Source organism: Puntigrus tetrazona, chromosome 22 (genome assembly GCF_018831695.1).
Source record: "Puntigrus tetrazona isolate hp1 chromosome 22, ASM1883169v1, whole genome shotgun sequence".
NCBI classification, from domain to species: domain Eukaryota; kingdom Metazoa; phylum Chordata; class Actinopteri; order Cypriniformes; family Cyprinidae; genus Puntigrus; species Puntigrus tetrazona.
Genome location: NC_056720.1, coordinates 4,682,402 through 4,787,033, shown reverse-complemented (window position 1 = coordinate 4,787,033; position 104,632 = coordinate 4,682,402). Strand labels below are relative to the sequence as shown.

The following is a 104,632-nucleotide window of genomic DNA, read 5'->3' as shown; positions in this document are numbered from 1 at the left end:
AATATAGGCCTACAGACAATTATAACCTGCTGGAATCTCATGTTTTGTGGGGCGATATTTCCAAAAGATGCATACATCGAAATGTCTGATTTGAACTTAATTCACTTCAGCTCTTTTTTTAATCAGTAACAACTTAGTACAGTATTATCTGTGAGATATTTATTCATTTTTGGATTGGCTTCGACCCGGTTGTCTTCTAAAACAGAGACCTTTATCGGGAAATCTTGATCTTAGTGAGTCTTAACAAGAAAAAGGAGTATTAAATGGCCGTATATGAAGTACTTTGATGCTCTTATTTGTGTTTATCGATCAGAAGTGCGTGTGGAAAGCAGGCCATCTGTTAAATCCAACAGAGCCTGCTTTTTTATAATGTCTCGTTCCTTCATATCTTTTTTTTTCCTCAATAACAAAGCTTCTTTCTATCAAAATAAGTGACGGGAGAATAAATTCCTTGCGCAGCATAAACCGAGGAGGCTGAAAAGAAAAGCAGCTCTTTATTTTCTAATGAGAAGAAGCAGGCAGGAGGTCTGATCATCTCGTTCCTGTTTCATATTGCACATGTGCTGCGACTAATTGCTTGAAATTAGCACGAGTTCATTCCTGACAGCACAGCGCGGTTAAGAAAACTCTCCGAACCGCTGTAAAAGGATACGCTCGCAGCGTAATGACAAACGTATACGTTATTGGTGTCTGAGGGTTGTCCTTTTAGCGCGGCGTGACGCTTCAGCCCATCCGAAGATGGCCAGAAACTGGAAATATTAGAGGTGAAATAAATATATTAAGGCCTGGAGGGTAATTATTTCTCTGCGGTCTCCATGGAAACGTTTTTTTACCAGAAATGCATCGCACCTCGTACACATATATTTGCGCAGCAAATTAAGGGATTGATTTTAGAGTGCGCTAATGGGAAAGAGTTTAATGATATCATCAGAGCGTTTGTGACCGCTGAAGTGTGACTTATGGACGCTGGCGCAGTCGGCGGGAAGCCGATCAGCCCTTTTAATCAACCACAGTGAGTGCTTATTCGAACCACTTTGTGTGTGTATAAATCTACGCATTAGGATGCACGCCCAAATGTCAAAATGAAGGACGTTGAGAGGGACGTTTGGCTTCTAATTGATCTGATGTGATTCTAATGTCCACTGCGGTGAACAGAGTCGGTATAATCATCCAGAGAGTCATGTTTTATTCATGCAACCCGTTGGATGACCTTTGACCTTTTCTTATTGTTCTCTTCTCTGCTGTTGTGTTTTTATTTACAAAAAAAAAATCTCAATTCAGATGGCTAAGAAGAGTGATGAGGCACACGTTTAAAAGAAAAATGTTTCGTGTTAGTGATGTTAATACTTTGTTTTATGTCAGAACATCTGAAATGCAAGCCTGATAACTGTTTATGGGTGTTTGTCTCCCTCTTTTGGATATAATGTGCATTGATTTACATCCATTTGGGATACTAAACTATTTGTAATATTTACTCTCTCTCTTTATATATATATATATATATATATATATATATGTGTGTGTGTGTGTGTGTGTGTGTGTATGTATATATATATATATATATATATATATATATATATATATATATATATATATATATATATATATATATATATATATATATAAAGGATTAGGGGTATATTTAAATATATTTGAAATTAATACAAAAATATTTTTTTCCAAATAAAGGTCGTTTCAAAAATTTAAATATATCCCGAATAAATATTCTTCAGATGTAGTCAGTGCGCAAGCGGGAGTTCTCTTCACGTCTCGCGAGACTCCGTCACGGCTCGCCGTTGGTGCTTTTCAGCTCTCGCGATACTGGTTCGCGTCTCACCGGTGGAGCTTCGTCTGTTTGCGGCTCGCGGAGAAGATGGCGGCGCGTAGTGGTTTTCAGCCTGCGACACCCGGAGGCGGCGGAGCTCCGATGGGACCCGGACCGCCGGTAGCCGGTGCGGGGCCCGGAATGGGTCCCGGTACGCCCTCGGGACGGATGGGGCCCGGCGGCCCGCAGAACCATATGTATCGATCACCGATGCCCGGATACCCGGTAAGGCGCGAGGAGAACAAAGAAGCGGTCGATTCTACCCCGAGTGGACTGGTTTTAATGTTTGCACGCTTGATCCGTAGGTTTATTTAATGCATAAAATAATGAGACGTTTTTGACCTAAATCAAAAGGTTTTAAAATGATAATATCTGGCATAATTATGCGCGTGTGTAACGTTAGGTCACTGCAAAGGATTAAACTCCACATGATGCCCAATGGTAAACTACAACAGATGATTTCTGTGAATTCTATTTCTAGTTTGCACGAAGAAATAAATAATCACCCGCTAATTTGTGATGATATTGCAAACGTAGATTAGTATGCCAGTGGGGCCTACGAGAGCATCATCCTGATCGGTTTGGTCGCATTGATGGTCAGTGTGTTTGTATGAACATTAGAAATCATATATTATGCATGCAGCGTGCTTCAGACCACCAGTGGAGATACTTGGGTTTAACATTTTTCCGTTTCAACACGAAATAATTCAGTATGCTTAAAGCAACAGTTAAAGCTAGAAGTTGAATCAGTAAGTTATGTTCTTGGCCACTGAAAGGCTATTGTGTTGATAGTACACCATATCACAAGTTTTACATTTAGGGGAGAAAAATTGAGAATTCTTTGAGTCTCTGTATGTATTTCAAATATGTTATTTGAGCTCGTGTGTGAACTACAGTGAAATCTTGAGTGGAACTTTTTTTTTTGTTGATGAGAAAAGCAATTTTTCTTGCTTTTTGTCCAGCATTGCATTGGCTTTCTTGGATTTCTTCGGTTGTTGAGATTCGAGGTTATTTATCATTCACATAGACCAATTAAGACGTTGCATTTTCTTTTTGGGACTTGATAAATTAACTCGACAGCTTGTGCACTTTTAAGTGCCCTTTTCAAGCATGAATAGACTCTTGACATTTACAGTGGGAGGGGAACCGTCAGCCAGAGAAATTGTGCTGTTTAACAGAATCTAATCACTGAAAACAAACCACTAAATGCTTTGGTATTTATAGTGGTTGCATTTTTTGAACGCAGTGTTTAATTTCACTTGTATCTTGTTTTCATATGTCTATTATTTGGTCAAATAGTGATTTGGATTGTTACTACTTTTGTCCGATTTTATAATTGTCCTTCTTTGCTGCCTTTTCAGAGACCAGGAATGCCTCCAGCCAGTCGCATGACCCCTCAGGGACCCTCTATGGGACCCCCAGGTTACGGGGCCAGTCCAGTGTCCCGTCCCGGTATGCCAGTCATGGACCCGTCTCGCAAACGACCACCGCCAAATCAGATTCAACAGGTCCAGCAACAGAATCGCAACCAACAGTAAGCCCAGTTAATGCTTCATTTGATTAGCGAGTAACAGAATTTATTTGAATTGCTTAATTTGAACCAGCTCTTTCTCACACAATGCTCTTTTTCATTTCAGTGCCAAGAAGAAGAAAATGGCAGATAAAATTCTACCTCAGAGAGTAAGTGGCCTTGAAATTTGTTAGTTGTGACTCAGCAAATGAGTCTTTAATTGATCAAGATGTGTAATTAATGGGGAAATGTGTATATATCCTTGATTTATTTATTTATTTAATTTATAACTGTTAATGTAATTTGCTTTTTGCCTGTACACTTTTCAATTCGTGAAAGAAAGACCTGGAAAGATAATATTAGCTCAATGCATTATTCAGAAATAAATGAAGCTCAAATAGACAAAAAATGTTGTGGTGGATTGAAAACCGCTCCACAGATATCGTTGAAAAATCTGTAGATGATCTTGATTTTCTCTGTGGTTTTATTTTAGATCAGAGAGCTTGTTCCAGAGTCTCAGGCGTACATGGACCTGCTGGCGTTTGAGAGGAAGCTCGACCAGACCATCATGCGCAAAAGGCTCGATATTCAGGAAGCTCTCAAAAGACCCATCAAGGTAAATAAAGGTTCTTCACCAACATTGTCCTGACTTCTTTTAGAAGAAAAACCGTTGCTAAGCTTTCATTTTGAACTTCGGTTGTTTGAAAGGTGTCACTGTTTGTTCTTTGCAGCAAAAAAGAAAACTACGCATATTTATCTCCAACACCTTCAATCCTGCCAAACCAGATGCAGAGGATGGCGAAGGAACTGTTGCATCTTGGGAACTGCGTGTGGAAGGACGACTCCTTGAAGACGTAAGTGAGATTCTGTCATCTCACAGGCTTTCAAGTCAAACTTTTCAAAACATTTTTCTAAAACAATTTCTGAAAATTGTGTCTTAGACTGCTGTGTCCAAGTATGAAGCCACCAAGCAAAAGAGGAAGTTTTCCTCTTTTTTCAAGTCTTTAGTGATCGAGTTGGACAAAGACTTATATGGACCTGACAATCATTTGGTGGAGGTGAGATGCAAAAAAAGTGCATTACTCTGTTGTAGTGCTTTAAACTAAGAATATTTATTTACTGTCCAAATGATTTCTTTTAATGCTACTCTTGTGCCATTTGTCAGTTATTAAAGTCTTTGTCTTTTCCCAGTGGCACCGAACAGCCACGACTCAGGAGACCGATGGATTTCAGGTGAAGAGGCCTGGAGATGTTGGCGTCCGTTGTACTGTACTGCTCATGCTGGACTACCAGGTGAACAAACACTTATTGAATACATAATGCTTATACTATTACAAACTTAGCCCTTGTTCTTCAGACTCAACCAGCAGGTGGCACCATTCCACATTATTAGTAAATTTGAGTAACCAACTAATGGGACAAACTTTTCTTTTTAGCCTCCTCAGTTTAAATTGGACCCCAGACTGGCCCGGTTGCTGGGGATCCACACTCAAACGCGGCCTGTGATCATTCAGGCTTTGTGGCAATATGTGAAGACCCACAAACTCCAGGACCCTCATGAACGAGAGTTCATTAACTGTGATAAATACCTCCAGCAGGTAATAGCAGGTGTCTTAGACTGGAAATGCCTTTTTTATGTGATTGCAGGATGTAGCATATAAGTTAGTAGTTCCCAATATTATATTTTTGATTTTCTTGCCTTTTTTGTGTAAGTCATGTGGATTTGGCAAAGTCCATATGTGCTGTCAGATGCTTGAAAATTGGTTTAAAACATTTTTAACAAGACATAATCTGTAATGCTAATGGCTTCAAGATCGGTTTAGGAAATTTGTTTGTTTTTTGTTATTGATTTCTGAAACCCCAATAATTTTTGATGGTTCTTGTTCTAAAGTTTGATATACAATAATTATTCTCCTTGTTTAAGAGCTTTTGAACCCCAAAAGTTGCTATTTCTCCTCGTTTAAGACTTTGGAAGCCAGATAGTTGGTAATTCTCCTTGTTTTAGATCTTTGAACTCTGATAATTGTAAATTCTCCTCATTTGAAAAAATTATTTAACAAAAATGTTTTTTTTAAGGTGAGAAGATTACCCAATTACCCACATATTCTTTTTTTCAAATGCAAGTTATTATTGGTTCTGATTGAAGATCTTTAAATCCCAGTAAAAGTTCTCCTCATTCAAGATCTTAAAACCTGATCATTATAGCTTTGCCTTCTTTGAGATATTTAAAAGCCAAAATTCTCAGTTCTCCTTGTTAAAGTATCTAATCTCACTTTAAATCTTTGAAACTTAAAATTGTCTGTTCTCAATCAAGATCTTTGTGAAAAAATAACTGTTGGTTCTGCTCATAAGTCTTTGAAACCCAATAATTTGTGATTCTCACTGTTTTAGATCTTGAAACCTAATAATGGTCTGTTTAGACTGAAGGTTTTTTTTAAACTGATACTTTTTGGTTTTCCTTATTCAAGATATTTAAAACTCAGTAACTGCATTCTCCTTGTTTTTAGATCTTTGAAACCCAGAGGATGAAGTTTTCTGAGATTCCTCAACGTCTGCATGCACTACTGATGCCCCCCGAGCCGATCATCATCAACCATGTCATAAGGTAACCATCACCTACATGATGTCGCTGAGGATTTGTGTTTCTGCCTCATTTGTTACCTAAACATCCTTTTTGTATCACAGCGTGGATCCCAATGACCAGAAAAAGACTGCGTGCTACGATATAGACGTGGAGGTGGATGACACCCTGAAGACCCAGATGAACTCTTTTCTGCTGTCCACGGCCAGTCAGCAAGAGATTGCAGGCCTTGACAACAAGGTATGAAAGTTTTGCATATGGCAGATATCCTCCAAAGTAGCGTCTTTGTTCTGGATGGACAAACAGTCTTCAAAGTGCTCGGCACATCACTGCAGGGAAGAGCTCTGCAGTTGCCTTTGCACTGATGTTTAGCTGCATATCCTGTGCTTGTCTGCTGCATTTCAAAGTGGCTCTTGGCAACACAGTGGTCTGAATGTTTTCAAACGGTTTTGTTGCAGGGAGTGGTCCAGGAAAAAGCATCCTGCTTTCTATCTTTCTATCAGCTCTGGACATGTTTAATTTCATTGTTCTATGTATGCTAAGAATCTTTAGTTGTCTAGTAACCACTTCAGGGATGGCAACCAGACTTACTTGTGAATACGTTGTTGCCACAGTTACTCCATGCTTGATGTAATCATGGTTTTCAGCTCCAGTGATCATGAATTGGTTGAATACTAAGATAAATCAGCTGTAGGTGAAAGTTCAGTTCCTTCAGGTTCCTCTATAAAAGTTTATATGGCATCGCATTCAATCAGATGTGGAATTGTGATTCATTGGGTGATAATAATATTATCTGCATATTGACTTCTAAACTTTTCACCTTTCACACACATAATTAAAAAAAAATTTCTGCTCCCCTTTGACCCAGTTAAATCACTAGTCAGTTTGCACCAGTCATAATGCAGTGTCCGTCATAGCCATTGGTTGACCTTTGTATTTATTGCCAGTTTATGAAATATCAGACTACAGTAAAACCTGTATGATGTTGAGCAAGATTGAGTGTGATTGCTCTTACAGCAGTTCAATAAAGAAATTTATATTGCGTACAAATTGAAATAAATTAACTAGAACTAACTGTTGTATAATTAAAATACGGTAATACATGTATCCCTCATGTATGTTCACAGATCCATGAGACCATTGAAACCATTAACCAGCTGAAGACTCAAAGGGAGTTTATGTTGAGCTTTGCACGTGACCCGCAGGGCTTCATCAATGACTGGCTCCAGTCGCAGTGCCGAGACTTGAAGGTGAGTCCAAAATTTGATAATGCAGTGTTTTATGGATGCATGAATTGAGAAGTTCTTAGTTTGCTTGTTGGAAGAGGTGGTTTAACCTTCGCCCAGAGCTGTTGTCTTTCTCCATCTGTCTGTTTGCTCAGCTGAGTGTTACTTAGTGGACTGACTGGACTTGTAATGACTTTGGGGGTTGGGAGGGTGTTTCACAGGCATTTGTATGGGATGCTGAATTTCCAAACAGCTAGGGAAAAGACAGCTTGCAACCATCATAATTTATCAGTTTAAAATCGCATCTGTTGCGAAGCAGTTGTATGTAGTTCCTTGGGATTGAATGTTGCAGAAAGTATGTTGCTCCAGACAAAAGGCATTAATCAGTAACCGGTGCATCTTGTTCTGCTGACGGCTGATTTTGGTGTCCTTGCAGACTATGACTGATGTGGTTGGAAACCCAGAGGAAGAGAGGAGAGCCGAGTTCTACTACCAACCCTGGGCTCAGGAAGCTGTGTGCCGATATTTCTATTCAAAGGTAGTTCTTGACACTTATTTAGCCACTGTGAAATATTTGAAATCTCAAAGTTGCATGGAAAATCATTCATCTTTTTACTGACATTTCTCTCAATCTCGTTCTCTCAGGTTCAGCAAAGGAGACAGGAGCTGGAACAGGCTCTTGGCATTCGAAACACATAAGCAAGCTCGCGACTGTTACGACACAGGACCAGAGGGGGTTCTGGGTAGCAAATGTCTTGCAGCTCTGTGCTGGAGACGCTGATCACTACAGTTATATTACAGTTTATCTTGTGCTGTCCTGCTGTAGCTGCCCTGGAATGACCCTTATACAGAAACAAACATATTTTTGTTGTGACTCCGCCAACTAACGGCCCATTGTCTGCTGTCATCCTTTTTTTTTTTTTTTTTTTTTTTTACATATTTCACGGTTCCCCGAGCATTTGTCAAGGTGATTTTGCAATGCTGTCACTTTGGGAAATGTACTTTTCTGACCAAACTGACAGGCTTCGTTAGACAGTTAAATTCCAAATCACAAGAATGCTCTTGGATGTGCTAATGTTTGAGCCCATCCGCTGCTTTCCATATTAATCAATCAGTTGGAGGGGTCATTGTTTATTTTTGAAGTTATTGATATTGTCTTTGATATTTTAATGTTCTCATTATATGAACTTTATGAAGATCTAGTCTAGTTAAGCATAGATGGCGGATAATGACGTAGTTTAGTACCTCAGCTCTGTGAAGATGAATTATTCGGAGGAAGTTCCTCAAACAAGTCTGTTGGCGTTAAAGGCAAGCTTTCTGCAACACTCGATGAATACGGAGACTTCTTCAGAACTCCTCTGTTCAATAGTCGTTTTAGATTCACAAGATTAGATGTACTGCTGATCGACCTGTTTGATTTATAGATCTTTTGGTCACAAGCTTCGTCCTGGACTGTAAAGTAATTCCAATCTAACCTCGCTGTGATATGTATTAAGACATTTAGAGAATTGCCTTTATAGTTTTTGGTTTATTTGATTAATTATTATTATTAAAGTGAACTCTGAAAGGACAAAGTGTAACAACCCTGTCAAGGCAAGTATCATCCAGCCATGGCCACCCACAAAATGTCTGGGAAAACTGTCAAGTGTTTTAATATTTTATAGATGCGCTGCAGAGAGGCCATGGGTTCTTCCACTCAAGTAATTCAAAGCGTTTAGAAGTCAAGTGCTAAAGACTTTAACATTCTTGGTAGTTTGAGTTTGAACTGCATTTTGCTTTCTTAAAGTCATGCATTTGTTTTGATTTTTATATCTTACAATCTTGTTTTTCCGTTTTCCTTAATGGACCAAATGTTGTATTTCTGTTAGCCCTTGTGTTATAATAAAGATTATCTTGTATCAATGCTGAATCCCGCGTAAAGTGTAATATAAAAGACTAAATCGTTTTTCTACAGGGCTCAATAGAACTGCAAGTGACAGATGGCTATACGCTAATATCAAAGGGCCATGTTCTGGCACCACACATCCACGTTCAGTTGTGTTTCTGTGATTGAACCAAATGTTCTCAGTATTACATTTTAAAACAATGTGGACTGAAAATGAGTAGGCATCTGTGGAAGCATAATATCTGGTCTACTGAAATTGTGCGCCAATAGTCCTATTGTAATAAACTCCAACTTGAATTTAAAAGTTGGCTGTACCTAACTAAATATAAATGTAATAAATCAAAAATAGATTTGCTATCAAGCTTAAGTACACACCAGTTAATTAAATTTCATCTGTGAAGAGCTAAAGACTGTTTGGCGCTTAAATGACAACTGGGATAAAAACATTTTAGCATGTTTTGGTTCTTTTTAAACGAAGCACTCGTTTCCTTTAAATAAAACCAAATATAACTATCCTACTTGCATTTCTTTGTCTAATATTGTTTCCCGCCGGAGCGTCGTGTGAAACGCGCGGGTCGAGTATTTAACCGTACTTTTGAGGTAATTATCTTAAAACGCTACAGAAACGGCACCATCGTGTTTTCGAGTCTTAAATTACTTAAATCCCACATAATTCGCAACCTAAATACAGTACGAATCATGATCGTTCCTAACAATAATAAATTACCGTCAGTACTGTCTTGAGTTGCGCGCGTGTATGAGAAGAAATCAGCCAATGCGCGTCAAGGGGAGTGAGGCGCGTTCACGGTCTATTTAAAAGCACGCCCACAGGATTGTCTCCGGTCCGTCAGCGGCTCTCAAACACACCGAGGTCCTACAGCCGGTCCAGCCGGGACAGACGCGCAGTATGGCGGCCAAGAAAGTCTGCATTATCGGCTCTGGCAACTGGTGCGTGACATTTACATTGCGTGATTGTTTTATGCTGTTTGGGCTGTTGTATGCTTATTTATTGCAAAGCTACTGGCTTAAGTGTATTTGGAGACAGACTCTTTTGAAGCACAAACGGAATTTAATTCTATTTTAGGAAGTTGATATCCCTCTGCGGATATCAAATGTAAACCAGGAATACATCACCTCTATAATACTATTCTTGGAATATTATCTGTAACGCTGTATTTTACATTTAGTCAGTTATTTTAACGTTTTAAGATGATTTTGTTATTTGTGTTTATAATTTATTACGTTTATGTATTGCATTTCATGCCCAAATGTGCATTGTTTGGCTTGCTGGAGTTGCTGAGGTAATATTTGCTGAGTAATGATTGACCCAGGTGTCCACTGGTCCTCATTAAACCAAAAGAATAGGCTGCAGTCTTTTCTTTCTGACCCACAAACTTCATGCTGTTTTATGGCATTGCAGATACTGAAGCTGTAATAGCATATGAACTGTATTATTATTATCGTCCATAATTAGTGTCTTAATTGCATGCTTCATGCTTCCAGTGTAAAGAGGATTATTAAGTTTATATTTAGAATGATTTATGTTGGCAGGTGCAGTTTAAAATGTTATAATGTTTGAATATAGCTGAAGAATCTAATTGTATTCAATAGAATAGCAGATGCAAAAACCTGTTTCCGGTTTTGAGAAAGTCAGGACTCAATCTGTAATTTAGTGAATGTGTGTCACAGTAATGAATCTGGCTCTTTTGTTAATTAAGCTCTCCTTGTGTGCCCCTGCCATTACAGCAGCAGTACTGGCTGTTGTCTATCCATTACAATTCTATCCATTCATTTCCTCAGGGGTTCTGCCATTGCCAAGATAGTGGGCGCCAATGCAGCAAAATACAGCACGTTTGATAACACAGTGAACATGTGGGTGTTTGAGGAGATGGTCAATGGACGCAAACTCACTGAAATCATCAACAACGAACACGAGAATATAAAATACTTGCCCGGACACAAGCTACCGCCCAACGTGGTGAGAACAAAAATCCTTGAGCTCTGTAACCATTACGAGCTTGTCTAAACAGCTCTTTAGCTGGTTCAAGCTAGTCCTTGACCGGTCATGTGCTGTCAGACCAGCTAAGGACCAGTTTAAACCAGCTCAAACTAGTATCCTAGCTGTAATGTAAATGCTGTTTTTCTTTAATCAACAGGTTTGTTAATAATGATAAATGTAGCACCTCAATGGAAATTTGGAAATTGTATAGTGAAGTTATGTAAGGAAGCCATCTTGAAACTCATAAAAGGAGCATCGAAGTGATGTCTGATATAATAATATAAATAAACAGAGATATTTTTTTATCCCAGTTAGCGGTACCGGATCTGTTAGAAGCAGTGAAGGGTGCAGATATTCTCATTTTCGTCATCCCTCACCAGTTTGTGTCCCGAGTCTGTGACACCATTAAGGGTCACATCAAAACGGACGCTGTGGGGATGTCCCTCATTAAGGTGAGTGTCTTACTTGATGTAGTTACATTTGAGTCTGTATGTGGCCGTGCAGCACTGTTATACCGCTGTGTGTGTGTTTCATAAGGGTGTGGATGAGGGTCCTGACGGACTGAAACTGATCTCTGATGTCATTAGGGAAAAACTCGGCATCACCATGACCGTGCTGATGGGAGCCAATCTGGCCAATGAGGTCGCGGACGAGAAATTCTGTGAAACTACCATTGGTAAGTACCCAAAAATGGAAATATTATGTTTTGGTAATGACATAGAAGAACCTTTCAGTCTCTTTCTTTTCTTTTTATAATCAGAATTCTTCAGATGTTGAAGGTTATTCATGCAACCGTTTAGACAAAAAGGGTTTTCTATAGCATCGTGAAGCTCATTTATTTTTAAGTATATTTCTATATTTCTTCAAGTGATCAATAATAATGTGTTCAGGGTGTAAAAGCAAAGCTCACGGGCCCCTGCTGAAGGAACTGATGCAAACTCAAAACTTCCGTGTGACGGTGGTGGAAGAGGCTGATGTTGTTGAGATCTGTGGGGCGTTAAAGGTAAACATCCATCATTTTCTGAAGCATTTAGTTACGTGAAAATCAAGAACTGATTTCTTTTTATTATTATAGAATATTGTGGCAGTGGGCGCCGGTTTCTGCGACGGTCTGGACTTCGGTGACAACACCAAGGCCGCCGTGATCCGTCTGGGTCTGATGGAGATGATCGCTTTCGCTCGGTTATTCTGCACGGCCAGTCCGGTTTCTCCCGCCACGTTCCTGGAGAGCTGCGGCGTCGCCGATCTCATCACCACCTGCTACGGAGGACGCAACCGCAAAATCGGAGAAGCGTTCGCTAGAACGGGGAAAGTATGTTTGGCCCTCATTTTTTAAAGATACCTTCTTTTCTCTGTGTTCTTGTGAAGTGTTAAATATTTTGGTTTGTTGTCAGACTATCGAGGAGCTTGAGAAGGAACTGCTGAACGGCCAGAAACTTCAAGGTCCGGCAACCGCAGCAGAAGTTCATCAGATCCTCAAACACAAAAACCTGGTGGAAAAGTAACTATCTTTCCATTCTTTAAAGTCAGTGCTGGGTATTATCCCAGATTACTTGTAATCTAGATCAAACTCCAAAAAAGATGGAATTCTTCTAATTAGATTATATTACATTTTAAAATATTGTAACCAGACTGCAGTTACTTTGTTACATGACTATTATTCAGACAACTCTTCAGTTTAATTTTTTTAATTTTCCTTCCTGAGGAAAGCCTGCCACGTCTATGCAGTTTCAGGCAGTATTATTGGTTATATTACCAAAAATGTGCAATGTAATCTACCCAGCACTGTTTAAACATATTTTATTGTCCCTTTTCATGTAAAACCTTCTACGTTTCTCTATAGGTTCCCCCTGTTTAATGCCGTTTATCAGATCTGTTTCCACGGTCACCCGGTCAAAGAGTTCATCACCTGCCTACAGAACCATCCAGAACACATGTGAACGTCATTATGGCTGTTTTAGTTGTTTGTTTTTTGTTCATTAACACGGTCTAAACGTTGTAAGAAAATGCTAAAGATTTTATTTTGCATTAAATGCATTATAAAGTCTTGTTTTAAAGTCCTACACTCTCACAAAGTGTTTTTAACATGTCCTGTTCTGTGACTCTCAGCCAACGATGCCTTAAAGTGCCTTGAGCCCCCCCAAAAGCATCGATTTTATGGAAAACTAAGTTTTATATGCCATAAAAACAGTTTTTGTTGACTCTCTGGGTCTGCAAGTTTATTTGTAAAATCCTTAGTGATTGTAGACGTGACTTAAAACAAGGTTAACATCGGTGTCTCTCTGCACATTGATATTTCTCTCTAACACATCAGATGGAATGTGACCTTTACTTTCCAAAACTCTCTGACGCATGTTCACCTTTAACATTTTAGGGGGTTCAACCTTTGACCTTTTCTTAAGAGCAAGCAGCTCCTTACGTAACACAAAATGAAGTATTTACATTGCTAACGTTTGCCTTCTGGACTCATCTAGATTGCACTGCAGAGCAGATCTTACATTTAAACCAGATATTAAAGGAAATTGTCCATTGCGTGATTGTACTGTTTTGATTTGATGATAGAATCGTGTCAGGTACATTTCGTAATTTTCCACTTTTTTTTCATAATTCAGGTAAGTCGTGTGTTTTACTTTGTAGCCTTATTCCGCCTTATTAGCTTTTCCTCTGTGAGAAATACAGTATCTATTTATAGCGCTCTCTGTCGGGTAAAAGTAGCGCTATTATTAGATCCGGGTTATTTTCCGCTTTGGACGCTAGAGAGCGAAACATACCGCATTGTAGCTTAACACAACAATCTCGAATTTCAGTAAAAAAACAAACAAAAAAAAAAAAACCGAGTATTAAAACAAGTCAAAAGATTTTTTAAATATTTAATAATGTTAACTAAATTTGCAAAATTGCAAAAAAAAAAAAAACAAACAAACAAAAAGGTTGAGTTTGTTTATGATGTTTCTGAATTACTGGAAATACAATATAATAATAAAATTTTATATATACATACATGTGTGTATATATATATATATATATATATATATATATATATATATATATATATATATATATATATATGTGTGTGTGTGTGTATGTGTATATATATATATATATGTGTATATGTATATATGTATATGGATGCAACGTTTTCAATTATCATCACTCTTCAAAATCGTTAAAAGAATGACGTTCTCACTGTGAGTTACGAATAAAAATATGTTTTATGCAGATTAAATAGCGGACGAAAACGTGATTACGTCATCGCGCGTTCCAGTACGCGTGGAGCCTCCCACTTTCACTTTTACTTTATCTAGTAAACAAGGAAACAAGGGTGCCTTTATTTGGCTTAATCTGCCTTTATGTTCAGGCAAAAACTGTGAAAATGAAGATTGTCTCAAAACCGCTCTCGGTGCTCGTGTTTTTACTCGTGTATGGTAAGTTACAGTGATTCCAGTTTCTTTGGTTGTGTAATCAAGTTGTATTGTGACTCGTGTCTCATGATCTGACACACTCAGACCAGGGCAGGACTGCAAGTGTGGGTATTTAGAAAGGGCGTTGGGCAAATATTATGGGTAACATTAATGTTCATGTGTTGTATGATGTTCATTAAGATGTTCGAGATCAAATGTGAAACTGATGAGTGAATGTGAGAATCACCCACAATATTTTTTACAACATTTTCCTATTATATAATACTGTCTGACTTGCAAACAACTGTTCATTTCTTTTCAAGGTGTTGATTCAGCGAGGGTGTCAGTGATGGAGGGAGATTCACTCACTCTACACACTGGTGCTCAAAGGAAACAAAAAAGACACATGAGATGGTGTTTGAGTAACAATTCAATCTTAAATCGCAATGAGATGTGTTTAGTTGGTCAGGGTAGTCATTTTGTTAATGAACGATTCAGAGACAGACTGAAGCTGGATCATCAGACTGGATCTTTGACCATCACGAATATCACAACTCGGCACACTGGACTCTATAAACTATTCTATAAACACATAAGCTTCTCGTCATCTGCTTTAAATAGTTTGATCCGTCCCTGTTGGCATTTAGTTCTTTAACCAAAGGCAAAGAGAATTGGGGTTAATCGAATGTTAAATGTGTTCATAATGTGAACTAACATATTTTTTCACCGTCACCAGTTATTTCATGTAGTGTAACTTATCTTTTTTTTCCCTTTGCAGTAAAAGTCAAGTTACCTTTATTTATACAGTGCTTTATACAATGTTGTGTCAAAGCAGCTTTACAGTAGCTGTTTGTGTTTCAGGTGTTTCTGCTGCTGAACAAGATGAAATTAAGAAAAAGTCAGTTATGGAGAGAGAATCTGTCACTTTATACAGTCGTTTAACAAACAACCCAAATACTTTGATAACATGGTATTTTAATGACACTCCCATTGCTGGAATCCCTGGAGATCAAAGTAAAATCTGTACGGATGTTCATTGTGATGCTGATGAGAGATTCAAAGACAGACTGGAGCTCGATCGGACAGGATCTCTGACCATCACGAACATTGGAACAGAAGACTCTGGAGAATATAAACTACAGATCAGCAACAGCAGGTTCAGCATCATTAGGAGCTTCAGTGTTTCTGCTGGTGAGTAAAATTAATTTATGATGCTAATTATCTCCATCTTTGATGTAGTACAGTGAATAGAAAAAGTATACATGCCCTACTAAAACAGTAGTTAAAAAAAGTCAGATCTTTTACCACCTTTATTGTGATCAGTATTTTAACAAGCCTGTCTACTACGCCATCAAAGCTAATGGTAGTCCAGTGATTTCTTTTTTGTTTTTTGGACAGGCGGTGCACAGAAGAAAAAAAAAACTTCCTCAAAAATTAAAACTTAGTTTTGTTTCAAAGTTATATCTCGAGTTCTACATTTGTTTCCACAACACTTTCCTGATCGTTTGCCTTATAATTAACTGTTTACTTCTTGAATAGTGTCTGGTGCAGGTGGTGTTCCAGTGTCAGTGAAGAATGGAGATTCAGTCACACTACTAACTGGTGTTAAAACAGAACAACAGGAAAGTATTATGTGGTATTTTAATGACAAAACAATTGTTGAAATCACTGGATATGTCAGTAAGATCTGTACCAATTACTGGTGTAAATTGAGATTCAGAGACAGACTGAAGGTCGATGAGTTTGGATCTCTGACCATCATGAGCATCAGAGCTGAAGATAGAGATGGATTTTATAAACAAATCATCGGTGGCCGCTTCGTATTTAGCTTCAGTTTTTAATTTGTCATATTTTATCATAATTTCATGATGATACTCAAGAATATCTCATATTTTATCTCATGTGTGTCCAGGTCCATCTGCCACTATTTACTTTTATCTACCTTTAAGTCAAGGTATTTGCATAAACTGATTAGTGTATTGTGGATATAAGTTTCTGTCCAATTAATAAAATTCTAAATGAAAACACACTGCTAATGTGGCAGATTTAATCAGAAGGGATTACACACACACACACACACATATTTTGGAGGAAAACGTGGCATTGTATCCTAAAGTGGTGGAAAATAGAACAATTACCTGAAGTGTAATATGTGTAATATTCATCTATTTCAGATTCATGGATTGCATGATGATCAGTGGGCCTTTTTACATCTGGTCACTTCACGCATTTTCTCTGATAAGATGGTTATGTTACTGTGAAAAGACCTGGTGTAAATGCCTTCCAATCATTCCAACCTCTTCAGAGGGTGGTTGCCAGTCTTCTTTTTGTTTGACTTGCCTGTGTTCTTCAGGTTGTTCTGTTGGTTCAACCGAGGTGTCAGTGATGGAGAGAGATTCTGCCACTTTACACCCGATGTTGAAACAGACCAACAAGAAGAGATTAGATGGCATTTTAATTGCTAAAATCCGCACAGGTGACAGTTATATCTGTACAGATCTCTGGATCTCTGACCATCAGAGACGTCAACATCACAGACTCTGGACTTTTTGTATTACAGAAAAACAGCAGCAGCATCCGAAGGAATGTCTGTGTTACTGTCATGGGTAAATGATTATCTTTTAAGCATACACACACACAGACAAATGGTGAGAAAATAAGTATTGAACACATCTATCAGTAATTATATTTTTCTCAATACATGGACTCCGGAAACCGTGATGAAATGTTTCTTGTGTGTCACATTAGTAATGATATACCTTTATATAAGCCATCAGTTGGGACTCCACTAATAAGATGCAGGATTATTATTTATTTATTGGCGTCTTGGCTTTCCGTGCCTTTTTGCACCTCCCTTTCTTCATGCGTTGAATATTTGTTCCCTGTGTCACTTCAATGTAGTGTAAATACACTATTGAGAGTCAGTCAAACACAAAGCTACTGAACTGAGTCTGTACTACCGTTACTTGTGACGTTAGTCTTTAATATTTTAGTATTAGCTACTACTGTCAACATAAAGTGAACATCCCTTTATCTTGTTGTAAATAACTAAATGCAACTGGAAATATAGCTGTGTTCAGATTTAAGCAATCACGTTTCAACTCATGTTAAATAGATGTCAGTATAGACCTAGCATCGTTTAAAGTGGAACCCAAATAAAGTAGTTCTGGGATATGGTTTATTTTGGATTACTCCATGCATAAGAAAGTTCCCTATATGATTATACAGCCATTATATGACTGATAGACTACTACGGTTTGACTTAAAAATCTCAAAATTGGATATAGCACCTATACCTTAGATGCCCTTAGAGTAAGCTGACAAACCTCAAATTTTACTTTCAAAGTGAACTTTTACTTTAACTCGGGCTTGAACAGCAGTATCTATTCATGGCGCTCTCTATCGGTAAAAGTAATAGAGATGTATTTTCTGTTTTGGACACTAGAGAGAGATGAAGCACTTCTGTTATCTCCGATTCAGTTAAAAGGAGCAGTAGCTTAAATAACAGACAAAGAAGCAGGTAGACTTTTTACTTGTACTTTTTACTGCACTACCTTTAATAAAAACATATTTTTAACCTTAAGAACATTAAGATGTAGTACTTTATAATCAAGTAAAAGTATGAATTACTTGAAAGAAAAGTACTAGATTTCTAATGTAGGTCTAATTAAGTGTTATAATTCATATTTATGAATTGTATCGCAGTAAAAAAGTATTGTAACGGGGCAGACGAGGTGAGAGACGTGCGGATCCGAGAGCAAAGCTTTATTCGAGAACGTGGTCTAAACAGGCAGGGTCTAAAACTATGGCAAACAGGTACGTAGAGGGGAAACGGCGAGGGTCAGAAGATCAAAACACCGGAAGAGCAGCCGAGGCAAGACTCAATGAACAATGTAGAATTTATGTAGAATGTTTTTGACTGGATGCAGCTGTGTAATCTGGTGAGTGTGTAAATAAATGCAGGCAGGGCTGGACTGGGGTTAAAATTCAGACCCACAAGTTTCTTATGAACGTTTTGCTAGGTTATAGGGCCTTAAACTGGAGTAAATAAATAAAACAGGACAGAAACAAATAATGATAGCTATCACTGAGTTCTTAATAATGAACTCAATCGTGCGTTTTTGTCACACGGAAAGGAACTTAAGAGTAAAGTTATGATTTTTTTGCTTTTCTGTCATTTCCTTACTCTTGTGAGGAACTTCTGTGGAACCCACAAGAAGATCATTTGTAGAATGTTATGAAACGTTGGTTACCCTTGATTTTTACTGTTTGTATATTGTACAGACATTTTTTGAAACTTGGAACGACGTGATGGTGAGCAAATGATGGCCGTTTTAATTTTTGGGTGAACTATATATATGTATATATATTAGTAGTGAGCATGTTTTACCCTCTGTGTAATTTAATTAAATTTATCTACGTTATCATACAGAAAGCTGTGCCGTTGTTGATGCGTGCACTTAATTTCACGTCTTCTGAACTATTGAACTATCTGCAGACTGAAATGGCAAAAATGGCACCCGAACCAATTATGAAATCAGCTTTCTCTCTCCCTCCAAAAACAAGCAATATTTAACATTTAAAAAAAGGTGAATAAATTCTAAATGCTGAGCCTATAGGTAAAAAGTAAACATTTGAACTATATCGTGATAATGTTGATAACTGTGTTTAGGGTCTCTATAATCATCTTTAATTTATAAATGTATTTTCTTGCAGAATAGTACTGTTAGTACTAGCACTATTCTGTACTGTTTATAATTTGATCCTATATTACTGTTTACTTGCGTAACGTGACATTATGTATTAAAATGTAAGAGTGCATGTGCAAAAACAATGAAAGCAATAGCTTTTTGTGTTTTTCATCAAATTACGTTAATAGTCGCAAATAAGGAGTATAGCAACATAAAATAGGTTTATGCAGTATTCCAGTAAACCCTGGACCACAAAACCAATCTTAAGTAGCAAAGGCTTATTTGTAGAAATAGCCAAAAATACATTGTATTTGTCAAAATGATGTCAGAAATCATTAGGATATTAAATTAAAAATCATGTTTCAAGAAGATATTTTGTCAATTCCCAACCGTAACTTTATTAAATCTTAATTTTGATTAGTAATATGCGTCGGGACTTCTGTCGGACAACTTTAAAGGCAGTTTTCTCAGTTTTAAGATGTTTTAGACCATCTAGATTTATCTCCCACACCATATCAACGCAAGGCTTCTTCGTTCAGCTTTCAGATAATGCATAGATCTCTCTGACCCTTGGGTTCAGGGGTTCAGGGCTCAGGTCCAGGTTCGTATATAATCATTTGCAGAATAAAGACCCCGCCCTGCTGCTCTGAGCCGCTGAGATGATTACTTTCACTTGCTGGAGAAACTGAGGGAAAGCGCGTCTTGACTTCACTGAACCTGCATCACGTTCTTGCAACCAAAAAAAATGAAGCATGTCCTTTTTTCTCTGTTTTTGTTGTGTGTTCGTGGGCATGGTAAGACATATCACGTACTCTATATATACTGCCTCTTTTCCGGTCAACGTATTTAATTGTAAATTCATTCATTATTTTGCGCGACCATTGATGTTCTTCTTGCTATTTCTCTACTGGTCAACGATAAAAACCCACTTAACAGGTTGAATCGCAATATTTCACAGCGGTTGCTATATTGTAGGACAGAGAGGGGCATAATCTAAAAGCGGACGCGCGCCGCACGAGAAGCCATACCCACCGCGCGCCAGACGCGTCGCGTGCACTTCAAGACTATAGTCAGTTTATCGCTGACTGAAAGTTATGGCTCTCTATATTAAGCATAGAAAGTATGCTACAGAGAGACGTTCTGTTGGTAAACGCACAATAAAACTTCCAGCCTAGCATGATATAAGCAATTTTAAAAACGGTTTGTGATGAATACAATCACATTTAATGGAAAACTATGCGGCGCGGCATGATTTGAGTTGCATGAACTTGATTTGACATAAAATGCGTGCCTTCTGTATCTTTTTCTTCACTGAGAGTGTAGAGTGATGCCATAGCCACACTGTACAGAGAACAAATGTGCCAAAATTAACATTTTTTTGGAAGATATCGCCTAACATTTAACCATGTCAAAAGTAAATTCTTCATTTTCTAAGGTGAAACAAAGCAGATGTTAATCTGCAATTTGTTATTTAGCAGATTATCCAGTGTAGTGTTTGATGAACTAAAACCACGTATTTGTACTATACATGTTTGAAATCAATGAGGGAAAATAAAAAAATCAATACTCTGAACCCCAATTGGATTTACACAAGCTGAGAAAGCCAAAAAGTGTTGAATTCCCATATGTATGTGATTGCTTGTAATTAACTGTTTATATCTTTTCTTTTTGTTGATACAGATATAGTGCCAGTGACTGTAACAGAGGGAGATTCAGTCACTTTGTCAATAATGGATATTGAAACAATTCAACAGGAAGAAATTAGATGGTATTTTAATAGCTTTTGCTTTGCTGACACCACTGGAGATCAGAACAGTACAGATGTTCAGTGTGTTAATGATACAGAGATATTCAGAAACAGACTTAAGGTGAATAATATGACTGGAACTCTGACCATCACAGACACCAGAACCACAGACTCTGGACTTTATAAACTACAGATCAGCAACAGCAGCAGCAGTCATCTTCAGGTCTTCAGAGTTTCTGTCTATAGTGAGTCATTACGTTCCTCATCTGATCCACAGTTCTCTCATGTTGTGTAGTTTGTTTGTTGTTATCAGCAAAAGATCCTCCAGCAGAAGTTGATTTGTGTTTCAGATGCTTCTCAACAAGACAAAACGAAGTCAGTGAAGGAGGGAGACTCTTTTATTTTAGATCCTGGTGTAGTGAATGCCACAAATTATTTGATGAAATGGATTTTTGACGGCATTCCTATTGCCGAAATCAGTGGAGATCTTAGTTTTAACTGTACAGATGTTCAGAGGAAGAATGGCACTGAGAGATTCAGAAACAGGCTGAAACTCGATCAGACTCTATCTCTGACCATCATGAACACCAGAACCACAGACTCTGGAGATTATAAACTACAGATCATCAGCAAAAGATTCAGCATCATGAAGAGCTTCATTGTTAATGTCACTGGTGAGTATCATATAGTGATAAAACTCACAAGTGTCAGATGCACTGTGCAAAGTGAAACCTGCTGTATTTGTATTGCATCTACGCAAGTAACATATTGATTCATTAAATAATTATGTACATATATTTATTTAATTTCCCTTTGTAAATAAACCTCACCTCTGTCTCAGACCACGACATCTTAATCCTGTATCGGCCACCGTAGCTTCTCATTAACATCTCTACTCACAATCTTTATGAAAAGTTCACTTTACTTTTCTGTTGTGCAGTTTTATTTGGCTTATTATGTTTGTTTCTTCAGGTTATGCTGAAGCAGAGAGAGTGTCAGTCGTGGAGGGAGATTCAGTCACTCTATACTCTGATGTGGAAACAATCCAACAAGAAAAGCTTAAATGGTATTTTAATGAGATTCAAATCACTGGAATCACTAGAGACTCCAATGAAACTTGTACAAGTGTTCAGTGTAAAGAGAGACTAAAAGTGAATCATCAGACTGGATCTCTGACCATCACAAACATCAGCACCACAGACTCTGGACTTTATAAACTACAGATCAGCAGTGACAGTCTTCAACTCTTCAGTGTTTCTGTCTTTTGTGAGTCATGTGTTTCTTATCTGATCTGTGAAAGCAATCACTGTCATATCCATAGATTTCTCATGGTTTGTTGTTTTCTAAAGCAGCTGTTGATTTCTGTTACAGATGCTCCTGAACAAGATAAACTGAAGACAAAGTCAGTGAAGGAGGGAGAATCTGTCATTTTATATCCTGGTGTAGTGAACACAACAAATTATTCGATGAAATGGATTTTTAATGACGTTCGCATCGCTGAAATCAATGGAGATCTTGGTTTTAACTGTACAGATGTTCAGTGTAATAATGGTACTGAGAGATACAGAAACAGGCTGAAACTGGATCATCAGACTGGATCTCTGACCATCATGAACACCACAACCACAGACTCTGGAGTTTATCAACTACAGATCAACAATAAAAGACTTAGCATCATAAGGAGCTTCATTATTAAAATCACTGGTGAGTATCATTTAGTGATTCAAACTCCAAAAAATATTTTCATATTTTCTCTGGTAGGTGTCTGATTCAGTATGCAAATTAAAAAAAAACACTTTTTGGTTATTTTGTTTAGCTTATAGTTATATTAATTTCTTGAGGTTTTGCTAATTTAGAGAACGAGTCAGTGATGGATTCAGTCACTCTATATACTGATGGGAAAACAATCCAACAAGAAGAGATTAGATGGTACACATCACTGAAATTGCTGGAGATTCAGTAAAAATTCCCCTCTGTAGAAATTACACCCTTACTGTGCCCCTTTATCGTAATCAAGTCATCAGCGGCAGCAGCATCAGACAGAAAATTATGAGCCATTATGCTTACTAAAAAGTACATTATGCTTAGTCTTAAAAGTAAAAAAACAAACAAAAACTTTTTTCATTGGAGTATATTTTCTATTGATTTTTGTTCGTTTGTGTCTCAGGTGTTTCTGCTGAACGAGATGAAATGAAAAAATGTCAGTGAAGGAGGGAGAATCTGTCACTTTAGACAATGTAGAAATAAAAAAAACCAAAAATATGATGAAATGGTATTTTAAAGACACTCTCATCGCTGAAATCACTGGAGATCAGAGTCAGATCTGTACAGATGATGAGTGTAAAAAGAGATTCAGAGACAGACTGAAGCTGGATCATCAGACTGGATCTCTGACCATCATGAACATCAAGACTACAGACTCTGGAGAATATAAACTACACATCAGCGACAGCAGCAGAATTAACATCATAAAGAGCTTCACCATCACTGTACATAGTGAGTGTCATTTAGCTATCCGTTTGTTTTCTCCTTGAGCAGCTTTACAAAACGGAAATGGATAAAATGTAAACAAATGCTTTCAAATCTCAAAAATGCTCAAACCAAGAAGTTTGGACCCTTTTTTTTAAAAAAATTGAAATGGTCTCTTCTTTACTCTTCTAGACTCAGTAATTGTCACCCTAGTGATGGCCCTGGTCAAGACAAACGTCCTGTTAACAATACCAATGTTAAGAATACTGGAATATAATTTACTTTAATTCGTTTCATATTACCCTTTCTGATGATCAGTCCGCCATCAAAATGATTTTTTAACATTGAATTATTCCAGCTGCTAAGAGAATAGGCTATGATTAAATGATGTATCTCCTGCAAGTTCCTCAGGTGAAAAAGGCGAGCAGGAAGTCAATCTTTAAATTTTTCCAGGGCTTGTGGGGAGGAAGGTGGTTTCATTTCTAGGGGCCCACGGCTTTCGGGGCCCCCGATACCTGCCCAGGGTCAGCAAGAAAGACTCGGGACAGTTGATAGACTGTCTGATCGTGTCACTGCTGCGTCTTATCATTTTTTAAAGCATTAATAAGACACAACATGAATTTGACAATTTAGTATTCACTCGCTGCGACTTTGGTAACTTTTTGACGCCACAGACTTTTCATTTGCACAGTGAAGACAAACTTGAAAAAAATGTTAAAGCATTGTTTAATTTGTGTCTTTGCTCCATTTATTTGTGTTAGAAATAGAGCACATACCTGATGTCCCAGCTAAGGAACTGGCTGTTTCAGAATCGGTTCTGCCTCCAGCCGCTGTAGCAGGAATATGTGTTGGTGTAGCTGTTCTGCTGCTCGTTGTTGCTGGGGTGATGTACTATCGCAAACATCAAGCAGAACAAAGTAGTGAGTATTATGTACAAATTGTTTTATTTTGTATTTTTATTATATATTTTATTTAATTAATATTTGGTATTGTTTAAACAGGCCTTACGCTGCACTTCAATAATCAGGTAAGATACTAACTGAACAATCGTTTTTGTGTGAATTGATTCAGTATATATTGCATAGAGACATTAGTATTAAGCGACTCTACAAGTACTACTCTATTATTTTATAATTAAGAACAGCGTTAATTTTTTTCTAATTAATTATAGTATTTTTACTTATAGTAACCTACACTATATTGCCAAAAGCATTTCGTTCACCCATCCAAATAATCAGAATCAGGTGTTTCAATCACTTCCGTGGCCACAGGTGTAGGAAATTAAGCACCTAGGCATCCAGACTGTTTTTACAAACATTTGTAAAAGAATGGGTCGCTATCAGGAGCTCAGTGAATTCCAGCGTGGAACTGTGGTAGGATGCCACCTGTGCAACAAATCTAGTCGTGCAATTCCCTAAATATTTCACAGTCAACTGTCAGCTGTTTTATAAGAATGTGGAAGCGTTTGGGAAGGACAGCAACTCAGCCACAAAGTCATAGGTCATGTAAACTGATGTAGAGGGGTCAGAAGACGCTGAGGTGAATAGTGTGAAGAGATCGCCAACTTTCAGCAGAGTTAATCGCTACAGATCTACAGACTTCATGTGTCCTTCAGATTAGCTCAAGAACAGTGCGCAGACCGCTTCATGGAATGGGTTTCCATGGCCGAGCAGCTGCATCCAAGCCATACATCAACAAGAGCAACGCAAAGTGTTGGATGCAGTGGTGTAAAGCACGCCGCCACTGGACTCTAGAGCACTGGAGACTCTTCTCTGGAGTGACGAATTCTCCATCTTGCAATCTGATGGATGAGTCTGGGTTTGGCGGTTGCCAGGAGAACGCTACTTGTTTGACTGCATTGTGCCAAGTGGAGGGAGGATTATGGTGTGGGGTTGTTTTTCAGGAGTTGGACTTGGCCCCTCAGTTCCGGTGAAAGGAACTCTGTATGCTTCAGCATACAAGACATTTTGGACAATTCAATGCTCCCAACTTTGTGGGAACAGTTTGGAGCTGGCTCCCTTCTCTTCCAACATGCACCAGCGCACAAAGCAAGGTCCATAAAGACATAGATAACAGAGTCTGGTGTGGATGAACTTGACTGGCCTGCACATCAACCCAATGGAAAAACTTTGGGATGAATTAGAGCATAGACTGAGAACCAGGTCTTCTCGTCCATAAACACTTCTAAACCTTGTGGGCAACCTTCCCAGAAGAGATGAAGCTGTTTTAGCTGCAAAGGGTGCACCAACGTCATATTGAACCCTATGGATTAGGAACGGGATGCCACTTAAGTTCATATGCGAGTCAAGGCAGGTGAGCGAATACTTTTGGCAATATAGTTTTGGATCATGGTTTAACATAAATACGGATTTTAAAGTGTAGGATTACGCACAATAAGTCACTTTTTTGTCAGACATTTTACATGAATATCCAAATTCTTCCCGTGTACATTATTCTAATCAATGTGAAGAGAAACATTCAACAGCAATCGTTATTTCTGGGAATCTGTTTTCTTAAAGATGAATGGCACTGAAGACCCTGTTGATGACTCCTGCCAATGAATCATCTTCTTAATCCCACTGAAACCAAGGATGCTAATAAGACATCATGGTAGCATTATTTTTAAACGCTTTTACTGAAAGAAAAAGCGATGAAAAGCTGTAAAACAGCTAGATTTCAATATTCAGCACCAACACCAGTGTAAATTAATGCAATACCAATTTCATTACTTATCCTAAATAATAAATAAAAAGTAGGCTACATGTATTTTTTTAATGATGTAACATAGCTTCAGAAAAGCGAATTAGTAACTAAATAAGCAAACAGAGAAAGCCTGACCAGAAAGTTTCAAGTAGAAGATGAACAGTTAAAGTGGTTATGACATGCTATTTTAAAGGTCAATATTTGGTGTAACAAACATGCTTTATTGTTCAAAAAACACATTATTATATACTGGATTACACTTTTAAATGTATGTATTGATGAGTATTAATTGCTTACTAAAATATTTAATTATGCAAATGTACAACAACTGTTTCACAAGCTTAGGTGCGCTTATTAAGCAAGGTGTAGGGTCTAGGAAGGGTGTTTTAATCACATTTAAATTAGCTGTTCACATGCAAGAAAGCAAAAAAACACATCCATCCAAGTTTGCTTCTTCATCAGAACAGATTTGGAGAGGTTTAGAACTAGATCACTTGTTCACCAATGGATCCTCTGCAGTCAACTGAAACAAAACCGAACTGCATGCAGCAGCCTGGACATGAGCAGAAAACAAATACAGGAAACTCTTGATTATACTACTTAACCAAACAAGAACAACCACAAAGGACCACAAACACTGCACAGGAAACAGGAAGAGAACTGGGAAAATGTAATATGACCTGATGAAGAAACAAACTCGTCGACGTCTTGGATGGCTTGAGGGTGACTACATTTCCAGCACATTTGAATTTTTTTATTTCACCGTCTTTTTACTGGTGACAACAATACGCATTTAATATTGTAACGCGCGCATACGTATTGGTATCTTTAGATATATTCACAAGACAATTGTGCATCATGCTTATTTTTGTAAATGTTTTCAGAAAAGTCACTGCACTGTCGGAGCCGATGCGCTGTAATATGCCTCCTCACAAAAATAAAATAATAATCAGCGTCATTTCTTCAATTGAGTTGTCTGATGTTTCCTATATGCAAACGCTTTACGGGAAACATTTCATTAAGGGCAGTTAGTGAACACTAAAGTGAACTAAAAATGACTAATAAACCAAAATTCGGATGAGAATCTGTGTGAAAGCTCTAAACCCAATCAGCACAACATCTGTTTGCTGTGACCATACCATTACCACAATTTGGGTTGTTTTCACACAATATGCAGTCAATTACCATGTTTCTAAAATGCCTACATTTTCTTTTCATGCAAGTTTACCCGAAACCATAGATCTTTTCAGTCGTATTTACAAATGCTTAAACGCAGCATGTCAGAAATGAAGACCCAACCTAGACTATAGTATAAAGCGTCTAGTCCTGCAGCAACAGCAGCTCAAAAGCTTTGAGAAATATGCAGAAAGTAATGACTCATTCAGTTTGAGATACTGTAGACTGAAGCTGGATCATCTGACTGGATCTCTGACCATCATGAACATCAGAACCACAGACTCTGGACCTTATAAACTACAGATCTTCAGCAGAATCAGGATCATAAAGAGCTTCATTGTTAACCTAACAGGTGAGTAAAATCTCATAACGTAATACCTTTTCTCTTCAATTACGATATTAGTATATGTTTTCTGTATAGACTTGTTGTATAAGTTGTTATGATATGATATGATAAGTTGTATCGTCATGATGCCATATTTTTTGATATTGAAGATATAAAGAAGCAAATTACGGGATTACTACAATAGAACAAATATACAAACGTAATAAACTTTAAATTGCTGCGTTTATTCAATGTATTAAGCAATGTTACGAAAATCAAGCATATAACTAAAACGCTGAATAGTCTGTTGAATAATTTTTTTATTGATTCAAGAGCAGTGAAAGGTTTTCTCTTTGTCATTTGTTGTTGTTTTTTTTCCCTACATATGTGATGATCATCACTCAGTTCGTTGTTAAAGATATGTTGTGATTAATCGCATCAATCGTACGGTTTTCCTGCAATCGATAGCAATTAATTGCATTATTATGCCCACAAGTCAATAGTAAACTAAAAAGTGGTTGCACACGTTTATTTTAAAACTGCTATATGAACAAAAGTACAATAAGTTTTGTTTGCAAATAAACACAGTAAGCACGGACTGCATTGAGTTCCTTTTCGCAACTTGCATTTACCGTCAAACACGTTATGCAAAATAACCGGTCTCTAACAGAGACGCTTTATACCATCATCATGAAATAGAATTCTTTGAAAACGTGCTATAAATGGTCAGATTAGCAACTTCATGTAAAAGAGTTCATACTGTTCATCAAAACCAGCATTTCTAGGAGCTTCAGTGTTACTTGTATCGTATCCAGTCATTCTCCACCGAGCACTTTGATTCAAAAATGAAAACTCTGTCATTTAATACTCGTCCTCATGTCGTTTTAAAACATGCAATGCCTTCGTTCGCCTTCGGAACAAAATTTAAGATATTTTTGATGAGCTCTCTGATCCTCTGCCCTCCAGATACTGTCCAAAATTGCGCCAAGGTGAACCATTGATCCTTATTTTGGTAGGATGTTAAAGTTAAAGTCTCACCGTTGTATCAGTGATTGAGACTGTAATAATAGCACTGAAAAAACACTAAAGCTGACACATAAGCGTTTTTGTAATATATTTTTATGTATTATGTATAAATGTTCCCGCTGCGTGAGCTTGTATCAGTCTGAATCTTACTGATGCACATTTCTTCAAAGAATGATTTACTTGCATATATGTCAAACGATTAATCTCATTCAAATTTAATATATATGCTTAAAAAAATGTTACGTTTATGTATTAAATATATTTATATGTGATCGAGTTCATGTGACTATAAATATATACACGTAAATAACATTATAAAAATACATGAGGCAATAAAAAAAATTAAAAAATGCAATTTCCTCTGTTAACTCAGGCTTGAACGGCAGTATCTATTTATAGCGCTCTCTATCGGGTAAAAGGGCGCTTTAAATAATGGAGATGTATTTTCTGTTTTGGACACTAGAGAGAGATGAAACACTTCTGTTAACTCTCCGATTCAGTTAAATAAAAGGAGCAGTAGCCTAAATAACAGACAACAGACTGTTTAAAGCACAGGACTTTTAAGGCAGAAAAAAACAACACTTTACTAAATGTCTTGTAAGTTATGCCGTCAAACTAAACGTATGAAGCAAATAAGAGTGTGTGTGGAAAAGTTTGTATTGTGTCCTCATCTTTTCTCATGTTATGTCACCAGTCTTCTAAAAAAAAAAACAAGTTCCGGTTCAGCAGAAAACCGAGTAACGTTTGCATAATGTTTTTTTTTCGTCCTTAAAACTGTTCCGACATTAAGCTATAAACTTGGCATTTTCAATTCAATATTGTGTGATTATTCATTTTATGGAAATCCTCCGTGGACAGGCTAAATGGCGATTAGTGCATTATTTACTTTTTACTCTCGTGTTATTTTTACGTAGAGCTGCCCGGAGCTGCCTGTTTCTTAGCTCTGAATTTATTTAGCCTGCGATAAATAACCTTCATACAAAATACCGTTTACATAAGAGGAGTGTTTTACAAAGAGAAGCGTTTGCATCTCGTGTCTCACGTGACCACGCTTCACTACATCAGTCTCCCGGTTTACTTTCACTTACTGCGTTACAGCAACAGACCTTTACTTCACAGAACGAGCATCGCCTGAAAATGAAGCGCGTTTTTATTCTTCTCCTTTCGCTTTTGCGTGTCTGTGGCCTGGGTAAGACATTTATGCTGCTCTTTTCCATTTACGCTATCTCTTTTTTTCCTGCGATAAAAGCGAACGGGGTAAGTTTTGGTGTAATATCAGTTTTATGCACGACATTTTACTACAGTTTCTCTTTAAAGGTAAAAACGGACGTGAAAGGGTAAACGGCAACGTTTGACGGCGTTTTGCTAAATTGTAGATGGAGAGATTAATTGATATACTGTAGTTTCGATTTTGACCTCCAACAATTGTAAAAACACAATCAATGAAGGGGAAAAATTATTGCGCAACATTCCGCCCCCTTTCCAGTGGTGAGCTTTCAAAAGCCTCATTTTACGTGCAAATAATAAGCTATTAATGATTATTAGCATCATATAATGGGAATTATTAACTGCATCACCAGCAGTTATTCGGTCAAATACAAACATGCGAGTCGAACCGGATCCGTACGCCTCTTAAAATTAAATCATTAGGTATTTAAAACAAATAAAAGACTAGCTCTACGTCCCAGTGTTCATATATATCATACTATCTGTTCTATTTAAAACAGAGTTTAGGGTGGATAGTACTCGCAACGAAAGACAGAATCACAAAATTGCCGGGTTTTGATGAATTGAAATTGCTTTCCAGTCAATTTACAACATGGCCTTTGGTTACAATGCAAGCCTGTTTCCATCACATAAAAAGTAAAAACAGTAACTGTGACCGTTTACAATTCAGACGTCTGTTATTGGAATTGCAGGATTGCTTCTTGCAGTTCAGAACGATAAAATACTGTAAATTCACAATTGCTGGAAAAACAGAATTCTAAGATGAAGTCACAATCAGCTTTTGCCCTTTATATTCCATGGCAGAAATATACTTTCACAGGTTTCACTTGTGTATAAACGAACATAAAACGCTGCAAAGTACAATATACATTCTCACTTCTCTACCCTAGCTCTTCTTCTCACTTTTTAATCCAACTATCCTCTCCCTCCTCCACATGTCTACTCCTTCCAACCAACTACTACTACCTCTTCTTGCCATTATTTTCAAATAACTTCATAGTTCAGGATATAATACCGCAACCTATTTCTTGAACTATGTTCCTGTGTGGTGCGACGGAGCCTTTACGTCATTGGCATTTCCTGAAGGGTTGAAAGTAGATTGTATTAGCTCTAGACTAGCACCATACAGTGCTTTTTCATGTTTGCTCTGCAGTGTAATGTTAGCAGACTAATCCGAATGACTGCAATCAGAAAAACTCCTCGGACTGTGCACCATATTATACAAACTGTTAACATTACTGTATCATTTCAATAATATAGTTCAGTTCAGTAGTAGAAGAAGTTCAAAAAAAGTATATATTTGTGCTAAATGTATGAAATGAATGTAGGCGACATGAAATACTCTGAAATGCAAGTGTGTTTAGACAAACTGACAAAGCCAAAAAAAGTTCTTTCAAATGTAATTAACTGTTTATTTGTTCTTCATTTTTCTTCGGTGTTGATACAGATATAGCACTAGTGTCAGTCATGGAGGGAGATTCAGTCACTCTATACACTGATGTGGAAACCATCCAACAAGAAGAGATTAGATGGTATTTTAATGCTATTCCAGTTGCTGACATCGCTGGAGATCAGAGTAAGAACTGTACAGATGTTCAGTGTAGTGCAGAGACATCCAACAGAATGAAGATAAATCATCAGACTGGATCTCTGACCATCACAAACATCAGAACCTCAGACTCTGGACTCTACAAACTACAGATCAGCAGTGACAGTCTTCAACTCTTCAGTGTTTCTGTCAATTGTAAGTCATTACATTTCTTACCTGATCCACAGTTCTCTCATACTGTGTATGCAGCTGTTGATTTCTGTTACAGATGCTCCTGAACAAGATAAACTGAAGACAAAGTCAGTGAAGGCGGGAGAATCTGTCATTTTAGATTCTGGTGTAGTGAAAACAACCAATTATCTGATGAAATGGATTTTTAATGACGTTCGCATCGCTGAAATGAATGGAGATCTTAGTTTCATTTGTACAGATGTTCAGTGTTTATATGCTGATGAGAGATTCAGAAACAGACTGAAGTTGAATCATAGGACTGGATCTCTGACCATCTTGAACACCAGAAACACAGACTCTGGACTCTATTATCTACTCATAACCACCATCAGATACACCGTCTTAAAGAGCTTTTGGGTTAATGTTACTGGTGAGTTGTCGATGAAACTCGTTGGTGTCTGATCAAGTATGTGAAATGTCTTGCACATATTGTCTTGCACTACTCTCAATCTTTATGATTTGTAGAAAATGAAGTTTTTGCAGTGTTTTACAAATTTTTGGGATATTCTCATAATGTTTATTTCTTCAGGTAATGTTGAGAGCATTGCAGAGAGCTTGTCAGTAATGGAGGGAGATTCAGTCACTCTACACACTGGTGTTGAAACAAACCAACAAGACGAGATTAGATGGTATTTTGATGACATTCGCATCGCACAAACCACTGGAGATCTCGGTTTTATGTGTACAGATGTTCAGTGTAAATATAGTGATGAGCGATTTAGAGACAGACTGAAGCTGGATCATAAGACTGGATCTCTGATCATCATGAACACCAGAACCACAGACTCTGGACTTTATCATAATCAAGTCATCTACGGCAGCAGCATCAGTCACGAGATGTTCAGTGTTACTGTCTTTGGTGAGCAATTATGTTTATTTTACCAAGTTTTGTGCATTTAAGTCAAGTAAAACCAGAAAATCACTTTCATATCCACAGGTCTTTCATTCTGTGGGATTTGTTTGCAATTGATTTGATTTGTTGGTTTTAACTGATTTTGGTTTGTGTCTCAGGCGTTTCTGCTGCTGAACGAGATGAAATGAAGATAAAGTCAGTGAAGGAGGGAGAATCTGTCACTTTAGACACCGGAATGATACAAAACCCAAATGATTTATTGACATGGTATTTTAATGATACTCAAATCACTGGAGATCAGAGTCAGATCTGTACAGATGATGAGTGTAAAGAGAGATTCAGAGACAGACTGGAGCTGGATCATCAGACTGGATCTCTGACCATCATGAACATCAAGACTACAGACTCTGGATTCTATAAACTACAGATCAGCAACAGCAGAACTAGCATCAAAAAGATCTTCACCATCACTGTCCCAAGTGAGTATTATTTAGATCAGGGGTGCTCAGCCCTGTTTGTGGAGTTCAGTTACAACCCTGATCATTTGTAATTATCAAGTGCGCCCTTAGATCCTAATTACTGTATTTGATGAGGGCTGCATTCCAATCAGTTTTTTATGCCCTTCACTTGCAAACCTCCCTCCGCCTTGTTCACTCAGATGTATGCCATCGATTATGTTGCATGATTGCCCACTTCTTGGCAGTACCCTTGCAATGCGCTAAGCTGGAACGACCTAAGCCCTTGAACAATTGAAATCTGCTATACAGTTGGTTTATTTTCCTGTTGCGAATTTGTTTGGGGCAGCATTCTATTCGTATATCGGTATGCATGAGCTGTTTAATAATAAATTAAATAAAACGCAATCTGCGACAATGTCATAACGGTGTTGCACAGTGGACTTTGGAGCAGGCTGAAATGTGCACATGAAACAGACTAGCTGCCTCTGGGAAAAAGACAGGGATCAAGGGTCTGAACGTATAAACTTCCCACGTCCACTTGACAAAGTGAAGAATGGCAGTAGGGATCCCTCGAGTGATAGTGGTTAGGGAAGTTCGGGAGTACGTGTCTACCAGAGTGGAAGGCAGCCAGAGTCTGGAGCTAATATCTGCAGGAAGATAGATCTCCAGGAACTGGGTTGGGCAGCCCCGATTTAGACATTTATTTCCTTTTCCCTTAACTTTTTCTCAGCCAATGATGAGAGATGCACGTGTGTTTTTGTGTGTGTGTGTGTGTGTGTGTGTGTGTGTTTGTCCAAAAAGTAGTATTTTTGATTAAACCATCCTGGATTCAAGTGATGATAAAACATGAACACATGAACATAAAAGAAAGAAGCTCTTTTTTTTTTTGATTATATGATATGTTCATGTATGCACAGCCGAAAATAATCTGAAGGCTGTCAAATTTACGCAAAAATCGTCAAAAAACTAATAATTAAAATGATGATAACTGTCTGTCTTTAGTGGTTTCAGGTTCTGGTCTGTCTTCCGCCGCTGTAGCAGGAATAATATGTTTAGTTGTCGTTCTGCTGCTCGTTGTTGCTGGAGTGATGTACTATCGCAAGCGTCAAGCGGGACGAAATGGTGAGTGTTACATACAGGCCATATACAATTTTTAAAATTAATCTTTAAGTTTTGTATTAGTATTCTAATTAACCAAAGTAATGTGTGTTTAATTTTGTGTGTGTTTGTTATCATTTATAGATTACGTTACGGACATGGTGATACAGTTCGGTAGACAGGTAAGAAACTACAATTAATCTGCCTGTCTGCAAAATCATTTTGTATTATCTAATAGCAACAGTGGTATGAATACATTTTAGAATGAATAATAATATTATATGTATTATTATCATATTTACTGTGCTGTCAAATAATTTATGGCGATTAATCACATCAAAATGCGTGTACAAACTCACATGCATGTATATAGTTAAAGAAATGTTTTGTATATTAAATATATTTATATGAATATAAATACACATAAACACATATTTAAATAAATATTTTCAAATGCTGTACATGGTGTCTTATATATATATATATATATATATATATATATATATACACATATATATACATGATAAATTAACATCAATACACATTTATTATGTAAACAAAAACTTTTATTTTGTATATGATTACTCGAAATTATTATCTATATATATAAATATATATAAATTATTTTCTAATATTATAAAATTATTAGACAGCACTAATATTTACCGTATGAAGTTAAAACCCACATTACAACTCACTTCTAGAACTTTAACAGTTTTTCTTACTAAAGAAGCAGAACTTGGAAAAAAAAGGAAGTGACCCCACAAAAAAAATCTAAATACTGCTTTATTAGTAGAGCAAGAAAGAGTACTCTGTTAATGGGCTATTTAGTGCTTTTAAGACTTTTAGATGTGCAGGCCGTTTAGGAAATAATATAATGATAATACATATGTTTAAAAATTTCTTCCTCTGAGAATCTGTTTTCTTAAAGATGGATAAAGACAACGTCTGTGACTACTGCCAATGAATCCAACTGAAACCGAGGCTGCGGACGAGACGTCACAGTAACTTCGTGTTTTATGGTGATTCTTTCATTGAAAGGGAACATAAAGAAAATCTGGGAAATTAAAAGTGTCAAGATACCAAGATTTCAGTATTTGGTACTAGTAAAACTTAGTCCCAATTTCAACTAATTTAAATTAAAAATTAAATAAAATAAAATTTGAACATAAGAACTTAAGTCATTTAAATAATAAAGAGTTCAGAATCAAACATTTTTCTTTAAAATGAGCATTTCTTTCTTTCTGGCTACTTAGGTTTCTATGTAAGTGATGTTTCTTCTCAGTGGCTTGAGGCTGGCGTTTAGCGCATTTGAAGTTCTCGATAAACATATACTGTGTGTGGAGTCTCGTTTTTGACCAAAATGGCTTTTAGAGGCTTTTGCATCTGAACTCTTCAAATACAATTATTTATTAAATTTTTTTTTTAAGTCATGTAGCTTAGCTTCAGATGAGACAAACAGTAAACTGGCAGCTACTGTAAATGAGTTTGACAAAGCGTGACCAGAAAGATTAGTAGTAGTAGTTTTAAGAAGAGTTAGAATGTTTTTAAAATGCTTTCTTGAGCCAACAAAATAAAGTAAAAAACAGAAAAAAAAAACATATCCAATAGAACAAAAAGAGCTTGAGGTTTTTAAAGATGCTAATGTTTACAGTAATTTACAGTTTTTTTGTATTAGGAGCTTTACAGAGTGTACAGGTGTTTTAAACGGGAATCGAGTTAGGTTTTACAATTTTTTTATGGTGTTGTAAATTTGCCGTTAAAGCTTCAAATCCAGCAAATGTTGACTCATGAAAAATCAACATTCAGAATCAGAGATTCAGATTAACCTCTGAATCTCAGGAACCTGTAATAACTGCACTGAAAGACACTGTGAAGAGAAGCAGCAACACAATTCTGAATGTGTTTTATATGTATTTTATATGTTACTGAATGCTGTTTACTGGATGCTTTCCATACTGTTATTAAGCAGGCGGGTGTTTAAATGAAACACGTTTAAATGAATAATTCACATGAAAATGGGAAACAAAATGTTATGACTCTGAGATTGTTTCTTGGTCAGAACAAATGATCCCCGATGAATTGAAACAAAAAAACTGCATGCGGCAGCCATAGAAAGACATGACAATAAACTCAGGAAAGCTTTGTACACAATGCACAATGGACTAGCGGTGATTCTGGGGAAATCACTGAGATAGCTTCGAGCCAAACTCCATATTCCATAATAACGCATAATAACCTCCAGTGTAATGTGATCTGACGAAGAAGCAATCTCATCTAGATCTAGCATTTTCAGCAAACTTTTATTTTTGGGTGAACCTTTCCTTTTACATGTTTAATGGTGAAACAACAAATGCAATGAGTTTGCTTCCATCTTTGAAAAGGTCAGTAATGTCAGAAAGGCGATTGAGAAACGATCTAGTGCAGAATTCACACAGAATCGACTGAAATCTCTGTTTAGAAGCAGATCTCCTGGAAGTGGTGAACGCCTCACTTCTTTCTGGGACTTTTCCAAACTTCCTGAAAACTACAGTTGTCTTGATAACACCACAATGAGCAACTATAGACCAATATCAAATCCTTTCTTTCATAGGTAAGCTCGTTGGAAAGATAGTTTAAAATCAGTTGAATATAGATTTTTATTTAATTGTATTCTTTTTGTTTCTTGTTTGTGATGATTGTTTTGTTAAGCTCTTTGAATTACCAGTGGATATGAAATGTACCATAAGTAAACTTGCATGAAAAGACCACCCTTGTTTAAAAGCTTTTATTAAGAATGCATTTTATTCATTAAAGAATTTAAAGAAAAATCACTTTCTCAGATCTGTTCTTGACTGAATAACTTCTTCACCTTTATAGGGATTAATCTACAGATATGTGGGAAAAGCGGTGTACCGTGGGGTCTTCAATTTAATAGACTGTTTAGAATCCAGCAATCCAATAAACAACAGTCCAATTTACTCTGTGAATTCCACATATGTTACTAATTCGTGCAAATATGTTTTCAATATAAGGCCATATGAAGCTTTCAAGGTTTTCTGCATGGTGTGCTAAGCTGTACGTGTGTTTGATTTGCAACATGTGGCCCTTTTTATATATATGTACATTCAGATAATACTTGAGGCATATGATCGTGTTTTTAAAATCGGACCATACGTCAGAACAGTGTTATAAACCTGCCTCCCAGAATATCTTTGATGTCCCAATAATTAAAATACCTGACTTAATCTCATGATCTTGCCATATAGTATTAGATAGGGAGACATCAAAATAATTAATCCTAAATTGTTGAAAAATTAATATATACAAGCTTTTCTTTTTCGGGAGAGAGTAAATGTGCTCTGCGTGTGAGCTTGGCTGATGTCCAAGTCAGATGCAGCCCCATACATATCTCTGTAGAGTTTAGAGGGGAAATGGACTGAGCTAGGGTTGTTTACAAAACAGTGTGTCGAGGGAAAGGGCTTGGGAGCAGGCCACAGAACAGAGTGTAATGTTTAGCAGTGCTGCAAATGCTTTCAAACAGGTATTTCCATGCATGTGCTCGTGCATAGAATTATGGTGCTAATATTTAATAGGCAAATGGATGGTTGTTTTGCTTGACACAAAAAACTGAGTTGGTGACCCCTTTTAGATGAGGTTCCAAAATGGTTATGGGAAGAACATAAATTATGATGATGTCTTCTTCTTCCGCTTATCCAGGGCAGGGTCGTGGGGGCAACAGTCTAAGCAGAGACGCCCAGACTTCCCTTTCCCCAGACACTTCCTCCAGCTCTTCTGAGGGAACACTGAGGAGCTCCCAGGCCAGCCGAGAGACATAGTCCCTCCAGCGTGTCCTAGGTCTTCCCTGGGGACTCCTCCTAGTGGGACATGCCCGGAACCCTTCCACTGGTAGGCGTCTGGGACGCATCCGGAACAGATGCCTGAGCCACCTGCCTGGCCTCTCTCGATGTGGAGGAGCAGCGGGTCTACTGCGAGCTCTTCCCGAGTGACTGAACACCTCACCTTATCTCTAAGGGTACTCTACGGAAGAAACTCATTTTGGCCGCTTGTAGCAGAGACGCTATCCTGTTGTCACCAAACCAGACCCCCTCTGCCTCCCGGCTGCGCCTAGAAATCCTGTCCATAAAAATAATGAACAGGACCGGTGACAAAGGGCAGCCCTGTCGCAGTCCAACATACACTGGGAACAAGTCTGACTTAATGCGACAATGCAAACCAAGCTCCTGCTCTGATCATACAGGGACAGGACAGCCCTTAACAATGGGCCCCTTACACCGTATTCCCAGAGCACCCCCCACAGGACACCGCAAGGAACCCGGTCGAATCCCTTCTCCAAATCCAAAAAAACACATGTGGACTGGTTGGGCAAACTCCCAGGAACCCTCCAGTGTCCTGAAGAGGGTCCAGTGTTCAACGTCCAGGACAAAACCCGCATTGTTCCTCTTGTAGCTGAGGTTCGACTATCGGACGGATTCTCTTCTCCAGTACCCAGTACCCTGGCATAAACTTTCCCAGGGAGGCTGAGGAGTGTGATTCCCATATAGTTGGTGCACACCTTCCGGTCCCCCTTCTTAAAAAGAGGAACCACCACCCGACCTGCCAGTTCAGAGGCTCTGTCCCCCTTGTCCATGCAATGCTGCAGAGGCGTGTCAGCCAAGACAGCCCCCCAACAACATCCAGAGATCTGAGGTTCTCCAGGTGGATCTTGTCCACCCCTGGTGCCTTGCCACCGAGGAGCTTCTCAACAACCTCAGTGATCTCAGCCAGGGTGATGGTCGAGTCCCCCCTGGGTCCTCGGCCTTTGCTCCCTCAATGTAAGACGTGTTGGCAGGATTGAGAAGATACTCAAAGTATTCCTTCCACCGCCCGACAATATCCCAGGTCAAGGTTAGCAGGTTCCCACCAGCACTGTATATGGTGTTGCTAGGGCACTGCTTCCCTTTTCTGAGGCGTCAAATGGTTTGCCAAAACCTCTTTGAGGTCGTCCGATAGTCCTTTTTCATGGCCTCCCCAAACTCCTCCCAGACCCGAGTTTTTGCCTGCACAACCACCTGGGCAGCAGTCTGCTTGGCCCACCAATACCTGTCAGCTGCCTCACGAGTCCCACAAGCCAACCAGGCCCAATAGGACTCCTTCTTCAGCTTGACGGCATCCCTTACTTCCGGTGTGTACACCACTGGGTTCTGGGGTTGCCGCCATGACATGCACCGGAGACTTTACGGCCACAGCTCCGGATGGCTGCTTCCCACGGAGGTTGACATGATAAATTTGGTCAGCCCTCCAGCGTCTGGGCTGACTCAACAATAAGTGACTCATCCAACTCTCTCCAAGATGGTAAATGGGCTCTGCCAGATGGCCAGGAACTTACAGGCAGTGTCTGGTGGCAGGTCAGGCAGAAATTTGGTGGCTTGGACACGGGGATCAGGCAGCGGAGCATGTTTAGCTGCGACTGTCTGGAGGGCAGCAGACTCCTGCTCCATCTCGCCCTGTTGAGTGGCCAGGTGTTTCACAATTTGCTTCTGGCGGATGTTGACCTCTGTAAACTGCTGTAACACTTCTTCCATTTCTGTTGGGGCAGGATCACGTTGCCCAAACCGTCGGGTCTGTGGTGACTTCTTTCAAAGATAAAAAAATAAATGAATAAAAGACCCTCAACAGTTGTCTTAAATACTGATGAAATACTGAAATATGATGTTCCTCCCACTTCAGTGTGATATATATATAGACTGTATCTGTTCAATTAATACTGAGGACATATTGTATGCTTACTAATGGATATGGAATAAAATCAGATTGAGATTTAACCAAATTATAGCAAAGTAAGCTAAATAATGTAAAAAAAAATCTGCTCTTTTAATGTACAGCTGGAGAATATCCAAAGTGAAACAAACACAAATCAGTCCAGTGGTGTGACATAGAATCTTTGTTTAAATCTAGATTAAAAATAAATCTTTTTAGTGGTGTATTCACAGAACACATCTCTTAGCCTTGTGTTAATAAATGCATATGAACATCTTTAGGGTGAAATAATATCTATATGCTAAACCTTCTCCTTTGGCTCTCAGGTTACTCATGCTAGTGTTACTACAGCTTGGATCCTCACCTGTGGTCATCTAAATGAGACCAACACTAATGAAGACTCCAGATCATGGCAACTATATATAAACATACCAACCTTTCAAATATGATTTATTGTTATCATTGCCTTAAAGTATTTTGAGTGATTTTTGAGTGAACTTTGTATTGACTAACAATGTTTAATTTTTCTCTAAGCTCCATGAAATATTCTGATTTATTTGTCTGAAATATGATGAGCAAAACGCCAGTGAACGTCCACCAGTGGGCCGTCGACTATGCCGCCAGTGGGCCACCAGTGATGTTATATTAGCTGGGAATCGGATATAGATTAACAAATATCACAACTAATCCCCCTCAGAGTTAGAACAGTTACGGTACAGTCCAATATCCCCAAGGGTTCCCAAACCTTGCCATTCCACGACCCACCTAGAAAAGTATAATCTTTTTCGATTTACCAAAATATTTGAGATTAAAAACTAAATCTAACCTTTTTTTTGATAGTAGAGCTGTACAACTGTCTGTCTGTCTGTCTAACTACCTATCTATCTATCTATTTATCTATCTATATGTATAGTGTGTGCCTTGTGAAAGTATACTTAATATAGCAACATAACATAATGTTTACACAGTATTTTATGAATATGTGACGCTGGAGCACAAAACCAGTAGCAAGGGATTATTTGTAGCAACAGCCAAAAATGCATTGGGTCAAAATGGTATTAAAACTCCTACAACATCAAGATATTTAGTAAATTTCCTCCCGAAAAAAAACTAATTTTTGCTTAGTAACATGCATTGCTAAGGACTTCATTTAGACGGCGATTTTCTCAATATTTAGGAGTTTTTGGACCTTCAAATTCCAGATTTTCAAATAGTTGTATCTCGGCCAAATATTGTCCCATTTTAACAAACCACGCATCAACGGGAAGCGTATTTATTTAGCTTTCGGATAATGTACAATCATTAGCAGAAGAAAGCCCTTGCTGTACTCCTCTACGTCATCGCTCCGAGCCTCTCTGATTATTACTTTCACTCAAAGCGAAAATAGAGGGACGGGGCGTCTTTTCTTCACCGAATCTGCATCAACCTTTTTACAATTAACAAAAAAAAAAACCTGGAAAAATGAAGCATGTCCTTATTTCTCTCTTTTTGCTGTGCGTCCGTGGACATGGTAAGATATTTTTTTTACGCATTACTGTCTCTTTTTCGGTCATAGATAAATAAAAGCCAGCGAGTTTTTGCATATCAGATTTCTTAACTGCGTATTCTGATGAAGTTCATTTGTTGTTTTGCAAGACCATTGATGTTCATAATGCTGTTTCTCGTTCGGACAACGAAAACGAACGTAGCAGGTTGAGTCGCAACATTTCAAGACAATCTAAAAGCGGAAGCGCGGCGCCAGACGCGTCGCGTTCAGTTCAAGACGGTAGAGTCAAGAACAGTTAATCAATGAATTAAAGTTATGAAGTAGTTTTCTATTAAGCACATACGGACTTGATGCTAGAGAGAGGCGTTCTGTTGGACAATGCACATTAGTCTTCCAGTCTAGCATTTGATTTTATGCAGGTTAAAATATTATTTGTGACAAATATATTGTAAGTTAAATGAACAACTACGTGAGTCGAGTATATACACCCTGTATAAAAAGTATAATACTCTGCGGAACCCCAAGCTTGGAGGAAAAAAATACATAAAAATAGTTAATCCTGTTCTGTTGGGTAAATAGCATCTTTAAATGATCTTTTTGACTTATTGATTAACATAATCAATGTCCCTCTTCTAAAGGAAATCTGGATTGTATTTTTTTATTACAGGTGGCAAACCATGCAGGACTCATTTGCCTCCACTCTGTTATGCTCCAATCCACCCTGTTTTTATCTCCCTATAACAGGGTGGAATACATTCACAGCAAGTGTCTGAACAATCTACCAATATATTTATTCTGTTGTGGTCAATAAATAGCAGAAAAAGTCACTTTTTTAAGAGTGTTATGACGAAACATTGTTTATTATCTAAATGCCATATCCACACTGTATAGACAAAAATTTGCCAAAATTTGAAGATCTTTGGAAGAAATATGAAATATGTTTTTTATGAACAAATCTGATACATTTAATCTGTAATAGCAGTTTATACAATGTTTTTATGGGAAAAAAAACCTCATGTTTGACATGTTTGAAACTAAATATAGGGGGAAAAAAGAAATACTCTTAACCCCAACTGAGAAAGCCAAAACATGTTAGGTTGTTCCCCATCTCTCCCTCTATGTATTTGACAGCTTATAATTAACAGGTTTCGTTTTTTTTTCTTAGGTGTTGATACAGATACAATGCCAGTGTTAGTGATGGAGGGAGATTCGATCACTCTGTACACGGATATTGAAACAATTCAACAGGAAGAAATTATATGGTATTTTAATGACTGTTGCCTTGCTGACACCACTGGAGATCAGAACAGTACAGATGTTCAGTGTGTTAATGATACAGAGATATTCAGAAACAGACTTAAGGTGAATAATATGACTGGATCTCTGACCATCACAGACACCAGAACCACAGACTCTGGACTTTATAAACTACAGATCGGCAACAGCAGCAGCAGTCGTCTTCAGGTCTTCAGAGTTTATATCTATAGTGAGTCATTATGTTCCTCATCTGATCCACAGTTCTCTCATGTTGTGTAGTTTGTTTGTTGTTATCAGCAAAAGATCCTCCAGCAGAAGTTGATTTGTGTTTCAGATGCTCGTGAAGAAGATAAAATGAAGACAAAGTCAGTGAAGGAGGGACACTCGTTTATTTTATATCCTGGTGTAGTGAAAGCCACAAGTTATTTGGTGAAATGGATTTTTGATGGCATTCCTATTGCTGAAATCAGTGGAGATCTTAGTTTTAACTGTACAGATGTTCAGTGTAATAATGGCACTGAGAGATTCAGAAACAGGCTGAAACTCGATCAGACTCTATCTCTGACCATCATGAACACCAGAACCACAGACTCTGGAGATTATAAACTACAGATCATCAGCAAAAGATTCAGCATCATGAAGAGCTTCATTGTTAATGTCACTGGTGAGTATCATATAGTGATAAAACTCACAAAATATATTCATATCTGCTCATATAGGGGTCTGATGCACTATGCACCAGTGAAAACTACTGTATCTGTGTTGCATTTAATTCTCTACTCTCTCTATTTTTACAAAACTATGATAAGTGCATTTTCACAGCATTTTTCTGTTGTGCAGTTTTGTTTGGCTTATTTTGTTCAATTCTTCAGGTTATGCTGAAGCAGAGAGAGTGTCAGTCGTGGAGGGAGATTCAGTCACTCTATACTCTGATGTGGAAACAATCCAACAAGAAAAGCTTAAATGGTATTTTAATGAGATTCAAATCACTGGAATCACTAGAGACTCCAATGAAACTTGTACAAGTGTTCAGTGTAAAGAGAGACTAAAAGTGAATCATCAGACTGGATCTCTGACCATCACAAACATCAGCACCACAGACTCTGGACTTTATAAACTACAGATCAGCAGTGACAGTCTTCAACTCTTCAGTGTTTCTGTCTTTTGTGAGTCATGTGTTTCTTATCTGATCTGTGAAAGCAATCACTGTCATATCCATAGATTTCTCATGGTTTGTTGTTTTCTAAAGCAGCTGTTGATTTCTGTTACAGATGCTCCTGAACAAGATAAACTGAAGACAAAGTCAGTGAAGGAGGGAGAATCTGTCATTTTAGATCCTGGTGTAGTGAAAACAACAAATTATTTGATGAAATGGATTTTTAATGACGTTCGCATCGCTGAAATCAATGGAGATCTTAGTTTCATTTGTACAGATGTTCAGTGTTTATATGCTGATGAGAGATTCAGAAACAGACTGAAGTTGAATCATAGGACTGGATCTCTGACCATCTTGAACGCCAGAAACACAGACTCTGGACTCTATTATCTACTCATAACCACCATCAGATACACCGTCTTAAAGAACTTTTGGGTTAATGTTACTGGTGAATATAATCTTTGATCTCATAGTTTTTAGATCCACTATGCAATGTCAGAACTTGCACTTATTTCACTACTTTTAATCTTTATGATCTAAAAGACATTTTAACAGAATTTTACAATTTTAGAATTTTCTTTTGTTTATAACTATGGATATTTCTTCAGGTAATGTTGAAACAGAGAGCTTGTCAGTAATGGAGGGAGATTCAGTCACTCTACACACTGGTGTTGAAACAAACCAACAAGACGAGATTAGATGGTATTTTGATGACATCCGCGTCGCTCAGACCACTGGAGATCTCGGTTTTATGTGTACAGATGTTCAGTGTAAATATAGTGATGAGCGATTTAGAGACAGACTGAAGCTGGATCATAAGACTGGATCTCTGACCATCATGAACACCAGAACCACAGACTCTGGACTTTATCATAATCAAGTCATCTACGGCAGCAGCATCAGTCACGAGATGTTCAGTGTTACTGTCTTTGGTGAGCAATTATGTTTATTATAGCAAGTATAGCAAGCATTTAAGTCAAGCAAGACCAGAAAATCACTTTCATATCCACAGGTCTTTCATTCTGTGGGATTTATTTGCAATTGATTGATTTGTTGGTTTTAACTGATTTTGGTTTGTGTCTCAGGCGTTTCTGCTGCTGAACGAGATGAAATGAAGATAAAGTCAGTGAAGGAGGGAGAATCTGTCACTTTAGACACCCGCATGATACAAAACCCAAATGATTTATTGACATGGTATTTTAATGATACTCAAATCACTGGAGATCAGAGTCAGATCTGTACAGATGATGAGTGTAAAGAGAGATTCAGAGACAGACTGGAGCTGGATCATCAGACTGGATCTCTGACCATCATGAACACCAGAACCACAGACTCTGGACTCTATAAATTACAGATCAGCAACAGCAGAACTAGCGTCATACAGAGCTTCAGTGTCACTGTATCTAGTGAGTATCATTCAACTGTTTATTTCCTTTTCCCTTGAGCATTTTTAGAAATATTATTTTTAATCAAGCTGTAATCAGAATCCCGGAAATGTTGGGAAGTTTTTTTTAATTATTTGAATAAAAAGAAAACTAAAAAACTATCAAATCACATTAGCCAATAGGTTATTCACAATATAACATAGAGAACAAAACAAAATATTTAAACTGAGAAATGTGTACACTTTTTCCACTATTATAAATGAGCTCATTTCAAATTTGATGCCTGCTACAGGTCTCAAAAAAAGTTGGCATGGAGGCAACAAAAGCATGAGCTGAATAGCTGAATATTTTGAAAAGATTTAGCTGGGAGTAAATCTAGCAACTAATTAAGTTAACTGACATCTAGGCTGTAACATGATTAGCTATAAAAGGCATGTGTTAGAGTCTCTCAGAAGTAAAGATGGGCAGATGTTCTCCGATCTGCGAAAGAGTGTGTAAAAAGATTGTGGAGTACTTTAAAAAACAACCTTCAGAAATCACTGTCAACAAACTGCGATAAAGTGTGTAAAAAATGTGCCCAGGAATACAATGAAACACAATCACGTGCCATACGCAAATGCCAACTGAAGCTCTATAATATAATAAGAAAGCCACATGTTAACATGATCCAGAAGCACTATTGTGTCTTGTGGTCCAAGGCTCGTTTAAAATTATTGTGTCAAAGCGGAAAAGGGTTCTATGGTCAGACGAGTCCAAATCTGACATTCTTGTTGGAAATCATGGATGGCTTGTCTTGCGTAATTCAGCAAGACAATGCAAAAACCACATACTGCAGTTGTAGAAGAGTCTGGTGAACGGACCTGCTGCAGTGCAGATCTTTTACCTAAAGGGAACCTTTGGCTCATCATTAAACGGAAAAATACGTCAAAGATTACCTCAAACTCTTCAGCAGCTGAAACATATATCAGGCAAGAATGGTGACCAAACTCCAACACAGAAACTCATAACCTCGATGACCAGACAACATTCCAACAATTCCAGAATTTGGGTTGTAATCGTCACTACTGTTTTTCCCCTTAGCGACGGCCCCTGTTGCAACAAACATCCTGTTAACAATACCCGGGAGCGCCGCCACAGTTTCCAGGCCGCCCTTGCGATCTCAGTCCCTAGGCTCTGCAAATTGCGTTCTGGTAGAAACTAGTTTCCCCATTCGGGGCGCCCCTTAGAATTGTCCTAACTCCGCCCACAAAACTTGCCACTTTAAACACTGAAGCAGTTTTGAAGCATTAAAAAGGTGCAAAGCATTTTAATTGGTTAATTTAATTGGTTAATTGATGTATCGTTTGTATTTTACACAGTGAAATGTTAAAGCATTGTTTAATTTGTATCTTTGTTCTGTTTATGTGTTTTTGTCATTTACGCAATTTCAAATATGGCCCACACCCCGTTCCCCAGCTAAGGAACTGGCTGTTTCAAAATCGGTTCTGCCTCCAGCCGCTGTAGCAGGAATATGTGTTGCTGTAGCTGTTGTTCTGCTGCTCGTTGTTGCTGGGGTGATGTACTATCGCAAACATCAAGAGGGAGAAAGTGGTGAGTGTAACATACAAAAAATATGAGATTTATTTTGTTAAAATCTTTTTTTGTATTATATTTATTATAATTGACCTAATAATGTTTGGTATTGTTTAAACAGACATCATGCTGCACTTCACTAATCAGGTAAGATACTAAGTGAACTGAATCGTTTTCGCATGGATTGTTTCAGAATTTAATCAAGACCAATGGTTTGAAAATGTTTTGTAATTAACGTTTTCTTTTATAAGCTGTTAAAACCTATGTTTAAGATAACTGTCTAACGTGCATGAATCCAATTTTTTTATGAGAAAATATTAACATGAGACACGATAGGTCAGCCATTTTACATGAATATCCAAATTCTTCTAATTAATGAGAAGAGAAACATTCAAAAGCAATCGTTCATTTAATCGTCAATAATTTCTTTTGCCTTCTGTGAATCTGTTTTCTTAAAGATGAACGGCACTGACAACCCTATTGATGATTGCGACCAATGAATCTTCTTTTTAATCCGACCGAAACTAAGGATGCTAACGACACATCACAGTAACGTTATTTTTTAAATATACTTTCATTGAAAGAAAATGTGAAGAAAAGGCACCAAAACCGGCACCAAAACCAGCGGGATTTCCAACAGTACCATTTTCGGCTAATTCGATTTAAACTCATTTGCTGATTAGGTAGCATAGCTTCAGAAAAGACAAACCATAAATGATCAACCAACTGAGTAAAAAGACAAAGCCTGACCAGAAATGTTCGAGTAAAAGCTAAACATCATGAGTTTTGAAGACCAGGCAGAATGAACTTCACGTCTGTTTCCCGAAAATCATTGCATGCCAACGACGGCAATGGTTTTTAAGAGAATATGCTGAATTACACTTTTAAATATAAGTATTGGGTTTAAGGTTACTCAATTATTGAATTGTACAAATGTGAAAAAAGGTTAAATGTCATATCCTACTGAGATGCAATTTTGTAGATGGTTTATTCTTGTTATAATATACTTAAGTGGACCGAGCAGAACATCAAACAGGCCTGTGATCCCAGTTTAGTGTTTAATATCGCTTCAAACCCCCCAACAAAAAAAAAAAAAAGTGCAAATGGAATGAAATCTGAAATTAATCTAAGGGTTTAAATAGTCTTGGCTCGTTTGAACATTCATGAGTCTAAGTCTAAGTTTTATATTTTAGGAATCATAAAGTGTTAAAAGATATATCACACAGGTCCGAAAGTTTAAAGGTAACCTAAAAATGTCAAGTTTTTAATTACTCACCCTAATGTCGTTTATTGACTTATTGACTTATTGACTTATTATTTTAGCTTTTTTTTTATGCGCAAGAAGCATTGCCACAAGTATCGGTCCATAGAGTGTCTCCATTGTGTCCTGAATCTAAAATCTGAATCTCAGGAACTGAACCTGCTTGCTGGTATTGAGCATAGGAAGAGGTGTTTCAAGACTATTTAAAGGAATAGTTCTCATGCCAAAAAAAATAGACAAAAACGCGTTCATTCGATCAGCAATCCAAGACGTAGATGAGCTTGCTTCTTTATCTGAACGGATAGATACTCTGCAGGTAACTGAACTGCATGCAGCGGCCTGGACATGAGCAGGCAACAAATACAGGAGACTATTGTACAATATATAATCAAGATAAACTAAAAACGATCACAGACACTGCGCAGGAACACCAACGTCCGGCGACAGAACTGATTACATGATAAAGAAACAGGCTCATCTACATCTAGGATGGCTTGCGGGTGAATACGTTTTCAGCACGTTCGAATTTTTGGGTGAACTTTTTCTTTTAACGTGTTAAAGTAGCGATATGCATTTATTAATGTAATGTGAGTGCATGTATAATCTTGAGATATATTTTATTGTGTAGCATTTTTGTAAATGTTCTTAGAAAAGTCATTACGCTGTCAGAGATGATGCGCTCTCATATACGCAGCAAAATCCCCGGTGTTAAATTAACGCTGTTGGGTGTCTATATGTGTTAAACGTGACACTAATGATACATCTCCATTGTTGAAGACGCTGGTGTTAACGAGCAGAATCACCAAAGAAGAAAATCGCCATTACGGTGATCAGTGTTTACTTTAGTTGAGCCCTTGACCCTTGACCTCTTGATATTTTGTAGTCATCATGTGGAGATGATTATGTTTCGATACGATCATTATGTAGTGACCTGAATAAATCAGAACGGCATGTAAGAAACCCTAGGATTTATAAATAAAATAAATGAATAAAATAAAAATATTTCACTGTGGAATGAAAAGGTTGTGGAAGGAAATTTTACTTGTAGATTAGACTTTGACCTGAAACTCTGAATTCATTTAATTAATGCTTATGTTATAAGGCTATAAAAGGCAAATGTAACTATACAGAGTGTATTTCCTTAACCCATGAGTAAAAATAAAAATGTTTTTGACAAATTTTTACTGTGTGATCAAATTTGCATGCCCTCATTGGTGTGACGTCATGTAGGTGGGTGGGGCAAACGGGAAAAACAGGAAGTTGGTCCGTTAATGCATAAGGTGAGGAAAACGACATTAGCTTCAGCTGATTTTCAAAATAAGGTCATAAAATGATTATAACCAAGACATAGCATGAATACATAGTGTTATTATCCAATGGTTTTATTGTGTTTGGGTGGATGGGACAGTATGATTTTGGATTATTGGGACAGGCAAATTAATAAATAAATAGTTTTTAATTAAGCTCGGACCTGAATGTTTTTTGTTCTCACTTCAGTGCGATTTTGCAATGGCTTTTAGAATTCAAGGGGGGACAGACTTTGTGATGGCGGACGGGGTTAAACATTTCAGTGAAATTTAGGGGGGAGACTTGAATGTGCACAATGAAGTTTGAGGGTGAGAATGAAATGTTCAATGAAATTTAATGAAGATAAATTCATTTTTTCGCCGAAGTTTGAGAGTGAGAATCAAATGTTCAATAGAATTTGGGGGAAGGAATAAAATGTTTCAATGAAATTTGAGGGTGATAATGAGTTAACATACTTAACATCTTCGATATTTCATAAATATGTAATGTGTTGGGGTGATTGTTTCAATTTATGCACGCCGTGGAATTTCAAAAACTGTCTCAATCACTCTTAAATCACCTAAATTAAAATTCTTCTTTAATTTACTCAACCTCAAGTTATTCAGAATCTGAAATCTCTTTGAACACGAAGAGGATATTTTGATTGGGCACCAATGACTTCCAAAATTGGATAAAATAAAAATTAATAGCACAGCAGTCAATGGGTCCCCATAACTGTTTTGTTTCCATAGTCTTCAAAATGTCGTACTTCGTGATCAGCTGGAGAAAGAAATACTGGAGCGAGTAAATAAAAAATATTTTCAGTCGTTCCACAATTCCTCCCTTTAAAGTGCACCTTTTGTTTTATCAGTATTGCATCAGAAACAATTACTTTCCCCGTTTTATTCTTCCCTGTTTTGTTCCTTTCCCTTATAATCATAAACCGTAAATATCGTTGAGCGTTAAACTAAACTTTGCGCGCTTCGCCCTCCAGACCAATAGGTGGCGGTAAAGGCCTTTTGCATTTTTCTCCCACAAAACTGTCAAAAACGGGCAGCAGCAGAAGAATAAAGTAAAGCTTTAAACCGTTTATTTATTTCTTTATTAGACGTGCATTAGGACCAACGGGATTAACAGAAACCCTAGAAGATGAGTGATGCAGGACACTTCACAGTAAAGCAAGAAGATGCTGAAGAACAAAGAGGTTGGTGTTTATTTCAGAATTTTTCATTGACACGTGACGGTGGTGATGAGAAGTTTGTGGTCGTTTTAAAGGTCAAATACGTTGAACGAATAACGAACGCGACAAGCAGTGCGTATGCCGTCGTTTGTTGAGCTTTCAGATATTTTGATGTAATTTTGAGGTTTTTCTGTCGATGATAGATGCTAATGCATTGCGTCAGGGGAATAAAACGTTTTAAATAGTTCAAATAATTTACTCAGGATTTGTAAGGTGATGTTGAAATGGTTGTGGCACAGAAAATACAAAAAAATTAGGATTTAAAATGAATACACTTTATCAAGGGTCTATATTATGGTTGACACCTATATGAACAGTTTAGTTTTTAGACAGCAGGTTATTCTCCTCAAATGCTGTTTAAGCCATATCCCCATATATACCCGTTGCAAATATTGAATGTACAATATCAAGCAAACTTTATTCCAGTCAGATGATTGGATCTGAGTGGAGAGTTGTTGGAGTCTTTGATATACTAGTTACAAAGCTAGTAACTTATCAAGTCATAAGTGTGAGTAAATTTATTCCATAAATGTAAATTAATTTAATTTTAAAAGATTAAATGCATATGTAGACAGAGCCAGTGTGTTAATGTAGATGTATTTTGGGCTGTGTCCACTTGGAGGCAGTATGTGTGTTCATGACTATCACATGATAATCCACACAGGAAAGAAGCCATTTACCTACGATCAATGTCAAAAAGGCTTCATGCTAAAATAAAACCTTAATGAATGCGTGAAAATCCACACCGGAGAAAAGCAGCACACGTGCGGTCAGTGCGGGAAGAGTTTCACACACAAAGGAGCTCTTAAGAAACCCATAAAAATCCACACTTGAGAGAAGCCACGCGTGTTCTTCATATGGAGTATGTTTTATGTTGTTGCACGCTTTAAAAGTACACCAGAAGACACGTGCCAGTGCTGTAACGGTCAAATTAAAATGTTTTTAGAGAATTCATACTGGAGAATAGCCTTATCATTGCTGACGCAAAGTGTCAGGTCTCATGAAACCACATTAGATGATCCACATTGGAGATCAGTCATATCTGTAGGTCTCACCAAGTGGTCTCATTAGGTCTACCCGATCACGTGAACGTGCGTAATAATAGTACAAGTGTTGCAAGCGGGAGTTCTGTTTCAACTCAGAGAATGTCTTTAGTGATGGATGCAGTTCTTCCATTGTTGCTGGATTTCAAGAGGCCAGGGTTAGTTTTCTTGAGTTGGACTCGCCACCAAATATGATTCGCAGAACAGCTGGAGCCGCCATTACAGCGGCATTACATCTAAAGCAGAAAAAAAACAACACATTAGCATTATTTGTAAATGCATGCAAATTGCACCCTGCCCTGACAAGCTGAAATGCATAAAACCAAGAATATTTTTTTATCGACGTAATACAATATCATATTAGAACTAGCTGATTAAAAGAAGAAAAAAAATCTAGTATGGTTTTTGCCATTTCAAAGTCTTTGAATGAATGTTGGTTGGGTTTTCTGTTTCTTTGGGTGCTGTAAATGTTAGTTTTAAATGTGCATCCTAGAAACGTACACAGAACAGTTTCGTAATGCCTGAGATGTCCATTTATTTGTTGGAAAAAGTCTCTTTCTGTTGCTAACACTCTGCATGAGCACACGTGACATTGGAATGTAGATAATTCTACTGTTTTTGGAGTTTGATGTTGATAATGAGTTTTGTATGAGTGATTTAGTGGCTTACTCCATGTATTAAATGTACACGGGCAATCTGTGAATAGACATGGATAGAGATAACTGCCCCTAAATTGCCCACGAGTCTGCCTAAAATGTTGCAACGGCTTGTTCCAAACTGGATTGCCAGTTTGCACTGCCACATACACTGACCTGGAAAGTACAAGACAATTGCCATATATTCCATTAAACAAACGATAACCATACAGAACAGCTTGTGCCAAGACAGAATAAGTAGCCTATCCTTACTATCACTAGGAGGTTGCCAACTTGGGAAACTTGGGAAAATAGCTGATCAAACTTCGGCCCTCCAGGAATTGAGTTTCTGTTAATCTGGTTTAAATGGCCATTTTAGAAGTTGTTGCGAATGTTGTTTGTGACAGCAGTCAAACTTTTGCTATATATGAGATAAGAGGAAATCGTTAAGAACCTTCACCAATTTCATTATTGTCACGATCCCAAGATGGACTAGGGGTGTATGGGTCGCACACTTAAATTTAAGAGACATTGGTAGGCTGAATATCCAACACTGGTTACAACCAAAGCGATGACACGAGACAAACGAGATGCTGAACGAGGTGATTTATTTACAATGAATATGAAAGTGCAAAAGAAATAATACTAATTAAAGAAAAACATTTACATAAAGGAAACATTTCAAGTGTAAAGCAGAACAGATAGAAAGACTGGCTATTGGTGCGGCTGAAAATAAACCAAAAAGCCAATCTAACTACAAACAAGTTCCCCTTTAAAACTGACCTAAGAAAAACAAAAGAAAAGGAAAAAGAAAATCTTCAACGTCCAGGACGTCCTAAACTGCTCTTCTTAAGAAGTACATAGGTTGGCACGCACCACCTTACCTAGTGTATCTCTAGACAAAGAATCGCCTAACTGTTGGGATGTAAACCACGTGGCTTGCTTTCCTTAGCCAGTCTTTCTGCCACCAACAATGTCAACCATTTACAAAATGAGTCTCAAACAAACAAAAAAAACCCCATCAGTCTCTAAACTAGGCTTTTAAAACCCAGTTGAGAATGGCGATTGGTTGAAGCCTGAGCAATGGACCACTATCTGCACAAATCAGGAGAGCAGACTGACAGGATTGGTTGAAATGTTGGCATTTTACATTTACATTTACATTTAGTCATTTAGCAGACGCCTTTATCCAAAGCGACGTACAAATGAGGTAGGCATATAGAATTTCTGCTTTTTGCTGATGATGTTGTTCTGTTGGCTGCATCTGGCCAAGACCTACAGTGTGCACTTGGGCTGTTTGCAGCTGAGTGTGAAGCGGCTGGGATGAGAATCAGCACCTCTAAGTCTGAGGCCATGGTTCTCAGTCGGACAAGGGTGTCTTGCCCCCTTCAGGTTGGTGGGGAGCTCCTGCCTCAGGTGGAGGAGTTTAAGTATCTTGGGGTCTTGTTCACTAGTGAGGGAAGGATGGAGCGAGAGATCGACAGACGGATCTGTGTTTTTTTAAAATGAAAGCTTTCGCCATGGCTGTCCCAGTCCTCGGAGCTATATAAAAGCTATATAGAAAATGTGTGAGGTGAACTAAAGAGGAGAAGTACCGACACGTAGCTGGTATTCTGAAGGCTCTGAAGAGATTCAAGATGAAGGATCTCTTATCAGGTGTCCTTCAAACTCTTTAGGCATTACAGGTGAAAACTCTGCTTGGGAAAAGGATATTGCAATAATTGCAGAGATGTAAAATGACTTAGGGGAAATTTAACTTTGTTAAAGCACAATCTAAACCGACTACTTTGACTTGATCACATTTGTGAAGAAAAAAACAATTACAATTTTTTCAACTTAAAAAGTACATTACATTTTTATTTTTTTAACTTATGCAAATGTGCGTGCTTGACGTGAGCACTAAACACACACGCACACATTACTACTTCAGTTATGACTTTCATCAGATTTAGATCTTTTGTGTTCATCTGATAAATGAAAGTCATTTAATTCTTATTGCTGCGCTAGAGAAGTGTTTGACCTGTGTCATTGCATTTTGTTTTGTTTTCTCCCTTTAACCAAACTTCTGTGTGTTGTACTTTTTTACTTGTACTTTTAATTGAGCAAAGTCTCTTTACTTTCACAAAAATTGGAGTACTTTTTACACCTCTGAATAATTGTGGCCGATATGAACTGGAGAAAGCATTTATTTGACAATGACGGAGTATGGGAGGGAAATATCCGTTTGTATTATTTCCATAAGTTTTGTAAACGTATTTAATAGTGTTTTATGAAGGATAAGGGTTTATTAAGAAATACAGCATGCATGTAATGAGGACGCTGGTGACGGCTGCGTATCCATGTGCGGAAGTTTATTGGGACAATCCAAAAGCCAAAAAACCAAAATGTGTTTCCAAGTTAAATTATGTCAGATTGAGGCTCTGGCTAGTTTACAATTTTTTTTTAAATAACAAAAATGGACGTTACACTTGCCTGAATCCAAAGTAGAATCAAACAAGCAGATCAAAATGTGTGAAACATTTTCTTCCACCGATCTGTGGTCTGCTGAGGAATTTCCCCTAAAAGAGTTTGACCCACGTTGTTCCCTCTCTGTCCCCCTCTCCTAAAAAGGTGAAATTGGTGAAGTGGTTATTGTGGTTTTTCTTAAGAAACATTGTTTGATCTGTTGGGTGGAAATGCTTTTGCAGAATATATTTGTGTGTGTGGGTGTTTTTAGTTATTAGTTTGTAGGAGAAGGGCTTCTTCTTCTGGTTCTAATATTGACAGAACCTCACAGCGTGACTTGTATCGGACTTTTTTGGACATTCTTTCTCTCATATGTGAAATTTGTGAAATTTTGACATTGACTAAGAGCGGACTTGGTTGTGTCGGCGTCTTTGGTTGTTCGTCAGTTTCGACCCTGCATCTGCAGGAAATACAGAAAAAGGCGAGCAAGCAATTCATTCTAAATAAATAAATACATAAATAATGCCTTTCACAGTTGGAAGCCAGCAGATGATCGAAATTATGAGATTAAAAGGTTAAAGTGATGAGTAAACGTATAATAATGAAGGAAATTTGTCAGTGTTATGACACGCTTAATATGACGGAAAAATACATTAGGGTCAAAATTATTTCAGTTTAAAAACTTACACCACATTTGTTTCATAATCCTGTCTGTCAAAATCTCAGATTGTATCACAATTATGCTTTTCATCCTAATTATGACATTATTTTCAATTTTTTTAACCTAATATGATTTTTGATATGTGTCGACTTGCATAAAACGTCTGAGAATGCGGCAGTATTAAATAATGACTATATCAATGGAGTTTTCAGGTAATCTGTTAAATTAGCTAGCTGTTTTCATTGTTGATATTTTATTTTTTATATAACAATACGGCAGTAAGACCTGGTTAGCAGAATATAGAAGTCTATTATGCATACTTTATTTTATTATATATATTTTATATATATTTTATATATATATGTATATATATATATATATATATATATATATATATATATATATATATATATATATATATATATATATATATATATATATATATATATATATATATATTTATTTATTTTTTATTTTTTTTTTTCTATTCTGACGTTGGATGGTCGTAAAAAACATTTCACTGCATGTCGTACCATGTATGTATGTGACAAAATTTGAATTTGAACCCCTAAATCTAGTATTTAGAGTCTACGCGGAACTATTCTAGTCACCTTTTTCTTCAACACCAAAGTAAGCCTGGGTAAGATTTCCAGTTCAATAGCAACTATAGGTAAATAACGAGGAGAATACGTGCAGGTAAAACTGCTTCATAATTGCATTATAATAACATCGTAAGGACAATTCAATATGTATTCAATATAACAAACTGTTTTGCACAGCTAGAAATAACTGAACGCAGATAAGACCGGAAGCCAGACCCGTAGAATTTAGAAATGACGGCACCCATTTTTACATCAAGAAAAAGGGGGATAGCTTTTGATGGGTTGCGTTTGATGTTGCACCCATAAACTACTAAACTTTTTTTTTTTTTTATTGAACTGACAACTACATTCACACACATGCAACTCACACACACTTTATGTGGTCTCTACTTTGTTTTACGTACACCCTTTACTTTATTCCTTTACTTAGATTAGATTCTTAGATTATACAAGATAATTTAATTTTGCATAGTCTTCCGTAAAAGTACAGTAAGTACAGTGTAGGTTTAGCCATGGTTCATAAATGAACCATTATAAAGGTTTAAAATAAGTTGTTGCTTTGAAGATTTCATTAAAATATTGTGCGGCAGTACAAAGATAACAAGCAAGTGACACAAAACTAGAATAGACGGTGAACATTAAGGTCCAGGCTGAGAATGCTTACGAGCAAAAGCAGGTGAGTCATGGTCCTGTATGACTGTACATTACCCTAAACATAGTTTTCCAACAATTTTCAAAGTTCAAACCTGTCCAGTTATATAGTTTGTATTCACAGTCTGCTGACCTGTTTTTCTCCATTTCTTACACATGCAGCACATCACGACCGAAGCTACAATCAAAAAGGATCCAGAAGCAGTAATCAGCCCTTTAGGAAATAAAGGTATGCCATGACCTGTAATGGACAAAATGAGCCATTATTGGGATTGAATTGGTCTGTTCGATCTACACGAAACACTGGCTGCGTAAATATCTACACCAACATACCTGAACACGTGTGACAGAGCTGACTGATGTCCAGATGTGTGGTCTGGTTTCTGATGGGGTTGTTGATCACACAGCTGTAGGTGTTTTTCTCCTGATGTTCCACCTCCAGAGGTAGAGAGAGACTGATGCTGAGATCAGACACACTGATGCTGGACAATAAACTGTTTCCTTTGTACCAGGAGAGAGTCACATGACTCACGTTCTCCGCCGAACACAACAACGAACAATTTGATGAAGATGAAGAACAGTTTCTGGTAATGTTAGGAACCGGCAGATGAGCTGAAAAATGTGAGACAATAAACAAAAATATGGGTAAATCTAAATAAATCTTATGTTCTTTTGTAGTGTGTTAACGGTCAGTGAATGTTTCCGTCGTCGCAAAATATAAAATGTGCTCATTTATGTGTACGTTAATCAACATGTGCCACACATGCTGTACACTGAGCTTATTAAATTTATTCTTTTAATAAATCAAGACTATATTAATGACATGACAAATGCAACTCACCATAGACAGAAACCCAGAATCTTTTTAATGACCATTTTTTCCCTATAATCTCTAGTTTATAGAGTCCAGCATGTTCAGATGTAATGTTCGTGATGGTCAGAGATCCGGTCTGTCTGTCCAGCTTCAGTCTGTCTCTGAATCTCTCATCAGGGACATCAAATGTGGAGAAGATTCCATTAGCGAGATCGATTTCAGCGATGATGGATGCTTTAGCTCCATATTTCCACAGCATGTCATCATCTTTATGTATTTCAGTAACATGAGAGTATAAAGTGACAGGTTCTCCTTCACTCAATGACACTGACTCACCAAACACACCTGATGAACAGAAAATAAGATGAATTAAGGCTATTGCTATTATCAGGTTGACTTTTAAATAAATATGATTTGAAATGTATTTGAACAACAAAAAAGAGAAGTCCTGGACATTACACCATAGGCTAAGTCAAACATTTAAATCCAAATCCAAAATAGATCTCAGAATAATTTAAGCCTTGAATAATAGTTTATCCCTTACGCTGTGTTGAAAATCTTTAATCTGATGTGGTGATCCAATTTAAGTCCAATACAATAACACAGCATTTTAAGTTGTTGTTTTTTTTAATTTATAATTTAAAAAAAAAAAAAAAAAAAGGGATCATTTATTTGAGAATTTGCCAATATGATACTCTATTTTAAACATAAGCAGCAACTTTAAGATTCTAACAACAGAAGAAATAACAGACTTACCGTTCAGATACCACCAACATGGACATATCAAAAGACACATGTGCAACATTTTCTTTGACTAAAATCTCATAGTGCTGTCTGTTGGAGGTAAATTTCCGTGTGTTTGTGTTGTGGGCAGTTGAAGTTTGACTGCCTCATGCACACAGCCATGCACACATGTTGTGTTTCCACACACACACACACACACACACACACACACACACTCACTTACTTACTTACTTACTTACTGTGTGTTGTATCATTACATACGTATGCATGTTCTTTATTAAATGTAAAAAATAATTAATTTTCAGTTGTTCTGAGAAAACATGAGTCATGATGAAGTCATAAATCAAACTGAAAGTGGTGGGACTAAAACACACATCCTGTATGACATCCTGTTAGGGTTTTTCTCTGTTTCTGGCTATATAGTGGGCAAACAGAGGGAGACTTACGGGAACTAGCAGAAAGCTCTAATTTGTAAGTGACCATTAATTCTCTTCAGAATTTTGAAAGGACCAACATACCTTGGACTGAGCTTCCTGCTGGACAGCCGCAACTTGATCCCTCTTGTTGAGAGCCAGAACCACTGTCCTGGTTGGTAGGAGTCGTCTATTGGCCTGGAACTCCTGTGTTCTCATGGCCCGCTGGACACGAAAATGAGCACAGTCCCACACTCACTTTGTCGAATCCAGCCGTCCACCACAGGAACTGAAGAAGGTTCCACGGACCACAGAAACATGGGGGACTGGAACCCCAGAACGTACTGGAAGGAGGCAGGCCTGTGGAAGTGTGAATGAGAGAGCTCTGGGCAAACCATCTGTGTTGGTAGGTTCTGACATTTTTACTTGCCCGTTGGCTTGGGGATGATATCCTGACGTGAGACTAACGTTTATGACCAACTGTTTGCAGAAGGTGCTCCAGGGCGACAGGCTTTAGAAAGAGGTCGGTTATGATTGGAATGGTGGTGTAGTTGTTAGATGGGGGTAGATTGGTGACAAAGTGAACGGATAGGTGAGAACATGGTTATTGTGGAATAGCTTAAGGAGGGGATTGGGCACAGACAGAGCAGGATTTCACATAGGTAGTAATATCCTTGGTCATGGTGGACCACCAAAATAAGTCTGCAGCAGATAGAGCAGTGATCCCCAAATCTAGACCTTGAGAGTTTAGCTTTAAACCTAATTTAACACTGTTGTGTATCTGTGACTTTAATATGATTGAGCCCATAGTTGGTGTTGGGGGAATTCCGTTCTATGAGTGGTGACATCATTGAGGATTCTGGATATAAAGGCCTTCAGGCGAAAATGGCGGTCTCTCTCTCTCTTAGTTCTCCGTTTCCCACGGTTCTGGTGGCATCTCCCTTATTGCCTCTTTTGAGGCTGGTTTTTTTTTGTTTAACGAATTTCGTTTTTATGTGGTTTCTTTTTGATTATCTTATCAGTAGCGGGTAGCTTATCTTATTAGTTCACATTTTGTTGAGTTAGTAAGAGCTGAGGGAGGGAAGTAGTTGTCCGGAAGACTCACCCGTTCTGGTTTTGTTTGTCGGCAGACAGGTAAGAGCTGCAATCCGAGAACAGGGGTAGTCAGGGGCTTGCTTCCTTAGTTTTCCTACCCGCGATTTGTTATTATTCATGTTTCGTTTATAAGTCACGCGAATTGTTTATTATTTTGAGAATTGTCTAATAAAAGGAGGTGTCTTAAATTCATATCAGGTGTTGTGACTCTTTTATATGTTCGGCCTGTATACTTTTCGTTTATTTTTATTAAGCGAGCCACAAATCAGTTATGGGCCGTAACAAACACAAATGAGCATGCTAATCAGCGTCTTCAGGACCATTAGAAAATCACAGGTAGGTGAGTTTTATTAGGGTTGGTGCTAAACTCTGCAGTGCATTGGACGCCCAGGGTAAGATTTGAGGAACCCTGAGATAGTGTGCAAGAGTTACCTGGAAAGGGAATCTGCTTTACAGTTCTTACTGCCAGGTCGATAGGTTACTGCAAACTAAAAGGGAGAAAAAAAGACAGCCCACCGATCTTGGTTGTGGTTGGGGAGCTTTGCACTCTTAATATATTCAAGATTTCTGTGGTCTGTGATGACTTAAAATGGTTGAAGAGACCCCTCTAACCAGTTTCATGCATGTCCACCAAGGTCCTTGCCATGTCACACTCTGCTGTATCTCTGGATTGCTGTGGTCAAATGTCATCCACTTCACTACTATTCGCCATTCCTCCATGGCCTCCTTCATAGAGGTGCTGGCCATTTCGTAATTGCTTGAACCTTCGATTTGTCCATCTTTACTCTGTGATAACTGATGTGGTAGCCTAAGAATGAGGCCTGGTCAACATAGAAACTCTCATTTTTGAGCTTTGACATATAGTTGGTTCTCCAGTGGTCTGGAGAGGATGGTTCTTACATGGTTGAAATTGTCTGCTTCAGTCTTGAAGTAAATGAGGATGTCATCAATGTAAGCTACCATATACTTGTTAAGAAAGTCATTCTCATAGTGCCCTCTGGTGGTGAGAAAAGCGTTTCCTATTTGTCACCCTCCTTAATCCTACTCAGGTTTTAGGCACTACTTAAATCCAGTTTTGTGTAGATTTTTGTGTGGCTTCTCGTAGTTGTTCTAGTGCGGCCCATACGCTAAAAAAAAAAAAAAAAAATAATGTGACAAAAATATATTTTATGTTGTATCTGTGTTGCTCTATAAAATATATTTTTGAAATCGAAAATATATTGAATTTCAACTAAAATACATTTTCACCTTACATTAGAATATGTATGGTGATCAAAGTATCCATTATTTAAAATGTATTTAACAATTATTATATATTAAACTTAAAAATAAGATTTTTAACTAATTAATAATTAAATATTTTTTACTCATTTTAAAAATAATTTTCAAACTTAAAATCAGCAGGTTTTTATTATTATAATAATTATTATTGTTATGTATTTTTACATTATTTTACAATATTTCTTACAATGTACACTGTAAAAAGTGATACCATATTTACTCAATCAAATTGTCAACTAATTACAAGATAAATTTAACACAGATATTTATTATACTTAATCAACTGAGATGTACATAAGTGAAATGTATGTATTGAAGTATTTTACATAATACCAGTGATACAACATTCTGACTTAATTACATTAATAATTTCATAAGAAATCTAGCCTTATAGTGCATATCAGTGTTATATTACATTAGTGAACAAACTCCTTCAGCGTTTTACTTTAAATATCACACATTGCTCAGGAATTGCATTTAAACATGCAGAAATAAGTTATATTACATTGGAGGCTGTAAAAATATTAAAACTACTGATTCAAGATTTATTTGAGTATTCCTGCTGTATCTTCATCTCTGTGGATTGTCAAAACTATAGGTTTTGGGCCTCGTGCCTTCACTCTGCACTGCAACCGTGACCTGTTTAAATGATAACAGTGGGCATCGTAACGCCTGGAGAGAGCATCCGCTTTACCGTTATTACCGCCGGGACGGTACGTAAAAGGTGAAACTAAAACGCGTGAAAAAGAGGGACCACCATCACGTTCGCCTTACACGCGAAAGGTCTCCAGTTCGAAACTGGGCGGAAACGCTTGATATACTTGAACTCTCACTTGAGTTTTTCGGTTTACCTTTTAATAATGATGTTAGTGGTGACGCGACGGTACTATAGTTGCGGATGAAGCAACGGTAGATATCGGCAAACCCTAAGAACCGCTGTAGAAACGCTCTGCTGGCGTGGTGTTACACCCTCCTAGATCCTAGTTTTGCCTTTGAGATAAGTGTTATAGCTCATCTGGCCCTATAAAACATTAATTGTGCTTAATGTGTTAAAATAGTCTTTAATTACATCAATCTATTTTAGTATTTCTTTAAAAACCTGTATGTGTTTACCGACGTCAAACTGAAACCTAGACTTCTTTAGAAATGAGTTTTTTGGTTCAATCTACAGAAGCAAAACAAATAATTAGATCATTGAGACTCATGTAGGTTTGTCTGATGAGTGACTATTGAATATTCTGCTGTTTGTTTTTATTATCTTGTGTATGTCCTGATGAACAAACACTAAAAAGAATTGTATCGACCAAAATGTTTGCCGTTCCTAAAATAAAGCTGTATTTCTTTTTTTTTTTAATCTTCTGGTTGTCTCTTTTCACTTTTATGGTGAAAGGGCTTACATGTGTTCCTGTAGTGTATATTTTTGTTGTATAATACCGTACGTGATTTATAAAGGTCTTTTCCTGTGGGTGTTTCTTGTCGCATAGTGCTGTGATGCTATTATACAAAAAATGGCGTCGCTCAAAATCACGAGAGTGATGACCGAAGTAGAAATGCCTAAATATTAGCCAAAGATATCGGTAAAACCTAGAGAGCGATGGTGTGCTTGTGCTGAATTTGATGTCCGACAGAGAACATTGTGTGTGATTTTTTTGCAGTCAATATTCAGTTTTATTTCCTACAAAAAAAAGACAGAGACAAAGGGCAGATTTAACAAGTGATGTTGACAGTTTTGTACATAGTTTGTGTGTATGTGATACAAATTTTAAATAATACTAATGCATAATAAAAAAAGGGGAATAAAACCGAAAGATGTGTGTGAGGTATTTTCCAGTGAACTCTAATATCAGTTCCAGTAGATATGGTGGGCTAATTGATCATCGTCTTTTGGGGACATTTTCATACACCGTATCCGTCTTTGATTTCTGCAAAGAAACAGAGACACAATCAAGAAACAATGTGACAGGAAATTACTTGAAATACAGACATCTAAACGTGCTAGACTGTGTCCAGACTGCTCCTGCAGAGTTGAGCTCCCACCAGCCTCAACACGCTAGAAGTGTCTAGTGAGATCTTTCTGGTTCAAGTGCATTTAGTTAGGACTGGAGCTAAACTCCACCAGGACCTGCTACCACAGAACAGATTAGCTCATATCACAGTTAATTCGTTTCATATAATCCATCCAAAAAAACAGCTTTACGTCTTTAACCCTTTAAAAGTCCTTGACAGTGGACTAGGATGGACTTGAATGCTGGACTCAGCTCTGGAATAAAGACAGAAGAGCTGGACGGGTTTAGGGTTTAATTAGGTCTCATTAATAGGATACCATTTCTAGACTGATAGTTCGTCCTAGCCAATAAATCTGTGTGGCGTCAGTACTTTGTAAAGTCTGCTCATCACTTGAATGGATGAATTTGGACAGATTCGGTGTTCACTGACCATCTCATGCTGCAAACTTCAATCACAGTAACTGCAATACAGCCGGTAATGATCTTACCGTTTTTCTTGTTGGTTTACACAATGCTGCATCCATTCTGCCTTCCTCCTGGGTGTCAACTGTATTAACAATAATACGCAGAAATGTTAAAACAACGATACTTGGTAGACCTACTAAATCATTTCAATAATCGAATCTCTGACTCGTTTTTCCGCATGTCTTGCAGAAGCAGCACGTCACAACTGTAGCCGCAATCAACAGAGATCCAGCAGCAGCGGAATCAGCAGAACGTAAAACAAGGGTAGGCTCCGATCTGTAACAGATAAAATGAGTCCGTTTAACTGACCTCCACGAGTTTACGCTGAACCCACATCCTACTGTATCATCCACTTGAATCTTGAAGTTTCAAATACGGGTGATTTTCTTACACAAACACATTGATTTGATTCTGACCTTTTTTTAAACCCCACTGAGCCATTTTTATGATAGATGCATGCACTTTATTTTGCTTCATATTTTATGTCAAAAGCAGAGATTAGTTTAATAAATGATACTATAATGGTACTATACACCAGTATCGTACCTGAGTGAATTTGACAGATCTGAGTGACATTGAGGTGTCTGGTCTGGTTTCTGATGGGGTTGTTGATCACACAGCTGTAGGTGTTTTTATCCTGATATTCCACCTCCAGAGGTAGAGAGAGACTGATGCTGAGATCAGACACACTGATGCTGGACAATAAACTGTTTCCTTTGTACCAGGAGAGAGTCACATGACCCACGTTCACCGCCAAACACAACAACGAACAAGATGACGATGGTGATGACGATAAACTATTCGGTGAAGAATCTCTGGTAATGTTGGGAGTGGGCAGACGAGCTGGAAAACATGAAAATAAACCACAAATATGGGTAAATCTAGTCACCAGTTTTATTTTCTCTCTTTTATGTTCTGACAGTACCGACTGTCAGTGTTTCCATCATTTGCAAGCTACAAAATTATTAAACATTTTAATATGTTAATGACTAAAGGACACCTATTACGCCAAACCCACTTTTACATAACTTCTTCATCACCCCAGACTTGTAGTGCTTGGCGTTTTAACCATATTTGTATGCATATGTTATTGGGTATTTTGGCCTAAAACGTCACAGACATTCTGGGAAACCCCTAGACCAATACTACATCTGGTAAGAAAAAAAAAAAGGGGCATATTAGGTGCTATTTTTAAAGACATTTTAGAGCTTCGGGACAAGTTATGCTCAGGTTAGCATAAGTATCTTTTACATTATAATGATTACCAGAGGAAAAAAATACTCCATTTGTAAAAATGTGACTGTTGTCATTAAATGACGTTATATAGGTAGGTTTATAATGTGTGAAGGACACTTAGCAATTAGATGCCAAAAAGTGAAAATATCGTTTGTTTTTAGCAATACATACTATTTACTCTAAGTGCAAATAGCTACAGATTGGATTTGGATGTTTTGCTTTTTATGCTACTTATTGTAACTAGTGGCGGTTATCTGGACCTCAGTACTTTAATAGATTTTAAAACGAAATTGAAATTATTGAAACGGTTGTCACCATATAGAGACAATGAAGCCCTCCATACACCGAATCTCACTCAATAATTTATTTGCAACCTTTTTAACATTTCCTTCATTTTTCATGAAAATAAATGCCTTTCTGATATCATGAGATTTTATATAAATGGAAAAAGTTTGACAAAAGGGTTGATCGCATTAAAAAAGACTAAAAGACATGTGTTTTATCACCTACACCACTGAGCCGGATATTTGATAACTGTGATCATTATCCAATCACTCGTTGTTAGGGAGAGTTAGACACACCACAATTGTTTTTTAAATCCAATCTAAGTCATATTTAATCTTTTAAATGGCCAGATATTAACATGTAAGTTTCTTAATGTATTGCGTTAATGAAACAAGAATTAGCTTTTGACTCACCATAGACAGAAACGCTGAATACTTTTGTTGAGCGTTTTTCTCCACTAATCTTTACTTCGTAGGGTCCAGTGTGTTTAGTTGAGACGCTCGTGATGGTCAGAGATCCGGTCTGATGATCCAGCTTCACTCCTTCTCTGAATCTCACATCGGGGAAGATTTCTTCCTCTCTCTTGATCTGAGCTATGACTGACTTTTGAGCTCCAAATTTCCACAGTATGTCTTCATCTTGATGTATCTGAGAAGCGTCGGTGTGTAAAGTGACGGAATCTCCCTCGGTCACCGACAGCGACTCACCGAACACACCTGAGGAACACGCAGAAACAAATGAAGACTTTTTTTAGTTTACAGAGCCAGAAATCAGATCTAGCTTGTGATTGTAATGATTTGATTTATCCGAGAAGATAAATATTCTAATTTAAACAATAGCAACAGCTTTATTTCTCCGAAACGATAAACATGGTTTTATAACTTACCAGTTAAACACCGCCAGCACAAACAGAACAAAACATAAGCGCGAACCATTTCCTTCGGTTGTTTGGTGAAGACTCTCCGTCTCTTCTTGTGGTGTGAATCCTCCCACAATAGAGCCCCTTGTGCGTCACGCACTCTTTGTTCACGGTTTATAGTTCTAAATGATCTTCTGGAATGCACTTATTCACATTTTAATTGGTTTTAAAAGCGGAAAAAAGTATCAAATGCACAATTTAAGTGACGTTTACTGACAATTAAAAGTGCTGTGAATAGGAAAAGGAAATTAGCCAATGTCAAATTTTTTACTTTTTTTGTTCGTTTGGTTTTGTCTTGTTTCGTGTTACGACTTAATTGCTGCATATGGTTAAAAAAAAAGAGTCCTCTCTCATTGTCTGTTGTAATGAGGTGTGACAAACAGCTCCACAGAGGCAAGCAAAAACCAGCTGTGGTCTGAAGTGTGACTTGATCTGTGGACAAACATCTCGCATACGTTTTTGCAGGCGAAGAGCTTCCTGTTCTGCAACCATATGACCCTCGCGGTCGATTCCCTCACAGAACAATACGTTTGTTTCCATCACGAATGATCAGTAACCTGGCTTTGAACGTCGGCTGTCTTTTTTTCACTTTGTCAAACGCTCCTCTAAAAATGCGTCGGCACCATTTAAGGCATGACTCATCTGTTTTTTTTGGGTTTTTTTATAAAGTTATGTCAGTATTTCAAGGAGACGAGCATAAGGAGGAATTCAGTTATTTTCAAATCATTGATAATAAAATGATGATCTAATGTTTATGATACGAACTCTATCCAAATACACACCTTATTTTTTTATTTTAATTTTTTCCCACATTCACTTTCCTCGCTCCATTCGTACTCCTTTAGGCTATGGTTTGCCCATAACACTGATTTTGACATCTTTGTGGTATATTGGTGCTTTATTTTGTGTTGAAAGTCCTTAAGACACCTTGGCACTTGCATATTGAATTTTGGTAGGCTCTGGCTGGTGAAACAGCGCCACCTGCTTTCAGCATCAGCAATCAACAACACAACAAACGGATAAGAGCGTTTTTGTAGACAGTAGCTCTGCGTCCTAATATTGACACTATTCACCTTATCTGCCCTAAATAGTTAAATAAATGCCAATATCAAATATAATTCACTATATAAATTCTAAATTCCCTGTTTATCTATATATTCGCGGTTGAAGTACTTTATGACATTAGTTTGAGCTATATAAAAAAAAACAAATCTGTACTAGACCATCTTGTAGGGACTAGTTAAACTGTATATGAATACATAAACATGAATATGGAAATAGAATGTAGGAAGTGTTATGAAGAATGAAAATGTATCACCTTTTTAATAAATTGTTAGAAGTTGAAGTTGACGTGTTTTCTGATACTTCTTTGTTTGGACACAGTGATAAGCTTGAGATCTATGAAACAATCAGTTCCTGCATAATACAGCACCGCACACAGTCTAAGGATTTAGTTCAAATGTTCTCCTGTAGAAGGCAGTACGCGTCTACATCCGCCGGAAAAAGATGAAGAAGAAAGTCTTCTAGCCATTTACTTTCACTTTGAGTAATCCCTTGCTCAGCCATTTCTTTATATGTGCGTAAATCAATGTAAGTTTATTAAATTATTCTTTACTATAAATCGCCGATTTTCGAATCGCTGTCGCGCGCTTGACGTCATACGCGGAAGCGCGGCACTCTTTGACTTGCTTTTGCTTTCGTTTAATTCATTGACCTTTTTCCCCCCAGACGCGGTTTGAGGAAAATGAATGTTTTGTGGAATTTCTCTGTTTTCGTCGTGCTTGTTGGTAAGACATGTTTTTTTGTTGTTGTCATTTTAGGCTCAGCGGGCATCAGTTTGCTTCCTCTTAAACTGATGCTGCATGTTACGTAGTTTTAAAGTGGATACATTTTTAAGCAATATTGGGTATATTTGTTACCCATTCTCAATTAAAATGTGCCCAGTGTATCATCAGCCTTAAATGTGCAAATCACAGATTTGCTCACACTTTTGCTACAATAAACCTGTGTAATGTGTATATAATGTGCAGATGTTAACTTCTTACATATGTGCATCAGTCATTCCTGACAAAACATAAAGGCTAATTTCCACGCAAAGTGCTTTTAACAGAGATTTTAACATCCTTATGTTATTTTTGGACATTATTGTCACATAAACCAGGGCCCTACACACCCTAGTGGCCCCCGAGGTCCTTGTTTTTCAGTAAAAGAAGCTGTAAAATAATTACCTTATTAATTCTGCTTTGGTGACAGAAGATAACAGATCTTCTCATCTCCGGTTCGTAGCGTGGATCATTCATTGCAGCATTTAATCTGATTCTCATGTTTAAGAATCTGTTATACTGAAAAAACATCTATGCTACTTCTGCCCACTGACTTGTTTTTAAACCTATATTATTAATCTATTTATGGGCCTTAAAACATCTTAAAATGAGCCTGGGTTAAAAATGTCATTCATTTTGAAGGGCGTAATTGTGTTAAATACATTCTATTATTGATCCTTCATAACATTTAACATTGAAAATATTTGTATTTTTGGTGGACCTGTTTTCTCCCATGTCTCATCTAATTGCCAATTATGGAATTTTACCATAGTTTTATTAATGGAAAATTTTTACATTTTATGATTTGATGGCAATAGTAAATTTGTGGCTTTGGCATCTCTAAAGCAAACACAAGCACGGCTCTTCTTGGCCCACTATCACAATCTGAATTATAATTCACTCTTCATTTCTTCTTCAGGTTTTTATGTTGTCGGTGTAGATGAAGTGTCGGTGAAGGAGGGAGATTCAGTCACACTACCCACTGATGTTACAGCAGACCAGCATGAAACCATTAAATGGTTTGTTAATGACACTAGAATCGCTGAAATCAGTACAGATGTGAGATGTACAGATGTTCAGTGTAATAAAGGCACCGAGAGATTCAGAGACAGACTGGAGCTGGATCCTCAGACTGGATCTCTGACCATCACGAACACCAGAACCACAGACTCTGGACTTTATCTTCTAGAGTTCATCAGCGTTGGCAGACACCGTGAAAAGACCTTCAACGTTACAGTTCAGGGTGAGTCACTTAATGAATGTTTAAAGCCAGGTTATATCTGTTAAATCACATCATTTTGTTTATTATTGCGTTGACATTTTTCTCTTGACCTGCATCATTGAACAGAACAGAATCATTTAAAATATTTTTTGTTGTTTATCATATGACAGTTTCTTATCATTTAATACCTCATCTTTTTTCTTATGTTCAAATGCATCTATACTTAATAATCTATACTTTATCTATACCATCTATACTTTCCAGAAAGACTTTTCAGGAGCTGTTGATTTGTGTTTCAGGTGTTCCTGCCTCCGAACGAGATGAAATTAAGGGAACATCAGTGAAGAAGGAACAATCTGGTATAGTGAATATAGTACATACTGGTATAGTGATAGCATGGCATTTTAATAGGTCTCTCTGATCTTAACATGCAGGTCAGAGTCACAGATCTTATACTGTATGTCAGTCGCATGCTGTTCCCATGTCTAATCTACATAAAAAAATGCATAACATTTGACATTTTCTTTCTCAGCTCAGTGCTGTTTTAACCTAATAAAACAGTCCTTACCAGGTGCCACCATTAAGTTAAATCGGTATCATACAACTGATGACCAAAGTAGACGGATATTGTTGAGTACTGATTGGATTATAAGATTCAGATGTTTTTCAGGTCTGTCTTCAGCTGAAGTAGGAGGAATTGTTGCTGGTGTCCTGTTATTTGCCGCCGCCGTTTTTGGTGTTGTTTATTATCACAAGTGTCATCAAAGAGGGCAATATAGTGAGTATTAAATACGTGATTCTTTGTGTAAAAATAATCTTAAAAGATGCGAAACTTTGTGTTTTTATTGTAGTTAACTAAAGTAATGTGTGTTTAATTTGTTTACAGGATCAGGAATCAAGACGTGATCAGGTGAGATACTCTGAATTTACAACAGATTCTCGGTGCTCTGCTACTTTTTCAGTGTAACATCAGGAGCAGATCTTCATATTAGTGACAAGAAAAATTTCCTCGGCAACTAACTAAAATTAAAGTTTTTTTTAATACATTTTTTTAAAGGAAAACACCATCGTTTTTCCATATTTCACTATGTTCTTCCCTCACCACAAGTTGATACATGCCTGTCCCGTCTCAGTGCATGCACTTAATCAGCCTAACTTAGCTCCGTTGATTCCTTTGGTTCCAATCAGGCATGAATGTAGAAGCAACCAAACACTTCCATGTTTTCCCTATTTAAAGACCGCTACAGGTGACACAAAAATAAAACGTGGCCATTTTCGATGCAGATAAAAGATAATACCTGTAACGTATGGCGGAAGAGCACTTCTGAGTGTAGTCAGAGGATTGTTAGTTCATAAAAATCATTTGCACAATTTTCTTCTGTTGCACTCGGTATGTTTGTCACTCGTTTTGTGTGAAGTTTGCGAATCATTTGCACTGTTTGTATTTTTGTTGAAGGCATCACTTCATTGACCCGCTGAGCTTTTTATCTGGACACTGGTCTCTCATCAGCCTCTCATCTTCCGCTTCCAGTGGGCCTCAGCGCTGCGAAAGTCTGTATTTCTTTGAGACACTGAGAAGATGAGGTAGTGACTTTCCATTCAACCAAAGATCCTGAGATCTCAGCAGATCCCTCAGCTCTTTTCACTTTCTGTGTGCGAAGAAACTACCAATCATCAAAGTCAGGACATCTTTCATCATCACTCTTCAAACTGAGAAGAATGTTATCGCAAGTCTTAAAACATTGTCTAAAAGTCTAAAACCATCAAGACTTTCATCTGGGACTGTCTCTCTCTGTAACACAACATGTGCTGTTAAGTAGAGAGATAGTGAAGTCCTTGTTATTTACATTGTTAAAGTGTTACATTTCCATGCTGTGCATGGGCAAAGTTCCAAAAAACTATTTGGACACGAGTATTTATGTGCCAAAAGTCTTACTTCCGGGTTTGTACAATTTTCAGAGATTTTTTTTTTTCAATCGTTGGTCTTCATGACGTAGTCTCGGATGGAACTCCTTGTCCATGCTTCATTCGGGCTGCACTGCATGGGACCCAAATTAAGCAAATACTGACGATTGTATGATAATATACAAATTGTATATATGAGTCAAATATATTGGTAAAAGTATAGAGCTATTTTAAGAATTTTGAGAATGTGTTATTTTTGTAACCTCTGTGCGACTCGATATTCTGGTAAATTTCCTACAAAGAATAAAACAAAAGTAGTAAATCGCGAACAAATAGCGACAAAGTGTGTGGTCAACATTTAATATAGACAGTTATGCACATTTCAATATGAAAAACAAATATAACACATTTTTGTGATACAAATGGTCACCTGGGAGGGAATAAATGTGAACAAAACTAAAATGCGCGTGAGGGATCCAGTTTAAGTTCCAGTAGTTTCATCTGGAACTCGTGTTTTGGGGGTAATTTTGATGGACAATATCCATCTTTGAGTTCTGCAAGGAAGAACAAACACATTAAAGAACCTGCTGAACATGACTGCAAAATTAATTTGAGGTTTCTAAGGTTTCTAAATGTCTATGTCTTCACATTTGCAGCAAAAATGTATGCATGTATCTATCTTTTTGTCTTTCAAAGGTGAATCTATCGTTTTCTTCTTCTTTAACTGCACTTCATGGGTCTGATCCTGTTCGTGAAGTGCCAGTATCTTGGAGAGTTTAACTCCTACCAGCCTCAACAAATTTTACCAGAGGTTTCTGTGTCTGAAGATCTTGGTTGAAGTACATTTCATTTGGCTTGGAGCTAAACGTCAAACAGATTATTTTAGTCTGAGGTTTTTCTTTGATGCCAATAAATCAGTGTTACTGTAGGTGTAGCATCACTAATACACAACGTTGGCTTCCTGCTCAGTGATCACTTGAACGGGTGAATGTGCATCTTTTGGTCTGCTCCCCACAGGTCACCCACATCTGTTCACTAACCATCTGAAGCTGCTAAGTTCATTCACAGTAACTGCAAAACGGTCAGTAATGATCTTACCGTTTTTCTTGTTGGTTTACACAATGCCATTCTGTTTTCTTCCTGGGTGTCAACTGTGTTAACAATAATACACAGAAATGTTAAAACAATGATGTTATTGTTTGTATTTAGTAATTGTAATAATTAAACCTCTGACCGTTTTTTTTATTTCCTGCAGCACATCGCAACTGTAGCCATAATCAACAGAGACCCAGCAGCAGCGGAAATCAGCAGAACGTAAAACAAGAGCTGGCTCTGATCTGTAACCGACAAAATGAGTCTGACCTCAATACTAAGATCTTACCGGGAAAGGGAACTAACTTTGACTGAAATTACCCAATAATTTACACTCCAAAAACTGACTGGAAACAAGATAAAAAAAAAAAAAAATTCCGGGCTAGTAATGCAGAACTCAACCTCAAGCCATTTATCTTCCAAACAAATACACACATTTACAAGAAAATGGTGTTTCAGTGGAAGGCGCAGGATGTAGGCGTAGGGTGTAGGCGTTGGGATGATAAGAAATGACAAGCGTAGACGTGACGTGGGAAAAACCAGAGCAAAACACCGGTCACGAATTAGAAGTACAAAAGAAGGATTTGTAAATAAAAATGTTGGATGATTTTTAATACAAGCCGAGTGGAGACAAAATTGGTTCTCACCAGACTAGCGTGAGTTTACGCTAAACCCACATCCTACTTTATCATCCACTTTTTTTTAATAAAGTTTCAAATATGGGTGATTTTCTTGCGTAAACGCATTGATTTGATTCTGACCTTTTTTAACCCAACTTTTATGATAGAGGCATGCACTTTATTTTGCTTCAAATTTTAGCGATTAGCAGCGATTAGCTTAATAAATGATAAGTGCTATCACTTTTATCGTACCTGAGTGAATTTGACAGATCTGAGTGACATTGAGGTGTGTGGTCTGCTTTCTGATGGGGTTGTTGATCACACAGCTGTAGGTGTTTTTATCCTGATGTTCCACCTCCAGAGGTAGAGAGAGACTGATGCTGAGATCAGACACACTGATGCTGGACAATAAACTGTTTCCTTTGTACCAGGAGAGAGTCACGTGGCCCACGTTCTCCGCCGAACACAACAACGAACAATTCGATGATGGTGATGATGATAAACTATTCAGTGAAGAATCTCTGGTAATGTTGGGAGTGGGCAGACGAGCTGGAAAACATGAAAATAAACCAAAAATATGGTTAATTCTAGTCACCATTTTTTGTTCTCGTTGTGTTTTGACTGTCAGTGCATCCATCATTGCAAACTATAAAATTATTAAATATTTTTACATGGTGTTTGGACATGAATGTATATTGGCAGTGTGGGAAAATAATAATAATAATAATAAAAACAGTCCCATTTAATGTTTTGATGTACACTTTAAGTGCCACAAACTCAACTTTTTTTATTTAAACGATTCACTATGTCTATGTTCAAAATGATTGGTCGCGCTTGAGGCACTAGCAGAAACCATGGGACAGAAAAAGGCAAGTTAAATGAGTAATTAGTAGAGATTTAAACGTGTATATACATTTTTCTAATGTTATTTTTAAATTTCGCTCCAGTAGCAGCACAAGTACACTGGCGGTAAAGCAGGCGGTAAGAGAGTCGTCAAGAAACATGACGTCACGCAGGTAGGCTTAGAATGTGTAAATAGCATTAAGAAATGACATGCCATATACAGTAAGTGAAAATATCAAGTGCAAATAAATACAGATTTTCTGCTATTTAAACTACAAAAGGGTTGATCGCATTAAAAAAGACTAAAAGACATGTGTTTTATCACCTACAACACTGAGCCGGATATTTGATAACTGTGATCATTATCCAATCACTCGTTGGTGGGGAGAGTTAGACACACCACAGTTGTTTTTTAAATCAAATCCAAGTCATATTTAATCTTTTAAATGGCCAGATATTGGCATGTAGATTTCTTAATGTATTGCGTCAATGAAACAAGAACGAATTAGCTTTTGACTCACCATAGACAGAAACTCTGAATTTCTTTATTGAGCGTTTTTCTCCACTAATCTTTACTTCGTAGGGTCCAGTGTGTTTAGTTGAGACGCTCGTGATGGTCAGAGATCCGGTCTGATGATCCAGCTTCACTCCTTCTCTGAATCTAACATCGGGGAAGATTTGTTTTTCTCTCTTGATTTGAGCTATAAGAGACTTTTGAGCTCCAAATTTCCACAGTATGTCTTCATCTTGATGTATCTGAGAAGCGTCGGTGTGTAAAGTGACGGAATCTCCCTCGGTCACCGACAGCGACTCACCGAACACACCTGAGGAACACGCAGAAACAAATGAAGACTTTTTTTAGATTTGATGTAACCCAGAAGTATTCAGCAACAGCTTTATTTCTCCAAAATGATAAAGAGGATTTTATTCCTTACCAGTTAAACACCGCCAGCACAAACAGAACAAAACATAAGCGTGAACCATTTCCTTCGGTTGTTTAGTGGTATCTAAAGACTCTCGGTCTGTTCTTGTGATATGTATCCTCCTACTGTAGAGCTTGATGTTCCTATTTGTCAGAAGCATGCACTCTTTCTGCATGGTATGTAAATTATAGTTTATCTTCTGGCACTTATTGAGGCTTTAACTAGTTTTAATAGTGGACAACATTCTTCAGTTTTAACATTCAATATACATAATATATTGAAAAATTTAATTACACAATGTCAAATTCTAAATAAATCGTGTGTGTGTGTGTTTGTAACTGCTCTCTTTGTCTGTTGTACTAAAGTTTTACAAAATGTTAAACAGAAATCTACTTTGGTCTTAAAGTGTGATTCGATCTATTGCCAAACATCTTTTGTTTTTAGTTTGCAGATGCTTCTTCCTGTTCCGAACCTCAGATCCTCTCAAAAAAAACAATGCACTTGTACCCATTGTTAACAATTATTAAACTTTATTAATAAATAATAGAGATCGACAGCTGAACACCTCTTAACGATAAACGTATAACACACCAATGAACAGTGCAAAATGCTGATACTGTAACAAAATGTCAGCGTATTTGAGAATGCTCCTCTAAAAATGCATTCGTTTATAGCGTAAGTGTGCTGTGTATAGACTATAATTTAAGACTCAGCTCAGCTGGGGTTATGCTGGAATGTTATGTACACGTTTCTAATTCAGTTGTTTTCTTGTTTGTAAAGCAGTGCCACCTGCTGACCCTCTGTCGTCAACACGGTACACGCGCTACAAGAAATCGCCTTTACTTTCGGTTTGATTGGATTTGTTTGTTCGCTTGATTAATTTCCATTTTCCTCTGACTAGAAGAGTTGAACATGAAGTCTGTCGTTTTGTGGAAGTTTTGGTCTGTTTTGGTCGCGCTTATTGGTAAGACATGTTTTGGAAGTCACTATTACACAAATATTTAAAGTTTCGACTTTTCCGGATCAGTGTCTCGCGATCGCGACGTGATTTTGTTTATCATGATAAATAGTTAATAGCTTCACTGTAACAGACTGTTGTGTCACCACATTCAGTTCACACGTCACTGATTTTGGATTTGATTTCTTATCTGAGTGTAGTAGTGAAAGAAATGTAAAGTTCAGATCACAAAGACAGATCTGGTGCAGACTAACACCTGCATCTCTAAAGCAAACATTTGTGCTTCTTGGCCCACTATCACAATCTGAATTATAATTCACTCTTCATTTCTTCTTCAGATGTTTATGTTGTCGGTGTAGATGAAGTGTCGGTGAAGGAGGGGGATTCAGTCACACTACCCACTGATGTTACAGCAGACCAGCATGAAACCATTAAATGGTTTGTTAATGACACTAGAATCGCTGAAATCAGTACAGATGTGAGATGTACAGATGTTCAGTGTAATAAAGGCACCGAGAGATTCAGAGACAGACTGGAGCTGGATCCTCAGACTGGATCTCTGACCATCACGAACACCAGAACCACAGACTCTGGACTTTATTTTCTAGAGTTCATCAGCGTTGGTAGACACCGTGAAAAGACCTTCAACGTTACAGTTCAGGGTGAGTCACTTAATGAATGTTTAAAGCCAGGTTATATCTGTTAAATCACATCATTTTGTTTATTATAGCAGTAACATTTTTTTAATCTTATGTTTAAATGCATTCTTTAATAATTATTAGTTCTACTAAATTTGTGTTTTGCAAGTATAATATATATATATATATATATATATATATATATATATATATATATATAATTTTTTAGACAAAGTCAAGAAAGAAAGACAGTGTAAAGTTATTTTTCACTTGTATTTCTTGTATCATCGTCAGCAGATCTGTTAATGTTGATGTAGAGTCTCACCAGAAAGATGTTTCAGCAGGTGCTGGTTTGTATTTCAGGTGCTCCTGCTGCAGAACGAGGTGAAATTAAGGGAACATCAGTGAAGGACGTAGAATCTGGTATATTGTACATTCTGGAAAAGTCATAATGTGGTATTTTAACAGCAGTGTCATTGCTGAAATCCCTGGTATGTCTGTACAGATGAACAATGACAGACAATGTTGAGATTCAGACAGACCTCTTACCATTACAAAATTTTGTTGATAGTATTGTTTTCATTGTGGCCTGTTTGAAAGTTTTAATGTTAAAATAATTTAGGTCTCTCTGATCTTAGCATGCAGGTCAGAGTCTGTCTGTCACTAGGAGTTATGTTGTGATGACAGACCGGGGTATTGCTTGGAGCCCTGATTAGCTCTGATAAAGAGAAACACCAGTGATATTTTCCTCTCAAACGGGTATAAAGGTGACAGGTATAACCACTCATCAGATTTTGCTTCGGAGCCAAGCTTTGAAGTGCTACTACAAAGAAGAGAAGCTGAAACAGAAGCTGTTCTGGATGGCGTTGAAGACACGATCAGTGGCATCCCTGCGTTCCAACGATTCCCCTGGGTGTCTCACCTAAAAGAGCAATTTCTGTACAATGCCGTTTTGGCTATGCCCTCTTGGGTGGCAACACAACCCATGCCCCTGACAGTGCTGCAATCCCCCTTTCTATCCTTCGGGATGGACCGGCATCTTCTGTTGTCACCCAACTTGGTTTTTCATTTTCATTTTTCAGGATCATTGGCTGACACATTGGGGGATCTGAGGGTACGCTCCTCCCGCCGCCCCTGTCTCATCCGGTTGCCAAGTGATTCAGGAGGGCCATCTCAAAGACCTCTCTTTTCATTTGGTGCATCGGATCAGATGTCCACTGCTGCATGGTGGGATGGGCTATCGTCAGCCGAGGAGGAGTACTGCGGCTTCTGAAGTCAAATTCAGAGCTTCTAGCCATGCTTGGAGTAGTGCTCTCCTTCCTGCAAGAAAGGTTTGAGCTTAGGTTTTCACCCTCCACCTTGAAAGTATGCAGTAGGTGGCCGGTCTTCAATCAGGTGTAGAACCTGCAGGCAGCAAAGTCAGCGAATTGCTCTGGGGCGATGTTAGTGTTATGACCTTTGGAGATGTTATATCCCCTTGCCACAACCTTGAACCATCGCTGAGAGCTGGGACTCGGATTTCAGCTCCTCACCAAATCTGATACATCTGTCGCCTATTTATACCCGAGTGGAGAGGTGGAGCTCAGGATTAGTTAACCACCTGCCAAATTTCATTGGCGTTTTCTCTTAGAGATAATCAGGGCTCTAAGCAAGACCCCAGTCTGTCATCCCGACATGACGTCTCCATTCCCTCCATCAGAAAAATGAGAGTTACCTATGTAAAGGAGACGTTGTTACACTGTATGTCAGTTGCATGCTGTTCCCATGTCTAATGTCATCTACGTAAAAAATGCATAACATTTGATATTTTTTTTCTCAGCTCAGTGCTGTTTTAACCTTTCTAAAAACTTTCCTTACCAGGTGCCACCATTAAGTTAAATCAGTATCATACAACTGATGACCAAAGTAGACGGATATTGTTGAGTACTGATTGGATTATAAGATTCAGATGTTTTTCAGGTCTCTCTTCAGCTGAAGTAGGAGGAATTGTTGCTGGTGTCCTGTTGTTTGCCGCCGCCGTTTTTGGTGCTGTTTATTATCACAAGTGTCATCAAAGAGGGCAATATAGTGAGTATTATATGCAGATAATTTAACAAGATAGAAATATGCGATTTTCTTGTGTAAAAATAATCTTAAAAGATGTGAAACGTTGTGTTTTTATTGTAGTTAACTAAAGTAATGTGTGTTTAATTTGATCAGGAATCAGGACACGGCGTGATCAGGTGAGATACTCTGAATTTACAACAGATTCTCGGTGCTCTGCTACTTCTTCAGTGTAACATCAGGAGCAGATCTTCATATTAGTGACAAGAAAAATCTCCTCGGCAACTAACTAAAGTTACATTTTTTTTGTAAAAAATATTTTTTTATTTTTTTCCATTTCCATTGATTGTAACTTATTTTTAGGTTACAAATGTTACTTTTTTTTTAAGGTTTTAGCTTAGTTAGCTGCCATTACACCGGTCAGGTTTACGTGTCACCACTGAAGCATATCTTCACAGATGAGACGATTTCTGAATTTTTACTAATCCAGGTCTCCTGTACTTTTTGTATTGTGTAACCGAAACTTCAATCTCGTTAATATCTTTTAAACAGGTGACTTGTGTAACGTTCACCATAAATGACAGCCAATAACAGTCTGCTAAGGAGCTGTCCCATATCGAAAATCAAATGTGAATGGCAGGTCGACCCCAGGGAGTGAAAGGCACTGGATACCGTATTTTTGCGGTTACTGTAAAAGACAGTTACATATGTTTCAAATGTGTATGACTTTTTAAATATTTCATCAAGAAAGCATGTAATTAAATATGAGAGGCATAGCTTTTTATTTGCCCACCAGCTACTAAAGTATCAAACTAGTTAACAAGCATTAACCGTTTCAAATTAACTGATTCGTTTTAAACTTTTTTTTTTCAGTATTTTTCAATTTTTTCTTTTATTTGTAAATGGACAGTGTTGAATGTAGTTACACTGGTGTTAAGCTTTAAAAAAAAGTATACATTTTTAAAGGTTATTTTTATGGCTTTTTTATTTTATGTTGGTCAAAATGTTGTCATCTTCATAGAGTTAGTAACTATAGTATTAATTAATATTTAAACTAATATTTAAATTTAAACTATTAATATTTAAACTTGAATTGTTGATGAAATGTGATAAATTATGACCTGCAATTTAGTTATTATAGTTATTATTTCAGTTTAGTTATAATTTTTTTATATTTAATTTTTGCACAGAATTCTGAGAAGGGAGGTCTACTTGGTTTTGGAAGATAAGTATAAACAGTAAAGATTTATTGAATACGTATTTAATCATTAATAAATATTGAATAACATTAATTTTAAATTATAAATGCACACACCATATTGCCTCAAGTATCTTTTATAGCTTGGACTTTTCTGTTTTAATTATTATATTTTTTATATTGTAAGCTTTCAATTTGTATTTTTAATGAAAATAAACAAAAAAAAATATTGTAATGAAAAAACCTTATCAAATAAAAACATACAAATGTGTGTATATGTATGTATGTATGTATGTTTGTTTATATATATATATATATATATATATATATATATATATATATATCTGATAAAGTCGCTGTGTCTGTGTGTGTATATATATGGGTGTGTGTGTGCATGCCTTTTTAAAGAAATGACTTTAAGAACAAATGACTGAAAGAACTTTGCTTCATTAAAGGTACCTGTGGGCGGTCTAGGTCAGTGTTTTTTAAACGTATGCTGTGTTCAGGGCAACCCGTATTTTTCCAACCTTCTACCCGTGAAAGTGCACTGAAACGACAGTCAAACCTGTAACTTTCACCTTTAAATAAGAAAGGAAAGAACCTTTGGTGATAGAAATGACTAAATGAGCACAAGCCCCATCCTGTCCAACACACTGGTTTGTTTACATCTATCGAGCACAATTCCTTGTGCTCGGCCAGTTTGGCATGACTAATCTGTAACACCACGAAGTTGTGAGTCGTGTTTTAAAGTCGTGACCTGCCCGAACGCAGCGTTATTCCTGGGGACCCAAAGCTCTGTACGTCAAAATGTTCTTATGATAAAACATGTTCTCTACTCACCATAGACAAAAACACTGAAGGTTTTTGACACTTATATATATAGTTGATAAAGTCCAGCGTGTTGAGTTTTGTTGTTGGTGATGGTCAGATTGTCCAGCTTCAGTCTGTCTCTGAATCTCCCATCAGGCCTCTTCATAGCCTGTTTATAGCCTCTTCATTGCTTTCAACTATGAGGATGTTTTCAGCTCCAAAATGCCATAGTATATCTTCATCTTCATGTATTTCAGTAACACCAGTGTGTAGAGTAACAGAATCGCCCTCTGTTACCGACACGGACTCACCGGCTGATAAACGGAAAAGAGTTTCAAATCAAGACTCTTGTTGGTTTACAAAACATGAAATCATATTGTAATGATTTTCCATTTTAAATTTCCATGACTTTTATAGTTCTTCATGCAGACATATTAAAAGAAAAAAAAATGCCTTTGTTATCTGTGAAATCAAGATTTAAAACAGATAAATGCCATAAAACCATAAAAATGCTTACGACTTACCGATCAGACGCCACCAGCACAAACAGAACAAAACAAACATCTGTGCAGTTGTTCAGCGAAAAGTCAGATTCGTTAAAAAGACTTCTGGTCTGATGAGAAAACTTTCCTCTGTTGAGTTTGAAGACCCTCCTAGTTCACACACACACACACACACACACACACACACACACACACTGAATGCCTTATTATATGTAGTTGTATCTAAATGTTGTTACTAACTCTATTTCATATACATATATTATTTAATACTGATAATTTGATTTAAGATGAATAGCTGAATTTACAGCGATATTGTGTGAATATGGATGGACTATGTTTCATGGTGAAATAGAGACCAAACCTAAACATGTACTGAAATCTATACACTGACAGCAGTCTGTGGTTGGGTTTCTTTTGAACTTTCTGGGCACCAAAAAACTAGTAGGTCACAATGGGCATTTTAGAGCCTGTGTGTTTAGATAGTAGATGAGGTGCTTCTTCCTGTTCTGGTAATACAAACAGCTTTTATGACTCTTTAATGGAAACTATTACTGTAAGACATTGTCTAAAATGTTTATTTTTTTTTTATTGTAATTTTTATTAACGGTGGCAAACTATTGACACGATCAGACCTGATGAACATAAACCATGACACTGATATATTTCACATTATTATGGTAAGATTAAACATGAAATGGCATAATGCATGAATGCTTAAGGAGGGGGTGTGAAGGATGTGGGTTGCGGTGTTCATAAAGTTGCACGGTACATGGGTCACGCTTGTTTGTCTGATGAGTGATAATGCACAGGTATAGCCTTTTAGTTGTGCTCTTTTATAGTCTAATCATGTTTTTTTATATCAAGCTCTTAACCTTCAGCGAAAGAAGTGAATCACACACAGAGGAAGTGAACACAGATCATCTGGAGGTAAGGGCTCCCTCTGCTGGCTTGGTGACACTTATACATGTGCAGTGACACACTTAGAGGTCCATGTATCTTTTAATATAAACTGAGAGATATCCAGAACACCAGCAGAAGCATATTAATGTTTAAATATATGAACAGACAGAAATGAATGAACCAAAAATGTAATCTTTCACTTGTTTAAAGGTTATTTAGTCAAAGTATTTGTATTTGTCAAAGTATTTGTGTAAAATATGTTTTTTAAATGCACAATTATAATTATTAGATAAACCACGTGTACTGCATTTCAATCTTTGCATCTACTCATTTTGGTCATTGTTAAGATTTACTGATTGATTCAATAAGTGATGGATTTGTTTCAAAATTGACAAAAGATAACTGAGATTTGAAAGCAGCTACTGAGATAGAGGACAAATTTATTATAGCAGTTTCCATTATTTTCCGGGACCTTTCCAGATTTAAATTTCCTGAATCAATCACATCACGTGAAGATGCATATTAGATGCAAGCCTCAGTGCGAGCTCCGTCTGGTAGTACATTGCATTCTCGATACAAGCTACAAAGCCTTGATATCAAACATAACGAGGCTTTTAGTCGACATTGGGACAAAAAATGCTTTTGTTTCCACTGAATCTGCATTCGTTTGTCAGAGTAAATATGGCGAACCCCTTCATTTTCAACTGGGTCTGGCTTTTACAGCTCGGTAAGGCATTTTTTTATTATACTTGGGCGGTGCAGGTAAGCGGATTTTAGTTTCAGTTTCGATATTAATCAATAATTGAAAGACACAAAAATTATAATGCCGGGCTTGATAACCAAGTAGTCGCAACCTAAACAGTGACAGCGGTCTATTATACTTCCTTTATACTTCCTGTTAAATGATTAACATTGTTTAAGGTCCCGCTGTTCTCGTAGAATACCTCTAGAGTCTAGATCTCGATCTCAAAGGGTGTAACGGCCGGGGAGCAAGAAAACACACAGAAACACACCTCTAGCCAATGAAAAAAAAGATGACGTATGTTGTATCCATGCAAAAAAGATATGTACTTACATAAGATAAAGGATATTATGAACATATAAGGAATACTTTTGGACACAGAAAAACACTTCTTCTCGACAAGTATCAAAAGTGTAGAACAAACTCTTTCACCCACGACTCGGAGCGGCGCACACACCAATGACCGACTGAACCCTTCTAACATGTAGAAGGATGGAGAGATCATACATACTACAGAACACTAGGGGGAGATAAAAAGAAAATCACGTGTAAGATTTAAGGGTCTAGGGGGGAGAGTGTGTTCAAATCTAACACTTCTTATAGTATATTTCCTGTGTACTTCCTGTCTGCCCAGCGTGAACAGCATAGACAGACCAACAGTACGTGTGGCAGTAAGTATTGCCACAACGTAAAATTAATAGAGATATTTTGGTTTCTTGGACAAATGTAGAGCCCTCTGGAGATGCAGTTTCTCATAATTTAGCAAAAGCTGATTACCAAGAAAATATTTAGATATTTGCAGAAAAACAAAATGTACTGTTTTTTGTATATATTCTATATTCTGCAAATTATTATCTGTTCTTTGCTTCTTCAGGTGTATGTGGTGTTGATACAGATAGAGAGACAGTGTCTGTGGTGGAGGGAAACACAGTCACTCTTCACACGGGCGTTAAAACAAACCAGCAAGAAAAGATTAAATGGTTTTTTAATGACATTCGCATTGCCCAAATTAGTGATTATCTCAGTAAGACCTGTACAGATGTTCAGTGTAATGAAGGTACTGAGAGATTCAGAGACAGACTGAAGCTGGATCCTCAGACTGGATCTCTGACCATCACGAACACCACAACCACAGACTCTGGACTTTATCGACTGCAAATGATCAGCAGCAGAAACATCAGTGAAATTATATTTAGCATCACTTTCCACGGTGAGTCATAAATGTTTGAAGACATATTTACTGGGTAATTTTCAAAGCTGTCTATTCTCTTGACCTGTACAGTGGTGATCCAGATGTTTGTGGACCCATTCTGTATGTTTAATTGGTTTTAATTATAAACAAGATTATGCAAATTATGACAATCATAAGCGGATGTCAGAGAGGTTATGGGTTTCTGAATGTCCTCCAGCATCTGTTGGTTTGTGTTTTAGATGTTCCTGCTGCAGAGACAAATAAAACACGGATCAAGACAGTGAAGGAGGGAGAATCTGTTACTCTAGATCCTAGTGTAATGAAAAACCCCAAAGATTTGATGATATGGTACTTCAATGACACTTTCATAGCAAAAATCAATGGTGATCCCAGTAGGATCTGTACAGATGGTCAGTGTGAAGATGCTGGTGAGAGATTCAGAAACCGACTGAAGCTGGATCATCAGAATGGATCTCTGACCATCACTAACACCAGAAACACAGACTCTGGACTTTATCATCTAGAGATCATCACCAACAGCAGCAGCATCCGTCAGAACTACATTATCAGCATCTTGAGTCAAAAGAGCTTCAGTGTTCCCTTCCATAGTGAGTATAATTCAGTCCATAAATTCTTTTCCCCTTGAGCTGTTTTTATGTTTTTATTGTCAAAGATCTCAGTAAAGCCAATAATCATCAGTCCCTAGTAATAATGTCTTTTCCATTACAGATTATCTTATGTATTTCTTTGCTGGAGGGGTATGTGTTGGTGTTCTGCTGTTCTTTGCAGGTGAAAATTTGTGGTTGTTTGTTTTCTGTATTCGCGGTGTGATTTTATTTAGTAATGACAAAATCCCATGTATAAGTGAATTTAATATAGTAATTCTATTTTAGTTAGACATTTTGTTTCAGATCGCATGCAGGAAGTCACAATGCGGTTTTATTATTTAATAGAAACAACCACATTTTCCCTGATAAGTTTGATCCTAAAGCATCAGATGCTGCATTACTGTAGTTTATCTAGTTCAGGATTTGTTAAACCAAAGAATATTCTGTGACATAAACATCAATCATCATTTCTGTTCAATCTGTTTTTTTTTTTTTTTTTTTACAGGGAAACAGTACCTAGAAGGATTCATTAAATGATCTGGTGTATTCCCCTTTCACAGAGGAAGAGATTTATTTACAGTATGTCTAATTCTATCAATTATGTAGCTTTCAAACATTGTCATAAAGTGCTAACGATATGCTTATATCACACTGAGGACTTGCAATATGTTCTTAGCCCCTGGTTGTTTGGCTAACTCTAAGTGAAGCTGACATTTTCCTGTATTCAACTAACACTGAGATATTATAGCCCTGTTACACATGGTGGTCTCTACAATGGACAGCTATTCAATAATCAGTTTATTTTGCATGCATGGGATCTAATGGTATAATTGCATATGCATCACTGCAGAAACTATCGCATCACTGCAGGCCGAAACCCAAAATATTAAACCAAAAATATTCCTTTTCAATTATGGATGAAGGATGAATATCTTCCCAAAATAGGACGACCTAAACTAATATATATGCCTATGTTTGTTCATATGATGTGTACATGTTTAGCACCGTGGTCGCATGAGCCTTATGGCAGAATGGACTTAACTTGACACTCTTCACTATAATTTATTTTGTAGATTTGAAATGCACGAAAACACAGTGATAAAAAATAGTGCAAATAGCTAATGATGGGCCCTCAAAAACACTGCTTCATGATGTCTCAAGTGGACTCCTTTTGGTTGTTGTTTTTGTCTTGTGCCCTGTGTGACCTACTTTTAGTTGTCTTATCGTGTTCAGCTGTGTCTCGTTTAAGTATTTACATTGTGTATTTAAGTCCTGTTGTTTCAGTTCTGTTTGTCCGATCTCGTTGATGTATTAATGTGGTTTAGTTTATCTGCCTGTCTGCCCGAGGTATTTCTGTATATGTGCATAATTAAAATAGTTAACCTTATATTCTCGTTGAGTGCTCCTTTTCTCTAAACCACACCGTGACAGAAGATCGGACCGTACAATAGTATTAGCAGCGCGTTTTCCCTTTTTGTGTTTTATCCAAAATGTTTACCACTTCATTGACCCGACTGTCCTCATCCTCCTGCTGGAGCAGGGGGATTGCTCTCTCGAGGACTATACAGAGACCTTCTTCCTCCTCTCTAACGACTCCCGTTACCCAGACAGCTTTCTTTGCGGGACTTACTTCCGTGCACTAAACACCTCCATTCAAGCGAAGCTGTCCGGGGACGGTCCTCGAGAGAGCCCGCCAGTTACATCGAGTGGATGCTGGTGTCGTTTAACTCCCCAATGACTGTTCAGCCCTTTGGACACTGACACCAGCCTCACTCACGATCCAGAGCTCAGCCCATCATTTCACCGCATCGCAGAGCCCCAGCCTGAGCCCACAGGATGACGCAGTTGCGGAATCTGGCACGACCACGGAGCCATCGCTGGAGAGAGCGACAAAGCCGTGGAGCGCCCCCGGACCCGAGCTGACTGAATGCCCGCTGGTGCCATCCAGCCGTCCTGAGTCCCTGTCCCAAGGGCGCCCCCTAGAGACTGTTCCCCAAGAGCTCCCTCCAGTGCCGTCGCCAGTGTCTAAGGTGCAAGTTTTCCAAACCTCACACCCTTACCATCCGCTGTCGATGTTTCCCAGCAGCCCCTGCGCTCATCCTCAGCTCACTATCTGGTGCTCGCCACGGGTCAATCAATGAAAATTGATTGTTTTCTATTGTCCTCTTGTCATGGGCGTCACTAGTGGGGAAAAGACAGAGTGCATAGAGTCCAGAGGTCTGGGTTGATCGCCTACTGGCTATCGGGAGCACCGGGACACTGCATTCAAATAGTGGGACAATTTCCGAAACAATATTAAAGCAGAGTGGAATCTCCCACACACCCCTACGAATGCACAACACGCTTCTGCCACGATTTATGACACATAATGATATGAGAACATCAAAGCTTCTGTAGTGATGCTGGCTGAAAAGAGCCATAACAATGAAAACAACAATAGGCTTCTCAATTCGGCAAGTTATTAAAACTGTATAAATAGCCTATTTGTTGGCAAAAAAGTATTTATTTAATATGTCATTATTACATTTTCATTTATTTATTTTATAAGGCCAAATGTTAATCGCCATTTCTGTAAATGTGCCACTGTTTACCCAATCATCTAATTTTCAGCTGCAGTCCTTTGGAGGAATTAAAAAAATATCAGAAAGGCTAAACAAAAAACGCTAACAATATGACAACAATCAGTGTTTCTTAGTTCAATTTTCTATTGTGTATTCCACAACTGAGAAGCTCTTACAGAAAAGCATGATTGGTTAAATGAATTTGGAAGATGAGGGTGAGGAAATTATAACTTTCCAGCACAAAATCAATGCTTTTCTGTTTAATGCTTTTTCTGTGACACTACTAAAATTTTCATGTGTAATACTCTAAAGCTTCCTTGCCACAATCTAAATTGTATAAGGCACTGATAATTACAAAGTTTTGTGTTTAATATTCTACCTTTGCATAAAAAAATAATTCATTATCATTTTAATTGTAAATAGATTTTGGCTGTGCTGTTTAAGTTCTTGTATTGTTGTTGGGTTTTGTTGCATGGTAGTAAGCAAACTATGAATTTCATCTTTTCACCTCCTTGAGGTCCACTTTCCAGCAAAGTTTAGCTCCAACTCCAAATCAAACAAGCTCCAGGATTGCAAGAAATTTACAGAAAAGTGAGTTTGTTCAAGGTTTGAGCAAAAGTGGACCTCGAGGGACAGACTTTAGAACTTGCCAAAGCAGATTTACTTTGATTCCCAAACTGGCGCTTCCAGTGTGTGTGTAAACTTTATACCAATATCATGTATTTAAATGTGTGTACTTCTGAAGAATTGACAGCTAAGTTTAGAGGCATGACTGTGTGGCTTCTCAGCAATCCCAAAAACTGTCCACGACTTGTAAACATAAGTGATCACAAACTGAAACCAGAAATACTCAAAGACGCTCATCAGTGAAGAGACTGAACACACCGAAGCTTCATCTCATACAGGCTAGCGCATACTCCACGTTAGTGTTCTCTGTGGTTGTCTGTAAAATATAAAACAGTTGAGAACTGCTGATCTCAGATCACTATAGAATTACATACAACTTATGCAAATGAACTTACTAGTTTTTGTGCATTTCGTTTGCAGAATGTGGGATCAGTGTAAGTGATTTCGTCTTTGTAAGTTTGAACGGCTGCATTATCATCAACAGCACCTATAATAAATAATATTAAACAAAACAATGCATTAGAAATTAATTTGCAATTTAATTACTTTGCATTTTGTATAAAGTATAATCTTAACTATAGAAACATATCAGCTTTTAAGCATTAACCGTAAGATATGGCAAAAGGCACATACAGTGATATCGACTTTCTTATACACTTGCCTTCCGTTTTTCTGTGTTTCCTGTAGATGCAGCCGATCCCGACTGCAGCTAAAATCAACAGAGACCCAACAGCAGCAGAGGTCCACATGTGATGTGAAGCAGACTTTTCATCCGATGCTGTAAACAAAAAGAAGCGACTGCATCAGTCTGATCTACAAAAGACCAGGTCATTAAAAACACAAACATATCAACCCTGTTGTACCTGAACACGTGTGACAGAGCTGACTGATGTTCAGATGTGTGGTCTGGTTTCTGATGGGGTTGTTGATCACACAGCTGTAGGTGTTTTTATCCTGATATTCCACCTCCAGAGGTAGAGAGAGACTGATGCTGAGATCAGACACACTGATGCTGGACAATAAACTGTTTCCTTTGTACCAGGAGAGAGTCACATGACCCACGTTCACCACCGAACACAACAATGAACAATTTGATGAAGATGAAGAACATTGTGAAGAGCTTCTGCTGATGACAGGAACAGGCAGATGAGCTGAAAACATGAGAGAACAAACAAATATGGATAGGACTAAATCCAAGTTTAATCTAAATGAGTCTCACACACTTCAATCATTTAATCTTGTGTTTTTTTATTTCAAGTAAAATAAAACAAGAATATGAAAGGGCAAATGATCTCTACTCACCATAGACAGAACAACTGAAAGTTTTGGATATCAGTTTTGCTCCACTTATTTCTAGTTTATAAACTCCAGCGTGCTGAGTTGTGATGTTCGTGATGGTCAGAGATCCAGTTTTATTGTCCAGCTTCAGTCTGCCTCTGAATCTCGCATCAGGGACATCATACGTGAAGAAGGTTTTAGTCGCTCTGTTGATTTTAGCTAAGGCAGATTTCTGGCCTCCAAAATACCACAGTATGTCTTCATCTTCATGTATTTCAGTAACATCAGTTTGTAAAGTAACAGAATCTCCCTCAGCACCGAACAGTCTTTCATGTGTCTGTGAACAAAACCCACCTAAAATATTTTTTTTAAAGTTTTTAATACAGATTAAGGTTCTTGGCATAAAATGGCATAAAATGCTTTCATAACTTACCAATCAGGTGCTTCCGGCACAAACAGAACAAAAGAAGCATGTAAAACATTTTCTTTGCCAGTTCTCTGTCTGATGTAACGCTATCTTCTGGAAAAAAAAAAAAAAACTCAACATGAAGTGAATCCTCCCACGAGTTTGCAAAAACACATGATCTGCATTTCTCTTTAAGACATTGAGACATTAAAAGCTTTAATAGCCAAAAAGGTGATATTGTATAAAAATTGTGGTAAAATAAAGATAATGTATTTTAAAATAGTTTATAATCCTTCAGTGCTTGTGGGCTGTAAAACAGCTAAAACCACCTTCCATCGTACATTGTCTGTCTGACAGCTCATATTTTGCATCGAGCGGAAACTGACGCTGCTTGATTTCCTTAGAAACACGGTTTGATCTGTTGGTGGACAAACATCTTATGCATGGGCTTTTAGTGCATGTGTTTAGTTTGTAGGTGAAGGGCTTCTTCCTGCTTTAACGTACCTCACAGTAGATATAGTGCATGCACAGATCCTTCATAGAAAACAACTCAGTCTAAAACCATGAAATAGTTACAGGTCAAACAGGACTTTCCAAATAGAAATAGCCTAATATGATGTAATAGTATGTCAGGGTAAAATAACATAATTGAATTTCCTTAAAAATACAGGCCTAGGTTCTTCTAGGGGAAACCGCAACAGAGAATAAATGTTTGGTGGTGTGTTTGGAGTTTTCATTACGAAGAGGTTCATTACAGCTGCATAAATCCCTAAGAACTGGACTTGGATGTTTTGCACATGTTATTATTAATATTCTTTGCTCGTTTGCTTCTGTGGTGAACGTTAACCTTAATGTAAACAGTCTATGGATGACTTTGGTGTGAATATTTCTCATCCCCCTAGCGATCAAAATAGTTTCATTTTCTATGGCTTGTACATCAGCTTGCTTTGAATTGTAGCAGAAAAGCAAATGCATCGTATCTAATCTATTAAATGAGTTTTAAAAAGAAAGGCAGTGGGTTGTGTTTACTGCAGCCTAAGTTCGGCGGTATTATATAAGGGAGAAAAACAAACAACAACCATTTTTTCGGTTATCCCCAGTCCGCGGAATAAGTCCAAGTGTCACGAAGCTGTAGCTCGTCTGTAATTCGATATGCGCATCACTACAAACAGAAACCGATTAAGCCTTAGTTTTTTACGCAGATGAAAGAACGTAACGTAGTGAAACGTCACAGCGTCCTGACGCTACAGCCCAGAAAGAACAGATGAAACGGAGATGACCAGGCAAAAATTAACTGAGTTTGTAGTCGTTACAGCAAATAATTGTGCAAAATGAAGCAAGTCTGGAATTTGCTCTTATTGCTCTTGTATTTCGTCGCGTGTGGTGAGACATTTCATGTTGTTGCTAATCTCTGCTAATGTAAACAAAAAAGCGAACGTGACGCACAGATTGATTTAACATTTTGCTAGATCAGTTTCTTCTCTGGTCAACGATAAAAACGAACAATGAATATAGTTTATTTATTTTCTACAGGGGATCCCACGAATGGAGGGACAGTGTCTGTGATGGAGGGAGATTCAGTCACTTTAAAATATCTGATGGAAAAAAAACAAGAAGAAGATATCAGATGGTATTTTAATAATAGTCCCATCGCTGAAATCACCGGTGATCACAGTAAGATCTGTACAGATGTTCAGTGTGATAATGAGAGATTCAGAGACAGACTGAAGCTGGATTATCAGACTGGATCTCTGACCATCACGAAAATCAGAACCTCAGACTCAGGAGAATATGATGTTCTGGTCTCAAGCAAAGTCCATGGAGGAGCAGGGTCCTACTCTGTTGTTGTTCATGGTAAGTCATTGTTAAATAATTATCCCGCTGTTCCCGTAGAATACGAATTCTCAATCTCATAGGGTGTAACGGCCGGGGAGCAAGAAGACACACAGAGATGTATATTTCCTTACTCCGAAGTTTATTCCAGAATACAATGATTTATATAAGCATTTTCAGAGGGGAGTTTTACCCCTCTAGCCAATGAAACAAAAGATGACATATGTTGTATCCATGCCAAAAGATATGTACTTACATAAGATAAAGTAAATTTCCTCTGCCTACCTGACCAATGTATTATTTCTGTATATGTGCATAATTAAAATGAACTTTTCTTTTATATATATATATATATATATATATATATATATATATATATATATATATATATATTCTCATTGAGTGCTCTTTTTCTCTAAACCACACTGTGACACTGTTAATGTTCATGTGTTATATGAATGTGTTGAATATGTGAATCCGTTATGTTCTTTAGCTGCTTGCATTGCTATTGCATTTACATTTTATATCATATTTTATTTCAAATGATTAGATTTCTAATTAAAAAATGTATAGGCATGTTAAATCTCTTAAACCAGTGTCACCAAGACCATTTTTTTTTTTTTTTTTGTTTTCTTGTCTGTCTAACAGTTTGCCATGTGCTTTTGTTTTCCCTCCCCATTGTCATCTAATTAACCACTTCAGCTGCCTTCTCACCTGTTGCTCATTAGCTCCTTAATTGCCCCTCTACTTAAGTTCCCCCTTGTTTGCAGTCTTGTGTTTGACCGTTGTGGTAATGCTGCATTTGTGTCCTGTCCTGTCCTGTCCATGTAGGCTCCAAGCATAGCTGGTATTTTTTCAGTTTTACTCTTTGCTTGCTCTGCCTCTTGTTTTCTCCAGACCTCTGCTCCCCTGTTCCAGACCCGTTTCCTCCAATGCTCTGTTTGACAGCTGCTCCTCACCTGCCCCTTTTGGATCTTGTGCTGGGATGAAGCAGCAGGACTGTTGCAGAGACTATTAGAGAAGATTCCCTTATGCCAAACGCTCCCTGCCTAGCGGAGTGACTGGAGGCTTGTTTATTGACTTGATTCTGTTATTTTCTGTCTGTTACGTCTTCCGTTCCTCTGCCCCAGTCAAGTTTTTGTTTAAAGACAATAAATTTAAGTTCTAAACCTGCAACTGAATCCTTGTTCGTTCCTGACAAGTTTTGCACACTAGAGGTGGCATGAATGCATTTATGCTGTGATTACAATTGTACATTACATTTTACACAATGTTTTGTGCATAGTTATATGCAATAATTATAGAAACATGAAATGATAGAGTCATTCGTTCAAATGGCATATTCTGAATTTTTTTTTTTTTTTAAAGGCTTATTGAATCACTGACTCATCCATTTCATTTTAAAACTCTTCAGTATCGAGAACACTGCTGTGTGTTGATTGGTGACACAAAACAGTTAATCTGTAGCTTTGTTTGGAGCTGCTTTCAACAAAGCAGAACCAATAAAAAAGTGCAGTTATGCTAATTTTCATGAAAGCAGCATTCTTGCTCATGTGATATGATAGTAGGCAAAACGTATATATTTCTTTACTCAAAGTCTTCATAAAATGATGAAAAAAATCCTGTTATATGATTTTGTTTTTGACTCATAAAGGAACTTTTCATTTCTCTTTTAGGCTTGTCTGGTGTTGATGAAGATGAAATGCTACTAATCGAAGGAGATTCAGTCACTCTACACACTGGTGTTAAAACAAACCAGCAAGAAAAGATTAAATGGTATTTTAATGATATTCGAATAGCTCAAATCAGCGTAGATCAGAGTAAGACCTGCACAGATGTTCAGTGTAAAGATGGTGATGAGAGGTTTAGAGGCAGGTTAAAGCTGAACAAACAGACTGGATCCCTGACCATCATGAACACCAGAACCTCAGATGCCGGACTTTATAAACTACAGATCATCAACAACAGAATCAGCATCATGAAGAGATTCAGTGTTACGGTCTCTAGTGAGTATAATTTAGTGTTGATGCTCATTACATTTTTGTTCTCGCAGGTTGATCCAAAAGTGGTCAGAAATGTTAAGTTAATTGATAAAATGTTTGGTTGCCTGATGAGTGTTTTTTTCTGCTGTTCAATTTCATTTTACATAATGAGTCCAAATTTTTTCCACCCAGTCTATATGACGAAAAAACTAATTACAGCACTTTCCTGCTGTTTAATTTCTTTTTCAGGTTCATCTGGTGTTGATACCGAGGTAATGGCAGCATCTGTGATGGAGGGAGATTCAGTCATTTTAAATTCAAATGTTAAAACAAACCAACAAGAAAAGATTATATGGTTTTTTAATGGCATCCGCATCGCTCGAATCAGTGGAGATCTCAGTAATATATGTACAGATGTTCAGTGTAATAAAGGTACTGAGAGATTCCGAGACAGACTGAAGCTGGATCGTCAGACTGGATCTCTGACCATCATGAACACCACAACCACAGACTCTGGAGATTATCAACTACAGATCATAAGCAACAAGATCAGCATCGGGAAGCCCTTTAGGGTTTTTGTTCATAGTGAGTACTTATTTTGGTTTCATTTTAAAAAGAGCCATGGCAGATTTTTGTTAAAGTAAACAAAAACATTAAAAAGTGTTTGGCTGGTTGGCTGGTTTTAGCTGGTCTCCCAGCCTGGTCTTGGCTGGTTTAGGCTGGTCAGCAGGCTGGTTGTAGAGGGGTTGACAACCAGCTAAAACCAGCCAAGTCTGGATTGTTTGACTAGTGTGATCACTCCACACCATGCCTGTGGTTAATTTAAGCACAAAAGATCTACAAATATTGCTTTTTAGACTGAAATGGAGAGGAGAGGAGCATGGGAAATTTCATATCCATAATTCTTGAATATGTTTAGTTATTTTTCCTGTTGTGTTTCAGATGTTTCTGTTGCAAAACAAGAAGAAATGAGAAGAAAGTCGGTGAAGGAGGGAGAATCTGTCACTTTTGATCCCGGTGAATCAAAAAACCCCAATGATTCCTTGACGTGGTATTTTAAAGACATTCTCATTACTGAAATCACTGGAGATCAGTGTAAGATTTGTACAGATGTTCAGTGTGATGATAGATTCAGACACAGACTGAAGCTGGATCGTCAAAATGGATCTCTGACCATCATGAACATGAGGACCTCTGACTCTGGACTGTATAACCTAACGGTCACTAACATCAGATTCAACACCATAAAGAGCTTCAGAGTTGATGTCACTGGTGAGGATCATTTAGTCACCAATTTTTCTGTATACAGTTTTTAATAAAATTCAGATTTTTTTTACTATATTCACTTTTAAGTAAAAAAGAAACCATCTGTCTGTCTCCAGCTGATGTAATAAGACTATATGCTGCTGCTGCTGCTGTTTTTGGTGTCGTTCTGCTGCTTGTTGCTTTAGCGGCTGCTGTGATTTACTATTACAAGCTCCGAAAAAGAAGTGCAGGTGTGCATTACATACAGATGTGATGGAAATATTTGTTTTGTGAAATAATTTTGAAAAAACGTGAAACCAAAATACTGTTATTAATTGAGATTGTTATTATTTTTCAAACAGAAATCGCAATGCAGGCCAGTCATCAGGTAAGATAACATGTGTGCCGAATCTGTCCACTGCAGTTTTTGTGTGTTTTATGTGGATTCACCTAGAAATTGGCTTAATATTTGCCTGCATGATAGTTAGGAAGATGGACGACTGACTTTAAAGGCAAAATATGAAATTGGGTGTCCAAAATGACTTTTTTTTTTTTTTTAAATTGTCTAGCATTTGAAAAAACATCTAAATTCTTCTTGAATACTTTACATATTTTAGACACTTAAAGGGGTAGTTCACCCAAAAGTTAAAATTAGCCTACTCTGCTAAGAGTATTACATACTCTGCCCAAAGCCATCCAAAGTGTAAATCACTGTCTTCTTTCAGACCAACAAAGATTGGCTAACATTATCAATAGGAATAACCATAAACACTATTTTACAGCAACCAAAGCTTTTTCTGGTGTGATGAGGAATGTTTGTATTCTGAATACTTATAGTAGCCTATCCTTTATAGTTCATGTGAACAGAAAATTTTATCCTTCTTGTCTTTACTGTTTTAAGAGAAATATCCCACTTAATCTTAAATATGAGGAGAAAAACGCAGCATATGAAGTCTTGTTGTTTAGTCTTGTTCTGTTTGTGTAACTGAACCATCAATCCTGATTATTTATTCTGCTTTCTGTGATTCTTTGTTTTAGGATAATGCAGAAGAAAGTCAACAGATGCTAAATGTGTCCTCTAATCAGCTGGGGACTCATTCACCCAGTGAATGACATGTAACAGTAATGTTGGTATTTATTTATTTTTTTCATATAAAGAGAAGATTCAGGGTAAAATGGTTTAATACTCAAAATAGAGGGGTAACAAGACATTTTACACAGAATAGCTGCTATTAGACCAGATAAACTGCTATTAGATTAAAGTTTTATTTTTGTCAGATTACAGCACTATAAGAAATACAGAAATATAATCATTGCGTTTTTGATCATCTGCAAAAGCTGTGCTTGAACATCACTGTGGAGAAAGTGCCAACAGAAAAGCAAATATGCCTAATGCCTTCTAACAAGTCTAACTTTTACCTCAATGGTTGCACAATTGTAGGTGGGGAGGAGTGAATAAGATCTGGTTCAAAGAGTGTTGTCCTATCTGCTATCTTCAGTCAGCTTTCTCTTTAAACTTCAAAGAAATTCCAGGTCATCTCCACAGGAGCCGTTAACCGTGGCCCAAACATACTAAAAAGCCACAATACACACAAGGAGATTGGCTCCATTAATCCACAAACTGTACGCGTTCCTGTGTTGTAGGCATGTTCGTAGTTTATCAAAGCTTAGTTATAATGCCGTAGCACTGTAGTGAAGGTCCAGCTCCTTGGAGACGTAGGAATGTAATCACTGCCTTAATGTTTTCCACACCCTGGCATGCTAGGTGATAAATGACTGTCTTCTGATTCCTGGATTGATGCTGTATACTATGTCACCCTAATTTGTGTCATGCTCTTTCTTATCATACTTTGACTTAATATTGAAAAAAAATCACCAGATCGCTGTAAACCAGGGGTGTCAAACTCAATTCCTGGAGGGCCGGAGCCCTGCAGAGTTTCAACCCTGCTAAAACACATATACTATGCATGTCTGAAGTATTCGATTAGCTGGATCAGGTGTGTTTAATTAGGGTTGCATCTAAACTCTGCAGGGCTCCGGCCCTCCAGGAACTGAGTTTGACACCCCTGCCATGCAAATATACCATTGTGTGAGACAAAGGAACCTTGATTATTGTATGGCTTTAAATAGCCTTTTAGCCTTTTCACACTTGCATATAAATTTCAGACCTGGAACTCCAGGAACTGGACGCAACCGGACCAGGATGTCTGTATTGCCTAAAATATCCAAGTCCATCCAAGTTTTCATAATTGCTGAAGGTTTTCGAAAAGTAGTTTTACCAATAACATGTAGCCACTGTATATGGAGCAAATAAAATGTGTACAAAAATACACAAGTGTATTCGAGAGATATTTCACTTAATTATGCAGTAAACCAACTGTACATTTTAAATGACTCTTATTTATAATAAAAAAAAAACATGCAATAGCTTTAAATCCATTTACCATCTTTGTGATCAGAATACAAGCCATGGAGCACTATTTGGTTGTATATTTATGAAGAGGAATTTATTAATTCATTTTTAAGATGACGCCATTTTCAGAAACATTTTTGCTATTCTGAACAGTATTTTATTGTTTAACCATTAAAGTAAAATTCAGGAAATCGCTGTACAATTAGAAAATACATTATAAATAGTAAAAAAACAAAACAGAGACATGGAATAAATGTGATCAAAACCAAAAGGTGTGCGTCTTGTATGAACTTTCAGTAGTTCCATCACTTCCACTTTGATCATAGTTTTCTGGAGACATTTTTATACACAAGATCTGTCTTTGACTTGATCTGCAAGGAAACACAATGTGATTTAATATTAATAGCGGACCAACTTGGATTTCTACATTTCTTTGTCTTCAAATTTTCAACAAAAACACATGAATGATCTTGTATGCTAAACGCTGCGTTAGCTAAAGCTAAATCTACAAACGTCTACAAGGAGCAGCTGGAAAAAAATGACAATTATCTGGTTTATCGCATGACTTAAGGTTATTAACTGATTATTTAAGTTCTTCTTTGTCATGATTCTGCGGCCAAGGATGTGTAACGAGTTGAACGTATCCGCATTCAGACTTTTACTTCGCTCTCTCAGATTCTCAGTTCTTCGTTTCTGTTGGACCCCGATTTCTCTAGATTGACTGTTTTTGTGGCCAATAAATCGTTGTGACGTCACTACTAGGCAAAGTTGGACTGCTAACCATAAAATATTTTAGCGTTTCATATCATCAACCAACGACAAACGCGCTGCGCATTATAACCAATCGCAGATGATTCTGTTGAATACTTATGAATGCAATGGCCAATCAGATGAGTATTTGGTGTTTTCTTGACGCTCACTGACTAAAAGCCAATGTGTGTATGAGTCTGTTAGTAAGATATTAGCTTCAAAGTGTAAACGGCTTCACTGATTTGAATGGTTTTAATAAATGAACTGCTTTACTGACGAGATTTATCTAATCTGAACAGCAGCAGCTTTATTGCTCTGGAACTGAATAAAAAACACTCCATAAAAAGGCTTTTAGAACTTACCGATCAGATGGCACCAGCACAAACATGTTCTTCAGTTGTTCAGTGTCTGATGATACACTGAAGTTGATGTGTAACTCCTCCCACAGCGGGCAGACTTCCTGTTCACACCCACATTTGAACAATGCACATTTGCTCAACAATACGGTGTCATTTGTTAGCATTAGTTAATGCATTGACTAACAGCGAACAAACGTTTCATTACAGCATTTATGTTAGCTACTAAAAATACAGTTTATTCACACATAATTCACTATTGTCAAAAAACACAAGTAGCCTCTTTTCGAAATTTTTAAAGTGTACGAATGCATTTATTTTGTTGACTATTTATAAAGAAAATGATTCGGAGAAGTATTTAACAACGTTTTCACTACAGAAGAAAAGAGCGTTTAGCTCGAAACGTCTTCTGTGGTGAAAAAGTTATTAAAGACTTCTCTATATTTTGTGTAGTTTAGCACCAAAAAAAGACGAAAAAAAGTACAAAGATAAAACCATTTGTCATCTCACGATATTGTTTACCCGAGGTTGGTCTTCTGTGTGGAACTGAAACCTGTTGCGGATGGCTTTCACAAATGCGGTATTAACCGGTTTGTAGGTCAAGGCCTTCATACTGTCCTCCTGTTATAGATTGATCGATTGAACTGCTGTATAAACTTGTTTGTACAGTTTATGTCTTTAGGTTTTACAGCAGGAATACGTATGGTGTTGAGTGCAGCAATGAACGCATGGCAGAATATACAGCTTGGAAATAAACAGACGGAAACATGGTAAGTAGCTTAAGTAGCTTTGTTATTGTTCAAAGTGACGTCCAGCCGATCTTGTTGTGTTTGGGGATACTGTAAACCACGAATGCACTTAATGTAAAATTATCAAATTTTAAAAAATAAATCAAGAGGCATATATGAGACACAAAATGGCACACTGAAATGCATTTCAAGAAGGAAACTGCAATTAATTGAACATTATTTGAGTTCCTGTGCTATTTGTGAGGCCTCAAAATAAAGCAAGAATGTTTCACATATCACAATAACAACTTAAGAGAGCAAAAACATATTAGATGAATTTACAAGATGTGACACAAAGAGGCAAAATTAAACAGAGACATCTGGGCAGAGAATAAATGCGAACAAAAGCAAAATATGAGGCAGCGTCCTGCATGAGCTCTATCATGGGTCCCAGCAGATACTGTATTTGATCAGCGTTTTTTGGGGACATTTTCATACACAGCGTCTGACTTTAATTTCTGCAAGAAAACACAAACTTAATCAGAATCACTGCTGATGTGACCGGAACTTAGTGACGGACCCACTTTAGGTTTCTCTATGAATGACCTTTGACAACAAGAGCTTACTAAGGTTTCAATAAAACATTTTTGAAAATAGTTTTCAATTTTCTAATCGTGAACACCGAACACAATAGGAAGAACAGCCGTTTTGTTTTTTTCAAATAACTGCTGCTACTGCAGAACAGACGCTAACGCGGAGCAGGTGGAGGAAATTAGGAAATCAGCCGCCACACGACTTTTTAAACCGTTGAATCATCAAACAAATTAAGTTCTGAATGCTGAGATTGGTTTCATTGCACACAAAGGCAACCTTTTTGTTGCAGCATGTCTACAAAGCTCCAGGCCAGACCCGACCTCATCAATCTAATCACGTGTGTGTCATATATACGGAAAAATCAATTTTTTCAATACTTTTTAATACAAAGTAACACCGATTATACTGTTGCTTAAAACAAATGAACGAAATAAATAAAATAGATGAAAAGCATAGCTGTTTGCTGTCGTCAGTTAATGAAAAGAAAAAAAAAACATTCTTAAACCCCTTTGATCATAGCTGCTGGCAGTTGGGCCGCTAAACCACCCGCGTCTGTTAACTGACCGTCTGATTCCACATTAAACACTAAACATAAATCAGATTTACTGACTGCAACAAGGTCTTGCGACACAGTCATGCATGATCTTACCTTTTTGTGAGTTTTGGGTTTACACGACGCTGAATGAGAGTCTTCTTCGTGGGTTTGGACTGCATTAGTAATTACAAGTGTGTTAAAATGAAGCTTGGTCAACATTTGTATCTTAAAACGAATTGCTTGTCCTGCTGACCTGTTTTTCTACGGTTCTTGCAGATGCAGCACGTCACAGCAACGATCAACAGAGATCCAGCCGCGGCTGCAGAGATCAGTATGTAAAATAACGGTAGGCCTTGCTCTTTAGTTGATAGATCTGCAATTGAATGAGCTTTCGGTGTGAATCTGTCTGTGTTCTCCACAACAAACAATATGAAACATCTGCACCGAAAGGTTATATCTCTGGCAATATAGCTGGTGACGTACCTGAGTGAATCTGACTGATGTTCAGATGTGTGGTCTGGTTTCTGATGGGGTTGTTGATCACACAGCTGTAGGTGTTTTTCTCCTGATATTCCACCTCCAGAGGTAGAGAGAGACTGATGCTGAGATCAGACACACTGATGCTGGACAATAAACTGTTTCCTTTGTACCAGGAGAGAGTCACATGACCCACGTTCCCCACCGAACACAACAATGAACAATTCTGCTGTGCTGATGATGAAATAGTTTGTGAACAATCTCTGGTAATGTGAGGAATGGGCAGATTGCCTGAGAAACATAATAGAATAAACAGAAACATGGACAAATGTAAGCGACAATCCTGGTGTTGTTTTATTTTTAACTATCCAGTTATTTAACATTGCAAGATTTGCACGAAGATAATCAATAATCTCTAAACTTGAAGATACCCACTTTAAGAGCTTTGCAGCTCAAGCAACGCAAACATTTCAGAATGTAATGTACATGCTTTAATAAAGTTTAATCCTCTAAAAATTAGTCCTGTTCATGTAATGAACTGTAAATGCCTCAGGCATAACCTCCAAAATGAACTATGTTTTGAATCAACTTATTTCTTACATTGATTATATTATAATTCTCCATCCATTTGTGCTGTGGATTGAGCTTATTACGAATTAAATTGTTAATTACTGGATATTTAAATAAGGTAAATTACACCCACCATAGACAGAAACACTGAATGTTTTTGACGAAAGTTTAGCTGAAATTACTTCTATTTGATAATCTCCAGCGTGTAGAGTCGAGATGTTCATGATGGTCAGAGATCCAGTTTGATTGTCCAGCTTCAGTCTGTCTCTGAATCTCTCATCAAGAACATCATATGTGGAGAAGATTCCAGAGGCTCTGTTTATTTCAGCTATCAGAGACTTTTCAGCTCCAAAATTCCACGTTATTTCATCGTCTTCATGTATTTCGGTAACACCAGTGTGTAGAGTAACAGAATCTCCCTCCATCACTGACGGCGTTTCATTTGTCTCGGCGCTAAACACGCCTGCAGAAAACAAACATAAGTAATCGTTCTGTATCGTATTTTGAAGATAAAGTAAAGCAAAATACGTATAGTGAAACTACACATTTATTTCTGCTGGAAACTTTTAACGGTTTCATATTTTGTATGTCTGTGCCTCATAATAATCATTTATTTTCTGAAGCGCTGCAGCAGCCTTATACATAAATAAAAGGAAGCCATAAAAAAATGACTTGTATTACTTACCAATCAAACGCCACCAGCAAAGAAATAACAAAAGCGAGTGAACCATTTTCTTTAACATTATACACTCAACCAGTTCGTCTGGTGTGTGTATCCTCTTTTGACAGAGTTTGATCCTCCCAGGGTCCCGGTGCATGCGCACACACTGAAACTAAGTGTGAATCTCGTATTGTGTTCTGTTGGTCTGTTGGACCCTCTTTCACGTCTTATCAAAAGGAAAATTATACTATTTTTTTTTTCTGGCTTTGTCTTCTTTTCTGCGAATAATCTCTTACCGTACAGCCCTACACACTTCACCCAGGGCTAATAAAAGTATGTATATTTTAGATCCCGTGTACCTTCGCTCAGTCCGCTTATTGTCTGGGACTGCTATTAGTGTGTGTGTGTGTGTGTGTGTGTGTGAGAGAGAGAGAGTCTGTAAGATTGTCTAAGTACTAGTTTTGTGCTTCAGTCCATGCAACAAGGTTATAGCACTGACATTTATAAATGTGATATAACAAAGGTAAATTGCAATTGCTTCTAATCAGGATGAAGTAAACATCTGTTAAGTATTTTAAAAAAAATTTATGTGTTTAATTAAAAATCCGAAAACTGCAGCGGGTCCACCAGACCTGAGAACACTGACCGCAGCACACTAGTAGCTCATTTCCTGAAACTTCCTGTGCTTAGTGCAAAGCAGTCTTTGATCTTCGGGTGCACAGACAGCTTTTGCATGTTAGTGCCCATTGGTTTGATGTGCATTTAGCTGAAGAGGCTGCTTCCTGTCATACTGCGCACAGGCCTGCCTATAAGGTCCCAACGTGGGCAGTGGCCCATAAGAAACGTTAAAGGAGGATTTACTGAAAAGTGTGTGGCAAAAATATTGTATTGTAGAATGCTTGCTCAGCATCGAATTAAAATGCTGGTTTCGTCTGGCCAGAGCAGAAGAAACACTATTTTCCCATTTATTGCTGTAAGCTGCTTTGGCAGAATGTGGGCTGTAAAAAACGCTGTAGACTTAAACAGTGTTGAGTCTGAGTACAGCAACTGAGTACTTTGCTGATGACTTATAAAGGGTCAAATACTTAAAGTCTTTAAATTATTTAAATTACTTAAATTAAGTAAATTATTAAATGATTATGGTGTATTATTGCTATTGAGAATTACAGAGGATCAGATGCTGATGTTTTATATGTCTCCGTTATGGAGAACAGTGCTTTAGTTGGGCTCTTGACCCTAAACTTATTTCGTCAGATCTTTCTCTGTGTAATGAGGAGGTGGAACCCGGAGTAGAATCCATTCGCGGAAGTTTATTATAGGTTAAGACAATAGATAAACGTTGAAACAAAGGCAAGGTCAATACCAGGTAGGCAGTCCAGACTGCAAACAGGTTCAAGTAGTCATTGTGTACCCTATTTTATTTCGGCCTGTTTGTAGGTCTTGGGAAGCCGAGCTAACCACAAACAGGATATTTTCACAATTTTGTTATGTTTTTATGTTCTTGCAGAATTATGGTGACTATGTATGGTATCAATAAGGTCAGGTCGGAATAACCCACAAACTCTCTGAGGCCATGATGGCCTTTTCAGCGGCTGCTACTGCCCTCAAGTATTGAGGCTGACCTGCTGCAACTGTATCAAGTATCCTGGAGAAATAGCCCACAGATCTGAATAAAAGAAGCTAAGGGTTTTAAAAGAGTCAAGGTGTCTTTTACACATGTTTGTTTGTCCGAACATGCCAATAGTAAGTCATCAACCATTTATCAAAACATTACCAGCTGTCAGAGCTAACGCTTTGCCATATAAGGCTTCAAGAAACCCTTGAGCGATTCACGTCCAAGTGTATTTATTATTTTTTTTCAATTAAATTCAAATGCAAACCAGAATCGACTGTTCTTGTTTACAGGCACACTGAAAAATACATTGGCCAAATCACTCACTGAATAGAATTTTGCTTCCTGGGGCATCTGTGACTTTTTTGTATATGCGTTTGGTACCGAAACAGACTGCATTTATTGTTTATAAACCCTGTACAAAGGCCCCTCTGTCAGCTGGCCTTTACCTCTGATCTTTTTAATGGGGGAAATTGGTGTTCAAACTGGTGAATCGTTGCACGGTACTTTGTTTAGTCATTATACGAACTTCCTCTTCACCTGCCACGTCTGGTTTTGTGGTCGTTTCTTCATTGTGTAGCCCACAGGGTTGGCTATTTTTGGCACAACAGCCAGCTGAAGCTTTCAATCCGCTCTGTCCTTCGCACTTTCTTTCTTTGTTAACATCAAATCCTCAGCATACAGGAGGTACTTGTAAATCTGTTCTAGACATACCCATTCTCCATCGGATAAAGAGATGCTTCACCCCTTGCGCAATCTTATAAGTTATAGTAGCTTATGATTTATAGTTCATGTGAACAGAAAATTTGACCCTTCATGTCTTTACTGAGAAGCATGCCACATTTAAGAAATATTAAATGTCTCTTAATATTAAATATGAGGATATGAAGACAGCATATGAAGTCTTTAGTCTTGTTCTGTTTGTGTAACTAAACCATCAATCCTGTTTATTTATTCAGCTTTTTGTGATATTTTGTGATGAGTCATGCAGAAGGTCTTTCAATGATAGATGAGAATCTTAAATCTTAGATAATTGCAGCTTGTCCTCCAACAAAAATTATCCTATAGGTTATTTGTGCAAGTGCCTCATATGACTTATAAGTTTTTGAGTTAAAAATAATGACAGGGGTTGCATTTGGCTTCATGAAATGACATATGATTGTCATTAATAATCTATCCATCCATCCATTTACTACTGCTTATCTGCGGCCGGGTCGTGGGGGCAACAGTCTAAGCAGGGGACACCCAGAATTAAATTTCTCCAGACACTTCCTCCAGGTCTTCCAGGGGAACACCGAGGTGCACCCTGGCCAGCCGAGAGACATAGTCCTTCCAGCGTGTCCTAGGTCTTCCCCGAGGCCTCCTCCTGATGGGACATGCCCGGAACACCTCTATTGGGATGCGTCCAGGAGGCGCCTAGAAATCCTGTCCATAAAATAATAAACAGGACCAGTGACAAAGAGCAGCCCTGTCAGAGTCCAACATGCTCTGAGAACAAGTCTGACTTACTGTCAGCAATGCGAACCAAGCCCCTGCTCTGATCATACAGGGACCGGACAGCCCTTAACAATGGACCCCTTACCCTGTATTCCCAGGGCACCCCCCACAGGACACCGCGAGGAACCCTGTTGAATGCCTTCTTCAAATCCACTAAAATTCCCAGGAACCTTCCAGTATCCTAAAGAGGGTATCTGGATATCTGGTCCAGTGTTCCATGTCCAGGACGAAAGCCGCATTGTTCCTCTTGAAGCTGAGGTACAACTATCGGACGAATTCTCCTCTCCAGTACTCTGGCATAGACTTTCCCAGGGAGGCCGAGGAGTGTGATCCCCCTATAGTTGGAGCACACCCTCCGATCCCCCTTCTTAAAAAGAGTAACCACCACCCCGGTCTGCCAGTCCAGAGGTACTGTCCTGAGGTACTGTACTGAGGTACTGAGTGGATCTCGTCCACTGCCAGTGCTTTGGCACCAAGGAGCTTCTTAACAACCTCAGTGACCTCAGCCAAGGTGAGGGTCGAGTCCCCCCCCCCAGATCCCCAGCCTCTGCTTCCTCAGTAGAAGACACATTTGCGGGATTGAGGAGATCCTCAAAGTATTCCTTCCACTGCCCGACAATGTCCCCAGTCAAGGTTAGGAGATTCCCACCAGCACTGTATACAGTGTTGGCAGGGCACTGCTTCCCCTTTCTGTGGTGTCGGACGGTTTGCCAGAACCTCTTTGAGGCCGTCCGATAGTCCTTTTCCATGGCCTCACTGAACTCCTCCAAGACCCGAGTTTTTGCTTCCACAACCACCCGGGCAGCGGTCCGCTTGGCCCACCAATACC

At 37.7% G+C, this 104,632-nt stretch overlaps 13 protein-coding genes across 24 annotated transcripts; 9 read left to right on the top strand and 4 right to left on the bottom strand.

Moving 5' to 3' along the window:
• The first annotated feature begins 1,818 nt into the window (after positions 1-1,818).
• On the top strand, positions 1,819-9,051 carry smarcd1 (SWI/SNF related, matrix associated, actin dependent regulator of chromatin, subfamily d, member 1). The gene is made up of 13 exons (XM_043222651.1): positions 1,819-2,050; positions 3,187-3,359; positions 3,463-3,505; positions 3,829-3,951; positions 4,067-4,189; positions 4,277-4,393; positions 4,527-4,628; positions 4,772-4,933; positions 5,843-5,940; positions 6,021-6,156; positions 7,044-7,166; positions 7,579-7,680; positions 7,788-9,051. Exons 1-13 carry the CDS (start codon positions 1,874-1,876, stop codon positions 7,839-7,841), a joined length of 1,533 nt encoding a protein of 510 aa, XP_043078586.1. The 5' UTR covers positions 1,819-1,873; the 3' UTR covers positions 7,842-9,051.
• Positions 9,052-9,820: 769 nt separating this feature from the next.
• gpd1b (glycerol-3-phosphate dehydrogenase 1b) lies at positions 9,821-13,227 on the top strand. The gene is made up of 8 exons (XM_043222770.1): positions 9,821-9,975; positions 10,828-11,005; positions 11,338-11,478; positions 11,564-11,702; positions 11,917-12,029; positions 12,102-12,338; positions 12,421-12,527; positions 12,870-13,227. The coding sequence occupies exons 1-8, from the start codon at positions 9,935-9,937 to the stop codon at positions 12,964-12,966; spliced, it is 1,053 nt and encodes a 350-aa protein (XP_043078705.1). The 5' UTR covers positions 9,821-9,934; the 3' UTR covers positions 12,967-13,227.
• A 1,063-nt stretch (positions 13,228-14,290) lies between these two features.
• On the top strand, positions 14,291-16,456 carry LOC122327538. Its single transcript, XM_043222976.1, has 3 exons — positions 14,291-14,451; positions 14,751-15,618; positions 15,967-16,456. Exons 2-3 carry the CDS (start codon positions 15,246-15,248, stop codon positions 16,266-16,268), a joined length of 675 nt encoding a protein of 224 aa, XP_043078911.1. The 5' UTR covers positions 14,291-14,451; positions 14,751-15,245; the 3' UTR covers positions 16,269-16,456.
• Positions 16,457-19,505: 3,049 nt separating this feature from the next.
• Positions 19,506-27,004, top strand: LOC122328160 (muscle M-line assembly protein unc-89-like). Its single transcript, XM_043223866.1, has 9 exons — positions 19,506-19,912; positions 20,799-21,110; positions 21,216-21,539; positions 21,838-22,131; positions 22,237-22,569; positions 23,071-23,361; positions 24,096-24,254; positions 24,336-24,361; positions 25,854-27,004. The coding sequence occupies exons 1-9, from the start codon at positions 19,864-19,866 to the stop codon at positions 25,893-25,895; spliced, it is 1,830 nt and encodes a 609-aa protein (XP_043079801.1). The 5' UTR covers positions 19,506-19,863; the 3' UTR covers positions 25,896-27,004.
• Positions 27,005-29,601: 2,597 nt separating this feature from the next.
• Positions 29,602-36,793, top strand: LOC122327350. The gene is made up of 8 exons (XM_043222653.1): positions 29,602-29,753; positions 31,239-31,535; positions 31,609-31,941; positions 32,101-32,430; positions 32,583-32,903; positions 33,885-34,004; positions 34,125-34,162; positions 34,912-36,793. Exons 1-8 carry the CDS (start codon positions 29,702-29,704, stop codon positions 34,945-34,947), a joined length of 1,527 nt encoding a protein of 508 aa, XP_043078588.1. The 5' UTR covers positions 29,602-29,701; the 3' UTR covers positions 34,948-36,793.
• A 4,283-nt stretch (positions 36,794-41,076) lies between these two features.
• On the top strand, positions 41,077-48,652 carry LOC122327323. The gene is made up of 10 exons (XM_043222602.1): positions 41,077-41,229; positions 42,371-42,691; positions 42,797-43,126; positions 43,335-43,628; positions 43,734-44,066; positions 44,227-44,550; positions 44,704-45,024; positions 46,459-46,593; positions 46,697-46,722; positions 47,034-48,652. Exons 1-10 carry the CDS (start codon positions 41,181-41,183, stop codon positions 47,073-47,075), a joined length of 2,175 nt encoding a protein of 724 aa, XP_043078537.1. The 5' UTR covers positions 41,077-41,180; the 3' UTR covers positions 47,076-48,652.
• Positions 48,653-50,173: 1,521 nt separating this feature from the next.
• LOC122327545 lies at positions 50,174-79,160 on the top strand. Of its 7 annotated transcripts, XR_006247647.1 has the most exons (9): positions 50,174-50,327; positions 56,563-56,629; positions 63,408-63,482; positions 63,944-64,093; positions 67,387-67,445; positions 68,401-68,724; positions 69,003-69,481; positions 69,590-69,613; positions 70,160-70,296. XR_006247647.1 is itself a non-coding variant. In XM_043222986.1 (7 exons), the coding sequence occupies exons 1-7, from the start codon at positions 64,071-64,073 to the stop codon at positions 78,952-78,954; spliced, it is 636 nt and encodes a 211-aa protein (XP_043078921.1). In that variant the 5' UTR covers positions 63,959-64,070; the 3' UTR covers positions 78,955-79,089. The 7 variants fall into 7 exon arrangements, 6 of the variants coding, with proteins under 6 accessions (XP_043078921.1, XP_043078920.1, XP_043078923.1 ...); XM_043222986.1 differs by lacking the exons at positions 50,174-50,327; positions 56,563-56,629; positions 63,408-63,482; ... (2 more) ...; positions 69,590-69,613; positions 70,160-70,296 and adding exons at positions 75,383-75,706; positions 76,046-76,105; positions 77,642-77,749; positions 77,882-77,904; positions 78,916-79,089 and having other exon boundaries at positions 63,959-64,093; XM_043222985.1 differs by lacking the exons at positions 50,174-50,327; positions 56,563-56,629; positions 63,408-63,482; ... (2 more) ...; positions 69,590-69,613; positions 70,160-70,296 and adding exons at positions 75,383-75,706; positions 76,046-76,105; positions 77,642-77,749; positions 77,882-77,904; positions 78,278-79,069 and having other exon boundaries at positions 63,959-64,093.
• LOC122327573 lies at positions 63,271-65,780 on the bottom strand. The gene is made up of 5 exons (XM_043223027.1): positions 65,626-65,780; positions 65,153-65,455; positions 63,765-64,061; positions 63,385-63,494; positions 63,271-63,300 (listed from the first exon to the last, which is right to left on the bottom strand). Exons 1-4 carry the CDS (start codon positions 65,672-65,674, stop codon positions 63,436-63,438), a joined length of 708 nt encoding a protein of 235 aa, XP_043078962.1. The 5' UTR covers positions 65,675-65,780; the 3' UTR covers positions 63,271-63,300; positions 63,385-63,435.
• On the bottom strand, positions 71,031-74,172 carry LOC122327517. Of its 3 annotated transcripts, XR_006247646.1 has the most exons (6): positions 74,099-74,172; positions 73,685-73,987; positions 72,573-72,869; positions 71,843-71,945; positions 71,707-71,759; positions 71,082-71,162 (listed from the first exon to the last, which is right to left on the bottom strand). XR_006247646.1 is itself a non-coding variant. In XM_043222938.1 (5 exons), the coding sequence occupies exons 1-5, from the start codon at positions 74,145-74,147 to the stop codon at positions 71,106-71,108; spliced, it is 759 nt and encodes a 252-aa protein (XP_043078873.1). In that variant the 5' UTR covers positions 74,148-74,172; the 3' UTR covers positions 71,031-71,105. The 3 variants fall into 3 exon arrangements, 2 of the variants coding, with proteins under 2 accessions (XP_043078873.1, XP_043078874.1); XM_043222938.1 differs by lacking the exon at positions 71,843-71,945 and having other exon boundaries at positions 71,031-71,162; XM_043222939.1 differs by lacking the exon at positions 71,082-71,162 and having other exon boundaries at positions 71,680-71,759.
• Positions 79,161-81,174: 2,014 nt separating the features above from the next.
• On the top strand, positions 81,175-85,071 carry LOC122327429. 3 transcript variants are annotated; one of them, XM_043222788.1, is made up of 5 exons: positions 81,669-81,863; positions 82,753-83,088; positions 83,310-83,678; positions 83,800-83,859; positions 84,184-85,071. In XM_043222788.1, the coding sequence occupies exons 1-5, from the start codon at positions 81,773-81,775 to the stop codon at positions 84,213-84,215; spliced, it is 888 nt and encodes a 295-aa protein (XP_043078723.1). In that variant the 5' UTR covers positions 81,669-81,772; the 3' UTR covers positions 84,216-85,071. The 3 variants fall into 3 exon arrangements, with proteins under 3 accessions (XP_043078724.1, XP_043078722.1, XP_043078723.1); XM_043222789.1 differs by lacking the exon at positions 84,184-85,071 and having other exon boundaries at positions 81,175-81,863; positions 83,442-83,678; positions 83,800-84,176; XM_043222787.1 differs by lacking the exon at positions 84,184-85,071 and having other exon boundaries at positions 81,175-81,863; positions 83,800-84,176.
• A 1,099-nt stretch (positions 85,072-86,170) lies between these two features.
• Positions 86,171-88,842, bottom strand: LOC122327412. The gene is made up of 6 exons (XM_043222768.1): positions 88,578-88,842; positions 88,169-88,498; positions 87,730-88,017; positions 87,528-87,644; positions 87,262-87,353; positions 86,171-87,182 (listed from the first exon to the last, which is right to left on the bottom strand). The coding sequence occupies exons 1-6, from the start codon at positions 88,756-88,758 to the stop codon at positions 87,132-87,134; spliced, it is 1,059 nt and encodes a 352-aa protein (XP_043078703.1). The 5' UTR covers positions 88,759-88,842; the 3' UTR covers positions 86,171-87,131.
• An 896-nt stretch (positions 88,843-89,738) lies between these two features.
• LOC122327345 lies at positions 89,739-95,940 on the top strand. 2 transcript variants are annotated; one of them, XM_043222645.1, is made up of 8 exons: positions 89,740-89,933; positions 90,084-90,404; positions 92,060-92,389; positions 92,615-92,950; positions 93,308-93,637; positions 93,748-93,861; positions 93,973-93,998; positions 94,649-95,940. In XM_043222645.1, exons 1-8 carry the CDS (start codon positions 89,882-89,884, stop codon positions 94,721-94,723), a joined length of 1,584 nt encoding a protein of 527 aa, XP_043078580.1. In that variant the 5' UTR covers positions 89,740-89,881; the 3' UTR covers positions 94,724-95,940. The 2 variants fall into 2 exon arrangements, with proteins under 2 accessions (XP_043078581.1, XP_043078580.1); XM_043222646.1 differs by lacking the exon at positions 93,748-93,861 and having other exon boundaries at positions 89,739-89,933.
• Positions 95,941-97,908: 1,968 nt separating this feature from the next.
• On the bottom strand, positions 97,909-101,350 carry LOC122327427 (SLAM family member 5-like). The gene is made up of 6 exons (XM_043222784.1): positions 100,719-101,350; positions 100,167-100,496; positions 99,470-99,754; positions 99,240-99,359; positions 99,101-99,159; positions 97,909-98,375 (listed from the first exon to the last, which is right to left on the bottom strand). The coding sequence occupies exons 1-6, from the start codon at positions 100,849-100,851 to the stop codon at positions 98,328-98,330; spliced, it is 975 nt and encodes a 324-aa protein (XP_043078719.1). The 5' UTR covers positions 100,852-101,350; the 3' UTR covers positions 97,909-98,327.
• Between the last annotated feature and the right edge of the window lie 3,282 nt (positions 101,351-104,632).

What these genes read in the sequence shown, in the direction of transcription:
- smarcd1 (XM_043222651.1), top strand. Translation starts at nt 1,874, where the DNA reads ATGGCGGCGCGTAGTGGTTTTCAGCCTGCGACACCCGGAGGCGGCGGA. An exon ending in TGCTCATGCTGGACTACCAG is followed by an intron (nt 4,629 to 4,771) that starts GTGAACAAACAC and finishes TTTTCTTTTTAG; the next exon opens with CCTCCTCAGTTTAAATTGGA. An exon ending in GCCGATATTTCTATTCAAAG is followed by an intron (nt 7,681 to 7,787) that starts GTAGTTCTTGAC and finishes TCGTTCTCTCAG; the next exon opens with GTTCAGCAAAGGAGACAGGA.
- gpd1b (XM_043222770.1), top strand. Translation starts at nt 9,935, where the DNA reads ATGGCGGCCAAGAAAGTCTGCATTATCGGCTCTGGCAACTG. An exon ending in AGATCTGTGGGGCGTTAAAG is followed by an intron (nt 12,030 to 12,101) that starts GTAAACATCCAT and finishes TTATTATTATAG; the next exon opens with AATATTGTGGCAGTGGGCGC. An exon ending in CGTTCGCTAGAACGGGGAAA is followed by an intron (nt 12,339 to 12,420) that starts GTATGTTTGGCC and finishes GTTTGTTGTCAG; the next exon opens with ACTATCGAGGAGCTTGAGAA.
- LOC122327538 (XM_043222976.1), top strand. Translation starts at nt 15,246, where the DNA reads ATGTTGTGTCAAAGCAGCTTTACAGTAGCTGTTTGTGTTTCAGGTGTT. An exon ending in GAGCTTCAGTGTTTCTGCTG is followed by an intron (nt 15,619 to 15,966) that starts GTGAGTAAAATT and finishes CTTCTTGAATAG; the next exon opens with TGTCTGGTGCAGGTGGTGTT.
- LOC122328160 (XM_043223866.1), top strand. Translation starts at nt 19,864, where the DNA reads ATGAAGCATGTCCTTTTTTCTCTGTTTTTGTTGTGTGTTCGTGGGCAT. An exon ending in GTTGTGTGTTCGTGGGCATG is followed by an intron (nt 19,913 to 20,798) that starts GTAAGACATATC and finishes TTGTTGATACAG; the next exon opens with ATATAGTGCCAGTGACTGTA. An exon ending in CTTCAGTGTTTCTGTCTTTT is followed by an intron (nt 22,132 to 22,236) that starts GTGAGTCATGTG and finishes TTTCTGTTACAG; the next exon opens with ATGCTCCTGAACAAGATAAA.
- LOC122327350 (XM_043222653.1), top strand. Translation starts at nt 29,702, where the DNA reads ATGAAGCGCGTTTTTATTCTTCTCCTTTCGCTTTTGCGTGTCTGTGGC. An exon ending in CTTCAGTGTTTCTGTCAATT is followed by an intron (nt 31,536 to 31,608) that starts GTAAGTCATTAC and finishes TTTCTGTTACAG; the next exon opens with ATGCTCCTGAACAAGATAAA. An exon ending in CTTCACCATCACTGTCCCAA is followed by an intron (nt 32,904 to 33,884) that starts GTGAGTATTATT and finishes GTCTGTCTTTAG; the next exon opens with TGGTTTCAGGTTCTGGTCTG.
- LOC122327323 (XM_043222602.1), top strand. Translation starts at nt 41,181, where the DNA reads ATGAAGCATGTCCTTATTTCTCTCTTTTTGCTGTGCGTCCGTGGACAT. An exon ending in CTTCAGTGTCACTGTATCTA is followed by an intron (nt 45,025 to 46,458) that starts GTGAGTATCATT and finishes CCCGTTCCCCAG; the next exon opens with CTAAGGAACTGGCTGTTTCA. An exon ending in TGCTGCACTTCACTAATCAG is followed by an intron (nt 46,723 to 47,033) that starts GTAAGATACTAA and finishes GTTTTCTTAAAG; the next exon opens with ATGAACGGCACTGACAACCC.
- LOC122327545 (XM_043222986.1), top strand. Translation starts at nt 64,071, where the DNA reads ATGAAAATAAACCACAAATATGG. An exon ending in TCATCAAAGAGGGCAATATA is followed by an intron (nt 77,750 to 77,881) that starts GTGAGTATTATA and finishes TAATTTGATCAG; the next exon opens with GAATCAGGACACGGCGTGAT. An exon ending in TCAGGACACGGCGTGATCAG is followed by an intron (nt 77,905 to 78,915) that starts GTGAGATACTCT and finishes ATTTTTGCACAG; the next exon opens with AATTCTGAGAAGGGAGGTCT.
- LOC122327573 (XM_043223027.1), bottom strand. Translation starts at nt 65,674, where the DNA reads ATGGTTCGCGCTTATGTTTTGTTCTGTTTGTGCTGGCGGTGTTTAACT. An exon ending in ATTCAGCGTTTCTGTCTATG is followed by an intron (nt 64,062 to 65,152) that starts GTGAGTCAAAAG and finishes CATGTTTTCCAG; the next exon opens with CTCGTCTGCCCACTCCCAAC. An exon ending in GATCTGTCAAATTCACTCAG is followed by an intron (nt 63,495 to 63,764) that starts GTACGATACTGG and finishes TATCTGTTACAG; the next exon opens with ATCGGAGCCTACCCTTGTTT.
- LOC122327517 (XM_043222938.1), bottom strand. Translation starts at nt 74,147, where the DNA reads ATGGTTCACGCTTATGTTTTGTTCTGTTTGTGCTGGCGGTGTTTAACT. An exon ending in GTGCTGGCGGTGTTTAACTG is followed by an intron (nt 73,988 to 74,098) that starts GTAAGGAATAAA and finishes CGTGTTCCTCAG; the next exon opens with GTGTGTTCGGTGAGTCGCTG. An exon ending in GTAAACCAACAAGAAAAACG is followed by an intron (nt 71,163 to 71,706) that starts GTAAGATCATTA and finishes TCTTCCTTGCAG; the next exon opens with AACTCAAAGATGGATATTGT.
- LOC122327429 (XM_043222787.1), top strand. Translation starts at nt 81,773, where the DNA reads ATGCTTTTGTTTCCACTGAATCTGCATTCGTTTGTCAGAGTAAATATG. An exon ending in GGTCTGGCTTTTACAGCTCG is followed by an intron (nt 81,864 to 82,752) that starts GTAAGGCATTTT and finishes TTGCTTCTTCAG; the next exon opens with GTGTATGTGGTGTTGATACA. An exon ending in ATTTAGCATCACTTTCCACG is followed by an intron (nt 83,089 to 83,309) that starts GTGAGTCATAAA and finishes TTTGTGTTTTAG; the next exon opens with ATGTTCCTGCTGCAGAGACA.
- LOC122327412 (XM_043222768.1), bottom strand. Translation starts at nt 88,758, where the DNA reads ATGTCTCAATGTCTTAAAGAGAAATGCAGATCATGTGTTTTTGCAAAC. An exon ending in TTTCAGTTGTTCTGTCTATG is followed by an intron (nt 88,018 to 88,168) that starts GTGAGTAGAGAT and finishes TCATGTTTTCAG; the next exon opens with CTCATCTGCCTGTTCCTGTC. An exon ending in GCTCTGTCACACGTGTTCAG is followed by an intron (nt 87,645 to 87,729) that starts GTACAACAGGGT and finishes TTTTGTTTACAG; the next exon opens with CATCGGATGAAAAGTCTGCT.
- LOC122327345 (XM_043222645.1), top strand. Translation starts at nt 89,882, where the DNA reads ATGAAGCAAGTCTGGAATTTGCTCTTATTGCTCTTGTATTTCGTCGCG. An exon ending in ATTCAGTGTTACGGTCTCTA is followed by an intron (nt 92,390 to 92,614) that starts GTGAGTATAATT and finishes TTTCTTTTTCAG; the next exon opens with GTTCATCTGGTGTTGATACC. An exon ending in CTTTAGGGTTTTTGTTCATA is followed by an intron (nt 92,951 to 93,307) that starts GTGAGTACTTAT and finishes GTTGTGTTTCAG; the next exon opens with ATGTTTCTGTTGCAAAACAA.
- LOC122327427 (XM_043222784.1), bottom strand. Translation starts at nt 100,851, where the DNA reads ATGCACCGGGACCCTGGGAGGATCAAACTCTGTCAAAAGAGGATACAC. An exon ending in ATTCAGTGTTTCTGTCTATG is followed by an intron (nt 99,755 to 100,166) that starts GTGGGTGTAATT and finishes TATGTTTCTCAG; the next exon opens with GCAATCTGCCCATTCCTCAC. An exon ending in CATCAGTCAGATTCACTCAG is followed by an intron (nt 99,360 to 99,469) that starts GTACGTCACCAG and finishes ATTCAATTGCAG; the next exon opens with ATCTATCAACTAAAGAGCAA.